We start from the raw sequence: 144,179 nt of genomic DNA, 5'->3' as shown, positions 1-144,179 counted from the left end.
CAGTGTGTGTGTATGAGGCTATGGGGGCAGTGTGTGTGTGTGAGGCAGCATGTGTGTGTGTGTATGTGTGTGTGAGGCTATGGGGGCAGTGTGTGTTTGAGGCTATGGGGTCAGTGTGTGTGGGGCTATGGGGGCAGTGTGTGTGAGGCTATGGGGGCAGTATGTGTGTGAAGCTATGAGGGCTGCATGTGTGAGTGTGAGGCTATGGGGGCAGTGTGTGTGTGAAGCTATGAGGGCTGCATGTGTGAGGCTATGGGGTCAGTGTGTGTGTGAGGCTATGAGGGCTACATGTGTGTGTGAGGCTATGGAGGCAGTGTGTGTGTGAGACTATGAGGGCTGCGTGTGTGTGTAAGGCTATGGGGGCAGTGTGTGTGTGAGGCTATCAGGGCAGTGTGTGTGTGTGAGGTTATGAGGGCAGTGTGTGTGTGAGGCTATGAGGGCAGTGTGTGCGTGTGAGGTTATGATGGCAGTGTGTGTGTGAGGCTATGGGGGCAGTGTGTGTGTGTGAGGCTAAGAGGTGTGTTCCATATCCAGTGTCTGCCAGTTGTCTGTGTTCTTTGTCCTGAGTCTGCCTGTCCTTTCTGTGTTCCATATCCTAATGGTGCGTACACACTAGATGATACTTTGAACAACTGAACGATAACGATATCGTTATCATTCAGTCGTTCACTATATCGTCCAGTTTTTACGCAAAAACGGTGTGAGGCTATGGTGAGTGTGTGTGAGGCTATGGGGGCAGTGTGTGTGTGAGGTTATGGGGGCAGTGTGTGAGGCTATGGGGGCAGTGTGTGAGGCTATGGGAGCAGTGTGTGTGTTAGTCTATAGGGGCAGTATGTGTGTGAGGCTATTGGGGCAGTGTGTGTGAGGCTATGAGGGCAGTATGTGTGTGAGGCTATGGGGGCAGTATGTGTGTGAGGCTATGAGGGCAGTGTGTGTGTGTGAGGCTATGATGGCAGTGTGTGTGTGAGGCTATGGGGGCAGTGTGTGTGTGAGGCTATGAGGCAGTGTGGGAGCCTATGAGGGCAGTGTGTGTGTGAGGCTATGAGGGCAGTGTGTGTGTGAGGCTATAGGGGCAGTGTGTGTGTGAGGCTATGAGGGCAGTGTGTGCGTGTGAGGTTATGAGGGCAGTGTGTGTGTGAGGCTATGGGGGCAGTGTGTGTGTGAGACTATGAAGGCAATGTGTGTGAGGCTATGAGGGCAGTGTGTGTGTGAGGCTATGAGGGCAGTGTGTGTGTGAGGCTATGGGGGCAGTGTGTGTGTGAGGCTATGGGGCTAGTGTGTGTGTGAGACTATGAAGGCAGTGTGTGAGGCTATGAGGGCAGTGTATGTGTGAGGCTATAGGGGCAGTGTGTGTGTGAGGCTATTGGTGCAGTGTGTGTGAGGCTATGAGGCCAGAATGTGTGTGAGGCTATGGGGGCAGTGTGTGTGTATGAGGCTATGGGGGCAGTGTGTGTGTGTGAGGCAGCATGTGTGTGTATGTGTGTGTGTGAGGCTATGGGGGCAGTGTGTGTTTGAGGCTATGGGGTCAGTGTGTGTGGGGCTATGGGGGCAGTGTGTGTGAGGCTATGGGGGCAGTATGTGTGTGAAGCTATGAGGGCTGCATGTGTGAGTGTGAGGCTATGGGGGCAGTGTGTGTGTGAAGCTATGAGGGCTGCATGTGTGAGGCTATGGGGGCAGTGTATGTGTGAGGCTATGAGGGGCAGTGTGTGTGTGAGGCTATTGGGGCAGTGAGTGTGAGGCTATGAGGCCAGTATGTGTGTGAGGCTATGGGGGCAGTGTGTGTGTATGAGGCTATGGGGGCAGTGTGTGTGTGTGAGGCAGCATGTGTGTGTATGTGTGTGTGTGAGGCTATGGGGGCAGTGTGTGTTTGAGGCTATGGGGTCAGTGTGTGTGGGGCTATGGGGGCAGTGTGTGTGAGGCTATGGGTTCAGTATGTGTGTGAAGCTATGAGGGCTGCATGTGTGAGTGTGAGGCTATGGGGGCAGTGTGTGTGTGAAGCTATGAGGGCTGCATGTGTGAGGCTATGGGGGCAGTGTGTGTGTGTGAGGCTATGAGGGCTACATGGGGCTATGGAGGCAGTGTGTGTGTAAGGCTATGGGGGCAGTGTGTGTGTGAGGCTATCAGGGCAGTGTGTGCGTGTGAGGTTATGAGGGCAGTGTGTGTGTGAGGTTATGAGGGCAGTGTGTGTGTGAGGCTATGGGGGCAGTGTGTGTGTGTGAGGCTAAGAGGTGTGTTCCATATCCAGTGTCTGCCAGTTGTCTGTGTTCTTTGTCCTGAGTCTGCCTGTCCTTTCTGTGTTCCATATCCTAATGGTGCGTACACACTAGATGATACTTTGAACAACTGAACGATAACGATATCGTTATCGTTCAGTCGTTCACTATATCGTCCAGTTTTTACGCAAAAACGGTGTGAGGGTATGGTGAGTGTGTGTGAGGCTATGGGGGCAGTGTGTGTGTGAGGCTATGGGGGCAGTGTGTGAGGCTGTGGGAGCAGTGTGTGTGTGAGTCTATAGGGGCAGTATGTGTGTGAAGCTATTGGGGCAGTGTGTGTGAGGCTATGAGGGCAGTATGTGTGTGAGGCTACGGGGGCAGTATGTGTGTGAGGCTATGAGGGCAGTGTGTGTGTGAGGCTATGAGGGCAGTGTGTGTGTGAGGCTATGGGGGCAGTGTGTGTGTGAGGCTATGAGGCAGTGTGTGAGGCTATGAGGGCATTGTGTGTGTGAGGCTATAGGGGCAGTGTGTGTGAGGCTATGAGGGCAGTGTGTGCATGTGAGGTTATGAGGGCAGTGTGTGTGTGAGGCTATGGGGGCAGTGTGTGTGTGAGACTATGAAGGCAATGTGTGTGAGGCTATGAGGGCAGTGTGTGTGTGAGGCTATGAGGGCAGTGTGTGTGTGAGGCTATGGGGGCAGTGTGTGTGTGAGGCTATGGGGCAGTGTGTGTGTGAGACTATGAAGGCAGTGTGTGAGGCTATGAGGGCAGTGTATGTGTGAGGCTATAGGGGCAGTGTGTGTGTGAGGCTATTAGGGCAGTGTGTGTGAGGCTATGAGGCCAGTATGTGTGTGAGGTTATGGGGGCAGTGTGTGTGTATGAGGCTATGGGGGCAGTGTGTGTGTGTGAGGCAGCATGTGTGTGTGTGTATGTGTGTGTGTGAGGCTATGGGGGCAGTGTGTGTTTGAGGCTATGGGGTCAGTGTGTGTGGGGCTATGGGGGCAGTGTGTGTGAGGCTATGGGGCAGTATGTGTGTGAAGCTATGAGGGGTGCATGTGTGAGTGTGAGGCTATGGGGGCAGTGTGTGTGTGAAGCTATGAGGGCTGCATGTGTGAGGCTATGGGGTCAGTGTGTGTGTGAGGCTATGAGGGCTACATGTGTGTGTGAGGCTATGGAGGCAGTGTGTGTGTGAGACTATGAGGGCTGCGTGTGTGTGTGAGGCTATGGGGGCAGTGTGTGTGTGAGGCTATCAGCGCAGTGTGTGCTTGTGAGGTTATGAGGGCAGTGTGTGTGTGAGGTTATGAGGGCAGTGTGTGTGAGGCTATGAGGGCAGTGTGTGCATGTGAGATTATGAGGGCAGTGTGTGTGTGAGGCTATGGGGGCAGTGTGTGTGTGTGAGGCTAAGAGTTGTGTTCCATATCCAGTGTCTGCCAGTTGTCTGTGTTCTTTTTCCTGAGTCTGCCTGTCCTTTCTGTGTTCCATATCCTAATGGTGCGTACACACTAGATGATACTTTGAACAACTGAACGATAACGATATCGTTATCGTTCAGTCGTTCACTATATCATCCAGTTTTTACGCAAAAACGGTGTGAGGCTATGGTGAGTGTGTGTGAGGCTATGGGGTAGTGTGTCTGTGTGAGGCTATGGGGGCAGTGTGTGAGGCTATGGGAGCAGTGTGTGTGTGAGGCTATAGGGGCAGTATGTGTGTGAGGCTATTGGGGCAGTGTGTGTGAGGCTATGAGGGCAGTATGTGTGTGAGGCTACGGGGGCAGTATGTGTGTGAGGCTATGAGGGCAGTGTGTGTGTGAGGCTATGAGGGCAGTGTGTGTGAGGCTATGGGGGCAGTGTGTGTGTGAGGCTATGAGGCAGTGTGTGAGGCTATGAGGGCAGTGTGTGTGTGTGAGGCTATGAGGGCAGTGTGTGTGTGAGGCTATAGGGGCAGTGTGTGTGTGAGGCTATGAGGGCAGTGTGTGTGTGTGAGGCTATGAGGGCAGTGTGTGCGTGTGAGGTTATGAGGGCAGTGTGTGTGTGAGGCTATGAGGGCAGTGTGTGTGTGAGGCTATGGGGGCAGTGTGTGTGTGAGGCCATGGGGCAGTGTGTGTGTGAGACTATGAAGGCAGTGTGTGTGTGAGGCTATGGGGGCAGTGTGTGTGTGAGGTTATGAGGGCAGTGTGTGTGTGAGGCTATTGGGGCAGTGTGTGTGTGTGAGGCTAAGAGGTGTGTTCCATATCCAGTGTCTGCCAGTTGTCTGTGTTCTTTGTCCTGAGTCTGCCTGTCCTTTCTGTGTTCCATATCCCAATGGTGTGTACACACTAGAAGAAAATTTGAACAACTGAACGATAACGATATCGTTATCGTTCAGTCGTTCACTATATCGTCCAGTTTTTATGGAAAAACGATGAACGGTAAGACCAACGATGCGTGCTCCCGAAGGTCGATGGTCTTTGTCGTTCATCGCCTGAACATGCAGGCCAACCTGACGATATTGTCAGGCTGTTGCATGCTCAGGGATGAAAGAGGGTGCCCGGCACTGAACAATATCGTGCATGATATCGTTCAATGTGTGTGCTCAATGTCATTAATGACACTGAGCACACACCTGCCAGGGAAACACTAGAAGATATCGCTCATGTAGCGAATAGTCTAGTGTGTATGCACCATTAGTGTCTGCCTGTCCTGTCTGTGTTCCTGATATTGTGTCTGCCTGTCCTGTCTGTGTTCTACTAACATGTCTGTACTAACTACATTCCCCAAGTCCTTGGTGTATGCAGCTGGTCCCTTACGGGGACAATAAAATGTGTTCTGCGGTGGGTTGGCAGCGGGCCCCTAACACTGCATTCCCCTGGTGGGCCCCTCATGTCCTGGTCCGATACTGAATGGGATGCAGGTGTATCAAAATACCAAGGCACATTAGAGTTCTCGATCTTTGTGAATATCCTGCTATTTCTGGCTGGCTTTTTACACACAGTTAGGCAAAAACCCTGATGAAAATGTTCCCTCTCTCCTGACCCCCTACATAACACCAACTCTTTTGGGAGAGCTTCAAGCAGAACACAATCTCTGTCAATCTAGACATACTATAGATGTTTTTTTCCCATTCCTGGTCAATCACACTGCAAATAAAAAGTTGCTGTGAGTAACTAGTGTAGGTAATTTATCTTAATGCATGCGCAGTGTGACTCAGACGCATGTACAGATTGATGATTATTGCTCAACTGCGTAAATTTCGGAATAGCCTTCATCTCTGAATCAGCCCCATAGAACCTTCAGGTACATGTTCCGCCAGTACTCAAAATAGCACATTCTCATAAATGTGTGGGCGTCTTGGGAAGGACAACATATATGATCCATCATAGGTTCTACTTGGAATCCATGTGACAATTAGGAGATATTGCCAGTATTTTTGTTTTGGGCTGTCAGATAATGTGCCCTAGACCTGATTACAGGGTCCCCTTGATATCCATTCATATTGTGAAGATCCCTGTTTAGCATATTGAGGTAGACAGGTAGACACTACTAGGATATACACGTCATCGAGCCCCTAGAGAAGTTGGCTTGAGGACATGTGTATATCCTAATATTGGTAAACTCTGCCACCCTCTATCCCTAGGCAGTGCAGCTTGCAAGTACCATAGCCAAGGAGTTGGTACTGATGTTTACTTGCCTACAGTATATAATCATTGATCAGGGGCCCACTTTTATGTTTACAGCAATAAAGATTATGGGGGTAATTTAGAGGTGGACGCAGGTGCAGTAGGGGCTGCGTTTTTTGGTAATGCCGTGGCCGATGGGTGTCCAGTTGAGATGCCCACCAGGTGCGGCACAATCCCGCCAATGTGCTGACACCAACATGACCATGATACTCCCGCAACTGGTAGCCCCCCCCTCAGTTATCACCCAGAAATACCCATCGAAATTGAATCTCCATGCAATTTTGATCTACGTCTCTGTGCGGTAACCATCGCACTGCATCCCGGATATATGCGCATAAGGAAACCATCAGGCATTTGCACCCAAATGTTTCCTGCACCCAATTGCTTCCCTGCGTCCACCTCAGAATCACCATGTGCCATCTTTTAGGGGTAAATGATATCTGTACATCAGTCTATCATCCATTCAGATGTCTCCCAGTGAGTAACTAAAAAATATTAGCCAATGAAGTGGTTAAGGGAGGTGTCATGAATCGGGGTCTTAGCATTCCTTTCAGAATCAAACATTCATTTATTTCTGTTTCCAAGACATCCCAGGGATGCCTCCTTGTGATTACCTAATGCACTGTGTGCTCACCTGGTAAGTCTGACCAATGGCTATTCACTGCCTCCTATTTAAACCAGTTCCTGTGAGCAACCCATTGCCTGAACAACGTGTTCCTTCCCATGGTAGTTCTAGGCTCCAGGCTTATTCCTGTATCATGTGATCGTGTCCTCTGTGACTCTTATCTGCTACTTCGTGTACTCTCACTATTTATCATCTGTTGCTGAGTATTATCACCTGCCGACGCCGCAGCTCCCATGCTGTACACAGACCTGCTTCTTCCACTGGTAAGCCAACAAGTTTACAATTACCAGCTCTCCATCTACCGCTGTGTAGCGTTACCTGTCAGCACTGCAAATTCCACACTGCTTACAGATCTGCCTTCCATCTGCCGCTGTGTTTCACTACCTGCCAGCGCCTCAGCTCCCAAGCTGCCTACAGACCTGCTCCAGTCACTTCAGCTCAGTTAGCAAGTATACTGACTTTCGTCTGCCACTGTGTATTGCCACCTAATAGCATGGCAGCTTCCACACTGCATACCAACTTCTCAGTGCAGAGCAGGCGAGTACAGCCATGGTCTTCATTCCATCATACCGCTGGGACATTGCATGCAAGTTACCTATTCTGTGTTACTCTGTGCTTGGTGGTGTCCAGGTTATCAGGCTATACTATTGTGCTGACTCTGTATTGGTTTCCCTGCACTGTGAGTTTTTGTCTTGGACTGGTACAGAGAAGGGTGCTGGTTCCATGGCTGAGGTGTCCAGTAAGCTGTATTACTTATCCTGACTCTCAGTGTCTGAGTTCCTCACTGGTTCCAGTTCCAGGTCTTGCACCAGAGCAGTAGCAGAGATGCAGCTCCTGCAAGTTGTACTCTGACTACATAGGACTCCGATTCCTGGCCTGAGTTCTGAGGGGGTCATTCAGACCCGCTCAAGAGCGGCAGGACGCTTGCAAGCGGGTCGATGTTCCCCACTGCGCATGCGCACGACGGAGGGAGCTCCGTCGTGCACATGCGCGAGACCCGGCGAGCGACGGGCTCACCATCGCTCTGGGTCTCGCACCAAAGGGGGCGTGCTGTCGATGTTAATTGACAGCACGCCCCCTTTGGTGGGCGCGCTGGGGGCGTGCCTGCCAGACGGAGGCGTTCCCATGGGAACGCCTACCGTCTCAAGCCGGCCCCACTGACATCACTAGTGATGTCAATGGGAGTGATTTTGGCTCTGATAGAGCCAAAATCACTCCAGGGCTTGCGGCAGCGAGAGCCTACCGCAGGGTCTCCGTCGCAAGCCCGATGGTCGCGATGGTCAAGACCATCGCGACCATCATCATGGACGCTCGCTATAGCTGTGGGTGGTAACCCACAGCTATGCGAGCGTCCATGAGGATGCTCCAAAAAAAGGTAGGAGGGCCCTGATTCAGAGTGAGCGCTCTGGTCAGAGCGTTCAGCTCTGAATCAGGCCCTGATTACCTATCTACCAGTACAATACTGTGCTGAGTTCCGGAGGTTACCTTTGTTCCTGGAGTATATCTCTGGTCTTACTGGCCTTCACGGGTCACTAGATGAGGGGTTGCCCAGTGGACCTGGTCTGTTCACTCCGGTTCCAGTCCAGTATCCATTCTTATTACAAGTCTGTGGTTCCTACACTGTCACAAGTGTACCTAAGCTCCTGTTCATACCCATGAGCCAAAGTATTATCAAGTCACCTAATTTCCTATGTACATCCGCCATACCTAAGCGTCCCGAGCCATATCTACATAAAACCCAGACCGTGACAGTATGGTGGCAGAGAGGGCATGTGCTCTGGTTCCCCTTTCTCAGTGGGCCCACCTGAACCCATGGATGGATCAACAGCTGATCTAGGTCTAGTTTGCAATCTGCATCAGCCACTCATAGCCGTGCACCCTTTCTACACACACACTTTTTTTTTATCTCTCTCTCTCTCTCTCTCTCTCTCTCTCTCTCTCTCTCTCTCTGTCTCTCTCTCTGTCTCTCTCTCTGTCTCATGCCCTGGATCTGTCCCTTTCTCTGTTGGCCCCTTGAAGCTTCCCCTACATTATGGCTGCACTGTACGGAAGTAGCTCGTACAGAAAGACCAGATTAGCAACAGGTGAGTGTGCTGGAGAGAGGAATGGGTATAGTTGAGGGAAGTTCACTAATTATGGTCACCGGGATACTCCTTGTATTGTATATCATAAGGATGTTCTCTTTATTGTATTATTAACACTAAATTGTCAATAGAATTTTTCTGATGATTGAATGTCCATATGAACATGTAAATTAATGCATACACACTTTTAGAATCTACTATGTGATCCGCGACCCTCAAAACCATCTGCTGATGAAAAGATTGTTAATCCGTACACACTCTACAGATATCTGGCTATAGTTCTGCCATAGCTAAATATAATAATAGACTATACTGCAAGAGACATAAACATACAGAAAATAGCATCATCACCATTTATTTACACAGTAGTGCTTTGTGTAGTATGTTCAGTTCAATCCTGTATCATCACTGTACATTAGGTTTTATTGTTCAAAATGAGTTTAAACTATACCTATAAAAAAAATTGTTTGCTAAGGTGAGAATTATTATCCAATATGCCACTGCTACAGAAGATCTGTAAGAACAATCCTGTTGACTTCAGGAATTTTCACTATATGGATGACCCTACCCTCCAGGACACTACTCTCCCGGAATGGACGAGAGGTTCCCAAATCTTGGGTGCTGCTCCCGGCTGCCTGGAAGAGCATTCAAGTCTCCAGAAGGCTGCAATGTGCACCTCCACGTCTGCCCAATTTCAAAGTAAAGTGGGCAGTCCAGGTTGTTGATGACGCGCTTTGCACAGAATCGCGTCATCGTAGCCATGCCTACCACTTTACAATGCAAGTAATCTTGGCTTTCTGAAGCAGGAGGGCACACGATGACAAAATTGTGCCGTCACGCCTCCACACTGCCCCTTTGCTGCGGTACATACATGCTCCCTGCTCTGCCGTCCCGGAAGGGATATCCATAAAGTCAGCAACTATGCTCCAGGAGCTGCTGCAACTGGTCATCCTACTCAACACAGGTTGGCCAGGTCTGGCCTACACAGTATACATGTGGTGTGGTACACCTGCTGGGTATAAACAAGTGTACTGATTCAGAGGAAGAGGCAGTATGGATTTGTCCATACATTGGGCAAAATTTACTAAGTGGCGGGATCTAAACCCCGGCGGTTTGATGGAGTAATCTAAACCCCGGTGGTTTGGAGGCGGTTTCTAAATGACAGCCCTGTTCTATTCTAATCTAAAATTTGTTTTGACGGTGGTTTTGCAGCGGTTTTGGCCTTAGTAAATCTGCGGATAGCAAAACCTGCACCAAACCACCACCAAATCGCTAGGGTTTAGAACCTACCGCTAAATAAATTTTGCCCATGTATGCTGCACATAATAAGATGTAGCCTCAGAATGGAAGTATATAGGGTGTTTGCATATATATCTTCTATCTAATCGTAAGCTCTCACGCGCAGGGCCCTCTTCGCTCATGTGCTTCTCCTTATACTTTCTTCTGCTCCTTACTCCTCAGAAGGGCCTCTAACACTTGATTGCTGACTCCCTGCTGCTTAATTTGAGTGTTATAATCGCCATTGCAGCTTATCCTTATCCTGTATTGTACTGTAAGTCACCGATTTCTTGTTCAGTTATGTTTATGTACTTTGTATGGTGCTGTGGAACACTTGTGGCGCCATATAAATAAAGGGTAATAATAATATATATTAAGCATGCTGCAAAGGCAAAAATACAATAAACCTATGTGGAATAAATGTACACATACCACACAAGAAGATAAATGAGACTTTATGGCTTTGTACATGTATGAACAGGTGCATGTTTAGGGCCGGATTCAGCAAGGATCGCATTATAGCGTATGCATGCAGTTTTACTATGAATTATGCTAATCCATAGCGATCGCAATGCCAATGCAACACTAGATAAGGACGACCACTTCACCTACACGCACATCCGTAATGTTTATCAAGACTGTGAAAACATTGGTACAATCGTGTACCATTGAAGCCTCATGAACAATTAAGGCAGGTCAGACCTTACTCAGGAATTGCTTCAGTGCACGCTATGAGGCTACAGGCTGCATATGGTATCGCAGTGGCTCCTGCAACGCCGTTGAAACGCACTCGCACGCCTGCGTTCGGCCGACAACCCCCCGTCACCACCCACAAATGGCACTTCCTGTCAATCACTTCGATCGCATGTGCAGAACGCAACAATTGGCCAATCGCCTGCGTATAAGCAACTGCGTTCCTTGCTGAACAAGGCCCTTAATTCTCTATACACTTGGATATAGGAATGAATAGATGCCATATAAGTAAATAAGGTAAAATACTGATTCTCTTTGAACACAGGGCCTGATTCAGAGCCGGACGCTCTGACAGAGCGCTCGCTCTGAATCAGGGCCGGCCTTCAGTTTTTTAGAGCGGCCTCCTGGCCGCTCGCATAGCTGTGGGTGATCACCCACAGCTAGCGAGCGGCCAGGAAGATGGTCATGATGGTCAAGACCATCGCGACCATCGGGCTTGCGACGAGACCCTTGTGGTAGGGTCTCGTTGCTGCAAGCCCTAGAGTGCCCTACCAGAGCCAGTGCCCCACCAGTGCCACAAGCCCTAGAGTGCCCTACCAGAGCCAGTGCCCCACCAGTGCCGCAAGCCCTAGAGTGCTCTACCAGAGCCAGTGCCCCACCAGTGCCTCAAGCCCTAGAGTGCTCTACCAGAGCCAAAAGCACTCCCACTGACATCACTTGCCCGTCGCTATCCGGGTCTCGCGCCTGCGCGCGACGGAGCCGGCTCCATCATGCGCACTGGGGCACCATCAACCCGCTTGCGAGCGCGTAGCGCTCGCGAGCAGGTCTGAATCAGGCCCACAGTGCTGTATTCAATGTGCTTACATTGGTATGTTTTAAAGAGAACACTTAGGATATGACATTGCAGATTTAAATATGTGCACCAACAAAGTCAGTGCTGTTGGAAGAGCTTCGGCAGAAGTATGGGATAGAATTGTTGGTTGTGTATACCAACATTGTACCATTGTGTCAAAGAAATAGTGGGACAAACATAAAACCAAATCAGCAGACTAAGGGCCTGATTCAGCACGAGTCGCAATTGCGATCGCAGCTGCGTAATCGTGTGCAATGCAGCTGCAAAAATATGCTAATGTCTGCCACCGCTCAGCCAGCATAGAGACGCCCACTACTGCTTTCTTTCACCTGTAATACCTCACAGTCCTGAGTATACATCGGTACATTTTAAGCGGCTCTTCGTGCACAATTACAGCAGGTCTGAGCCATCGCAGAAATGGCAAGTCTTGTCACACGCAGTGAGTACTCAAGCTGAGTAGGCAATCGCAGTGGCTAATTTATGCATGCCCATGCAACGGCGTTCAAATGGACAGAAACGCCTGCATTTCCTCAACTGCTCCCCCATCACCGCCTCCAAACACTAATGGCCTGTCACTCACTTTGTGATGGATTCCTGTCTGCATGTGTAATCGCAATGTGATCATGGCGCATGCGCCATGCAGTGCATACAGCGTATGTAACAATTGCCCAACCTGCATACGCAGTTGCGATCCGCGGTGCATCAGGCCCTAAATCTGTTTTGTTGCGATAAGACACGGGTGTGTACACACTTACAATATCTCACCAACTGGTTGTGAATCGGATCATCTGCAAGACAATTGTATTTGTGTGTACCCAGCTTGAAAATGCTCTTGGTACTGTATGGCAATAACTAGGCTGATCTCTATATTGTAGGGTGGGTGCTTGGATGCTCACTGTACTGTATGAAGGTCCCTTGGAAATTCTCTGTATTGTATAACTGACATTAAGATGCTTTCTTCATTGTATGGAGGACACTAGGATGCTCTGTGTATTATATGGTTGTCCTTGTCACTGGGCTGCTCTCTGTATTGTATTAAAATGTTAAATAAATATTATCATGTAATTCATGTGATTGCCTGTGACAAAGTGGGTCTCTCCCACATTCTGAGGAAAGGGTTAACATCTCTGTAGCCAGGCAGGAACAACACCCTTACCTCAATTAAGACCAGCTAAGGTATAAAAACCTGGTAATATTAGTCAGTCAGTGAAATTACGAGGAAGAGATTGCACCTTTAGCATCTTTCTCTATGCTGTACAATCTGAACCATGACTGTGCAGGGAATACTCTGCTTGTTTGAACTGCTGTCTCATGTAAGCTGCATTATGGTTCCTGAACTGTTTGCCTTATGTAAGAAGTAATTAATCTTACTTGTTTGCATCATTTCAGTCCCCCATTGGTCGTTTGAACTTACCCGCTACACTGCCTCTTTAACGTTTACCAAATTTAAAATTCACTGTTTTGTGCATTTTGACACAATGCTTCATACCATAGCCCCCCTGTCTTAAGTACCCTATTCATCCAAGCTCTCTCTCATACATGTGTGCGTATATATATATATATTTGTGCTGGAAATAATGTAAAAAATTACGTCATCTGGTACGGCGTTCTGAAACCACATAAGTTTTATTTTTAATAAAGCACTACTACGCACCTTGCTCTGGTGTATCTAATATATTTTGCCAGCCAGCAGCACAGTTTGTCTCTGACTGCTGTAACATCACCCACATTTATTCACAGCTCAGCCCATCTATGCCCCTCCCCCCAGGAGTTCCTGAACCTATTTTCTACAAAAATAGCAATATATATATATATATATATATATATATAGTGACACAGTCAGGATAGGGGTCCCTCTCCTGGGGTAGATGGACTCCCTCTTTACACACACAGTAGCTGTAGAAACAAGATACATGTCTGGGGTTCTCATACAAACTGGTCGGCGCCAGTCTTTATTGTGCCAAATGAATATAAACTTAAACAAAACATAAACATAAGTCCTAGCCCGGCTGGGCACTAGCTACACAGCAGATTCCCTCTCTATAATAATGGTAGGGCCTATTGCCCTCACCATCAACAAAACACGTGCACAGTACTTACAAGGAAAGTAACCAAGTATCTCTGAACAGGCTAGTCTGCCTGCTCTCCCAGGTGTGAGACACTCAGCCACAAACAAACCCAGCTTATATTAGCCATTTCCAGCTGCAAGCCCTAATTAGCCTGTTACCAGGCTGAAAGGCCCAAAACCTGGAGTGGCCTGTGGATGGAGCCCTCCCTCTCCTCACATCCACACCCCCAGGACCCAAACCGGTTTTTCTCTAAAGCCGACATTTCTAGTTTGTTTTTCCTGGGGGTTTCAGAACACATATGACAGGAACCTAGGACATACATAGAAGCCATCCCACACTTCTCCAGTGCTTCTATCACAATATATATATGTGCATATATATATATATATATATATTGTGACACAGTCGGGATAGGGGTCCCTCTCCTGGGGTAGATGGACTCCCTCTTTACATACACAGCAGCCGGAGAAACAGTACACAGTTCTGGGGTTCTCATGCAGGCTGGATGGAGCCAGTCTATATTGTACCAGGCACATAAACAAAAATAAAACAAACAAAATCCTAGCCTATCTGGGCTCTAACTAGACAGCAGATTTCCTCACTATCAGAACACTAACAAGTTCACGTCCATAGTACTTACAGGTTTGTATCAAACAGTGTCTCAGAGCAGGCTAGCCTGTGGACCTCCTCTCCCAGGTGTGAGACACTCAGCCACAACTAAACCCAGCTTATATCAGCCATTTCCAGGTGCAAGCCCTAATGAGCCTGCTACCAGGCCAAAACGCCCAATACCCTGAGCGTCCTGTGGATGGAGCCCACTATTGATACCTCATTTAAACCTCTATGCAATCCTACCTATACCTTCTAAAATCCTGCCTATACCTTCTAAAATTGTCGCAATTTAGTGTAATGAGTCGCACAGTAAATAAATGCCTTCAGACTTTGAATGTGGTTCCACAGCATAAAAAGTTATTATTCAACATTAAAAACCAGATAGTTACATGCTGTGATCTAAAGACAATTAGCGCAAATAAATCATACAGACCCAAGGTACAGTTGTTATATACGCACGCGCTATGGGCCCAGATACCGGCATCAGCAATAGAAACCTCCGTCAACAGCACAGCAAGAAGACTCCAGACTGGGGACAGAGAACGCACATATATACTCTTGCAGGGATATGCAATACAATAGACAAGTTTGGCATGATTCCATTGGTTCTTCTTAGAGGTGTTTCTGTTACAGGATAGTTTATACGGTAGGACAATTTCAAATGGACACAACGCCCTTTGTGTCCTTTTTCCCGCTGCATGCTAATCTAAGATGCTAACATTACAGAGTACATTTTAATGTTTTAACTCTCTATAGTCCATAGTTTGCAGACGCAGGTTCCGATCTTCTCACCGATGGTGCTGGAAATCTGTGGAGACACAGTGGATCAGTACAACACCAGACACGGTCTGCTTACCATGTACTAAACCTTAGATATCAAATAAACTTTATTACACAACATTAATAATCACTGAATAAACCTTGAATATTACACTTTAATACTAGGTAACCTTTCATGTAAGTGTGCAGTGTGTAAGTATTGGGGAATTGGGAAAAGACGCTAGTTAGCGGTGTGCGACTATGTGTTTTGTGGAGTATACTATGGTGAGTGTCTTGCAGGGATAATTAGTTTATATGTGTAGCGACTGTCTGTATTTATGTGGTGAGGACTTTTAACTTCTTTCCATTGCGTGGGAATCGCACAACACTAAATAATAGCATCGCCGTATGTACTTATAGTGGCGAGTTTCACTAAAATGGTACTGGGCGGCCAGTCGCAAAATGGCGTATCATTGCCATTCGAAAAATGGCGTTGCGCAGATCTAATTTTAAACCGATCCTGTCTCAGCCAATTATCCGGGTTCAACACCTCCCTCTCCTCACATCCACACCCCCAGGACCCATTCCGGCTTTTCACCAAAGCTGATATTTCTAGTCTGTTTTGTCAAACAGGCTTCTCCTGGGGGTTCCAAACCACATAGGAAAGGAATCTGGGACACACATAGAAGCCATTCCAAACTTTTCCAGTGCTTCTATCACAATATATACAATATATATATATATATATATATATATATATATATATATATATATATATAGTGCTTAAAGTGGTCCTAGAGAAGTGGTGGAACTCAAACTCCCCCCTCAGCACTTTCCCCCCCCCCCAAAAAAAAGAACAAGTGCACCGTAGGTGCATGCCAAAAAGGGGCATGGTTTCAAAAGAAAGGGGTGTGGTCGCACAATAGTATTCCCGATTCAAATGAAGCCACACAGTAGCATAATCTTATTCACATTACACTGCACATGGTGTCCCTGATTCACATTACACCACATTGTTGTGTCCCATATTCATGTTGTGACACACAGCAGTGCCCCTTTTACACATTGCCACATTTGTGCCCCTTATACACAATGCCCACAGTAGTAGTGCCCCCAATACACATACTGCCCTCAGTAGTAGTATCCCTTATACAATGCCCACAGCAGTAGTGCCCTTTACACATATTGCCCACAGCAGTAGTGGCCCTTATGCAGTGCCCACAGTGGTAGTGGCCCTTATGCAGTGCCCACAGTGGTAGTGCCCCTTATGCAGTGCCCCCAGTAGTAGTGCCCCTTATATAGTGCATACAGTGGTAGTGCCCCTTATGCAAGCCCACAATAGTGGTGCCCCTTATGCAGTGTCCCCTATGCAATGCTTCCAGTAGTAGTGCCCCCTGTAGTAGTGCCCCCTGTAGTAGTGGCCCCTATAGTAGTGCCCCCAGTGGTAATGCCTCTGTAGTAATGCTGCCTGTAGTAGTGCTACCAATAGTAATGCCCCTTGTAGTAGTGCCCCCAGTGTAATGCCCCTGCAGTAATGCCCCCAATAGTAATGCCCCCTTTAGAAGTAATGCTCCCTGTAGTAATGCCCCCTGCAGTAATGCCCCCTGTAATAATGTCCCCAATAGTTATGCCCCCTGCAATAGTGTTGCCAATAGTAATTGTGTCTCATTGCCATTCGAAAAATGGCGTCTTGCAGATCTCATTTTAAACTGATCCTGTCTCAGCCAATTATCCGGCTTCGACAGTCCACCCTTTGATAGCAAACAACATGCTATCATACTCTGATTTTAAATTAATTTAGGCTTACATTATGACATATCATTAATGTTATATTATGGGATGGCACAAGGTGGTTCTTAATCGATCAATAATGTGTCTCAAGGAGGGGACATAAAACTACCCTTATACGCCCACCGCTGATCTTGGGAGATCATGGGAAAGATGTGGGGATGCACCAATCCTATAAAGGAAGTCTTGAGGGGTAATAGGGACTTACATTATTTGAGATGTTTTAAAATAACATTTTAATAATACATTTTATGCATGTCTAAATATAATACATTATACGATGGTATTTCCTAGTTCAGGGTTGTAATGCAGTTCATTTACCTCAGTATTCATATTGTCACTACTGACCACCATCATAATTTTGTTCTTCCGGTTTACCTTATCTTTACATTTTCCACACTTCAACACAGTAGGAACACACCTGACACATAAGCCAATTGCTATGATGACAACCAGTATGAGGATCAGGAGTTTACCTAAGCTTGCAATCATTTCCTGGACCCATTCCCCTAGACTTGAGAACCATTTCACTGGCTTCAACCATGAAACCCATTCCTCTACCTTCTCCTCTACTTCAGCCACTGAAGCATTATGGTTCTTTCGAAATTCCCATTTTAGCTACAGAATTTCATCCATCTTGTGGTCTATTACCTCCGCGGGGTCACTGGTATCATTTGTGATGTAAGTACAACACTTTACTCCAAATTGGATGGCCAAAGTTACACAATACCCTCCAGTGACAGCTGTTAGATAATTTAACATTAGTCTATGTTGCACCAGTTCTTTCTTGTACGCTTGCAACTCCCTACCTGTATACCTGATTGTGTCATCATACATCTCGGTGGTATTATCTATTAATTTAGCAAGATCTTTAGATATATCTAAAATTAATGTACCCCTAGCGATTCTGGTGGGATCCAGTGCTACCAAAATGTGAAAGTCTCACTAATTAACTGTGAGGCTTTATGCACATCACCAGGTATCATATTTCTTTTGCCTCTGTGTTCATACTGTGTGTGAAGATACGGTGATGGTGTGTTTTTATGAATACCAAGCATTTCAACATGTGTGAGGGTCATAACTTCTGGGACTACTCTTCCCAGATAACACAAACCTTCGGAACTCGGAGAGAGACACTTATACGCTTTCCTTCCACATATAAAATATACATCATTGGGGAGAACATAAGGAATAGAATGCATCATCATCATTAGACACATTTCCCTCACAAATAATGCTAATTCAGGTTCTCCCATCTGGCAAATACATGTTTCTGGTTGTATAACCTTAGCACAGTACCCTCTGGTATTCTACCAACCATTTCTTTGGTGTTACTCAGTGTATATTTATACCAGAAGTGTCTTCCACCTGACCTAATTTTGCATGACAGTTCATAATTCATAGGCTCACGGTCAGCTCTTTGTGAGAAGGTCATCATCTGATTATTTCCAGTCACCTCTCAACTTCCTGGGTCATTGGAGTTGGTGATGTTTAAACATAAAAGTGATTTATCTACTTGGTACTGGTCGAGTTTAAAATGGGGTGGTTTGGTATTAAGAAATTTTCTGTCCAGTGTCTTCCCTTTTTGCAATTCTAGAATTTCAGAGATATTTAACGGGAAGGGCACTAATCCTACATTATGTTGTCTTTGGGGCACACCCAACAGTCGATTTGGTTCAAAATTTTGCCCACCATGGTGTGATAATCCTCTAAAGTATACCTACCCCAATACTTGGGTTGACACCGTTGGATGCATCTCTCATCAATTACGGACCCACAGAACTCACACATACAATAATCCTCAGACGATAGACCTTCATACTGTCTTCGAGTATCCAAAATAGCAGACCTCTTAACAATTACAGTACTAAGATTGGTCAAACACTCCCCTGATTAGCATAGCACTCCTATATTTCGACTCTACTCCATCAATTCTGCCATCAGCTCCCATCTCCTATATCAGTCCCCTGTCACAGAAACCCGAAATCCCCGAACAAACCAGGATGATGGAAACTCTGGAAGAGAATATAAAAATGAACACAGCAGACCAGTCCATTGCTGCAGCAAGGACCTGCAAATTTCTTTAGCTCAGATATCTCACTGCAACCTTTTAATCCTGCCGGAACAAGCTCGCGATCAACAGGTCCACGTTATCAGCCAAGTCTCCGCCTTGTTTCTCCACTGGTTGGTTGACCTTCTTGCAGTGAGTGGAATGGACCCAGGTATCTCTCTCGGCCACCTTCAAAGATGTGGTACTCATCAGCAACACCTGATATGGACCTTCCCAATGATCAGTCAAACAACCTGAATGCAAGAAATTTCTGATCATAACATATTCTCCAGGTTCAACATCATGACAGTTTGTTTCACACATATCATAGGACAGCAATTTCAGTTTCTGCTGTTGCTGTTTTAACTATTTGCTCATTGTTATAAGATACCTTACAGTTACCTCGTTGGTACCTTTCAAATTTTCCTGCGGACTTATAATCAAATGAGGTTGTCTACCAAACAGTATTTCAAAGGGGGACAGATTTAGAGGGGGTCTAGGAGTGGTCCATATGCTATGTAGGACCAACGGTAATGCTTCTGGCCATCGTAGTCTAGTCTCTGCCATGATTTTACTTATTTTATTTTTAATAGTTCCGTTCATCCTCTCCACCTTGGCACTGGCTTGCGGTCGGTAGGGGGTGTGAAGTCGACTATTAATACCCATCAGCTTACACATATTTTAAAAAACATCACCTGTGAAATGAGTACCCCTATCACTCTCGATAACTTTAGGGATACCGTATCTGCACACAAACTCCTGAACAATTTTCTTGGCAGTAAACGCAGCAGTATTAGTGGCAGCTGGGTATGCCTCAACCCAATTGTAAAACACATCAGTGCACACTAATACATACTTGAGATTCCTGCAGGGTGGTAAATCAATTTGTATTACCTGGAAAGGTCCGTCAGTCGGGGGAATGTGGGATGGTTCAGTAGGGATCGTTTTCCCAATGTTTAATCCTCAAGCAGGTCAGACAAGACATTGCTCTCTTTTCCGCTTGAGAAGAAAAACCCGGTGCGCACCAGTATGCTCTCACCAATTTGCACATACCTTGCTTTCCCAAATGAGTCAGACCGTGCGCTGCCTCAGCCAGGCTGGGGTAGTATGCCTTGGGAGCCACTGGCTTACCTTGTCCGTCCCTCCAGAGTCCAGAGGACTCTTGACCACATCCCTTGGACCTCCAGACTGACTTTTCCTGGATAGAACACAAATTTTGCATCTCAATTAATTTCAGCATATCAATTGTTTGGAAAGTCATAATTTGTTCAGTTGGTACATTCATTTTTAACCCTGTTGCCCATTTTGCAGCTTCGTCTGCCCTGTTGTTGCCCAGTGACACTGGATCATCTTCACATGTATGGGCTTTACACTTAATTACTGCCACTGCCTTTGGAAATTGGATTGCTGTTAGTAGTCCTTTTATACAGTATGTTTGGAATGTGCTATTGGAGTGCCTGTTGCTGTCATAAATTTTCTCAGATGCCATAAGGCACCGAAATCATGTACTACCCTGAAGGCGTACCTAGAGTCAGTGTATATATTAGCAGATTTACCTTCCGCTAATTCACACGCTCTCTTTAGTACCACCAGTTCCGCCATTTGGGCCGAGTGTGGTGGTCCTATAGGTTCAGCTTCTATGATATCTTCGTCATTTACAACAGCATAACCTGTACATAACTCTCCAGTGTCAGTCTGTCTATGACAACTCCCATCCGTGCAAAATGTCACATCTACATTTTCTAAAGGTGTATCCCATATGTCAGGTTTTGCAGTAAAGGTTTGATTCAGATATTCCATACAATCATGTGCATCAATATACCTGCAGAACTCACCTGCTGCCAGCGGCTCACCTCTCTCCACCCTTTGTGCATCATGTTGCACATATGGTAAATACGTAGCTGGGTTTAATGTACTGCACCTTTTGATGGTGATGTTTGCAGGTGCTATTAAGGCTAGTTCCCATTTTGTGAACCTAGCTGAGGAGACATATCTGGTTTGGGCAGAATTTAGCAAAGCAGATACAGCATGGGGAGTATAGACAATCATATAATGGCCTAGCACTACATCCTCACTCTTACTGACCAATAGAGCAGTTGCTGCTACACTTCTTAAACACGTTGGGAGTGATCTTAACACAGTGTCCAATTGTGCACTGTAGTATGCTACGGGCCTACTGGCATCACCAGGTTTTTGTGTGAGGACACCTGCTGTGCAACCATCGGCTTTTGTACAATTCAAATCAAAAGGTTTTTCATAATCAGGTATTCCCAATGCAGGTGCTATTGTCAGACTATCCTTTAGATTAAGGAAAGCCTGCTTTGAATCCTCTGTGTGTATGACACGATCAGGCTTTGAGGAAGAGACTTTATTCAGAGGCAGCCGTACGGACTACGACCGCATGGCCGCCTCGATGTTTGTCTAGTGCGCATGCGCACGAGGGAGCTGGCTCCTTCGTGCGCATGCGTGAGACCCGCTACGACCGACAGCACCGGTCGTAGCGGGTCTCTTTCCAAAGGGGGTGAGCTGTCGATGTTGATTGACAGCTCGCCCCATTTGGAAGGCGGGCCGGGGGGGTGGCAGCCCCAACGAAGGCGTTCCCATGGGAACGCCTGCCATTTGGGGGAGGCCCCACTGACATCACTAGACAGAGCCAGAAGCTCTCCGGGGCTTACGACAAGTGAGACCCTACCCTAGGGTCTCGTCGCAAGCCCCGATGGTCGCGATGGTCAATGACCATCGCGACCATCACTCTAGCGGTCGTTAGAGCTGTGGGTGTTAACCCACAGCCTAACGACCGAAACAGAGGCGGCCGGTCAGGTTGCAAGCGGCCGCCCAGTTTCTGAGTGACCGCTTGCATCCTCTGAATGAGGGCCTAAGGACCTTATTCAGAGTCAGTCGTAAGCGCCGATGCGCTTGTAACCGACTCGATGGTTAGTGCTGCGCACGGAGCTCGTTACCAAAGTGGCGGCTGTCGATGTCGATCGACAGCTAGCCCCGTTTGGTAGGCGGGCCAGGGGGGTGGTTTCTAAAACGGAGGCGTTCCTTAACGAACGCCTACCGTTTTGTGGGCAGCCGCACTGATATCATCAAAAATGAAGCGGCCGCCCTCATTCAGAGAGAGCGATTGCTTCTTACGACCACCTCTGAATGATGGCCTAAGTCCTGTAATGGCAAGGCCAAAATAGAAAAACCTGGGATCCACATTCTGCAGTATCCACACATTCCAGAGAAGGTACATATTTGCTGTTGATTCTGCGGCAGTGTCATGTTCTGTATGGCCTGGATTCTGTTGTTTGTGAGATGTCGTAACCCCTGAGTTAGGCAGTGTCCCAAATATTTAACCCTGGACTGGCATGGCTGTAGTTTGTCCTTGGCAACCTTGTGTCCTGTTTGCGAGAGATGAAGCAACAAAAGTTTAGTATCATTTAAACATGACATAAACGAATCAGTACATAACAATAAATTGTCCACATATTGTATTAGAACAGATCCATTGGCAGGTTGAACAGATTGCAAAGAGTAGTATGGGTGTTGTGGTTGTATGTAATAAGTGGAATAGGGCTGTGTTTGCGGAGGTGCATTATTGGTGAGGACGTGTAGCTGTGCAGGTGTGTCTGCTGGCTGTGGTGTTACAGTCATTACTTCTAGAGCTTGAATACTAACAGCCATTAGTTTCTCGCTCTGGGTCTCTCTCTCTTTTTAGAGATGTTCTTATCATGTTCAATAGCGGATTCTATGAGGGTGTCTACAGTGACTCCCCTCCAGCCAGCCTGTGAGGTCTGAACTCAGTTCGCATCCGCATTCCCATTCGGAACAGTTATTGTCCAGATAGGATGCAGACCGGCCGCACTGCTACTTTTGACCTTATTACCTGGCTGGGGGTTTAGTCTATTACTGCTACGTATAGGGTTAACAACTTCCTCTACGGGTGCAGTGGATGTTAACACTTCCTGTACTATCACTGATGAAGATGGCGGCACCACTTGTGCTTGTCGTGGTGGAGCATCTAACATGTGTACAGCATGGGAAATGGCAGACATAACAATAGGCTCATCATCCGCATAATAAACATTTTCCTTATGATTACTTAAGAGAGGGTACAAATTACTTGTTAAATTTTTATGGGTTTTTTCAACAACTGTTCCTGCACCCCCATCCGCATTGGGCGGCGGTGGTGCACGTGAACCACTGTCAATACCTTCCACAACACTACCTTGCTGCACGTGCGTGCTATCTCATGGCGTGCACGCACCGCAGTTTAGCGTCGTGGGTGTACTCTCCAGTAATGTGCTCGCGACGCTAGTTTGCGTCGCTTGCACACCTTTAAGCCACGCATCCCCTTCATGCTGCCATAAATTTAAACACTTATATTTTACCTTTTTCACTCGAGAACGAACCATACTCATGCTATCTCGGACATTGTTCAATACATCCTTATCAAAGCTACCAATTCTGGGAAACAGTCTAACACTCTTCATCGTCATCGTAAACCATACATCACAGTACCTAATTGCATAAGCACCGTACTTAGTATGCATAATACGTCTAACATCTCTACTGTTTGCGTCGCTCCCATCTTGGGAAAACCCCTACATTTTTCAAAGATTTAAACCGGTGAAAGACACTCAAGACACTTTCACTTTAGTGTGGACGTCTTGGAAACAGGGTCTATCCACAAACCCTATGGAAGACTATCTAGATGCTTCCACGCGCCTATGGAAGAAGCTGCTTCCACGCAGAATCCCTTAATGATTACCTTTCAACTGCTAGCGTGTAATACTTACCCTTTTTTTTCCAGTTGATTTCGTCCACCCTCTCTTCAGTTCACAATCACAGTTTAGCCAAAACTATGCGGTTCAATTACAGTGCGCAAACAAGCCTAACTGATTACTGAGTACTGTAATCACACTGAGAGCCGAACCCTAACAAAAATAACAACCCATACACCTGCTATGTGTATAGTAAATGGTAAGCTACTACCGAGTCACTAGGCCATCTCCTACGCCTAGCCCTTAAGGATCCTACGATACCCTTAACATTTTAGGAAAAGTGTTACAACCTAAACCAACAAATGCTCACTGTTACACACTTTTTTCCTGCGCAGAAAAAGAATACACGTTCACCCAGCTATTGGCAACACTGATAATGCAATCTCAACGGCTTTGTTTTTAAAACACGTGGCAGCAATACAGGAAATACGTATACGCTATTGTGCGACTAGTCACATACACAATAATGCGACTACTACACAACACGTATTATGACTTTTACGCTATAGTGCGACTTAGTCGCATACACAATAATGCGACTTCCCCTTTTTAAGACACAAAACAACAAAAAACTATCGATGAAGGAAAACAAACTTTTTCCTCCCTCGTCCCTGGATTCTCAATCAGCGCTCCTAAAGCCACAATAACAGGTAGCGGACTCTCAGCAACAACAGTGGTAACAGATTTCGAAGGCACAATGCGTTCTCCTGTTAGGGGCCTCCACCCTTTTGCTGAGAGATCGCTACCGAGTGTTACTGAGTGACCGGTGGCGTGATTAACACTGCGAGCCCCCAACTATTGATACCTTATTTAAACCTCTATGCAATCCTACCTATACCTTCTAAAATCCTGCCTATACCTTCTAAAATCCTGCCTATACCTTCTAAAATTGTCGCAATTTAGCGTAATGAGTCGCACAGTAAATAAATGCCTTCAGACTTTGAATGTGGTTCCAAAGCACAAAAAGTTATTATTCAACATAAAAAAAAGATGGTTACACGCTGTGATCTAAAGACAATTAGCGCAAATAAATCATACAGACCCAAAGTACAGTTGTTATATACGCACGCACTCTGGGCCCAGATACCGGCATCAGCAATAGAGACCTCCGTCAACAGCACAGCAAGAAGACTCCAGACTGGGGACAGAGAACGCACATATATACTCTTGCAGGGATATGCAATACAATAGACAAGTTTGGCATGTTTCCATTGGTTCTTCTTAGATGTGTTTCAGTTACAGGATAGTTTATAGGACAATTTCAAATAGACACAAACAGCCTCCAACCGCCCTTTGTATCCTTTTTCCCGCTGCATGCTAATCTAAGATGCTAACATTACAGAGTACATTTTAAAGTTTTAACTCTCTGTAGTCCATAGTTTGCAGACGCAGGTTCCGATCTTCTCACCGATGGTACCGGAAATCTGTGGAGACACAATGAATCAGTACAACACTAGACACAGTCTGCTTACCATGTACTAAACCTTAGATATCAAATAACCTTTATTACACAACATTAATAATCACTGAAAAAACCTTGAATATTACACTTTAATACTAGGGAACCTTTCATGTAAGTGTGCAGTGTGTAAATATTGGGGAATTGGGAAAAGACAGGTGGGTGACTGTGTTTTGTGGAGTATACTATGGTGCGTGTCTTGCAGGGATAATTAGTTTATACGTTTTAGCGACTGTCTGTATTTATGTGGTGAGGACTTTTAACTTCATTCTATTACGTGGTAATCGCACAACGCTAAATAACAGCATCGCCGTATGTACTTATAGTGGCGAGTTTCACTAAAATGGTGCTGGCCGGCCAGTCGCAAAATGGCATCTCATTGCAATTCAAAAAATGCCGTCGCGCAGATCTAATTTTAAACCGATCCTGTCTCAGCCAATTATCCGGCTTCGACACCTCCCTCTCCTCACATCCACACCCCCAGGACCCATTTTGGCTTTTCACCAAAGCCGATATTTCTAGTCTGTTTTGTCAAACAGACTTCTCCTGGGGGTTTCAAACCACATAGGAAAGGAATCTGGGACACACATAGAAGCCATTCCAAACTTCTCCAGTGCGTCTATCACAACATATATATATATATATATATATATATATATATAGTGCTTAAAGTGGTCCTAGAGAAGTGGTGGAACTCAAACTCCCCCCCTCAGCGCTTCCCCCCCCAAAAAAAGAACAAGTGCACCGTAGGTGCATGCCAAAAAGGGGCGTGGTCTCAAAAGAAAGGGGTGTGGTCGCACAATAGTATTCACAATTCAAATGAAGCCACACAGTAGCATACTCTTATTCACATTACACTGCACATGGTTTCCCTGATTCACATTACACCACATTGTGGTGTCCCTTATTCATGTTATGACACACAGCAGTGCCCCTTTTACACATTGCCCACATTTGTGCCCCTTATACACAATGCCCACAGTAGTAGTGCCCCTAATACACATACTGCCCTCAGTAGTAGAATCCCTTATACAATGCCCACAGCAGTAGTGCCCTTTACACATATTGCCCACAGCAGTAGTGCCCCTTATTCAGTGCCCACAGTGGTAGTGCCCCTTATGCAGTGCCCCCAGTAGTAGTGCCCCTTATATAGTGCATACAGTGGTAGTGCCCCTTATTAAAGGCCACAGTAGTGGTGCCCCTTATGCAGTGTCCCCTATGCAATGATTCCAGTAGTAATGTCCCCGCAGCAATGCCCCCTGTAGTAGTGCCCCCTATAGTAGTGCCCCCAGTGGTAATGCCTCTGTAGTAATGCTGCCTGTAGTAGTGCCCCCAGTGTAATGCCCCTGCAGTAATGCCCCGTTTAGAAGTAATGCTCCCTGTAGTAATGCCCCCTGTAATAATGTCCCCAATAGTAATGCCCCCTGTAATAGTGTTGCCAATAGTAATGCCCCCTGTATAGTGTCCCTAATAGTAATGCCCCCTGTAATAGTGCCCCCAATAATAATGTGCCCTGCAGTAATGCCCCCTTTAATAGTGCCCACAATAGTAATGCCCCCTGTAATAGTGTCCCCAATAGTAATACCCCCAATAGTAATGTCCCCTGTAATAGTGCCCACAATAGTAATTCCCCCTGCAGTGCCCCCTGTAGTAATGCCTCCTGTAATAGTGCCACGCACACACACTAAAGAAAAAAAAAACACAATACTTATCTTAAGCTCTGCTCCTGCATTCACTGCCATCCGGTTCGCCTGGCTTCTCTCTGGAAGTGCCCGTGGGGGAAGCCAAAAACCGGAGCTCAGGAGTGAGCTCCATCTTCCGACTGCCGCTGTGGGGAAGGAGCCAGGCACCCGCTGGTAACAAAATTTCAGTGGGCGCCCAGCAAATGGAGCCTCCCTGCGGCGCCCGGCTGAGGTGGGTCATGGGAGGCAGAACTGGTTCCGTCTCCAAATAGAAGTGACAGAACACATTTAACCCCTCTATCTCTCTCTCTCTATAAATATATATATATATATATATATATGCACACACAGGGGCGTTTTAAGAGAGGAGGGGGCCCGTGTGCATTCCCCGTGCAGGGCCCCCTCCTCTCTCCCTGGCGGCCGGCAGCCGACTGACGCGGCTGGCCGGCCACCGCAGAAGCAGTAAATTCTGGGTACTAGAGTGTGCCCAGAGTCTACTGTACATGCGCAGAACGCCGAAAAAAATGGCCGCGGCTGCCATTTTCCGGTGTTCAGTGCAGCGCTGACACCCGACGCGGGACCACGGACAGGTGAGTTTTAAATAATATTGGTGCAGGGTGTGTGGTGCGGGGCCCCCCTGGACCCGGGGGCCCCGCACACCCTGCACCCATTATAAATACAGTATGCCCCTGCGCGCACACACAGTTTGTAATGTATGTTTTCATGAATAGAAGGAATACCCAAGATCTAAGGTTATTCTTCTATAATAATATGTAAGGTAAGATGATGACAGAGCTGAGATGACTTAGAATTTAGCCTGTGAACCTGCACTGCTCCATCTTACAGTACAAGAATTAGGAGGAAGTGATGGATGGGAGGTGCACTGGGAAGTGTCTGGATGCTTGAGAAGGGAGTTGGCTGTCAACAACAGGGAGTTAATGTATACATGGTTTGTTTAATGCTTTGAATACAGCATTGTGAAATAAAACTTACAAGTCTTATTATCAACTCCTCCTATATGATCTTGATCTTCTTGTTTTTAGGTATTGGTAACTCTTTGCAGAATGTTGAAATAAAAGTCTGATGTAGTGGTGAGCCTCACTGGAATCTCCTTTGTGGAGTGGCGGTGCTCTTGTCAATCAAGGTCTCGTCACACCTTCATACTGTCCAGTATGGTAAAGGACAAGGCTACATACCAAGGAATGTAATATTTTTTAAGAATCAGCTCATTTGAGCTTTTTTTTTAATGCAACCAAACAGATAAATATGATGTACAAAATATACAGAAAACTCCACACATTTATACTCACAGTACATTTCATTACAAATAGTCACATTTTCCTATTTGTACACTACAAGCATATGTTGCTGCACTTATTCAGTCCACGGATTAAACCGGAACCAAATTCCAACAGACCAATGTGAGGGCAGGAAGCAGCATCAGGAGACAGATACAGGAGCGAGCCAATGGTAATGTGGAATTCAAGATCAGGAGACTTCTAAGAGGGAATGAACAGCAATTCGTTACACACTTGGAGAGCATCAACAGCAGAATAAATTCACAATTAACGTTACAGAGCTCACCCAAGATACACTGGTATTTAGAGTATGGGGCAGCCCAGCATACCCGGTGATGCTGGGCTGCCCCTAAAGACTGCCGGAACCTCCTCAGTGTCTGAGAGGTGGGCACTGCACACTAATATCACAGTGCAACGCCTGGCTCCTGGTCACTGAGGAGCCGGCATTTTGGTGTCACCCCCTAGGAAGATGACACCCGGTGCGGTTCGCACCCCCCTAGTGAAGCCACTGCTGCTGGTTGGTTGCTAATGGATCAGTGCTTATTATTAATAATTAGTAAATGTCTCCCAATATGTCCGATAATGCAATAACAAGGTGTGTGATAGCTACATAATGACCTGCATCTAGTTCCAGTGAAAATAACATTAATTCATTCATATATTTACCCTTCAAGAAAGATATTTTTGTGGAAGATAGTATACATCATTTATGACTGTGCAAACGTTAAGGGAGCTGATGCTGAGATGAATGTACGTCTGTTTGCGGATTCTGGACCTAACTCAGAGGAGCACGCTATGTCAGGGCCACATGCAAGCGTCCGATGTTTTCAGTCTGCGAATGTGTCCGAGTTACACTGAGCTTGGTTCCGATGGTTACCACTGAAAATTGCAGAATGGATTTGGACACAAAGAGAGGCAATTTCAGTGGGAATTTCTGGGTGGTAATAGGGCAGTGGCTAGCCAGACGCAGGGCCGTCAAGAGGGAATGGGGGCAGGTACTAAATACCTGGGCATTTTGCAGGGGCTGTGTGGGCAAAGGAGACTGTTCCCCCATGGCTGAGGGGCTCACAGCACCCCCTGTTCAGCGCTCAGGCACTCTAAATTCTAAAGAGGCGTGGTCATGCAAGGCTCCCAATGTTATTAGGCCTCGTCCCAGTCTCAGAAAAATTATGCGACTCATGGGTCTGTGGGGAAAAGGTGGGGCTAAGATTATGCACTTTGGGCCTGATTCAGACCCACTCGCGAGCGGCTGTCCGCTCGCAAGTGGGTCGATGTTATGGACTGAGCATGCGCACGACGGAGGGAGCTCCGTCGTGCGCATGCGCCAGACGCGACGAGCGAAGGAAAGTCCTTTGCTCGTTGTGTCTGATCAAAGGGGGCGTGCTGTCGATGTTGATTGACAGCACGCCCCCTTCGGTAGGCGTGCCGGGGGCGTTCCCACGGGAACGCCTCCCGTCAGAAGCCGGCCCACTGACATCACTAGTGATGTCAGTGGGAGTGATTTTGGCTCTGATAGAGCCAAAATCACTCCGGAGCTTGCGGTTGAAAACCTCAACCGCAGGCTCCGGCTCGCAATTTCGATGGTCGCGATGGTCACGACCATCGCGGCCATCAAAATGCACGCTCGTATAGCCTGTGGGTGGTGACCCACAGCTATACGAGCGTCCAGGAGGACGCTCCATTTTCATGGAGGCCGGCCCTCATTCAGAGCGTGCGCTCTGCTCAGAGCGTACGGCTCTGAATGAGGGCCTTTGTGTCATTTTAGCTCTGTCCCATCCATATAGACCCACAAATCCCTAGGAAGTGGACAGGATGCGGGAGATCTACCCACTCTTCCAGGGGTCCAGGAGACTCCCCAAAAAATCAGGAGACTCCCACACTTTCCAGTAGAGTAGGTAAGGATGGCCTAGTGTATGTTAGTGTACAAAAAATACTTTTACTGTACTCCATTCGCTCAGTGGTAGGCATAGAATTAAATACATCCTTTTTAAACACAGTTGTCAAGCGATGTGCACTATACTTCTTATGTCATAATACCCAGCGGGCACAAAAGCACTTGTGCACCAGGGAATGAAATCTGCCCAACACAGGTATAATGCAGAATATAATAAGACACTTTGGGCCTGATGCAGATTTGGAACTAAATTGGACTTATATTTGTCAAAAGATGTATGCATGGTATAACATTATTATTATTATTAATAACCTTTATTTATATGGCGCCACATGTGGTCCGCAGCACCATACAGGGGGCAAACAACAAGACAGTACATGGTAAAACAGTACAATACGGTTAATAAATAACAATACAAATAACAATACAACTAAACACGGCAACTGATAGCCCAGATGGGTAAAGAGGTGCAGGATGAGTATTTGTTGCAAGCTGACACCTGTGCCCATTAGCTTGGGTGCCGCTAACAAGTTTAGAATCACTGAAAGAGGTGCGAAGAGTAAGTGGAGTCAAGGGGCAGAGGGCCTGATTCAGATTTGGATGCAATGTCGATATTTATGCAATTGAGCAATTATAGGCTTACTGCGCATGCATCGCGGTTACACTGCGCACGTGCTATGCAAGGAAGAATTCTGGGATTTGCGAGAGTGATGTGGTTGCCAGAGCAGAAAAAAGAAGGCGGTCATTAGCTGACTGGAGAGGATTGAAGTGAGCATGTAGAAGACATTGGAGATGTTGTGAGCAGTGGAGTTGGAGAGGGTCTTATACCTGAAGGTGAGTTCTTGGGGAAGTGGAACTAGTGTAAGGCTTGGCAGAGGGAGAAGAAGTGGTGGAGCGGTGAGAGAAGATAAGCCTCACTGCAGCATTAAGAATAGATTGGTGTGGAGTGACATGTGAGCGGAGGAGACCTGTAAGGAGAAGATTGCAGTAGTTGAGATAAGAAATAATAAGTGAGTGGATATTAGTTTTGGTGGCATCCTGGGAGAGGAAGGGTCTGATACGAACTGTCATGTTTAGGGTTTTTAGATCCATGAACTGGGCTGATGGGCTGTAACAGAATAGTGGTGGTATAATCATAGGTCTACTTATGGGTGAGACCCATGTGGCAAATGCCTGGGGCCTTTCGGAGAGGTCAGTGACACCTGCAAGACTCCCAGTCTGCCCCTGGAACTAATTGAGTGGAACTCAACCCCTTACCCTGGATATAGGGATAAGGGGCTGGAACCAGTGTTTGAGAATTCAGGAGGCAGCACAGCAAGCAATTCAAGTAATCGGTAGCCTGCCTAGAATCTGCTAACGGATGCTGCAGACCAATTATCAGAGTTGGGTCACTGGAGCCTAAAACCTTAAAAAAGAACTTACAGTAGATCCAGAACCCATTTGTCAACAACTGTTATAAGCATTAGTAGAAACTCAGCGCAAACCCCAACACTCTAGGAGAGGACCCACAAAGCAACAGCCACCATCCATATTGTATGGTTAGTGAGTCCCAGAGTAGGAGCTGCAATGCTGAGTAAAAGCAATATGATGCAGGACAGGAGTAAACTGAAGTACAGTGAGGTTAAAGTCCACTTGAACCTGCAATGAACAGGAAAGATATATTCAGGGGACATGCTAGTACACAAGGTCACTGTAGCAGGAGACTTGTTACTGGAAGAACTAGGAGAGTCTTTCAGATGCCAAGGAGACTTCAGAATACAAGCAGGCTGGAATTACTGAATAACTTGCAGACTTGTACAATAGATGAACTGGATAAGAACCAGAGATTGCAGACATGAAACCGGAGGTTTGAACCAGACTGGGACCAGAGGTAGCTGCAGAGTAGCCATAATGGAACTGGAGGCTTGAACTGAACTGGAAACAGAGGTAATTGCAGAGTAGACAGAGTGGAACTGGAGGCTTTAACCGGAATGGGACCAGAGGTAACTGCAGCTGGAGAAGATCCGATGCTTGAACCAGATTGGAACCTGAGGTAATTGCAGAGTAGTCTGATTGGAAACGTGGCCTGAAACGGACTGGGACCGGAGGTAAAGCAGCAGAGTAACCAGAGTGGACCTGGATTCTTGAACTGGATTGGGACCGGAGGTAGAGCAGAAGAGTAACAGGAGTGAATTTGGAGGGAGAGAGCAACAATTAGTTGGGGTGAAACCGCAGGCTTGTACCATAGTAGGACTGGAGAGAGCAGCAGCCAGTCGGAGTGGAACCGCAGGCTTGAACTGGAGTGGGACTGGAGAGAGCAGCAGCCAGGCAGAGTGGGACCGCAGGCTTGGATCGAGGTGTCTTTAGTAGAGCTAGACTGGAACCGATACTTGAACACAGGCTGGTAGAAGCAAGCTTGGAAGCAGCATACAGTGCAGGACTGCAGAGTTCAGGCAATGGATTGGAGGTAGCACTTCCTCACTAATGAGTGATATCACTGAGAGAAAAAAAAACACATTGCTCCGAGAAGGTGCTTATGTCAGGTGCAGGCTTAAATAGGGTGCTCTTTTCAGAGATAGGCTGGAGTGGTCAGGTGAGCACAGGAGACAGATAGAGACTGGATACTGGTGGTAACCTGACCAGAGACAACATGGCTGCGCTCATGAACCTCAGGAAATGGATTGACAGCTCTCTGGGACAGGATAGACCAACTAATTAAAGCACCACCGGACAGGGTAAGAGTGACAAAGGTCCTGATTCAGTAAGGATCTGTGTTGCGATCACAATAGTGATTACGCACGCAGTCTCACTGCGAAGATATGTGGGTTTCCTATAAGAAAACAAAGTCAGCCTTGAGGGTGGTTAGTGAACAGGGATCACTTTTATGGGGAGTTGAGATCCTTGGCATTGATTGACACAATCTTAAATGACATGACACAGTAGAGCAAATAATAGTCACAAAAATAGGAAAAAAAGGTGTAAATCAGTAAAGCGGGTATGTGTATGGGTGAACGGGTAAAAGGGAGGAGGTGGTCACGAGACCCTTACAAAAAAGAGAGAGGGGTGGGAAACTGGTCCAAGTTAGGACCAGAGAATTCTGAGTGTGGTAGGATGATCCTGTAAAGAAATATGAATAAAGGTAGGGGATACTGAAGACTGAAGAGGCTCTAGGTCTGCTAATCCCAAAATTGTTGGTTTGTGGCTAGCAGAGGCAGATAATAATTTCTACCCACCTGCCTAACAATTACTGCTACATTGGGTGGTCTGGCACGGAACTCGCCGATGCATTTAGTCCGCAGGCTATTACATTTACTCCCAAGGCTTTAGAGAGTGGAAGGATAATAGGGGATAGGATGGATAAGCAAATGAGTGGGCAAAGGGGTGTAGGGGTACTAAGAAGTGGATCAGGGGGGAGAGAAGGACAGCGTGAGATAGTAGGATATTAGATGGATCAGCTAGTTACACAGTAACAACCTGCAAGACAATATACAATTGGGAGCACACAATGATTGGTGGTATCAAATAGCTTCATCCAGCAGGCAGTGCATAAAATGGGAAAAGAAAAAAATGGTAGTAGACAACAGCAAGATAAACTGGTGAATGGTGGGCAATAGGTGAGGAGTAGTTTGCAGGAGACAATTAAGCAGTCAAAGCTGGTTACTATTAACTTAAATAATAAAGTAGAAATGTGGTGAGCTAACCAGTGAAATTGTTATAGATGAGGTGGGTGACAGTGTATGCAAGAGAGATAGATTAAGCTAGGTACTCATTGGCGTGGTCAGGACAATTTGCAGTTTCCTAACGACATATCGCCTACATCGCTCAGTGTGTATGCAAGATTGTGCGCTCCCTAGCGACAATCTCCAGGTTTGTGCTGCACATCAAACCTGGCGATATCGCTAGCAATTTTGCGCCTATCGTGCAGTGTGTACGAAAAACCTGATGACAAACAATATGTCGTACCGATTTGACATGTCACACTCTGGTCCTCCCTCTTCCCTCCGTCATTCGTATGCCGGACCCCGTACAGAGCGTGTTTCAGCGCTAACAGGAGCAGCAACAACACATTTTCAAGTATACTCTACAACTTTGGTATGTGTAATGTGGGGGCTGGCTTTTGCAGTCTTTGGGGGGATGTTGCAAGGTTGACGTAAATCTTGCTGTTTTTATTATTAAATGGGGGGGGGGAATTTTTCAGTCTTTGGGGGGCTTTTGCCAGGGTCACAAAAACCTTTCTGACTTTATTGTTAAAGTATATTATTAAACACCAAATACAATTATATAACATTTATTTTAAATTTGGCAGAAATTTGAAAACAACAATTTGACAGTAAAAACTAAACATATCAAAAATGTAAACATTAATTAAAAACTAATAATACAGTTTAAACATTATATAGACACAAATTATATAATTTAGGTATGGTGTAGCATGCCACCATTTGTATTACTCAATTATATGTCTTTTTTTTTTTTTGCAAAATGCTCTTGGTAAAGAGCAAAGAAGTTACAAAAGAGTTAAGTCTCTAGACAACATGAATGTCTTTGGAAGGTCCGAGGCAAGGAGTACTTAAGCAAGCAGAAATGTGCCAGAGCAATCCAGGTCCTCATCTGCATAAGCAATCCGTACCACAGTGATGCGGATTGGGTCAGCAAAAAAAATCCCAAGTTACCGAACGTTGTTCCTCAACACAACACAAGAAAATGCAGGCCTCAAAGCGATCCGGGACGGGAACAGATGAGGTGTATCGCACTAAATTGTGGTATTATGACTTGCTGAGGTTTACCCTTGGCCAAGGCGAACAGGGCCGCCTTGAATTCGGAATACCTGCCAAAAGGGGAGGAAGATGAGGACCTGTAGTGACATTGAAATGGTAAGTGCATACTGTAATCATCTAACCAATTCATCTTGCCATGGCACTGCACCCACACCACTGAAATATTCCATGTAGTCCTCACAGGTCTGCCTGGCACGTGAACTCAGTGATTGAGTTCCAGTTGCTGCAAGTGGTGTCCATCTATCCTCCTTCTCTGCATGCTCCACTTGATCTGGCAAAACAGTGGAAGTGGCACTTTGATGTTGGCTTTTGTTGCATAGGAAATTGAGCAATACACAGCACGCCATAACCACCCAGTCAATTTTGTCCACACGCAGATTGAGGGCTGTGTGAAAAATGCAAAATCTATTACTTCACATTACAAATGCGTTCTCAACAATTTGCCTAGCCCTTGAAAGTCTATAATTAAAATCTGCCTCTCTTTGGTCAATGTTCTTTGCGGGTATGGCTTCATAACGTTTATTGTAAAGCAAACACCTCATCAGCCACCAAGACAAACGGTAGTTCATGTTTAGTTTCTGCGATAGATAGTATGCTCAGAGTATTGAACATAATTTTTTCGTAAATTGCAGTTTGTTGAAACGAGCCATCATCTGAAGCTCTGCCATTCTTCCCGATGTCCACAAAATAAATTCATAGCACTGACCACTGCCATCAGCACAATGCTAAAGAAGCCTTTATAATTGTAAAAGTACGACCCGCTGTTGGGAGGTGGTGTTATACGGTTATGCTTTCCATCTATAGCTCCTCCACAGTTGGGGAAATACCAGCGGCCCTCAAATTCGTCAGCAATACTTTTCCATTCCTCTGCAGTTGTTGGGAGCTAGAAAAAAATAATTAAAATGTTATCTCCGGCGATGCTGGGCTGCACCCGGAATCAAGTCATCAGGATCCCCACAATGCCACACCCCATTTAATTTAGGCCACACCCCATTTTCAGGTGCCGGCACACCAGCAAAAATCAGAGTTCGTACCGGGTGTTACCAGATGCGGTGACGCCTCTGCGCCAGACCCAGAAAACAGCGCCGGAGCCACGATAACAGGTAAGTTATCGCTTCAGCACTGGGACTGTTTTTTTTACATTATAATCATGTTGAGATTTCATCAGTGTCGACAATGTCAATATGCTGAGCATGTCGCCATTATGCCCATGTTTATATTCTCATATCAACATTATGTTAACATAATATACCCAACATACTAGTAATGCTCTAACTCTAACTGGGCAGCACAGACGGTGTAATGGTTAGCATTACTGCCTGACAGCATTCAGGTCGTTGGTTCGATACCCACTACAGCCCTGTGTGGAGTTTGTATATTCTCCCTGTGCTTGCGTGAGTTTCCTCCTGGTGCTCTGGTTTCTTCCCACATGCCAAAAATTTACTGTCAGGCTAATTGGCTCCCACAAAAATTAACCCAAGTGTGTATGTGTGTGAGCATGCGGTGGGGAATATAGATTGTAAGCTCCACTGCAGCAGGGACAGATGTGAATGGCCAAAACATTCTCTGTAAAGTGCTGCGGAATTTGTGTGTGCTATATAAATAACTGGTAATAATAACTCTACTAAGCTTCCTTGGAAATTATCTCACAGGCCTGTAGACCTACATTTAATATATCGATGGCCAAAAGAAGGTCCCATAATGTTCTTTTGAATCAATATGGAATTGGCATCTTTCTATTGAATGCATTAGGGCCTGATTCAGATTTGTGCACTGTTCTGATGTTTATGGAGTTCAGTGATTATCAATAATCCACACATGCATTTAAGTCGCAATGAGCATGCGTTAAGAACCATTACTATAGTCCAGTGATTCCCAACCTTGGTCCTCAAGGCACACTAACAGTCCTGGTCTTAGTTATATCCATAATTGTTCACAGATGGTTAAATCAAAATAACTGAGGTACTAATTAAGTCACTTGTGCTCAAGTATGGCTATCCCTAAAACCTGGACTGTTAGTGTGCCTTGAGGACCGTGGTTGGGAACCCCTGCTATAGTCGCTGCAAGCAACTATTTATTTGCAGTGTAAATGACAGTGAGCGTTTGTGGGAGGTAACGGGGCGTAGCCTGCAAAGATGGCAGGAGTGTTTTGGGGGTGTCACACCCTGCAACTGCGATCCCGTACACAAGGAATATGGCTGCGACGCCTCAGTTCCCGCAGGAACATACTCACTCAGGAATGCAACAAGATGATGCTACATATTTTTGCGCAGATGCTGCGTCATTTTCCGCAGATGCTTGGTTATTTGCAAAGCTGCAGGTGGATGTCTCAATAAATCTCCAGGCGGCTGTGACATTTGCATATTTTCGCATAGCAGCTGCGTACAAATTCAGAGCTGAGACGGCATTAGCGTACATCTCTGAATCAGGCCCTTAGTGGTAATAATATCAAACTTTTTCTCGGTTCGATATTATTTCCATGAACACACAGGGGGGTATTAAATTAGCTGCAGGATTTACCCCGTGACTAATTACTGGCCAAAATCCCTGTGGCGTGAGGAAAGCCTATTCAATTAAATAGCCTTTTTCCCGAACTGAAAAATCGGGACTCATGCATGGAAAAACACTGATTCTGCGTAATCAACGGGTTTTTTCCCCACATGTGAGCCCGAATTTTGTTTCTTTCTGCAGACTTCACCTCCCACCTCCATGAGCTGCGAGGTTCAGTCCGACTGTGGGGTAATCCGGCGCGGCAATTAGCAAAGGAATACCCCCACAGTTGCAAGGGGAGAAAAGGTCACAACTGCGCAATTACAATAGAAATACCAGAGAACACTGCCATCACCTTGCGAATGTGAATAAGGGGTCTATTTACTAAGCAGCGTTAAGATAACGAGTGAAAAGTGATAAGAAAGTGATAAGGTGCCAGCCAATCAGCTCCCAACTGTCATTTTTCAAACACAGCCTGTGAGATGACAGTTGGGAGCTGATTGGCTGGTACCTTATCACTTTTCACTCTGTCTCCTAAGAGTGCTTAGTAAATAGACTCCTTATTCTTATGTCTCCAGAATCAATCCGAAATTGATCTTTTCAAAAGATTGGTCTTTGATGTCTATCCCTAATTTTGCACAGCTTCCATACACCACAATGTGGTACGTGTTATAGCACATCATATTGTAACCTTACACTTATGCAGGGATTCCCAACCTCGGTCCTCAAAGCACACCAACAGTCCTGGTTTTAGTGATATGCAAGCTTAAGCACAGATGGTTAAATAAAAAAACTAAGGTACTAATTAAGTCACCTGTGCTCAAGTATGGCTATCCTTAAAACCTTGAGGACCGTGGTTGGAACCCCTGCACTGTTATGTCAAATACAGGCGACAGCTGCATTTTGTTGTGGGGGAAAGTTCTATTAATGTGTACTAGGGACTGGGAATTAAATCAAATTAGACAGATTTATAATAAATTTGTGTTAGGGGCAAGTCAGCTGTAACGAGCCCCCCAGCAGCCGTGGGTGAGAAGAGCGGCTTACACAGCACAGCACAGCGGTAGCCAGCAGGAGTCTGAACAACAGGTTCCCTTCTGCAGCGTGATGTTGTAAAATCCTGTGTCCTCCTGCAATGAGCACATAGCACGGAGTCACGGATCACGGTGTGTGTGGAGGTTGGGGGGGGCTCCTTTGAGAGTGAGAACCGGGGCAGGGACATCCCTACAGCGTCACCGTTACACGGGCGCGTTTACGATAACCCGACACACACAGCATCCGCCACAGTGACTGACTCTCCTCCCCCAGCGTCACCTGTTGCTAGGATGGAAGACGCATGAGGGGGCGGAGCTGTGCCGCAGATAGACCACGCCCTCCCAGCGCCGCCGGACTTCCCCGTGACGTCAACGGCGGTTCCCTGCGTCAGGCGCACTGCGCTCCGGGCAGCGGCGTTACCAGCCCCCCTGACGATGGCCAATAGGTGGAGACAGCGGAGGCGGGACTTCCGGCGGGCGCAGGAAGTCAGACTGTCTCGGTTTTTTTTTTTCCATCCTCCACCTTCTCACGGGACAGAGAATTTGCCGTTGTCCGCGGGTTTCCCGCCGCCTGACCCCCCGTGTCCCCGGAGCTCCCTGCCCTCTCAGCCTGGTGTCCTGTGCTCTGCCGCTCCCCCCTCATCTGCGGATATATCACGTTGTGTGCGGTCTCTCCCAGCGGCCCTGTCGTCACGGAACGGATTATTCCTTACCCCTCCTATCCCGCCTGACAGCGAGAGCCAGAGGCCGAGCAGGCCCAGACCTGGATCCCAGCCCGGGAAGGTGAGAGCGTCTGTGCGGCCCACACTACACGCCCCATCATATTATCCGTAGCCCCACTCTCACTGACCCCTCCGGTGCTCTTACCCTGTGCCCCGCCCACTATCCTCATCCCCATAGTCCTCCCTTCGTACCTTATCCCCCACCATCCCCATTATACATGCCTTCTCCCCCACCTTCCCCATAATCCTCACTGTGATATACATACCTTCTCCCACACCATCAATCAACCTCACCATCATACCTTCATCACCAACTCCATAATCCTCACTATCATACATACCTTATCCCCCACAATCATTCTAATCCTCACCACCATACATGCCTTTTCCCCCCACCATCTCCACATTTCACACCATCATATGCATATCTTCTTGCCTATCATCTCCATAATTCTCACCAACATGCCTTCTCCCCCACAATCATCCATACTTCTCCACCATCCCCATAATCCTTACCAACATAATACCTTCTCACCCGCCATCATCCTCATCATCATAAATTCTCCTCCCACCATCCCCATAATCATCACCCATCATACATACCTTCTCCCCCACCATCATACATACCTTCTCCCCCACCATCATACATACCTTCTCCCCCACCGTCATACATACCTTCTCCCACACCATCCCCATAATCCTCACCCATCATACATACCTTAACCATAATCCTCACCGATATATACATACCTTCTCGCCCACCATCTCCATATTGTTCACGATCATACTCACCACAATCACCATATTATTCATCCTCTCCTTCACCATGATACTCTCCATTGATCTTTTCTTCATCATTATCCTCTTCTGTCACCATAATCACCATTATCCTCTTCTGTTGCCATAATCATCACTCTTATCATCTGTTACCATGATCCCTCGCCATCATCCCTTTCTCTGTCAATCGTAACAATCATCCCCTACGCCACATGTTATTCCTCACCTTTTAATGTAGCATGCAGATTTTCAGAGGTTCTTCTGACCAGACAGACATATTGATGTTAGCAGCTGCAATATGTATTTGGGGTTATTTTTTAATCAGTCTTAAAAATGCTTTTACTCCTTAGCAGGAATTATCCGAGTGGTTCCTGGAATAATATGAGTTCTACTGAACACTGAATTGGCACCTGAGTTTGTAGATACGTCTTATAGTTTGCTCTACATCAGTGATTCCCAACCTCGGTCCTCAAGGCACACTAACAGTCCTGGTTTTAGTGATATCCATGCTAAAGCACATATGGTTAAATCAAAATAACAGCTATTAATTAAGTCACCTATGTTCAAGTATGGCTATCCTTAAAACCTGGACTGTTAGTGTACCTTGAGGACCGTGGTTGGGAACCCCTGCTCTACTTGATTACGATTAGTTTTAATTACCCTCTTCTGTTTGTGGATGAGGACATCATTAGTACACTGTTGTGTAAAATATTTTGTTGGACCCAAAACTTATTCTGTCATCTCTGAGCAGATATATACTCTATTCCATTCCATTACATTAATAGTGATCGTTCTATGTTTATGAAACTTGTTGAATCTTGGCACCCTAGAGTATCAGCATGTTTTTCCAAGACACCCCATAGGCCAAAAGTTTCTTGTTGAGAAATAAAAAAAATATATATATTTAAATTAAGTAAATAGTACTTAACGAGGTTCAGTTATGTGGTGCTGGACAGGGGTGTGCTTCTGTTTGTCCACAAATTTTATGATGGGCAAAACCAATGCTGGTGACTGGCAATCACATGGACCATATATGATTTGGTCTTAGGACACCAATTTGTGGCACCTCTGCAAGTGCCTCACGTCACCCCCTTGGTGCCACAACATCCAGTTTGGGCAATACGGCTGTAGATGCAGATAGGAAAAAATAGTCGTACATATGACATTACAAAGCACTAGGCCAGTCTTCCTTAAACTGTCATTGTTTGCTTTTGCATGAGTATTGTATTATTTACACAGCACAGTTCTCTGATATCACCAAACATGTTCCTGTCTAGATTTGCCCACATTGATAATGCACATTTGTTACATTGCTTTTGCTTTTATTTTATCACAATTTTCTTTTGTTTGCTGATCGTTTTTCTGGATTATGGGAGGTTACTACAGTGATTAACAGGTGGTAGTGCTTGACCACTTCCCCCTTGATGAAAAATGGCCCTCTAGATAGATATTATGTGATGAAGTTGTGCATTCCACTGAATGATTAAATCCATCCAGGTGCCAGAGAAGAAGCAATTTATATTTGAAATAAATGCACAGCACTCCCAAGTTGTCAGAAACACAGCAGTGTGTTTATTAGGCTTATATTATCATAGCCAAGAAGATAGAAAATATATAAAATATAATTTTCGAACACATTTGTTAATTGTGCTTATAAAATCGAATTACTAAGGGAGCAGATTCAATTCAGCGCATGGATATGGCACCGTGAAGGAGTTCCCAGAGCTATTGAAGTCAGCGCACCGTTAGGCCGCCTAAAGGATTTCTTCTTGCACCCTCCTGAGGGTGTGAGCAGAAATTTGACTAAAGTGCAGTCCGAGAGGCTGTTTGCCGGCTTAGCGCAGCGCTAACAGAGCCTTCGCGGCCGGCACTTTAGTCAGTTAATGTTGGTTCTCACGACTAAACACCCAAGTTAAGTCGCGAGAACCGGCTTTCTTCGATTTAAGGTGTTCTAGTCGGACCAAACTGCGAGGTGAATTAAATAGCTCCAGGACCAACTTCCCAGCGCTGTTCACCTCACACTGAATTGAATCACCCCCAAAGAATGAGATCTTTACTTTTGAATTTACAATATATTGGGCTCAATTCAATGCAAATTGAATAGCGTCGGGAAGGAGTTATTCAATTCAGCGCGCTGTAATGTCGGAGAATGCTCAGTCTCGCGCCTTAAACATGGTGTTTAGTCGCGAGAACCGGCATTCTCTGACTTAAGTGCCTGCCGCGATGCTGTTTCCACCGCGCTAAGGCAGAAAACAGCATCGTGCCAGTAGTTTTGTTGGATTTCTGTTGGAGAAGAAAATCCTTCAGTTGGGCTTAAGAGCGCGCTGAATTGAATAGGTCTGGGAGCTTCTTCCCGACGCTATTCAATTCGCATTGAATTTAGCCCAGTGTGTATATATGTGTGTGTATATGTATGTACATATGTGTGTGTGTGTATGTATGTATATATGTATGTATATATGTATGTGTATATATATAATATAGGTTGAGTCTCCCATATCCAAATATTCTGAAATACGGAATATTTTCAGCATGACAGAGATAATGAAACCTTTGATTTTTGATGGTTTAATGTACATAAACTTTGTCTAAGGCACACATTATTAAAAAGATTGTATAAAATAACCTTCAGGCTGTGTGCATAAGGTGTATATGAAACATAAATGAATTTCATGTATGTACACAAACTTTTTTGATGCACAAAATTATAAAACATATTGTCTAAAATGAGCTGCAGGCTGTGTGTATAAGGTGTATATAACACATACATGCATTCTGTGTGTATATCTGGGTCCCATTTCCAAGACATTTCATTATAATATGCAATTATTCCAAAATACGGAATATTCCGATATCCAAAATACCTTTTGGATATGGGAGACTCAACCTGTGTGTGTGTGTGTGTGTGTGTGTGTATATATATATATATATATATATATATATATATATATATATATATATATATATATATATATATATATATATATATTATATATTCCCTCTCCCTCCCACCCACCCACCTTAAAACATCAAAATGTACAGTGGTAGTGCTATCACTTCTGGCTATGTACCAGGCCTTCTCAATGCGCGGTTATGAGGCCATGCATGTGCGAGCGTTAGTTACTGTAGAGGTATCCGAAGGATCCCTCTTCTAAAAAATATAGCAAAAATAGTCCACCATCCACAGATGCTTTTCGAAGAATGGTACATCTCGCAGTTTCACAGTCCCTATAGAAATGTATGGGGACTGTTTTTGCGATTAAAAAATGAGGGACTGCACCTATGAAATCAGCAGTGGTACCCTTTTAATACTTTGGCCCGTATTCATTTGCCGCGAAAAGGCCGGGACTTTTCGCCGTCATCGCTAGTTTTGCCTCCGGAAAAGTATCACGTTCGTCACCCGCTTTTTGTCCCACCGAAACTCAGTCAAAGTGCTGTTAGATTTGGGGAAAGCAGCCTGACACCCCCCCAAAAGATGCACTGACATGGGGGATCACTATGGATACCCCCGAATAACCCTGCTGTGAAGGTATTTGGGGTACTTGAATGGTCTCAATTGCTGCTATTTTGCGTCTTTGCACAAGTGGTGCAGAATACCATTTAGAAGGTTTTTTTTTTTTTTGCAAAAATAAGTCCCAGCAAATTTGGGTCCTGAAAATAGGTGCAAGCATGGCTAAAACTCACTTAAGTGAGGTTTTAAAAAAAAAAATAAATAAAAAATGTAAAAAACGCACCTTCAGCAATCCACCTGGAGTCTATTTCGCTAGTTTTTATCTTTGTCCCCCAACTTTAGTTTTTGTTTGTTTTTTGCCCCCAAAAGTAAAGTACTTTTTTTGGTTCTAAAGTTTTTTTTTTTCTATTTTTAATTTTTTTATTATGCAGCTTACCTTTAGGGGACTGTCCAAAGGGTGCTGGGGGGTTTTCAGAAGTGTGTACCCCAAAACCGTAATTCTGCAAATTTTTTCGACCCCTATTCATAGGCAAATCTTTTCCGCTGGTCAAACTTTTCGCACCGGCTAAAAGTCTTTGGAATTGAATACGGGGAGAAGTTCTCGCCTGGCGAAATGACGTCACCAGCGAAACTTTCTCGCCGTAAACGGCTTTTCGCCAGCAATTGAATATGGCCCATTGAGGCGATACTTTAGTCATTCAGGAATTCGCCGAAAGTGGATTTTCCGCAAAACATGCTTAGTATGTATACTCCAATATATGCTCACTTTACGCTTTACTATGAATTTATTGTTGCATGATTTTTTTAAGTACTCTTAAATTGTAGCTGTTTGTTCATAGTATGGTGGGGAATTCAATTGTATTTTTTCTCACCTGATCCCCTTGTCTAAATTGACGGGAAATTGGGGGCAATACTAATTTGTTTTGGATGCTCATTACTTTTTGCAGTTGTGGCGCCCGAATGCAATGGCTAAACCCATGCAAAGTCCTGGCTAGTGTGTCCAAAACTCTGACTGTTCATATTTATGCTCTCTTCCTCCGCAGGGTGTGAGTAGGAATCTGGGCACCCGCAGCACTCGCGCTCGATCATAGTAACAATTAAATTGCTCCATTGGGCGCCTATTACGAACGAGCCTGCAAAAAACAATTGCATTCCCTCCTAAACATCTGTATTGTATATAATTTTTATGCTTTAGAATTTGTACTATTATCTCCTATTTATGGCGCTGTGGATACTTTGTGGTGTCTTATAAATAAAAGATAATATATACACAAACAAGTTTGAATAGTGTTCATTCGATCAGCAATTCATAATCATGATAAAATGAATGGTGCGTACACACTGGCCCTGATTCAGAGCCGGACGCTCTGACAGAGCGCTTGTTCTGAATCAGGGCCGGGCTTTTTTTTCTTTTTTTTAGAACTGTCTCCTGGCCGCTCGCATAGCTGTGGGTGACCATCGCGACCATTGGGCTTGCAACGAGACCCTTATGGTAGGGTCTCGTTGCCGCAAGCCCCAGAGAGATTTCTGCTCTAAAAGAGCCGAAATCTCTCCCACTGACATCACTCGTGATGTCAGTGGGGCTGCCCCCAAACGGAGGCGTTCACATGGGAACCCCACCATTTGGGCAGCCACTCCCCCGGCCCGCCCACCAAAGGGGGCGTGCTGTCACTCAACATCGACAGCACGCCCCCTTTGGTATGAGACCCAGAGCGACGGATTGCCCGCCGCTATCCGGGTCTTGCGCTCTGGGCCACCATCGACCCGGTTGCGAGCGCTCAGCGCTTGCGACAGAGTATGAATCAGGCCCACTGTACGATCAGTCAGCGATAACGATATCGCTGACTGATCGTCCTGCACCTTCCCGGTGTGCTGGATGATTGTTATTGTTCATCCAGCAATCCACCACCAACGACCGGGGTCCCTATGTAACCTGGTTGATATCGACCAAGTTGGCCTGCATGCACGGGTGATGGTCGATATGGTTATCGTCCATATGTGCCCGCACATCACTGGTCGTTGGGCGCCAAAAAATGAACGATAACGATATGGTCGATATCGTTCATTTTGTGCATTTTTATCATATCGTTTACACGCACCATAAGACTTCTGTTTCTGTTTTTTTGTTTTTCGTAAGTATAAGGATAAATTGTATAGATCAAAGTACAATGGCGTTTGTTTTTACTTTTCAGTGCACTAGTTTGCAAACCCCATACTAAGATCTGTTTGTATGTCAGCCACAGTAGTTGGTTTCACACTTTTATATTTGCAATGATGTTCAGTTATAGGAAATGAGAATCACTTCTGTGTATTTGGCACATGCTTGTCCCATGCTGGTTTGTCGTGTAAAGGGAAGAGTGTACATGTTCTGTGCCTCACACACCACTATCCTGCAATAATTCTGTTACTCCTCATCTTTTGCATAAATGTCTGACAACTACTTTAAAACCATGACCCCTGGATATTTCTTTTTTTTTTTTTTACACAACCCTTTCTTTCCTGTCAGGAGAACTGAAGCTGTGTCAGCTCCTGCAGGACCTGCACTGCGTCTGCTGCATCCTATCTTTGCAGCTGCCAGATAACTTGCTTATCTACTTGTGTCCTCTTTTTGCTCTTAGTTTGTGGAGTAACACTCTGGGGCCCATTTATTAATTATTGCATTTGCAATGCGATCTGGATGTTATCTTAGGGCCTGAATGTGCCATCTTCAAATGGCATAAGCTGCAGAGACAGTTCTCTAATGCTTCACATTCCAGATGTTGGTAAATCTGACAGCCTCGCACCCCAATAGAAACCTATGGGGGTTGTGGTGCTGGCGGAAATGGAGTGACAGTGACAGCAGCAGGTATCGGCGATGTCTGCTGGGATCTCTCCATAATACATCTGGGGGATACTTAATATTCACAGGTATTCCATTTTCGGGGAATACACCGTAATATTAAATGATAAATTGGCCCCTGTATCTTTAAAGTTTTTCAGAATATTTTTTTGTTGCAAGTTATTGAGCTCTGGCATTGAGTTAATCCGAATTCACTAAAATAATTATCATTCATTTCATATTAGAGTATTTGCAACACTCATGTTAATATGCAAAATAACCATGTCCAATTTCCTGTGGGAGATACCATTGTGTTAGGTGGGTAGCAAATACTCCAGAACAAGTATCCACCTTCCAGTTCTGCATGGATAATGTTAATCATATGTTTAGTTTCACCCTGTATTATACTAACATGTGCCCATAATGTAATCCATTGATCTGCTAATTCTATCCATTCTGATCATGACATCATTTACTTGTTTTGGCCTTAGACTAATACAATGTTACAGGCTGTATTTTTCCTGCCAGTGCAATGCTGCATTCCGAAACAAACTATTGGCAAATACTAGTTCTTGAGAAATACTAAACCATCCATTTCTTATTTCAGGCTGGACAAATGTAAATGTGCATATTTGTTATCATTATATAAGTAGGGAAAAACAAGTGTTTGCTTGTCAAAGAGCCCTAGAGGCCAGGAACTGATTCTTATGGTTCCTGGAAAATACAGTATGTTGGGCATGGGAATAGAGAAATGGGTGTTCCCTCATGGGTTGTAATTTATTGTTCTTTTGAGCTACATAATATTTTGTGCATTTATATACTGGACCTTGATGCTAATTCAATTCAATACAATGTGCAGCATGCTCAGCTGTACACACATTGCGCAGTAATGGTATTGTCGACGTCTTTGCCAGTAGGCACAATGTGCTGTTCTGGAACTGCACCTTGTGTCCATTTGCTTTGAACTGAGGGCCTGATTCAGAGCCGGATGCTATTTGCGCTCGCTCGTTCAGAAAAAGGGGCCTGCTATTTAAATTGAGCGCTCGCTCTTTGCGGTCTGTTGACGCCTCTATGTTTGAGCGAGTGAACGAAACATGCGCTCGCTATTTTGTAAAGACACGCCCCCTGGCCGCTCGCATCATACGTCATCTCCGCTATTTATTAGATTAATCGAGTACATCGAAAGGCGTCTGAACTGCTCGCAGTGCTTGTGGTTGGATTTTCCTACCGCAATCATGCGAACAGTTCAGGCTAAGAAACAACCAAGTGACGTGGTCGATGACGCTGCTTTGTTACTTATGCACATCCTTAAAACGCCAGTTTTGACCGTTTGGCACGCCTGCGTTCGGAACTCCACTCCCCGTTTTCAAGCACCTTCCCCTGTTACCACCCACAAACGCCTCATCCTGTCACTCAAATTAGCAGGCACTCGCAGTTTTGCGAACATATGTTTTCTGACTGCACTGACTGGTTGGCGCATGCGCATTACGACCCATACGCATGCGCAGATGTGCGAACATCGCTCGGAATGAACGAGCGGCCGCTTATGAGCGGCTCTGAATCAGGCCCTGAATAACCCCCATTGCGAGGTATGCTGTATTTGTACACTGTGCAATGTATTAACAGCTATTCTTAAAAGTTAATAGACAGCCACAAATTTGTATCGATACACCCTCCTGTGTGCATGACTCCATCCCTTTGAATTAAGGGCCTGATTCAGACCTACTCGCTAAGATGCGTTCGCATGCAGCCGCTGATTGTTTGCATTCTGCGCATGCGTACGCATCACAATGCGCGTGCGCAAACCAGTGCGAGCGATTGGGAAGCGTACGCTCTTTGCGCACAGTCTGCCCAGCAGAGTAAGTGGCAGGAGAAACCGTTTGTGGGTGGTGACAGGGGCTGACCGCTAGAAACGGGGGAGTGGAGGTGCGAACGCAGGCGTGCCTGAGCGTCTCAACTCCATTTTAGAGGCATGCATAGTTAACAGGCAGCGTCATAGTAGACATCACTTGGCTGAAATTTACACTGAAGCGCTGGCAGTGCTTGCGTAAGGTTATGGTCAGCCACAAGTGCTGCAATCGCATCTGATGGTACTTGATATTACCGAAACTGTATGATTTACCGCCGACAGCGGCTGCCCGACACAAGAGGAAATCCCGATCGTCTAGAGAGGTAATAGTAAATAGAGTGGTGGTCTAGCGCAACTTATACAAGTAGCAAGACTTCAAAGAATAGTGTGCTGCTGCCCTGGAGGATGTCTGACCTCATCCAGTAAGAGACGATATAAAAATAGCCAGATGCTGCGCACAACCTCTATACTAAATAGTGTACAATAATGAGTGTTATATATTAACACTCATTATTCTATACGATATAGTATAGAGGTTGTGTGCAGCATCTGGCTATTTTTATATTGTCTAGAGAGGTAAGTAGAACTAATCGAATCCCCCCCCCCCCTTCCCCGCCGCCTAACCCTAACCACCCGGGAGGCTAAACCCGTCTAAAGTCTTGCTTTGGGTGCCCAAAGTGCCGACTTAGCACACATTTTGTGCTCGCAGCCTCGGGAGCTGCGCGCTAATATGTATGCTCCCGCGACTGTACACGCCTGTATAGAGCAAAAATTGACTTGCTCTGTCGGGCGCTGGCACCTGCTAACAATTGAATCGCCCCCTAAGTGTCCTTCCTTTAGGTCCTTGCTGCCTAGTTTTTGGTCTTTGGGCCTTAATTGTTACTGAAAAATATATTGTATTTCAGATTCGCCTTTTTGGTGGTTACCTCTGTGCTGCTCATTCTAATGATACCTTGAGCTGCATTGAAGTGATCTCAATGGGGGCGCTGCAATCTATGCAAATTGAATAGCGCCAGGAGCTATTCAATTCAGTGCGCTGTGTGGTTGGAGAATACCGGTTATCGTGCCTTAACAAGGGGATGCGAGGAGAAATCCGACCAAAGTGCCGGGCGCGTGGCTGTCAGCGCCGCGCTAAGCAGAAAAACTGCTGCGTGCCCGGCACTTTGGTCGGATTTCTCCTCGCTTCCCTAAGGGGGTGCGAGAAAAAATCCTTAGCCCGCCCAAACAGCGCACTGAATTGAATAGCTCCGGTAGTCAATTTGCGTTGAATTGAATCGCCCCCAATTTGTGGGGCTGTGTTTATTAAGACGGGGCTTCCTTACTGCTATTACATAATGGCAGTTTCCCCTTGTGACCATACAGGTTTACTCTGCAACCTGTCATGGGGGTCACTATCCTGGAATGGGTTTACTTTGCCACTTCCAGGGTATAGGGATTCCCTTACCATCAGTAACTCCAGCTGCGTCATAAGTTTGTCAATGCCACCGCCATGTTCCTAAAACCTTATCTTGGTATGTGTGTGATTACACTACTGTTACACATCTTGGATGGTGATGGCTAATTCCCCACTGGCTGCTTAATGCAGACCAATTTTGTATGGGAGTGAGCAGAGAGTGAGTTTGGAGTCACTGGGCTCAAACTCTGGACAGCCAGAGAACAAATAAGCATTTGGTGCTTATCTGGTAGTCACAGGATACAAACCAAAGCATGTCTATTGGAAGCAAATAAATGTCAATTAGCGCCAACAAATTGAACAGATAAAGAACATTATACGGAGCTGAAAGCTTCAAGAATACATAGCATGCAAGTTGTTTAGATCAGATGGTATACTTCATATTTTTTATACCATTTTAACCAGTGGGCAAACCATCCCCCCTAACTTCTTAATTAGGATACTGATCTTCCATGTGAATCAGTTGGGATGTTTGTATGTGTTTTTCACATTCATGACTTTGCACCAGGAATCTATGCCTTCAAAAATTTACACTCTATTGACAGCAATCTTAGGGGAGAATTCAGTTGTTTTTTGTGAGTCAGAAAGAAAAGGGGCACCCGCGGGTGTCAAGATTTCTGCCCATATTCTCCTGAGGTGCCTAGAAGAAATCCACGAAAAGTTGGGTTTTTGGGCTCCCATTCTGCCGTTTGGGGTTCGTGCTAACCAGAACTTTGCACGGATTTAGCCATTTTACGCGTCTAAACACGACATAAGTAATGGCCATCCACGGCACTCATTAGTATAAACAATTGACTATCACCTCTTGGCTTCCCATTACTTACAGATGCAAAAAAAACTATTGAATTCTCCCCTTAGAATACAGACCCCCCTGTGGTGCATCTAAGCTAAAGCTAGGTACACACTTGTACAATTATACTTTCGATGCAATTTTACTGTCGATTACACTTACATTTGGAAGTCCCGTTCAAAGTGCCGAATTGTGCATAGACACCTATACAGTCTAACTTGCGATCCAAGAAACTCTTTTGTCTAAAATATCTGCTGAAAAGACAGAAATGCGGCAGCGCTGCAGGAAGAGCCTGGGCAGAAGCATCAGACAAAACGGTCGGCAGGGTGTACGCACTCCACTTTTTGTCTGATATTGGCCATCGAGTTTGATGAAAATTAAACTGCACATAAAACCTGTTTCAAATGCAACTAGTATTCTTCTGATAAAACATTACCGAAGGTGTGTACACACTCTTAAGATATTGCATGAACAGGCGGGTAATTGAATGAACGTGCCAACGATTGTATAGGTGTGTACTTTAATCTTAATCAAATAATCCATTTGGATTTAAATCGTATTATGCTTAACCAAACTACAATTCCTCAGTTTTAAAGAAAATTCTAAATAAATGCTTTTTACAGCAATCTGTATGTTCTTCCGTCGGTTTCTCTGTTTGTTCTATTGTTTGTTCCTTTAGTCCCCGCTATATTTTGCAGACTAAATTCTACCAACAGCCACAAAAGGAGACCTGGTGTGCATTTCAAAGAAAGTGATACTTTGCTAACACTAGACTTTGCCGAGGCCAGGATAATTAACAAGACTTTCTGGGCACGATTCTATTCAACGCGATGTAAATAGCGCCGGGAGTGAGCTCCCGGAGCTATTCAATACACCGCGCTGCCAAGTCCGACTAATGATTTCTTCTCTCATCCCTCCGGGGATGAGAGAGAAAATCCGACAAAAGTCCCGGCGCAAGGCTGTTTTCTGCCCTTCGCGCCTGGAAAACAGCCTCGCGCCGGGAAGTTAGGTCGGGGAATGCCCGTTATCGCGCCTAAACACCCTGTTTAAGGCGTGAGAACGAGCCTTCCCCGACCTAACATCGTGATGAATTGAATAGCTCCGGGAGCGATCTCCCGGCGCTATTTACATCGCTTTGAATAGAATCGTGCCCTCTGTTTAAATGTCACAAAAAAAGATGAATCCCAAAAATGACAAACTTTATAATTGAACTACATTTAATATACATTTCTACGACTGGAAACATACGGTGCGATTCAATTGTTTATTATTCTCGTCAAGTAACCGGGAGCTCTTCAATTGTTTGACCGGCCAGCTTTTTGCGATATCCACTTTTTTGCGCCCTAAGGCACGGAATTAGCCACGTTAAGCGGTTTACCCCGTGCTAATTGCTTGACATGCTACCAGCCCCAAAGCCCTTCTTTACACAGATTTCTGCGTGCAGAAATCCACGATGGGTATACCCTATGGGCTGGTCGCTCAAGACAATTGAATAATTCCCAGTCACTTTAGGCTGTAATTGTAACCTCCTCCTATCTGGCCTCCCAGACTCCCACCTCTCTACACTTCAATCTGTCCTCTACTGCTGCTCGGCTCATCTTCCTCTCCAAACGTTCTACATCTGCCTCCCCTCTCCTTCAAGCCCTACACTGGCTCCCATGCCCCTTCAAAACCCAATTCAAGGTTCATACACTCATTTTCAAAGCCCTTACCCAATCCTCTCCAATTTACATCTGACTTCATCTCCCTTCACACTCCTGCCCGTCCACTTTGCTCAACAAATATCTGCTATCTCTCCTGCCAACTGATTACTTCCCTCCTCCAAAATTTTGCCCGTGCTGCTCCCTGCCTCTGAAACTCTCTCCCTCTCAGACGTTGAATCGCTCAACAAATCTTCAAATGTGCTCTCAAGACCCACTACTTCATCAAGGTCTTCCAGCTCTCATCCTAACCTGCTACTACATGCTCTTTCCTCCCTGTCTACCCCATGTGTGTTACGGCTGTTTGTCTGCCCCTCCCCTTTAGAATGTAAGCTCTCATGAGCAGGTCCCTCTTCCCTCATGTGCTTCTCCTTACTTCTATTTTCTTCTACTCCTTACTCCCCACAAGGACACCTAACACTTGATTGCTGACTCCCTGACGCATATTTTGAGTCTTATAATCGCTAATGCAGCAATGTGTATAAACCATGTCCTTGTCCTGCGTTGTATTGGTCACTGGTGTCTTGTTCACTTATTTATGTACTTTGTAAGGCGCTGCGGAACACTTGTGGTGCCATATTAATAAAGGATAATAATAGTGTATTCTACCATTACTTCTCATCACATTTGCCTGTCAGTTGGTGTGGCAGAAATATGGGACCCCAAATATGTAAAAATAGGAGAGCCGACAACTTTTGTGGCTACATGGCCACTAGAATTTGTAAGACCAATTGTTTGGCAGCAGATTTCATTCTCCCCTGAAGGCCAAAGATTATTTAAACAAATGTGTGTCCTAATGAACATAATGACATGTCTGTTTTGCATTCATGTGTAGCTTTTGAATGCAACTTTTTTTTTTTTTTTTCCTCCCCCATTTCCTTACTTGACAAAGGCCTGTTGGCGTTCTTTGTGTAGCGGACCACATACATGTTAATGTAAACACATGCTGTGGGCTTCTTAGTAGATGCAATGGACAACTAAGAGCTAGCTTCTCTCTCCTTTTTGTAATGGATGGTTTTTAGCCATTGGATAATGGTGTTTCCGGAGAAGCTTTTCCACCAATGTGCTACAAATGAGGGCTGTAAACCAAAGGGTTAACGCTGTTAATATGCACTGGGGATTTATTTCTGTTTAATTTCATGTAAAATGTATGAAGATAAGTCACGTTGATTTGCCCAAGGATAAGATGCACACCTGCTCTCTGCGTTGTGTGGGCTCCAAGCATTGGCTTAGAGAAGCAGACAGTAAAGGCACAATATAACAGGAGCATGAGCTCACGTCTTAGGAACAGATGAGCAGGGTTTTCCAGTTTCGGATTAGAGCCTTTCACTCATCCCATTAGTGATAATGCTTATATAGAGTGACCAACTGATCTAAAAGATGCAGTTTAGTTTGAGCTTTTGATCTTCACTATTACTATTCAGAAAATCTTACATATTGGAATATTGCTTTGAATGGCCCAGTGTCGAGATCATGCCGGATGGATTTGCTCTTAATGTAAAAATAATTCTTGATCTTAATAGAAGTTTTGTGTATTGCGTGGAAGCTGGTTTGATTTTAACCACTTAAATCAGAAAACCATAAAATTTTTACTTCAAATAACTAGCACCGGTGGCGATACTGCTACTTTTCCCACCCACAAGACACTGCAGCCAGCAGGTGGGGAAGGCACAGGGCAGGCTGTTTTAGCGGCATGCTGCTAAAAGGGCATTTTGCCCCTTTAAAATTGGGCAGGAAGCGTCGCCCCGCTGAAACAGCCTGGTGGGAACACTATGCAAGTATAAATCTGGGTGCCCACAGCACCACTGCTCTTTCAGGTGCCTATTACTAAGGGGCGCACAAAAAACAATTGAACCCCCCCCCCTTTTGACTTGATGTTTTGGTAGGTTAATTTTAAGCCTAATTATTGTTATATTGCAATGCTTTCGGGATTGCTCTTAGTGTGTTAGCATGGTGTCCTTGGATGAGTTGTTTACTAAATCCTAGATGTCATATTTCTGCTGAGTTAGTTTCTTAATTCCTTACAGACCTTTTAGGTTAAAGTAGGAAAGGCCTGCATGTGCCTTATTTCCTGAAGCACGTGGGGGAATTGCTAAACTGTGACCTGGTGACTGGAATAGGTCAGACCTTGCTCTGTGGTGAGCTTATAGTTATAGTGTACTGCAAATCATTCATAGAAACACTAAAAACAGGTTTCTGTCAGTTATGGTGAAACGATTAAGCTTATGTAATGTCTTTGTGACTAAATGATAGGCCAGTTTGATGTCTGAGACAATGATCTGTGCTATATACTGATTTTTGGTCTCAGCTCATGTATTACGTCCAGACTGTGGATATACACGTGCAATTTAGTCTTCTGTGATGTCTGCAAGGGATGCGGTTAAAATGCAGACGGTGAGGATCCCAGCAGTCAGAGTTCCGGCGCCAGAAAACCGAAGGGAAGTAGTGGGCTTGGGGGGAGGGGGGGGGGTTTAAGTTTAGGGGGAGGGTGAGGTTAGATTTAGGCACTGGGGGAGAGGGGGGGTTAGGGTCATGCATTGGGGAGGGTTAGGGTAGGGAGAGAGGGAGGTTTAGGATACTGACTGACAATGTATCTGTATTCTAACCCCGTCTGGATGGCGTTGTCGGGTTTCTGACTGCCAGGAACCCGAGCGATGGCATCCCGTACCCATCCCGTCTGCAAGAGTTTGCAATTTCCGTAAAGGCCTCTACCACATAAAACATTTATATTTTCAAGTTAGGTTCTGTAGTAATGGTTATAGTTATTAGTAGGAATGTATATGTAAAATGTGCCAACCTATTCAGCAGCGCTATTCAATTTGTAACAACAAAATTGTGTGTGTGTATAATAGATATAGATCTATATCTATCTTGCAACATGCTGTAGAACAGTCAGAATGCCATGGTGCTGAGCTAAGGAACTATTGTGACAAGCTGACAGAAAGGGGGGAATTTCCTCCCTGTTACACAAGTGATTCTGGCAACAAAATGTTTCTTCCTAGCTTAACCAATGAAGTTTGTCCACTACACCCCCACATATAAACACAAACTTTTGTTTGCTTTGCGCATGATTTGTGTACATTGCTGAGCTCCCTGCTTCCAGCACCAAATCCGTGTCTCCTTTCTGTGGTGCTATGATAACACAATTTTGTGGAAACTAATACCATTGTAAGTCCTTTAATTGATCACCATAACTATCATGAGGTGGTAACTAACTGCTTAGGTTGACACAAATTGGGAGGGATTCAACTGTTGGCATGTGCTGTTGTTACTAATGGGCGCCTGATGGAGCAATTCAATTGTTGCTCATATCCGGCACGAATGGCGTGGGGGCATGCTTTTTTGCTCACACCCTCCTGAGCTGGCGAGCAGACATCAGCGAAAAGTTCTGTTGCGATAACCAGGACTTTAGAGGGCTTAACCTGATCTATTGTGGCACGACGTGAGCAAAAAGGCACGGGCACCCAAAAACTTGTGAATATTGTTACCCGCTCTCCCGTCACTAGATGGGAATTCAGGGCTGATAAAACAATTGAATTGTCCACAAATTGTGTTAATTTTTTTTAAAGGGTGGTGTCCATGCAAATATAATAAATTGGATATGAAGAAGTTACAATTTTTTTTTTTTTTTTCAAATATATTTTTATTTGTTTTTCAGACAGAAAATTACAAAGAGTAATAACAAAATATTCGTACAATTGCAACAAAAAAAGGAGTCACTATAAGTGACTGAGTAAAGGCAACCACATTGGGCACTATTCTATTCAACGCGATGTAAATAGCGCCGGGAGATAGCTCCCGGAGCTATTCAATTCATTGCGATGTTTGGTCGGGGAAGGCTCGTTCTCGCGCCTTAAACAGGGTGTTTAGGCGCAATAACGGGCATTCCCCAAACTACCTTCCCGACGCGAGGCTGTTTTCCAGACGCGAAGGGCAGAAAACAGCCTCGCGCCGGGACTTTTGTCGGATTTCTTCTCTCATCCCCGGAGGGGATAAGTACCCATACATCTAGGGGACTCTAAGGCAAAGCCATCTATAATAGAGACACTTAATGTTTCAATACAAAGACAAGAACAAATCTCTTCCAAATCCATCAAGGGAAATAATCACAGTATACTGACTAAGTCAGCCTTTGATGTGAGTACCACGTTGTGGATTTGAAAATTATATTAATATGGGACTGAGTGGGTTATCTAAATGTGATATATAAAATCCCCATTTTTTTTAAAACGCTCTACACCCTTCTCTATATCAGGGAGAGTGTCACGCCGGTCAAAGTAGAGTATTTGAAGTATCATACGTTTGACATCGCTAAGAAAAGGAGGGGTCTTTATCGTCCAATTTATTAGAATAGCTTTCTTAGCGATCATCACTATTGTCGTAAGTAGCAGGAATACTTTTTTATTGTGTGGGGACACATCCCAATTACTAAAATTCACCAAAATTAAAGCTAAAGGGTCTTTCACCAGATGTAATGATAACAAGTAATTTATAAAGAACATAAGTTTATCCCAGAATTTGCTAATGCGGCCACATTCCCATACATTATGCCAGAAGGGTGGCTTTAGTGGCTTTACACTTCACACAATGTCTCGTCTCTTCTAACACCATATGAGCTCTGCTACTTTGTGAAGTTTAAGCCCTGTGTAAGATCTTCACATGGACTTCCTGTAGACGAGCTGAGTGTAAGATTTTCAAGGTGTCCTCATAATGTGCCAAAAGAGTTTCAGGAGAATTTAATGCTGGAATGTCTGCTGTCCATCTCACTGCACATTTGTGCCATAGGGTGTTTGCTTTAGATGAAATGAAATCACCTGTCAAAAATTTGGTTTTGTAATTATTTTGTATTGTAAACGTAAATAAAGATTCTAATATATCTTTTGCACCTGGATCCTTCAAAGCCGGAGGTATATGTTGAATAAAATGCCTGACTTGGAGATACATAAAGAATTGTGAATTAGGCAGATTAAACTTCTCTCTAAAAGTTTGGAATGTAAGGAGGGTGCCTCCTGGGTCAAAACCATCTTTGACTTTCGCAAGACCCTTAGTTTTCCAGACGAGGAAATGAGAATTTTCTAGGCTAGGACTAAACATAGGGGTTCTCCATAGAGTCTTATACTTTGTAGAGCTGACGTTTCGGTTAAGTCTCCGGTTGATGGCCAGCCATGCCTTGTAGGTGTCTCGAAACATTATATTGTTTAAAATTAGATTGGGGAGTTTGGGTTTAGGCGTATGTAAAAGGGCGCTTGGAGCAAAGGGGGAAAATAGTTCTGTTTCTAGGGAAATATCCGTGTATGTATTACGTTCAAGACACCAATCCAAAACATATCTAAAAAATACAGCTTCTGAGAAGACTTTTAAATCCGGGATTCCCAAACCACCCTTCCCTCTAAAACATTGACGCTTAGCTAAAGATATTCTGGATTTCCCGCCGCGCCACAGAAATTTGGAGGATGCTTTTAAGTAGATATTAATATCACTCTGAGTAAGGGCAATAGGAAACATCTGAATCAGGTAAGCAATTTTTGGGAAAATTATACTCTTCAGGACCGCTACCAGGCCCATCAGTGACAATGGAAGCGCATGCCAATATTCCAGCTGTCTAATGATTTTCGAGAGCATTGGGGAAAAATTACAGCAGTATAATTTAGAAGTTATTTCAGGTAGGTATATTCCTAAGTATTTTAAAGTGTTCTGTGTTCTTATAAATTGGGTGCAAATTGTAGGCAAGATAGAAGGAGGACTTGTTCCCAAATATAGTAGTTCAGATTTGTGGAAGTTAACTCTATATCCCGAGAAGGATCGAAAGCGTTCAATGTTGTCTAAAATTGAGGGTAGAGATAATTCTGGATGGGAGACAAGTAGCATCATGTCATCCGCAAACAGAGCTAATTTGGACTCTATTGTACCTATCCTAATTCCAGAGAACCGTTTGTCCTCCCTCAAAGTGACCGTGAGAGGTTCTAGTGCCAGTGCGAACAGCAAGGGGAACAATGGGCATCCCTGCCTCATCCCCCTACCTATCACAAAAGGTTGGGAAAGATAACCGTTGCAGGCTATCTGGGTTGTTGGACTAGTATTAGTATAAATAGCGGAAATTAGTTTTATAAAATTTTCTGGGAACCCAAAGCGTCATAGAAATTCCGAAAGATGATCCCATGTTAGTAAATCGAAAGCCTTTTCGGCATCTAGGGAGAGAAGCAAAGGTGTCCCCTGGTTCCCACTGAGTTCTAATCCTTGCATAATCAATATGACTCTCCGAATATTGGTTACCGAGTGTCTTCCCATGATAAAAACCTGTTTGGTCTGTATGTATTACCGATGGGAGGCACAACTTAAGACGATCTGCCAAAATCTTCGTAAAGAGTTTATAATCCGAGTTTAGTAAAGAAATAGGTCTGTATGACCCTGGTTGTTCTAGGTCCCTCTCTGGTTTTGGAAGTAATTTTAAGAATAGCGCTGTTAAAATATAGTGGTAAAGACTTTTTTTGAAGGATGTCATTATACATTTCTAATAAGGAGTCTCCACATTTGGGGAAGAGAATCTTGAAATATTCTCCGGTGAGGCCATCTGGTCCCGGAGCTTTATTGGGTTTAAGTAAGCGTATAGCTCTAGAGAGTTCCAACATTGTATTGGGGGTACTTAAGTTTTCCGCGATCTCTTGACTGATCTGGGGTAGGTGTAATCCCTACCAGAACATATCTTTTTGTGTGTAGTTATCTGACTGTTGCATAGAGATCTGAATAAAACGTCCTAAGAGTTTCGGATATTTGTGCTCCGGAGTGCACTCTATTACCTTTTTGATCTATTAGGGATTGAATAATAATTGTGGTGCGAGGACCACGTAATAGATTGGAAAGCAGACGTCCCGTTTTGTTGCCAAATTTGTGGAATTTAAAATCTGATACATATTGTGATCTATCATGGTAGTTTGATACAATGGAGTCAAAAATCTATTTTTTCTCTAGGTATGTTCTTTTTTGTATGGGAGAGAGTGTCAATTTATATGCCTGGAAAGCGTCAGTTAGTTCTCGTTGGGCTTTATGGTAATTTTTATAGTAATTCCTCGTATGTTGCTTAACATAGGATATTATTTCGCCTCTTATTACTGTTTTGGACGTTTGCCAGAACAGGGTAGGGTTTGTGAGCCTGTGTTCCTCATTGTCATTTTTATAAGTTTGACAGGCTGATTCTAGCATGGACCTAAACTCTATTGAGTTGACCAGGTGTGTGGGGAATCTCAATTGCTTATAAGGACCTTTTGTCAACTTCTTTCGCAATAGTGACCCGGATCAATGCGTGATCGGAAATACAGATCGTCTCAATGTGCGCCTCTTGTACCTTAGGGAAAAGGTTAGTAGAGATCAGCAAGTAATCAATTCTAGAAAGTGAGCCGTGGGCAGCAGATAGGCATGTGTATTCTCTCTCTAATGGGTGTAGCGCCCTCCATGTATCTGTCAGATCTAATTGTTGCTCAAAGGATGGAATATCAAGTTTAGGTGGTTTAATTGGACGTGCCATAATTGTTTGTCTAGAATTGATGACGATATGATGTTGAAATCTCCTCCAACTATAAGCCTAGGCCCGTTAGGCGAGTTTAGTTTCTTAAGAATTTTTTGGAAAAAAGATCTGTCATATATATTAGGAGCATAAATATTGCATATTTTGTATTTAGTACCATTTATAGTCACATCAATTATTACAAAACGGCCTTCTGGGTCCGAGAGAGGAATGTACTACATGGGAGTGTTTTTTATGTAATAATAATAATACCACACCTCTTGCTTTGGAAGTGAAGGAAGCAGAGGCAATAACTTTGTACTGGAACATGTTCAATTTATTTACTTCAGGCTCTAGTAAATGAGTTTCCTGAAACATCATCAAGTCAATGCGTAGCTTGCGGATATATGTAAATACTCTCTTCTTTTTAATAGGTGAATGCAAACCACCCAGATTCCACGAACCAATATTTAGGGAGCCCATTGTGTGAGAGAAAAACCAGACAACTCACCAGCATCACCACCAAGGGTCTTCCCATATAAAGGATCGGTATTAATAGACCTTAATAAATTTTTAAAAGTAGCGAATTGTAAATTGAGTACTTTACCCCCATCAAGATGGGAGAAGGGGGGTGGACTAGTAACCGGAAAGGGAGGGGAAGGGGGAGAATAAAGATAAAGAAAAACATTCAAATAATTAAAGACAAAGTAGAAACATATATAATTATCCTCTGAAGGGAGGAAATCTATAGATGATGCCCTCAGGCAACACACTAAAACCTCTGATATGATTAGAACCGACACCCAAAACATCAGGCAGAAAAGGAAAAAAAAAATACAACAAATCACACTCCTAACCTGCCACGAACTTATGATATGAGTGTTGACAATTATCGTATATATCTAAATGAACGTTAGAATAAGTAAACAGATGAGATACAAGTATGAAAATCGTAGCATTCACTATGCACCGGACGTATTAAAGATAGTCTCTGGGTGATCCCACCGAAGGGACAGAATGGACGAGTGCAGATGATTGAGCAGCGTCACCTTCTTCCGATAGGAAAGCCATAGCATCTGCTGCCGTGGACAAATCTTGGTATGAGGAGCCATCAAACACCCGAAGACGTGCAGGGAATAATAGTGCAAACTTGCGCCCATCTTTAATCAGCCGGGAACATACTGGGTTGAACTCTATACGGGCTCTGGTAACCTCGATCGAATAGTCTTGGAACAAGAATTGCTTTGCGTTTTCCCACATTAAATTGCGTTTGCGTCGAGAAGCTGAACAGATGGCTTCTTTATGAGTGAAATTTAAGCATTTGAAGATGACCACTCTAGGTCTATTTGATCCTGTGTCTCTGACAGGGCCCAGGCGGTGCGCTCGTTCGATTACTAAATCAGAACTAATATCACTCAACTCCAGCAACTCAGGAAGTGTCTGATGTATGAAATGGTATAGAGCAGCTCCCTTAACAGATTCAGGAAGTCCTACTAATCTCAGGTTGTTCCTTCTGGAACGATTTTCCAAGTCGTCGATCTTATTGCATAGTTGATAGTTAGTCTTCTCTAACGTATCACATTTTCTTTTAATATTTTGTATGTCATGGAAGTTGACCCCCACTCATTTTTCAATTGTGGCCGCAAGTGATTCAACACATGTAACATTAGACTTAATGTCAGCTATAGCCTGTGTAAAGATGGTTACTTGGTCTTGTAACATCGGGCCCATTGTATCTTTTATAGCTTGCACCATAGATGCATAGCTTATAGGCTGCTCGGAGTTGGATTGTGTAGTCTTAGTAGAGATCAAGTCGGAAGGTTGTAAGTTAGAGTCTCTCACCTGCGGCTCCGTGGCAGCGGCCATGGGGGAATCTCTGCTTCTGTCTCCTCGTTGTTTCTGACTTGATTTTGATGAGGGAAGAATTTCTCCATACAGTGGAGACACTCAGCAAGAGGTGTGTCAAATAATGAGGGGGGTCATGGACGCCTAAAAGGCGATTAACATATGGTCGAGGTGGCCGTGGACTTTCAATATATACCTATTCCATATCCTGCCGGAAGCCAAGGTTTAGTAGAATTCTTCTACTACATAGCAGAGGGCAGCAAGCAGGTTTGTACAGTGAGTAGCAGACAGGGCTGGAAGTAAACAGCAGGCACCAGACTTGGAGGGAGAGACTCCAACCTAAAAAAGTGGTCAGAGTCAGTCTCAGAAGTCAGGAGATCAGGGAGACTGAGGATCCCCCTGTCACCAGGTATTTCACTCCTCCTCTGTGAGCCGCGGCCAGCGGCTCTGCTCCCAGCACTCTACAAAATGGCGCCGGTGTCTTCCCCAGCCCCGCCGCAAGACATGCTCTGGAGGGCAGCTCCGGATCCAGAGGACTACTGCGAGTGGGTGGAGGTGAATCGCGGCAGTATCTGTGCAGGACGGAGGGAGAGGGCGCACCTTGGTGTGTGCTCGCAGCCGCAAGTCCCGCCGGGATGCGGCAGTAAATTGAGGCCGCGGCTTGAAAGGTGGTTGGAGGCCGCAACCCGCGACAGTGGTATTACGCACTGCCCAATTCCGCGGAACTCACAAACCTGGTGTGACAGCTTAATGGTGGGTATAGTGGGTGAAATCCGGTCGCTGTAGCGTGTTATTTCACGGATTAATGCCACGCCCTCCGAAGAAGTTACAATTTAAATTTTATTATTCTAGTGTTCCACTTTCCTTACTTTTCCCAAGTCCATGAACACCGGGCCTGCTTATCTCAAAAAAAATTAAAAATGAGAAGTACAGAATTCTCTTTGATGGCAGAGATAAGAGGCATTACAACAACACCAGCACTTTTATTTTCTAATTACCTTTTAATTGAGAAAAGAAAACCTGTTCTAGCCAATATAAAGGAATATTTTGGGTTGATATCCTATTTAAAGCAGCGTGGCCACATAATACATTTTTTAATAGTAAATTTAAATATATTTTAGGCATACATTGTGCGTGTATGTAGTTATCCTCCTTTTCAGTATCTTGATGGTAAGCACATGTCTGCCACAGGCTCACAGCTCTCATCATGTCATTGAATGGCTAAAGGCCCCCATACATCAGCAATCTTAAAAACACAATTTGAAGATTTGTTGCCCTATCTCGGGATTTCCCGATCTTGGGATTTCCCAATCTAGCAATCTGTGCCCATACATTACAGATCTTCAGTGATTTGCAGATAATTTTCAGCAAACACAGATCTTCCAATCTTGAAAGGCCCATTTTTTTTTTTACTAGTAACGGTCTGCAAAACTGCTGATCATCTCCATATACTAGCATTCTACAGCCATGGCCAAAAGTTTTGAGAATGACGCAAGTATTGGTCTTCACAAAGTTTGCTGCTTCAGTGTTTTTATAATTTTTTGGCACATGTTACTATGGTATACTCAAGTAAAATGAAAAAGCATTTCAGAAGTGTCAAAGGCTTTTAGTGACAAATACATTAATACCCATTTTACACCAGAGCAAAAACCTGGGATTTTGCTGGGTCTACCCGGGTCGCAGCTCAGTGTAAAAGGGTCCCTGAAAAATAACCCGGGTCAAGTAACCCTGCAATCCAACCCAGGTAGCTACCAGGATGGACCTGGGTAATTTTGTAGTGTAAACGGCGCAACCTGGGTTATCCGACCTGGGTCATGCCTAAAATGAGTTGATTGATGGTTGTGGAGCAGTCACCTCCCACTTTTTATGACCTCAAAAGTTTAGCAGCGCAGTCCCAGGTTCAATGTGAACGGTGTTTGACCTGGTTTGGTACCATGTCTGAAAACCCAAGTCGGACCTGGGTTTTTGGTGGAAAAGAGGTATAAGTTGATGCAAAGAAGTTCAATATTTGCAGTTTTGACCCTTCTTTTTCAAGACATCTGCAATTCACCCTGGCATGCTGTAAATCAACTTCTGGGCCACATACTGATTGATGGCCGCCCATTCTTGCCTAATCAATGCTTGGAGTTTGTCAGAATTTGTGGTTTTTTTGTTTGTCCACCCGCCTCTTGAGGATTTTATTTATTTATTACCAGTTATTTATATAGCGCACACATATTCCGCATCGCTTTACAGAGAATATTTGGCCATTCACATTAGTCCCTGCCCCAGTGGAGCTTACAAGCTACATTCCTTATCACATGCACACACACATTCACACTAGAATTAATTTGTGTTGGGAGCCAATTAACCTACCAGTATATTTTTGGAGTGTGGTAGGAAACCGGAGTACCCGGAGGAAACCCACGCAAGCACAGGGAGAATATACAAACTCCGCACAGGTAGGGCCGTGGTGGGAATTGAACCCTTGACCTCAGCGCTGTGAGGCAGTAATGCTAACCATTACACCATCTGTGCTGCCCGTCTATGGATTGACCACAAGTTCTCAATTGGATTAAGGTCTGGGGAGTTTGCTGCCCATGGACCCAAAATTTTGATGTTTTTGGGGGGGGGGGGGGGGGGGGGGTGATGTTACAGTGCACAGATTAGACACAGAACTGCAACACAGGCATACTCTGTCAAACTGAGGGAGCACATGTCACAGTGAAAATAGAGCTGAGATGGGCTTTCCAAAACCTCCCTGCTCACTACATATGTGACGCTGGTTGCCACAGTAGTTGCATAACAGTGGTGAAATCTGCAGAATTATCAGTCTGTAATGGCGATCTGAAGAAACAAACATAAGCAGAAAAATTATTACCAAACTCCTCCTCAAAGCGTGCCACTGTGACTTAAGTAAATAAATAAATATTTAGTTTACACGTTAAATGTTTAATGATGACAACACTGAATGGGCAGGTCCTAAAATCAGTCTAGCCAGCATCATCCTAGAAACTAGTTGCCGTCCTATAACAACGTGTTTATATTTATCCCTTTGATAGTTAATTAAAAACTAATAGATGAATAAATGGGTTTCCTGAATCTGATTTAATTGGTAGCATGTTTGGTACACTTATATACTAGCTGTTAGATTTAATCCATCGAGGCCATTCAATCTTTTTAATGCCTTCCAATATAGGGGAATTCAATTGTTTTTATCACCGTGGTAGAAAATATACGCCATAAAAAATGTCGCTAGAGTAAACTCTTCCTTCTGGAATTAAAAATTCAAAAAGGAACTGTTTACTGTAGTGAATTTTTTTTCTGGTGTATTTTCTACCAACGAAGTATTTTAAGAACACCAGAAAAGACAAATTTAATTGTCGTATAGAAACAGTTGACATACTAAATGAATGTAAATGTGTGTTACTAAAAATGGCAATAAAAATCAGTGGATATACCTATTAATTTGCATTAGTTTTTATAGTATGTGATCCCATGTGCCAGGTAGCCACTGTGTCTGAAAGTCAGGGTTGCATAAGAATTGGATTTAAAAAAAATCTGATTTCTTTGAACTTAAATCAGATTTTTTGGATTTGAATTAGGGATGTGCAGGCTCTGGTAGGTTCGAATTTGCACGCAGAGTTCGGATTTTTCCTTCCAAAAATCGGGTCTCAGAAAGAGGCAAAACGTCATCTTTCATGGACATCATCATTCCTGGACAAAAGTCCATGGAAAATGTCTGTCCATGAAAGATGAAGTTTTGTCTCTATCTGAGACCTAATTTTTGGAGGGAAAAATCCGAACTCTGCGTGCAAATTCGAACCTATCCGAGCCTGCACATCCCTAATTTAAATCCAAAAAATCTGATTTAGAATTTTTTAAAAGTAAACTGTTTAATTTTAGATGTTTACACATTGTTTTAGTAATACATGAACAATTTTTGAATTGAGAACAGTAACAAAATGAACACAGTAATAGAATAAATAAACACTAAACAGTTGCATGAAGAAGTAAAATTAGGATCTGAATTTCACTCAATCAGTTGTTTTGAGTCAAACCTGTACATGTCTTTGTCCACGTCTTCACGTTTGTCCTCAACAGAAAAGGCTGTGTAGAATGCAACCAGCTTAGCTGCTTTTTCATTTCCCAATCTGTTGCGTATTTTGGATTGTACAAACAAAACCGTACCTTTTGAAAAAATTCTTTCAATTCCTGCACTTGATGAAATTGCGGTGAACATCTGCTTCAGACGATTTACTACAGATGTGTCTAACTGAAGTTGAGCTGCATAGGACATCCACCAGGCTAGAGGAGATACTTGGCGTAAAGTGTCCACTTCAAACATGTATGGTGCAAATGGTATCATGGATGCACGAAAGTTGATGACCGGCATAATTTGACTATTATTGGCATGAGCAAACTCCATAGCAGTCTCAATTTCAGCAGGATGAAGCTTTTTTTTCCCCCTGTACCTAGGATCAAGTAGATTAGCCAGCAAGTGGGCATCTGTGAGTGCAATTTTAGCTCTTGCCTTTGCCATCTTTACTACATTGCTGTGAGAGCTTAAAAAAAAAAAAAAAGACTGCCCCCACCCACACGTCTATCTTTCTAAGCAAAAGTTGTAGTTTAACGTTTTGATTTAAATCATGATTTAATCTTATGATTTAAATCATGCAACCCTGCTAACAGTGTTAATTCTTCTGAAGCAATGTCAGCACAAGTACTGTTCGCCGGCGCTTAATGGATTGGGTTTTCATGGCCGAGCAGTTGCATACAAGCCTTAGATCACCACGCGCAATGCCAAAGAACGGCCGTTTCACCCTAGAGCAGTGGAAACACATTCTCTGAAATTATGACTCTCGATTCACCATTTGGCAGTTTGATGGGCAAATCTGGCCTATTGTAAAGTTTGGAGGAGGAAGAATAATGATCAGTGGTTGTTTTTCATGGTTAATCTTGGGCCCATTATTTCCAATGAAGGGAAACCTTAATGCTACAGCATACAATCCCATTTTAGATAACTGTTTGCTTCCATCTTTGTGGTGGTAACAGTTTGGAGAATGCAATATCCATCAAAAATAGTTTGCCAAGTTTTTGGTATGGAAGAACTTGACTGGCCTGCACAGAGCTTTGACCACAAACCCATCGAACACCTTTGGGATGAATTGCATTGCTGACAGCGAGCCAGGCTTTCTGCCAACCATCATTGTTGAATGGATGTGAATCCCTGTCACCATGTTCCAAAATGTAGTCTAAATAAGTGTGGATGCTATTATTAACAGCAAGGGGGGCACCAACGCCATATGAATCCCCATGTTTTTGTAATGAGAAGGTCAATAAGCACGCGTGTTTGGGTGTCCATGTGCTGTTGGCCATGCAGTGTATCTTCGCTTTTGCAAACCTACTTTTACTTAAACATTTGTCAATGGTACTAGTCATACATTAGGCCTTTGTACTGCAGGCTTTGATGACTTGTTTCATTCTGCAAACATTTTCATCAGAAAATTTATATTCATACATCTCTCCAAAGCTTGGACATTTATGTGATGTTGTCTATTAGCTTACAGTATATGTTGCAAACCAAATAAATTGTAATTGGGAGTGTTCAGATTTTTAATGACTGTACACCCAACATTGGGCTCAATTCAAATCGACGTGATGTTGCCGTTTGTGGGAGTTTGGAGAAGTTTTGTTGAGAAAACTGATTCCCACCAATTCAATTTGACGTGATGTTCCTATTTTAGTTGGAGAATTGTGATTCTAGTCGTCGATGTTTTGTAAACTCCTGACAACTTTTCTCCATAGGTTATAAGGGTGGAACCAATTCAATTAACTGTCTGTGTTTTTGCGAGTTAGAATTCCTGACAATTTATAAGTGAAACTCCCCTTTTTTTTTTTTTTTCTCTCATCCCCCAAGGGATGAGAGTTTGTTAAAAACTTTGCTAGTTTTTATTTTAAACTCTCCAAATTTACTAAGTTAAGTTTATATTAATAAATGTTGAAGAGTAATCCCCTCTATGCAGTGCCCCCAGTAGTAGCCCCCTATGCAGTGCCCCCAGTAGTAGTACCCCAAGTTGTAACCCCCCCATACAGTGCCCTCAGTAATAGCCCCCTATACAGTTCCCCAGTTATAATCCCCCCCTATGCAGTGGCCCCCCACAATACAGTGGCCATAGTAGCGCCCCCCACCCCTCCCTATAAAGTGCACCCAGTAGCTCATAGGCTCTGCCAGTGCCCCCATAGTAGCACCCCTCCGCCATATGCTGAGACAGTGCCCCCTTAAACAAAAAAAAAACTTACCTGATCAATGCTCCTGCCGATCACCGCCGCTGTATAGCCGCTCCTCCCCGCCCGCTCTCGCTCTGCTCCATGCATAGGATGGGAGAGATGTCATGAAGTGACGTCTCTCCCATCACCCGCAGCAGAGGGAGCCGGAAGACTGAGCTCATGAGTGAGCTCCAGCCGGCTCCCTCCGTGCACAACGCAGCAGCCATGAGAGTCTGTCTGACTCTCTGGCTGCTACAAACACACATGCCGCCGCTTGCGGCTGTGTGTTTGTAAACCGTGTAAGGCAGACCTCTCTCACTGCGGTCTGCTCTACACTTGTGATGCCCGAGGGAGTAGCGGCGGTGCAGGGGTAGCTACAGAGTGGGCCCTGGTGCTGCACCGCCGCTTGTTCCGCCTCAGAGGCTGCTTGATGCAGGCTGCCGCTGTGTGTTACGCACGTGGCAGGAGGGAGAGAGAGCGCCCTGAAGTAGCTCTCTGCTGAAATTGCCTCACAAAACACAGTATGCTGAAAATAAAATATACTTACCATCCACGTGTTTGCTCCGCTCAACTTTCACACCGGTCCGACTGCAGCTTCTCCATCAGTCCCTCTTTATATCACATTGCGCATAGAGCGCGAAAATTGGTTGCTGCCCTAAACTCCTCCCCAACAATGCCTATTAAGGCGACTTAATTAAAGTATAACGCCCCCAATTGAATACCAACTAAAAAACAACATTCCCGCCTACTGAAATCCCGCGATAAGCGTGAAGATCTAGTCGGAGGGGGGGGGGGGGGAACTCACATTGAATTGAGCCCATTGATTACAATATTGAGATAAAGTGGCATGCTCATTTGTCTATGTAACTTCCTCATTTGTCTATGTAACGTCCTCATTTATATTGATTTGTTTCATACCACTAATTTAGAGACGGTAATTGACTATTTTTGGTCAAATAAGCTCAGGATTTGTTTGGCCAACCATACTACTGCTCTGAGCAGGAATTTATCGGTCTGATCTTATTGAAGAATGGGAGAACTGATGCAGCGGATCTAGATGTGTCCAATATGAAACTGCACTTTTGTGCACAAATCCATGGGTTGAGCTGAGGAAAATTTGTGTGAAAGCCAGTTTTTTTTTTTTTATTGAAATTGACTTTCTGGGTTGAATCAATTGTTTTTTGTTTGTGCGCCCAACGGAGCAATTAAATTTTTGCTCCTTTTGGATGTGTGTATGCACCCAAAAGCCGCCTATAGCTAACCCAGTCTAACTCTGAACATCAGTAATTTTGCTGGTGATTTCGGCGGGTCGCAGCTGAGCTTAGCTAGCAGCAATACTGCGTCCTGGACTGCACCGGATCCTCTGAGATGTCCGGTAAGGCTGTTCCTCCCTTACGAGGAATTGCGCGCAGCAGTTTTTTTGGTGTTGGACGCACCAGAAGCCGCTGCTGTCAGGGTCCGGGATTGTCCGCGTCCTCACTAAACCAGACGGGGACATATCGTCTGAGGCCGGGGATCGGCAGCAGACGCCATCTGCTACCATGAGGTCAGCTTACTCGGCTGGTTAACGCAGCTTAGGGGAAGTAGCCGCGCCCCCCAACTGAGAGACAGTCTCTGGTCTGATGAGACAAAGATTGAACTCTTTGGCGTCAATGCCAGGAGTTATGTTTGGAGGAAACCAGGCACCACTCATCACCAGGCCAATACCATTCCTACAGTGAAGCATCGTTGTGGCACCATCATGCTTTGGGGATGGTTTTCAGCGGCAGGAACTGGGAGACTAGTCAGGATAGAGGGAAAGATGAATGCAGCAATGTACAGAGAAATCCTGGATGAAAACCTGCTCCAGAGTGCTCTTGACCTCAGACTGAGGCGACGGTTCATCTTTCAGCAGGACAACGACCCTAGGCACACAGCCAAGTTATCAAAGGAGTGGCTTCAGGACAACTCTGTGAATGTCCTTGGGTGGCCCAGCCAGAACCCAGACTTGAATCCAATTGAACATCTCTGAAGAGATCTGAAAAGGTCTGTGCACCGATGCTTCCCATCCAACCTGATGGAGCTTGAGAGTTGCTGCAACGAGGAATGGGCGAAACTGCCCAAAGATAGGTGTGCCAAGCTTGTGGCATCAGTCAAAAAGACTTGAGGCTGTAATTCCTGCTAAAGGTGCATCAACGAAGTATTGAGCAGAGGCTGTGAATACTTATGTACATGTGATTTCTTATTTATTTATTTTTTTTTAAATTTGCAAAAATCTAAAAAAAAAACTTTATACATGTTGTCATTATGGGGGTATTGTACAGGTTGAGTCTCCCATATCCAAATATTCCGAAATACGGAATATTCCGAATTACGGAATATTTTTAGTATGACTGAGAATGTGAAACCTTTGCTTTCTGATGGTTCAATGTACACAAACTTGTTTTAAAGCACAAATTCATTAAAATACAGTATACAATAACCTTCAGGCTGTGTGTATAAGGTGTATATGAAACATAAATGAATTTTATGTATGTACACAAACTTTTTTTGATGCTCAAAATTATAAAAAATATTGTATAAAATGAGCTGCAGGCTGTGTGTATAAGGTGTATATAGAACATAAATGCATTCTGTGTTTAGTTGTGGGTCCTATACCCAAGATATTTCATTATAGTATGCAAATATTCCGAAATACGGAATAATCCGATATCCAAAATACCCCTGGTCCCTAGCATTTTGGATATGGGAGACTCCACCTGTATGTAGAATTTTGAGGACAAAAATTAAATTATTGCATTTTGGAATAAGGCTGTAACATAACAAAATGTGGAAGAAGTGAAGCACTGTGAATACTTTCCGGATGCACTGTATATGCATTTTATGTGACTTATGCAAACCCCCAACTACCTGGTGTATAGGGGTTAGAGAGTACATCACATTTATTTTTCTGTAAAAAGGGTTGCATTGTTTAACCCTACACTGGTTGTAGGTTACTTGCAAGTATTTCCCATGTCTCAGGACACTATCCCTGTGCTGATTTCATGTGAATCCTGTGCAGTTGGCCTCTCAGGATTTCATACAGGATGGACTGAGTGTTGATTGTTATACACCACAACAGTCCACTTCGCCAGCACCCGTTCAGGGGTCACCTTGAATGTCCTCCTGGTCTCAGGTTATGACTCAATTAGTGGACCGCTTATCAGCCCCCACACTGCCTCCCACTTTGGTTTACCCATAATGATTGCAGCCTGCTATGTTTCTTCTTCCCATACATCCTTCCTGGATGGAGGGTTATGTCCACTCAGTTCAGAATCTGGCTTTTAACATCTACCTATCTGCAGATGTTACAGGTGAATAAGGCATCAGCCGTCTAAGCATATATATAGACTGCACCATCTTCTCAGTCCACCCTGCTTTCAGATTCTGATACATCATCTAAGGAGACAGAGGATAAACTGGTTTCTCCCTTTGGGTCTATCTCGGAGAGTAGGAGCATCATTAATCAGTGGATGTTCCTCTAGCAGGGGCAGTTAATTTAATGCTCATTATAGAAGATGAAGTTCTGTCTCCTAAAGCCTAATAAACCTAATGTTCAGACACCAGAAGGTGAGTTAAGATGGATTCCCTCAATCTGAACAGCTCACTGAGCTAATGGGGAGAAGCATGTAACACTCCAGGTAAACTGTTCCAGATTCCAAAAAGACTAATGTCTTTTTACCCTCTCCCACAGGGAGAGTGCATTTGGTGGAAAATCCCCTTCCCTACTTGGGGATTCTTACAGGACACCTTCCTAAAGGGTTATTCTCCAGAAGGTTGTTTGCACAACTACCCCATCGGATCAAGGCCTTTCATACCCTGCCAAGTTCAGGGGTGTTAATCCTGGATTCCTTTAGCTAACAAGGAAAGAGTTATTACTCAGATTTGTTTTTGATTCAAAATCTAAATGGGTCTCTTCGCTCTATTCTGAATCGCTCAACAGGTTGATCCATGTTCCCAAGTTCCGTATGGAGACCCTACGGTAAATTATGCTGGCAATGGAACCTGGGGATTTCATGGTTCCCTGGATATTCAGATGCATATCTGCATGTACTTATTGCACTATTCCACAAAGGGTTTCTGAGTTTTGCTGTTCGTCAGCAACATTACCATTGCCCTTTGGTCTGTCCACAGCCCCTCGTGTGTTTACCAAGATAATAGCGGTCATACCTACTCATCTCAGAAGGAATCAGGATACTGCCGTACTTGGATGACCTCCTGATATTGGCAGTCTACAGAGATTTTACAACCATCTCCAGCTGACCACTGCCTATCTACAGGAGCAGGGCTGGATAATAAATTGGAAAGTCTTCTCTTTCTCCATCACAGCAGATGGTACATCTAGGGGAGCTACTGGTTTCCCTGGCACAAATGATCTTTCTACTAGTGGAAAAGTTTTCGGCTCTTCAATTGTGGGTGCGTAAATGCTCCGCAATCAGAGGGTATCCATTCACTCAGCAATGCAGGTACTGGGGTCCATGGTATCCATCTTCAACATGGTGGAATATGCTCAGTTCCATTCCAGGCCTCTACAAAAATTGATTATCTCCAGGCGGACGGACAGCATCATCTTATAAGGTTTCAGAGGAACCTTCTCACTCCAGAGGTTCGTCACTCCCTCCTGTGGTGCCTGAGAAAGGATCACCTAAACAAAGGGCGCCCATTCTGGATTCCAAATTGGGAGCTTCTCACCACGGATGCTAGACTATGCGGATGGGGGGCAGTGACAGGTCATCACATCTTTCAGGGAAGATGGACAAATCAAAAAAGCCATCTTCCATTAAACATTCTGGAACTGCGAACAGTATACAGAGCACTGATCATGGTACAGGAGCTGCTCCAGGGCAGGCCGGTCCAGTTCCAGTCCAACAGTGCGACTACAGTAGCCTACCTCAATCATCAGGGAGGCACTGTCAGTCTGGTTCTAGAAGTAGTTTGCTTCATTACCAGATCCTTTAGAATTTTTTTCCAAGGATTTTTGCGAGTTCAGCCTCCTTTTTGTTCCGCCGTTAGCACCGTGGGATTTGCCTTTGGTTCTTAAAGGGTTACAAGCTTCCCCATTTGAACCTTTGGACTCTGGATTTGAAGTGGTTAACAGCAAAGACACTTTTTTTTTTTTTTTCTTGCTATTCTGCTCGCAGAGTGTCTGTCTGATTTGGCAGCGTTCTCTTGTCACTCCCCATTTTTTATTTTTTCACCAGGATAAAGCTTTTCTTCATACATGGGAGGGTTACCTTCCTATGTTAGTGTCCCGTTTTCATGTGAATGAAGAAATTGTTGTTCCAGCTTTCCAGGCTCCAGACCTTTCTGTAGGTGAAGCCTCCCTGGATGTGGATCGTGCTCTCCGTATCTATGTGGAGCGTACAAACTCTGTTAGAAAATCAGTTGCTCTTTTTGTATTTTATGTTTTTCACAAACGAGGATGGCCAGCTAATAAGCAGACTCTGGCAAGATGGCTACGCATGACTATCTCTCAGATTTACACACAGGCTGATCTTCCTGTCCCAAGCACAGTGACTGCACATTCTACTCAGTCTGTAAGGCCATCGTGGGCATTTGGCTGTGGTGCCTCTGCTGAGCAATTGTGCAAGGCGGTAATGTGGTCTTCTGTTCACACTTTTCTTAGGTTCTACCCCTTTTCTACCACTTTTGCCTGTCATGATGCTTCCTTTGGGCGGATGGTTCTCCTTTCTGCTCAGGAGCGTCCCCACCCTTAGGGGAGCTGCTTTAGGTCATCCCCATGGTATCCCTGTGGATCCCTATAGACCCCAAAGAAGAAAATTTAGAGTTATGGTAGACTTACCTAGATAACTCCTTTTCTTCGACGTCCACAGGGCACTCACCCTGATGCACCTGGCTTCATTGGGTTATATTCTTTCTGTCACAGATTCCCTTATCTTATGTAAGTGTTTCTGGTGTATGATTGTTCTTCCTTCTCCTCTTTCCTTCTCCTGCATTGAGGCTTGTTAGCTAAACTGAAGTCCTATGGCTAGGGGCGGGGTATATATGGGGAAGGACCCGGGGCATTCTGGGAGCAGAAGCTTTAACTGTTTGGTGCCTGGTCTTCCAACCATAATATCCCTATGGTATCACTATGGACCCCGAAGAAAAGGCGTTATCTAGGTAAGCCTACCATAACTCTAATTTTCTGCTCGCCACCTCAGGTTTCCTTGAGCAGAACTGTGTCTAACCTCGGCTATCTGTGCAGAACGGACCACTACTTAATTGCTCCATCCCATTAGTTTTGGGGGCGATATAATTGTTTATCGCTCCCTTCTAAAGTGACCTGGAGCTCTTCAATTGTTTGTCCACCCCGTCAAACGCTGGTCACACGCCTCCATTTTTGTGTTGTATTGCATAGAATTAGCCGTGTTAAGCACTCGTGACTAAGTCCATAATCCTGATTTTACACTTATTTCTGTGGGTGCAAGCAGGAATCCATGATAAGTGCATCCTCAGGTCTGGGTGCCCAATTCAATTGAATAGCTCCTGGTTGCTTTAGGCAAGAGCGATAAACAATTGAAACTTTCTCTATAAAAGGCTTTAGTTGGTCTTAATTAATAATGTAATATCTCTCATATAGCCACTGGCAAGGTTAGTTTTCCCCTCAAAGTCTTCCATGGATACAAAAGTGTGTTATGTTATTTTTGTGGAACTAGCAAATGAAACCGTTGCGTTTCGGCAAGACAGGTCTAGTCCAGTTATCTTAGGAAATTGAATAAACAGCAATGTGTAGTATATCTTTAGGTTTAATGGTAAAATATAAAGTTTAAAATTAAAATTGATATATGATCTCATATTTGAACTTTTCAGTGTATTTCTTGAGAAAACTTTACCTGATTATTTAGGTTTTTTTTGTGTTTTTTCACTGATACATTCTGTATTCCACAGGGAAATGTAAATACACAGTACAATTATTTGTGCCAGTGAGGGCTGCTACTTTTGTGCCCATTTCATTTACATGGCAATCCCAATTCACATAAGTCTGACCGCTGGATGTGAACACAGGGGAAGTGTCCAGGATTTAGGTGTAAATGTATCAAGCCTTCTAAAGAGTGGAGCAGTTGCCCATTGCAACTAATCAGCATCTATAGGTGCATACACACGGTCAGATATGTCAGATGAACGACTATGAATGGAAATCGTCCAAAACTGACTGCAAACACTTCAGATGTCAGATATCGTTATCTGACACACGAGAACGCGCATCATTCATCGTTGCACATGTCAGATTTTTCTTTGAGATATGAACAATTGAATCATTTTTAAAATAGTTATTATTCAGATCTGAGTAATAATCTGACCGTGTGTATGCACCATAACATTTATCACATACATTCTCCATAAATGGTAGAAGCTAATTAGTTGCTTTGAGCAACTTCTTCCTTGTCCACTCTTTAGAGCATTTTATCCATCTCCCCCTTAGTTATATTGTGGTTGGTGTGTAAGTTGTTTCTAGTGAGCTGATGAGCGGCATTCTCCAGTTGTTCCCAAAATATAACGGCCTTCCATTGTGTGCAGGTGACGTAAAGTTAAAGCGACTGTGTTGGGCTCCATGCCTGCTATATTGGCTTTGCCACCACATCAGATATTTCACATGTTTAAGAACTAGCATAATACAGAGCAGTCCTGTGGTCTCACACAGACCTCAGGGCTAGTGGATGCTGCCATACCTCCTGTAGAACAGTATGGATAAGTCAGTTTGGCAGCTTGGGTTGTGTGACTGCATTGTCCTTGTCACTCAGATGCCCAGTTAGCTATAACTCTGTCATGTGGAATGCAGCCTAAATAAAAGGGATTTCTGAATGTCTAATGCTCTCCCAAGTAAGCTGAGGTGCACGTGGGAGGCCCCACCCTTTGTGTTGAGATTTTATGCCTACACATTGGGGATAGAACTCTGCCATCAGCTATTCAATTAGTGTTGCTGCCCCGCACAGTAAGCCGCAGGGGGTTCACTTAAGGCAGAGACTTCCTCGCAGGCTCAGAAGCTGCAAGAATATAAATCTTTTTTTAATTGCACCATTTGTGGCTTACCGCATAGCATAACCCGTACATTCTGGGCACTTAACCCGTAAACTATGGGTCAACGCACATTAATTGAATAGCTCCGGTCGTTAAACCCAAAGCTTAGGTTTGCAGTGAACATTATGGCTAATTGAATCTGCCCCACTGAGTGCAGTAGTGTTTAGTAGGGGGGGGTCACATTTTGTATAGAAAGACCAGGCTGATGGATGTTAAATATTACGTTATCTGTTTCTCCCTTGCAGGTTGCTTGATTGTCGGATGTTTGACGTGTGACGTATGTGGGCTTCTGGGCTCTACATCTCTTTAGTGCATCTATTGGAAAGCTTCTAGCCGCTATAAAAGCAGATACAGCTGAAGAGCAAGGTAAGAGAACTGAATACTGGCTGTCTGGTCAGGTGGTGTGTATGTAATACACGGCTGGTACCCTGTCTTACTCTCACTTTGCAGTTTACCCACCATTCTGCACCCGTGTTATACTGTCCTGCCCCTAAGAAAAGAGTCGTTACATGAATGTTTGTTGAAAGTATTGTAGTCTCTGCTATGCACTGTACCCATCACTTACTGTATATAAATGAAGGCTATTTCCAATGGTAAGGTGCTTACTCTGGCATTTTATTATTGCATAGTTCCACCTTTGCTATTTATATTAATGTAATTTTCAGCATAGGGTAGGAAGTGCAATGTTCTCCGCAGGCTGTTTTTTGCAGGTGCACCACCCGGCAAGAACCAGCCTACCACCCGGCACTTTGGGAGCCTGCAAGTGGGGACAGTATCTGGTAGCTGAATAAAAAGACCAGACCCTACAGACTTTGCAGCTTTTTCATAATCAAACAACTGGGCCTCTATTAAGAAGAGGAGAATTTATAGATAAAATGTTATTTCAAGTTTTAACTCATAAGGTCAGGGTTTAAAACATTTTATTATTGTGAGGGGTCCCCACTCGGCTACTTCTTGGTGCCACCCAGATGGAAACCTTTTCTGGGGAGAGCACTGAAGTGGTATTTACACAATGGGGCTGATGCAGTGTGGGTACTGCTCCAGATTGCGTAGGGCAGAGGTTCCCAAACTCCGCCATTACAGTCCAGGTTTTATGGATATCCATACTTGAGTCCAGATGGTTAAATCAAATTTGCTGAAGTACTAATTAAGTCACCTGTTCTAAAGCATGGATATCCTTAAAACCTGGACTGTAATTGTGGAATTTGTGAACATCTGCCGTAGGTTCATATGTGCCTTTACAGACCAGCGCATATAAAACCTTAGTACCGGAAAGGGACGTTCTCATTCAATTAATATGAAGAAAGGGTGTGTTTATGTAACTATGGCACATGCAGATTAGCAATTGTGCCCTTATGCTCCCTTTAGGTGGTAAGTGCACACTGGTGACGATATGTTGTAAGCGGGCACATATGCTGCCAACGTGGAAGTGTTATCCTCTTGAGATGTGTATTGCTCTGCATACCTGTAGAAATACTCTGCTGTTGCATAATTTGTACTGCCAATCTGCATCGGTCCCAATGTGAGTAAACGGCATTATTGTACCCTGGCCTCCTCATAAAAATTTTTTATGGGTGGTTGAGTTTTTGCTTTTAAAATGTCTAATCTTAAATGTATTCGAGTATCATTTGTTATGGCGCTTACACACGGTCAGATTTGATGAACGATTTTTACAATGATTTGAATGATTTCATGAACGATTTCTGACAGTATTAAAATGAATGAGATCGTCAAAATCTGACTGCAAACACAGTCTATGTCAGAGATCGTTATCTGACATGCGGGAACGTGCATCGTTCGTCGATGCATGCCCTACATGTCAAAGATATGAACGATTGAACAATTTTTTTTCAATCGTTATTGTTCATATCTGATAAGAAATCTGACTGTGTATGCACAATTAGTCATTCAATACATGTTTAGTAAAACCATTGGATACATGTAATTTTCACTTCATTAGGATTCCCTGCATGTAGTGGTTTTCTCTACATTTTGCTGCTCTCAGATAATGGGGCAGACTCAATTCAGCGCTTATAGGGAGCTCCCAGAGCTATTTAATTCAGCGTACTATTAGGGCGAGTAAATAATTTTTCCTCGCAACCTCCTGAGGGTGCGAGAAGAAATCCGACTAAAGTGTTGGCCATGAGGCTGTTTTCCGGCTCAGGCCCATATTATTAGCCGCGAAAAGTCAGAATCTGCGAAAAAGTATCGCCGATTGCAGCTTTTCGCCAGGCGGAAAGTTATCTCTGTATTCAATTGCAAACTCATTTTGTGTACGCGAAAACGCAATGTAATAGGCAAAAAATATTCGCCTATGAATAGGTGATGAAAAAAAGTGCAAAATCACTAATTTGGGGTGCAAAGGTGGGGAAACCACTCTGCACCCTTGGGACAGCCCCCCAAAGGATTACTGCATCAGAAAAAACCCTAAAAAAAATAGGAACACCCCAAAAAATTACTTAGAATAAGTGGGCAAATAAGTGCAAGTGGGGTACAAACTTAAAAACTAGCGAAAGACTTTTGGGGGGCCTGCAAGGAGGGGTGGGTGAGGTGTTGTTGTGATTGCAGGTGCTTGCTGCAAATGTTTTTTTTTTTTTTTTTTTTATATTTTTTTAATTTTTTTTTTTTAAACTTTAGCGACTTTAAACCATGCTTGCGCCAGTTTTCAAGTACCCCATTTTTGACAGGAATACTTATTTTCACCCAAAAACCTGCTTAATGCTATTCTTCACCACTTGTGCAAAGATGCGAATTAGAAGAAATTGACAGACTTTAATTACCCCAAATAGCTTTATTAAGGCTACTCAGGGGCATGTTCATCAATCCCCAAAGTTAGTGCATCTTTTAGGGGGTTTCAGGCTCATTTCCCCAATTCCGACAGCACTTTTCGCCTAGTTTGCATACACTGGGTTGCATTTTCGTGTGGTTTGGAATTGAATAGGGCGAATCACGGGGCCGCATACGCTAAGTTTCCGCAGCTAAAATACGCGATGTAGGCGAAAGTCCGGCAGGCGAAAAAGTATCGTGGGTGCGAAACTAATTGAATACAGGCCTAAGCGTGGCGCTAACAGCCTTGCAGCCAGTTCTCGCGACTAAACACCCAGTTAAGGTTGCAAGAACCGGCATTCTCCGACTTAACTTGCAACTGTCGGACTAAACAATGCAAGGAATTGAAGAGCTTCGGGACCATCCCAATGGCCTTGTAAACATGGCCTTCAGTAGCATTTTTGGCTGATGACGGATCATGCACTAGTTGCAGTGTTTTGGAGCACTCTGCTTGAACATCATGAATTGAATTCCTCCCATTTGACAAACTCTGACATGTTGCTGTTAATTGTTTTTAAATCTAATCTGTGTGACCTCTCTTCTTGATGCTAAATATTAAATGTAAACATGCCTCCAAACACCCCGATTGATTTACATGCAATATTTGTAAACCAGTGTGGATTTAAAAAAAAAAAAAAAAAAAAGCTGTATCTAGCCGTTATATAGAGGAAGCTCTGTGAGGTAAATGAAGTGTGTGTGTGCCTGTATCTTCATGACCGTCTGCATGAGATTATAACCTCTCAATAATCTGTATGCTGGGTGTTCTCAAGACTTTCACTTGAGAATACTGTGCTTTTTGGGGCCTTTTAATGGAGTGAATATAGCTAGTCTTGCAGTATATGTTTATGAAGCCGGTGGACGGAATGCCAACCGCTGTCTTGTAGACTACTTAATCCCGGCAAGGGTAAAATGACCTCTAGATCTAGACGCCTGTCATTTTACCGACGCCGGAAGACTGGCGCCCGGCATCCCGATCGAATGTATGCCGGATGCAGACAACCGCGCGGGGGCGGGTTATGTTTAGGGCTCCCAGGGGGGACTTAGGGTTAGGCACCCCCTCGCGGGACTTAGGTTTAGGTGGCAGGGAAGGGGGGGGTTAGGTTTAGGAAACGGGGGGGAGGTTAGGGTTAGGCACCCTAAAGGAGGGTTAGGGTTAGGGGGTAAAATTTGGTTAGTTTATACTTACCTGGGGGACGATCAGGATTTCCTCCTCTGTCGGGCTGCCGCTGTCGGGATCATACAGATTTCAGTCTTGCTCCCACCAGTTGCCTGCTTGGTATCCTGTGGCTGCCAGATAAGTGCAAAAGCTTATCCATTCTCCAGCCAACGTGCCTATCAAGGCAACAACTTTTCCGTATTGTCATTTTGTGTTCCTCGCACGCTGTTTTGCCCGCTGGCACATTTTTATTGAAGTTAGACAAATAGACTGAGGAGTGCTAGGATATATTCTTTATATATATCTCTATATAGCCTTGTGTCTCCTAGCGCACCTCCCCCGCCCCGCACGCTGCCTTTATCCATAGCAAATGATCAAGAAGAACTAGCCGTCACCATGAACGAGGTGTTCCTGCTGCATCATAACCACACACCCATAAGGAAGCGGTTCTGGGTCCTGGTGCAGGAATTCTGTTGGTGGTTGCAGCTAAATCTCATTTGACTCAGGGGTCTATTTACTAAGCCTTGGTTGGAGATAAAGTGAACTGCCATGTCTACTGCCATGTCATAGGCTGTGTTTGAAAAATGACAGGAGCTAATTGTTTGGGACTTTATCTCCGTTCACTTTATCTCCATCCAAGGCTTTTTAAATTCTGCCTTCTCCTACTGAGGGGTTTAACAGGTGGTTACTAATGGTGAGAAGAGACGCCTATACCCTCCGACAGGTGACCAGTGTGGCTCATCTGGGCACATATACCTTTTTTAGAGGGTTCATTATAGTAACTGCCAGAAGCAAATGCTGAGATTGCAGACAGGATATTTTACTTGTTGATCATGACAGTCTGGATTTTATTAACCATTTATATTTAAAAAGGGACTAATAAAAATTGCAGTTAGAATGTATAAAATGAGCGAACAAGTAGGATAATTGCAAAATTGAATCTGACTACATTGCATTTAGTTGAACGGTTTTCTCGGGCCGTAAAATGACTACACATGGTGAGGCTTCCATGAAAAATAAATATGCAAAGTAAAAGAAAATGTTAATTTATAGAAATAAAAAAATAGTCCTGGAGAATGTAAAATGGTGTTACTGTACATCGTGACTGATATTACGGAGTGGACAATTCAGTGAACAGTTCCTCCAGTTTCATTCGCAGTTGTGACGAGTGCATATTTGACGAAATTGTTTCCTCCTCTTTGCAATACCTTTAATAGCCGAGATTGCATTGTAACTTGTAAGGTGTATTTAGGCGCATCTCCAACTTGTCTGGCTCCAAGTATGAGACTGAATTATCTATCAGGAGAAGAAAAAAAAAATATAGGAGAAGAAAGCAAAGAAGAGCAAAGCTAGTGATGTTTGAAGAAAAGAAAGTTATTGAAATATGAAAGCTAACATATATATCCAGGTTGTTATACTGTAGTTACGGCCAGCCGATGTGTAGCTTATGTGACTATTATGTGTACGGCTGGGTGTGATATGATTTACCGCCGGACATGAGCCCGGCGGTTGAAATCCCGACACCAGCACGCCGAAGACTGCAGATCCCGACGGAGTTAAGTAACCTATCTAACCCTCCCCTTCCCCAGCCACCCCTCACCCCCCCCCGCCACCCGCCAGGGAATAACCCTACCCACCCCCCAGGGGTGCCTTAAACCTATGCTTATATGACTACTATGTGTACGGCTGGGTGTGATATGATTTACTTCCGGACGTGGACGCCCAGCAGGCCGAAGAGCGCAGATCCCGACGGAGTTAAGTGACCTATCTAACCCTCCCCTCTCCCCCCTCTAACACTAACCCCCCCCTGTGCCTAACCCTAACACTACCCCCCTGTGCCTAACCCTAACACCCCACCCCCTGTGCCTTACCCTAAACCCCCCAGTGAATAACCCTAAGCTCCCCCCAGGGGTGCCTTAAACCTATGCTTATGTGACTATTATGTTTACGGCTGGGTGTGATATGATTTACTTCCGGATGTGGGCGCCCAGCGGTTGAAATTCCAACACCAACATGCCGAAGAGCGCAGATCCCGACTGAGGTAAGTAACCTAATTAACCCTCCCCTCTAACCCTAACCCTCCCCTCTAACCCTAACCCTCCAAGGGGGGGTGCCTAATCCTAGGTCCCCCCCGGGAGCCCTTATCCCCCCTCCCGCTGCTGCTGTCAGCTCGTGACGCCCGGCTTCCCTTCGTTATCTGAGTCATGTATGAAAGGCTGGTCTATCCTGGTCACCTCTAAGCCTCTAAGTATAATGGCTAGTGTGGCTGCAAGTGGAGTCCTCAGTAACTTCTGATTTTGAAAGAGAGGGTGCATGTTGTGGTGAGTTTGGCTGGAGCTTCAGTGACCGAGGCAAGTTTTCACTGTTGTAGAAGTAGTCATGAGTTATGGCTCCATACACTAGCGACGGATTGTCGCGATACGGAGATGCTGGGATGCAGGATCGGTGAAATTCAACATGTTGGATTTCACTGATTTGCAGATCACTATCAAAATATGATCATGATTTACAAATAGGTGAAATTTAACATGCATTACATCGATCCTCTGGATCCCGGAACATTGATGGCTGACAGTCAGCATTTCCGACCAGCGGATCCAATCACAGGCCTAGTTTTATTTAAGGTGACCAATCTGTTTTAGCATTTCCCACTTCTTTACTTCTATCTCGCCAAAATCTCTGTAGTTTCAGAATCCCACACCCTATTACATATGTCCCATAGCTGCAATAATTAGATGTGTAAGGCCGAACAGACCTGTCAAATGACTCCAAGTTTCAGCTTTTGGTGTCACCAGCCTTTTTCACTGAGTAAGGTACCCTGGTGCTGTTGTAGTACCTATCACACCCCACTGTATATATGGCAGTTAAAGTGATGCAAAGAGTACAGGCTATATAGAGCTGTGGAGGAAGGTGATCTTGTCCGATCAGTCATCCTTCACCATGAAGTGTGGCAACTTAAATAATCTTACAGCCTTTCCTGTAGCATGGGTTGGTGCAGCCATTACCTTAAATACACCAAGCAGGTCATGTATTCAGTATTTTATTTCTTCTTCAGGGTCCATAGGGATCCACAGGGATACCATGGGGATATTATGGTTGGAATACCAGGCACCAAACAGTTAAAGCTTTTGCTCCCCGAATGCCACGGGTACTCCCCATATATACCCCGCCCCTAGTCATTGGACTTCAATTAAGATGCATGTACTGTGACTCCATCTACCTCCACCATGCCACAACATCAGTGATTGTGCTGGTGATTTTGGCAGGTCGCGGCTGATCTTAGCTAGCAGCAATGCTGCGACCTGGACTGCATCGGATGTTCGGAGATGTCAGATAAGGCGATTCCTTGCTTTTGGTGTCAGACTCACCAGAAGCCGCTGCTGTCAGGGCCCGGGAATGTCCGCATCCTCACTACACCAGCCGGGGCCTTATCGTCTGACACCGGGGTTTTGCAGCAGATGCTATCTGTTGCCACTAGGCCAGCGTACCTGCCTGGTTAACGCAGCTTAGAGGAGGTAGGCGCTACCCCGGCAGCTTCTCACCCGACCCAGACGCAGTCCCTACGAAGGGTTTCGTGCGTCTGGGTTGCTCCGTCTACCCTCCATGTGTATATGAGACGCTCGTGGTCCGTGCTCAGTGTGCCCTGTAGCTGTTGGTCTCAGGAGGTCTGGGTCAGTCTACGTGTATACCTCTCCCGTGGTTAAGGTATATGGTGCTCTATGTCCTACCATTCCTTTGCGTTGCTGTAGTTGATTTAGAGCCGATTGTAATTATATTACATATGCATTGCATGTGACTGTTTGCTAGCTGCTGATTTGACAGTCTTTTATTTCTAAAGGTGTGTATCCACTAGCAGATAGTGGAACGACAGTATGATTACAACATTGTAGTCGTACAGTTGTTCCTCATCCCCTGTAGTGCCTACACTGAACGATATGTTATTCAGTGCAGGCATCCTCCCTCATCCCCGAACATGCCCAATCTGTCGTTATCGGCAGATTGACCGGCATGTTCTGGCGATGATTGATGTCGAAAACGACCAGCGGGAGCGTGCATTACTGGTCTTTTTCAACATTTTCATGCCCGATTTGTGAACGATTAATGAGCAATTGAAGGATAACTGTCGTTATCCTTCAATCGCTCATTTTAATTGCCTAGTGGATAGGCGGCATTAGTCTGTCAATTGTAATGATCACTGTTTTCTCTACATTCTCTTGGGGTGGAGGTTTCTTTCCGAGTACTTCACATTCAATAAGATTTTGCGAAGGCTGTCACATAGCATTTCAATTGTTGCCTTTACTTTGAACATGTCAAAAGATAAAGGGAAACAGGAGGGGGAGCAGCCTGTGCTGGTTCCATGTAAATCACCTACGGTTTATGTGTCCTCTCAGGAGTTAAAGGATGGTTTGTGTTGTCTGTTATAAAGAGCCACCTCACCAGTCTAGTTTACCTGTCCCTGGACATGAGCCATCTTGGGTTTCCTCTTTTTCCCTGGTTATGATGAAGGTTGTGGATCGTATGGCTGCTCCCACGATAACTGCTTGGATGGGGTGTCCACGGTATGCTATGTTTGCACCCGCAATGCATCCTTCACGGAAGGATGTTTATGGCCATTCTAGTCAGAGTATGGCACCATCTAATGTTGATAACAGACCGGTAGTGGCCTAAGCGCAAGTTATCTTTCTATCAATCTGCCCAACATATGGATTCAGACACATAATCGGGAATCAGATGATGCACAGGGTTCCTCTCCAGGATCTAGTTTTGGGGAGAAGGATCATCCAACCGCGGTAGATATTCCTTCTTTGGTGAGGGCAGTTAGATCAGTCCTAGATATTCAGGATGATGAACCAACTCTCATAGTAAGAAGGCTCCAGTGTTTAATCACCACCGGAAGGTGGTCTAAACTGAGTTTCCTGTATCTGAACAGCTTACAGAGCTTATCGAGGAGGCATGGGTTAACCATGATAAACAATTTTATGTGAATAAAAGCATAACAGCATTGTATCTGTTCCCACCTCCTGTATGTACAAAGTGGGAGGTACCGCCTACTGTGGATGCTCATGTAACACATTTAATCAGAAATGCTACATTGCCTATCCCATCAGCATCTTTGCTGTAGAATTCCACAGATAAAAAGATTGAAGCATGTCTTAAAGCAATATTTCATCATCTGGAGCGTCCAGCTATGACTGGAGCCTAGGTAGCCAAAGCTGTTGAAGAATGGATATGGGGCATTGGAAGATTCGCTACCAGAGAATAGATGAAGATCTCTCACATATGGGAAGCAGCTTCGGATCTGAAGGGCTGCAGTGGATGCTTGAATTTTAGCTTCTAGGGCATTAGCAGCATCAATAGTGGCACGCAGGGCCCTTTGGTTAAGATCTAGGAAAGCTGATACAGGATCAAAGAGGGTGCTGAAAGTCTTGCCTTTCAATAGAAAGGTACTTTTTGGAGCAGAGTTGGATAATATAATCACTACTCTGACTGCTTCAAAATCTGCAGGTCTGTCATCCAAAGTCAAATACTAAATCTAGGCAGGTTTCCTTTCAGTCTTCCTCTAGGCCAACTAGTTTTCGCAAGTCTAAGCGACAAACTAAGAGGTCTGGTTCAGCAAGACATCCAGCTTCTAAGCCGGACTACAAGCCCTCTGCCTGATGGAGCGGGACTCTTCCTGGGGGATCCCAGGGTTGGAAGCCAACTTAATCAGTTTGTGGATTGTTGGCATCAAACAGATGCCTGGGTTTGAGAAGTGGCCTCTCAGGGGTATGCCCTCACTTTCAAGAGGCATCCTCTCCAGAAGTTTTTTTTGCACAGATCTCCCATCAGATGCGGACAAGGCCTTAGCTTTTCAGGGAGCCATTCACTCCCTGCTACAGGAAGGGGTAATAGTCCCATTTCCTATGTCTCAACAAAGAATGGGTTATTATTCCAATCTGTTTCTGGTTCAGAATCCGAATGGGGCTTGTCGCCCTATACTAAATCTAAAAACACTCAACAGGTTTATCCATCTACCCAAGTTTCGTATGGAAACTCTCCGGTCAATTATTTTGGCAACGGAGCTGGAGGATTGCATGATTTCCCTGGACATTCAGGATGCATATCTGCATGTTTCTATTATACCATCCAACCAACAATTCTTAAGATTTGCTGTCCTTCAGCAACTTTACCAATTTCAGTCTCGACTCTTTGGCCCATTTCCAGGGTACTCGCTTTTCTTCAGGCAAGATTAGACAAAGGTCTACGCCTGGCAACTTTGAGAGTGCAGGTTTCTGCACTGTCAGATGGTTCCAGAAGTAGATTGCTTCATTACCAAATGTTAGAATTTTTCTTCCAAGGACTTTTGTACCGTGGGATTTGTCTTTTGGTTCCTAAAGGGTTACAAGCTTCCCCATTTGAACCTTTGGACTCTGTGGATTTAAAGTGGTTCACAGCAAAAACAATTTGTCTTCTTGCTATTTCTTCTGCTTGCAGAGTCTCTGATTTGGCAGCGTTCTCTTGTCGCTCCCCATTTTTTATTTTTCACCATGGTAAAGCTGTTCTTCATACAAGGGAGAGTTACCTTCCTAACGTAGTGTCCCTTTTTCATGTGAATGAAGAAATTGTTGTGCCAGCTTTTCAGGCTCCAGACCTTTCTGTAGGTGAAGCCTCCCTGGATGTAGTTTGTGCTCTCCGTATTTATGTGCAGCGTACAAACTGTTAGAAAATCAGATGCTCTTTTTGTATTCTATGGTTTTCACAAACTAGGATGGCCAGCTAATAAGCAGACTCTGGCGAGATGGCTACGCATGACTATCTCTCAGGTGCACAGACAGGCTGATCTCCCTGTCCCAAGAACAGTGACTGCACATTCTACTCAGTTTATAGGGCCATTATGGACATTTAGCTGTGGTGCCTCTGCTGAGCAATTGTGCAAGGTGGCCACGTGGTCTTCTGTCCACAGTTTTCTTAGGTTTTATGCCTTTGATACTTTTGCCTCTCAGGATGCTTCCTTTGTGTGACAAGTTCTCTTTTCTGCTCAGGAGCGTCCCCACCCTAGGGGATCTGCTTTAGGACATCCCCATACTATCCCCATGTATCCCTATAGACCCCGAATAAGAAAATTAGAGTTATGGTAGACTTGCCTAGATAACTGTTTTTCTTTGAGGTCCACAGAGTACCCACCCTGACACACCTGGCTTCATTGGGTTATATTATTTTGGTCACAGATTCCCTTATCTTCTGTAACTGTGTTTCTGTATCATTGTTCTTCCTTCTCCTCTTTCCTTCTCCTGCCTTGAGGCTTGTTAACTAAACTGAAGTCCCTACGGCTAGGGGCGGGGTATATATGGGGGAGGACCCGGGGCATTCTGGGAGCAGAATCTTTAACTGTTTGGTGCCTGGTCTTACAAACATAATATCCCTGTGAACCCTATGAACCTTGAAGAAAAGGAGTTATCTAGGTCTACCATAACTCAAATTTTCTGTCTGTGGAAATGGGGGATAATTACTGACCCAGCACAATAGATTACCTATTCTGTGCATGATTAAAGAAATCCAGAACTCATGACCACTTGTTACTTGATAACCTTTGGCATAGAACAGGGGTGGGCAATAAGAAATCCTAAAGCTGCTGTTGAACTACACATTCCAGCATTCCCTGCCACTGTTTTAGCATGTCCTGATAGTAAAACTGTGGCACGGCATGCTGGTATGTATAATCTCACAGCAGCTGGAGGGCTGCTTATTGCCCACTTCTGGTTTAGGAAGTAAAGGTCATCCGTACTTAATAGTATGGAGCACATTCTCACCCAATGTTGCAGCATTTCTTTAATGACATGGAGGGCATATTGAAAACTTCCACAGAGCATGCGATAACCCATCCTTTGGTGTATTGACTTTCTAGTGGAACTATTGGGCTACATTCCTCCTGCACAATTCCAAACATTGGTAGACTGTGTGCCAAGGTACACAGAGGACATACTGACTGCATGTGCGGGCCCAGCACCACACTACGTGTTTTATTGGGACGACTTTTTTTTTTTTTTTTACCTGTGTACATTTTATTTTGCCAGTAAGGTGACTATTATTAGAAGAACACTTCATTAAGCGTTAAATGTGCATCCCCTAAATAGATGTATTGCCTGGTTAGAACAGAAAATGTGCTGTAAAAGGCTCTTTTGTTTTTCACTAATAGACCAATGTTACTGAATCGGATTTGAAGGTTTCAGATTTCTTTAGGCAGTATGCTTAGTTTGTGTCTGTGTTCCTAAAAGAATTATTGCTGTCAATTGTCTATACAATGACATCACTATTTAAGCTCAGAGTTGATGGCAAAAGCAAGCAAGTTTCCGCAGCAGAAACTAACCTCTCCCTGCCAGCACAGGTCAGTGAAGCTGACACACGCTATTAGAAGCCAAGCCTTGTGTCATGAGTTTATTTTATCTTGTGCGACCTGTTCTGCATTATCTGAGCAGGAGGGATAGATGCATCATGCTTTGCCTGGGCTCTGTATTGCATGTGGCTAGAACCTGATCAACAACTATGTGGGTAACGTTAAAGGAGCCTATGGGAACCTTACTTCCAGATTTATTTGGGATAAAGACTTTTAAACGTTGATTATCGAACAAATGGCTTGCTTTTTAGCTATTTCTTTGTCTAAAAGCCCTTCTTAGCTGCAAATATGTGGACAGAGCAATTTCATTGGGCAGCATCCTGTGACTCAGTGTGAGACGTCTTCCCTGATTTTCTGTAGAGCCACTAAATAGATTTACTGTACTGTAATATCAAAACCTCTGCACCACTGATATGAATGATAGGGATGTAGTCACAATCCCAACAGCGGAATGCCGGCTAGAGATATATGATGGGCGTCGAAATACCGATGCCTATCATAACCCTATCGCCGGGACGCCATCCTGAACGAAGGTAAGTCCGGGATGCCCTTAGCATTAGCCGGGCGTGGGGGAGAGAGGATTAGGTTTAGGGAATCTAGCGGGGTTAGGTTTTGGGGGGGAGATTAGGGTTAGGCACCCCTCTCGGGACTGTTAAGTTTAGAAAGCGGTAAGGGGGAGGGGGGGTTGGGGGTTATGGGGGGGGTATATGGTTAGGCACCACTAAGGGAGGGTTAAAGGGGGTACCGGGGAGGTTAGGGTACTTACCTGCCACTGTCGGCATTTCAATCCCATTCCGAATTATACTGGCTGTCGGGTAGGAGGTCCAACTTTTCCTCCAACAGAGGTGGACCCTATTTTATAATGCATCTTGTTATATCACTAACTAGATCAGTAAATTTACCCATAGTTGGGGCATAACTTTTATCTGCAATTTGTGTGCAGCTAGATGATTACTTTTAGGGCCATACACACAATGACTTGTGGCCATTTTGGTCTTAGACAGCCATATAATGCCATGGTAAAAAAAAGCTGATGGTGACGGTAGCATGATCTTGACTTGACATAATCTTCTATATACATTTACTCTGCTATCGAATACAAGCTGCTGTTCTCTGGTAACCATTTTAGATTTAGGGCTTATTTAGAAAAGCTAGAAAATTGGGTTAAAATACATAAAAAAAATAATTATTTGCGAACTAGGAGGTTTAACATTCTTTTTACAATACTACATATTCTACTGGTTGTGTGCATTAAAACATCTTTTAACTTTTCAGGCTTTGTCACCTTTGGATTGGTGTAAGATATTTTGTGCAGTGTCTTCAATAGTTTTTTTTTTTTTTTTTTGCTGACTATTTTGGCTCTAGTACCGTGCTTAGGGTTTGTCCATGTTTTCTTGGACAAATCACACCTACCCCTTGTAGCAAATAAATATGATTAATACAGGCCTGGAGCGTAATTTTGTTACTTTGCTTTTAGTCTTTATATATAAAAAAGTACTCTCTTTACAGAATATTAACCGACCACTGCTAAAAGTCCATTGTTGCCCCTTGCAAGTTTGAATAGGGTGTAAGTTTTTTATAGTGCTACTATGTTGTACTGTAGTATGTAGTTCTAAAATAAGCTGCAGCTGTGTAGATCATGGGTTCTCAGGTTCCCCCAACAGGTCGTGTTTGATGATTGCACTCTGTGGAAGCAGTTGGGATAATTACTGACCTAGCAAAATAGATTCACTGGGATCTAGTTGAGATTCCAGCGCTCAGGATGCCAGGGCCAGTCAGAATCGCCAACATCCCGACGGTAATTAATGGGGCTCGGGTTAGGCTGTGGGGGGGGGGTTGGGTTTAGGGGTAGGGTGCATGGAGTAACTATTGGGAAGCACACTGTAGGGATTCTATCTGATTTTTATATAGCTGATAACACAAAACAGTGGCTTACAGAACAATTTTGAATAGCCCAATGGATTGCGAATGTGACCACATGCTCTTGCTACCACTTCCTGGTTGGCCAAAGACTGCACGATACAGGTCATGATCTGGTCTTTCTTTCTACTGGATCATATGCAATCCAATGGGCTTCACAAGTGGATTCAGTATGATATACCGCCGTGTCAAATCCCGACAGAGGAGGAAATCCTGATCGTCCTAAAGGTAAGTATAAACTAACCTAATTCTACCCCCTAAGCCTCCTTTAGGGTGCTCACCCCTTCCCCACCGCTTAAACGTAAGTCCCCCGGGGAGGTGCCTAACCGTAACCCCCATTCCCCTAGCCTGACCCTAACCTCCTAGATGTAGACGCCTGTCATTTAACCCTTGCCTGGGATTAAGCAGTCGGGAATCTGGTGGTCGGCATTGCGTCCGCCGGCTTCCCGAACGTATACCTCACAAGCATGTCGTCTCCAATCAGCCTGATTGCTCAATTGACCAATTTGGCGTATAGGATCTTGTGGCTGTGTACACTCCATCTGCAAGTGTTTAATTCATTGTCTAACCATGTCTCCTGCAATGTCAGTCTGAGCATGTGATTTCATTTTCAGTACTTTGACCCAGCCTTTCACTTAATATTTTACCCAGTAAGATTGTGTTTTCGCCTGATGCCTGATATGTGCTTGATCTACTTTGTAAGGCTATCATCACTATCTTGTGAATTTATCAGGGGTGTATGTGTCACTCTGAAACGACATGTTTGTTTGTAGTTGGATCTCCCAAATGCCAGTTTCATTAGAGAGGCCCACTGTAGTTATTTGCAGGAAGGTTAATGCATTTTATTCCACATAAAGTTGCAATGTACTTCTCTTGTTCACTCTTATTTGAGCTTTATTCAGGGAAAAGATTTTGGTTATACCATCTATGCTTGGATTACTGTGCTCTGATTGCATGATGTAAATGAAGAACTAATTATTAATCATACATCCTCAATATCTAAATGTAACAGTGGCTAAACTTGAAAAACAATTGATTTATTGCATAGCATTCTGGAGGTTGACACTTTCTTGATGCATCATAATTTGCTTCACGGGTGACAAATCATTGGCTTCAATGGGAGTCACATACTTATCCACAAGGTGCCTTAAACATTGTAACACAAATGCAGTGCTTTAAAAAGAAATAAAACGACAAACCACAAATCTGTTGTTGCAGGCGCTTGTACTCATGACACGGATGCAATTATGCAATTAATTACATGCAGCACTAGTCACATGACACACTGCTGGTATAGTTGTTTGGAAGTGTATTGAATAGAATGAAATTGGTCACCACACTGTAATCAACTCGGCTGATACCCCCTTATGCCTTCGCGGGTATCAGCTGAAAATCTGCACAACCATTACTCTCTGGCAAACAAGGTTTTTGTTGGCACCATAACCTTGCCTATTAAGCAGTTATATTCCACTGTGGAAGCATAGTGCATGGTATTCTACTGTTAGTTTACTTTTGTGTTTTCATATTTGTTTTTGTTTTTTTCCGACAATGCTGCCTTTCCAAAAACCATGGTGGCCTGTCCTCAAGTGTTGCTTTTATTGTCTGGTATGATATATCGACATTCACAATGTTGACATGACGTCAGTGATGACATTGGGGTATCGAAATGTTATCTGTCAACATGGATCATGTTGACATGGTGTTGACATTCTGCATGTCGACATCCTGACTGGAACTCTCTACCATTTGTACCAGTATGCTAAATTCTAGTGAAGTGTGTTTTTGAATAATTGCAACTACTGTTTTCCTGCAGCTTTCGGCGGTGACTCGTTTTCTCTGAGGAGCCTAGAAGCAGACGGCTCATGACTTCAGATCAGGATACTAAAGTTGTGGCTGAACCGCAGGTGCAGCAAGTCCAAGAAGCCAAAGACAGTTCACATCTTGTAAGTACTAGTTTATTAACGTTCAACCTGACTGCTGCTCTTACATGTGTGCTTTGCTTCCTTTGCTATAAGATCCTTCACACTTGGTTGATGAGGTATTTAAAATTGGTTATGCTTGTAACTTCAAAATAGAATATCTTGAGGGGACAAAAATGTACACTCCCCCCGCACGTACGCTTTGTTACATTTCAGTCCCCCTTCTCCCTAGTAGAAGAACTGAAAGGTCTTATGGCCAGGATTCTGTGTCTGCTCGTGAGCTATAAGGCTTCAATGTAAACTGCTGCAGGTGAAGGATGTTGGCGCAGCTGGTAGGACAGATCGTGTCTGCAACCTACATTCTGTTAGTTATCGCTAATTTCCTGAGCTGGAAGATCATTGAAACAGCACCTGGTGGAGGCGAGTGGCTTGGCTCATTGCATTTTCATTTTCTTTCTGGCCCCTTAGGTGCATGTGGTTTTTGAAGTTTTTGATGTTGTATCTGTCTTGGCATGATCCATCTGCCTCAGTATGGAAATCACAGCTTAATTTAAGCAGTTACTGTAAGCCAAACAATTCCCTGCATAAATGTCGTGTTATGAAAACCAGCCTATCATTTTAGTGAATTATTTAATAACCCAAAGTTAGAATGTTATTAAATGAACTTTAATATGATAAAAAGCCCCATTGCTCTTGGTGATTAATTGACTTACTGAAATATAAATGCAAAACTGTCTTTTCTTAAAACAAAAAAGAAACCACACAAACAGACATAGTAATCTCACTAAACTTGAGCATGATTTGCTACCTGAGGAAGGCTAGTAGGTAAAGGACAACTCATTACAGTCATCGGAAGACTGAACCCCAAGACCTGACAGTTTCATAAGTCATTACCTTTTAAACTCTTCTTTTCTTCTTCAGGGTACATAGGGAGTCCACAGGGATACCATGAGGGAAATGTGTTTGGAGTGATCCAGGCACCAAACCGTTAAGCTTTCAGCTCCCAGAATGCCTTGGGTCCTCCTCCACGTATACCTTGCCACAGGCATTCAGTTTTTCGTTTGGTGCTGCAGGATTAAGACGCACTTTTGTAACGGGGACGGCTCAGGCAGTCCCAAGTCTTTTGTTTTATTTTATTTATTTCCACTTCATAGCAAGCAGCACTAGGCATCCTAAAGGACACCTGTGCTGCTGCTCCACCTACCCCCACCGGCGCCGCAACACCAGTAACCGGGCTGGTGATTTCGGCAGGCGCTAGCGGTGATGCTGGGACCCGGGACTGCAGCCGGAAACACGGGGACGCAGGTAAGGTGGCTCTTCGCTCTTGGGGAACCACGTGGAAGTCTGTACCTCCGGTGGTTGCTGTAGCGGGCTGACCGCTGCCTCCGCTCCCCCATTAGACCACCGGGGCAAGTCAGTCTGGATCAGGGGCAGTGACGGCGGCCATGTTTATAAGGCCAGTGCACCCGCGGGGGGGGGTATTACAGCATAGGGGAGGTAGGCTTTCCCCAGCAGCTCCTCCCCCAGCACAGACGTCGATCCAGCTGAGGTTTTTCCGCGTCTGGGTTGCTCCTCTTACCCTCCTCGTTATGAGTCGCCCAGAGACCACTATCAGTGCTCTGCTGTAGCTGCTGGTCTCAGGAGGATTTGGGTCTAGTCTCCCTGTATACTTTTCCACAGAGGCCAGGTTATACACCGCTCAAAATTCTTTCAAACCTTGTATTTTGAGTAGTTGATTCAGGGCCCATTGCAAGTATATTATATATGCATTGTATGTGACACTTGCTAACTCTGCTGTGTGGTTACTGCCTATTATTTTCTGTACTGTCAGGTATAATTATCACTATTTCATCTTCAGGGTCCACAGGATCTACCTTGGGGTATGTAGTGGAAATGATCCATTGCACCAAACAGCTTCCAGCTTTGAAGCTCCCAGCATGCATCGGTCCTCCCTATATACCCCGCCCCCAACCACAGGCATTCCGTTTTTTTGTTAGCACCTGTTATACAGCGGGACTGCCTAGGCAGTCCCAGGCTTTTTTTTCTTTTATGATATACTTAGTTTCTGAACTACAGAGTTTAGCAGTACCAGGCACCGTTAAAGACACAGGTACTACGACTCCTACTACCTCCGCCGGGGCCAAAACACCAGTACCGCTATATGCCCTGAGGTTCTCGGCGGGCCTCAGCGTGGCTTAGCTAGCGCCTGTGCTGAGGTCCGGACTACAAGTCTGGCACGGAGAGGACAGGCAAGTGTGTGGCAGTCCCGGCATCCGGTGTAGGAGACGCATCTGGTGCAGCTGCGGGTGAAGGCCTCGTGTGACGTGTCCTCACTAAGGCGGCCGGGTCCTTATAGTCTGTCGCCGGGGACGGGTAGTAGACTCACTAGTAAGCGTCTACTACTATGAGGCTAGCGTACCCGTGCCATCAAAATCGCAGCTTAGGGGAGATAAGGTGCTACCTCGGCCGTTCCTCCCTCAACCCAGACGCAACTTCCGGTACGGATTTCAGCGTCTGGTTTGCTATATTTGACCACCTCGTGTTGAGACGCTCGCAGATCGCGTTTGTGTGTGTGTACTGCTGTAGTGGTTTGGTCTCAGAGGTTGGTCAGTCTCCCTGTATACCTCTCCTTTGGGTCTGGTATATAGCACTCTATATCCTACCATTACCCCTACCGGGCTGGTCAGTTGATTGAGTCCATTTGCAATAGCAATTGTGCGTATTTATGCATTGTATGTGACTTTAATGCTAGCTGCTGTATTTGTACTGCCTTTTTGTTTCCAAGCGGTCAATTATACCTATCGCTGTGTTTCTCCTCATCCCTCTGAGGGGGTTTCATCGATAAGGGGTCACATTGCATTTATACTGTACACCTTATACCACATTCTGGATTCAAAATTGGGTGTTCCTCACTACGGATGCCAGTCTCCTCGAATGTGGGGCGTTATAGCTCATCATACCTTACAGGGAAGATGGACAAATTGGGAAAGTCACCTGCCCATAAACATCCTGGAGCTTCGTGCAGTATACAAAGCACTCATCCTGGCACAGGACCTGCTCCAAGGCAGGCCGGTCCAGATCGTACAAACACTCTCACAAAATCAGACGCTCTTTTTGTGCTGTATGGTTTTCACAAACTAGGCGGCCAGCTAACAAACTCTGGCTTGGTGGTTGCGTATGATTATCTCTCAGGCTTACACGCAGGCTGATCTCCCTGTTTCAAACACGGTGACAGCACATTCTACCCGGTCTGTGGGACCATCGTGGGCGTTTTGTCGTGGTGCCTCTGCTGAACAATTGTGCAAGACAGCCACATGGTCTTCTGTCCACACTTTTCTTAGGTTCTACGCCTTTGACACCTTTTGCCTCTCAGGATGCTTACTTTGGGGGCAGGTTCTCCTTTCTGCTCAGGAGCATCCCCACCCTTAGGCGAACTGCTTTAGGACATCCCTGTGGACCCCTTATGGACCCTAAGAAGAAAATAAGAGTTATGATATACTTAGCTTTATTTCTTTTTTTCTTTTTCACCCTCCCAGATGCATTTGGCTTCATTGGGTAATTTATTATTTCGGTCACTGATTCCCTCATCTTGTGTGAGTGTTTCTGGTGTACATTGTCCTTCCTTCTCCTCTTTCCTTCTTCTGCCTTGGGCTTGTCTACAAAACTGAGTGCCTGTGACTAGGGGCAGGGGGGTATATGTGGAGGAGGACCTGAGGCATCCTGGGAGCTGAAAACTTTAACTGTTTGGTGCCTGGATCACCCCAACCACATTTCCCCATGGTATCCCTGTAGACCCTATGGACCTCGAAGAAATAGTTAACAAAGGTAAATCTACCATAACTCTTGTTTTTGTGTATTGATCAAGAAACTATAGATCAATGGTGTTTCTAAATATAATTTATAATGTGGCTGATTCCACTGGTATTGGCTGTACCCAGAAGTCTGTAGGGAAAAAGAGGTGGAATGTGGAGATGGATGAAAACACTTTGTTTTTCTTTTCCCAACATGCCCACACCGCTTTTAGTGCCCACATGTGTGCAATTATGCCATCACCCACTCATGGACCAACTGTGCGTCGGCCAGATGTTATGTAATTACACTCGGTCGGGTGTCCCCATTATACATCTCCCAACTGAAGTGCACACACGGAGTTGCTGAGGTATTGGTCTGCCCCCCCCCCCCCCCCCCCCACGTTCTACTCCATGTGCAGCACGTTTTCTTGCAGCTCGCCCCTAACTGACAAGTGAAGGCTGGTCATGCTGATCTAACTGACAGTCTATTTATGGTGAAAACTTTGTTGCTGCACTTTCAGAAGAGCTGCAGACACCCGATTTGCACCTGTCATCTGCACTCTATTTGTATCTGCATGTAACTTGAACACAGATTATTCTTGAGTCTCATGCTCTGCAAAATTTTGCATATAAAATTCCTACCAAATATTATACCAGTTTTTTTTATATACATTGCTCAAAAAAATACAGGGAACACTTAAACAACACAATGTAACTCCAAGTCATTCACACTTCTGTGAAATCAAACTGTCCACTTAGGAAGCAACATTGATTGACAATCAATTTCACATGCTGTTGTGCAAATGGAATAGACAACAGGTGGAAATTATAGGCAATTAGCAAGACACCCCCAATAAAGGAGTGGTTCTGCAGATGGTGACCACAGACCACTTCTCAGTTCCTATGCTTTTTGGCTGATGTTTTGGTCACTTTTGAATGCTGGCGGTGCTTTCACTCTAGTGGTAGCATGAGACAGAGTCTACAACCCACGCAAGTGGCTCAGGTAGTGCAACTCATCCAGGAAGGCACATCAATGGGAGCTGTAGCAAGAAGGTTTGCTGTGTCTGTCAGCGTAGTGTCCAGAGCATGGTGGTGCTACCAAGAGACAGGCCAGTACATCAGGAGACGTGGAGGAGGCCGTAGGAGGGCAACAACCCAGCAGCAGGACCGCTACCTCTGCCTTTGTGCAAGGAGGAACAGGAGGAGCACTGCCAGAGCCCTGCAAAATGACCTCCAGCATGCCACAAATGTGCATGTGTCTGCTCAAACAGTCAGAAACAGACTCCATGAGGGTGGTATGAGGGCCCGACGTCCACAGGTGGGGGTTGTGCTTACAGCCCAACACCGTGCAGAACGTTTGGCATTTGCCAGAAAACACCAAGATTGGCAAATTCGCCACTGGCGCCCTGTGCTCTTCACAGATGAAAGCAGGTTCACACTGAGCACGTGTAACAGGCGTGACAGAGTCTGGAGACATCAAGGAGAAAGTTCTGCTGCCTGCAACATCCTCCAGCATGACCGGTTTGGCAGTGGGTCAGTAATGGTTTGGGGTGGCATTTCTTTGGGGGGCCGCACAGCCCTCCATGTGCTCGCTAGAGGTAGCCTGACTGCCATTAGGTACAGAGATGAGATCCTCAGACCCCTTGTGAGACCATATGCTGGTGCAGTTGGCCCTGGGTTCCTCCTAATGCAAGACAATGCTAGACCTCATGTGGCACGAGTGTGTGAGCAGTTCCTGCAAGACTAAGGCATTGATGCTATGGACTGGCCCGCCCGTTCCCCAGACCTGAATCCAATTGAGCACATCTGGGACATCATGTCTCGCTCCGTCCACCAACGCCACGTTGCACCACAGACTGTCCAGGAGTTGGCAGATGCTTTAGTCCAGGTCTGGAAGGAGATCCCTCAGGAGTCCATCCGCCACCTCATCAGGAGCATGCCCAGGCGTTGTAGGGAGGTCATACAGGCACATGGAGGCCACACACACTACTGAGCCTCAGTTTGACTTGTTTTAAGGACATTACATCAAAGTTGGAGCAGCCTGTAATGTGTTTTTCCACTTTAATTTTGAGTGTGGCTCCAAAACCAGACCTCCATGGGTTAATAAATTTGATTTCCAATCATAATTTTTGTGATTTTGGTGTCAGCACATTCAACTATGTAAAGAACAAAGTATTTAATAAGAATATTTCATTCAGATCTAGGATGTTATTTTAGTCTTCCCTTTATTTTTTTGAGATGTGTGTAATGCTTAACTAATTGATTTTAAGGATACCAGATGTATTTAATCTTCTATTTGGAGTGTTTTTGTAGAGTATTGTCCCATTGTGTGTTAGTAGTTGTGAGTTAATAATTAACATCAAGATTCTAAAGGGACGATTGAGTTGTGGGAAGCGGTTGCAAAGGGCCTTGGAATGGTCCGATCCCTTGCAACCGCCAATATTGGCACGTTTTCCTCATACTCCATAGTGGTGTGCCGGACAGTGTCCAATGTTGTAACTTGTATTCTACTGCTATGTGTGCCACCGAATATTACGGGGCGATCAACACATGATTATGGGGTCTATGTACTAAGCCTTGGAGAACGAGAAAGTGGAAGGAGATAACCAAGCGATCAGCTCCCAACTTTTTCTAACACCTATAAATTGACAAGAGCAGATTGGTTGGTACTTTCTCTGTCCACTTTATCTCTCCAAGGCTTAGTACATTAGACCCTTAAGTTAAGTCCCTGCATGTCACAGGACTACAACTATTTTTTAGTTTGTTGACCAGACTTTTTTTCTCTTTCTCCTCTACATTGTCTGTCTAGAAAATGAAACAATGGTTTCCTGTAGCTCTACTGTAATTGCTTAATAATTTCAGTAGTGGCCTAAAGTTGGGTACACACTAGGTCGTTTGGTATTGGTATACACACTTACCAGTTCATCTGCCAGGCTTGTGAGCTGAAAAGGGGAGGGCATTTAAATTGCCAGCCAAGTTCAGAGGTCAATCACTGCCGGGTCCCGTAGCATGCCTACGGGCGATCGGCGAGTCGCCCGTATACACCAGCAGATGACCGATATATCTTTCATATATATCGGAAATCTCCTGTGCTGCACAGCAGATTGGATATGTTTGTGAACGACGTCGTTCAGACACATACACTGTACACACCCGGCGATGCAATATAGATATATCGCCTGTTCAAACGAGTGGGCGATATGTCAGTGTGTATCCAGCTTGAGATTAAACCTTTAGTGTAATTGAGAGTATTAAGTAACCGTCCTAACTGCTATATCTCGATTACCACTTTTACTCTTTGCTTATTTAAAGTGGCCATCACATATTCGCTACAGATTAACCATTGAAACATTTTTTGTTTATTTTAAAATGCTGTTAAATACATACAATTATAAATCTGTAAACATTGCCGTCCCAGTTTGATCTGAATAATATTGTATTTACTTTTCGTCTGCTGACAGGTATTTGTCTGTTTGTAATAGCAGCTTATTACAGAAGCACAGACTCTCTCGAATAGTTTTCCCCACTTTTATTTGTTTTTAGTAGTTTTTTTGGTGGGTTTTTTTTGTGTTTTACATACAAAAACAATTTGGGTTTCAATCTTTAATGCTCTCTGGCATAGATGTGTTAAATGCTTTGCCTTCCTAGCCTGCCAGCTGCCAGACTGTGTTCTGGCAAATCTCCTCAATACAGAGGCCTTAGTGTCTTGGATTCTAATGTGAGTGACAATAGCATGTGTTTGATTTGTGCACTGAAGTTACTATTTTTGACTTGTGGGCAGTGGCCTATATCCAGCTATATTGAAACTCATAGTAGATCCATTAAATCGTCAGCTCAGTCCTGAGCAGAGCATGGTTTTACAATGGGTTGCTGTTTTAGTAAAGAATTATGCCCACGCAAAAACCTTGAGAGGACCAGCTTGTTCAGTTCATGTGAAGACCTTGTGAAACAACCCACTACACAAGATGAAATTAAAAATTTCCACACAACCGAAATCTCATCAACTCCACTCTCTGTAACAGAATGCTCTTCCTCTACTGTAAAGTCCGCAGTGACAAGTAATGGATTGTGCAAGGGTTCACTATATCCATCCTACAACAGTATGGATAATGCTGATCACAATGGATCTAAGCAAAGTCCTAACAAAGCCAGGTCAGTGAACATTCTGGATCCAATAAATACCGCACTGAATGTCCTGTGTAAATATGAAAATTTACAAAGCGAAATTGAAGAAGACTCTGAAAAAGATTCCCCAAGAAGCGGAAATATACAAACTGCAGGCTGTTCTATGGCTAAAGTTCCCATTTCTGCCGTTATAGATGCCTGGCCTATGTATGACCATGCATCTCCGTCTCAAGTGTCACGAAGTACAGAACACAGATTGCAGGAAGATCCTTCCATAAAAGCAAACACTTTGGACAGCGGCCACACCGCATGGCAGAACTTATTACCACAGAGAGAAGTAGAGAAAAATGCTAGTAACAGTGAGAACAGAAACCTATTGGACAGACATACAGCCAGAAAGCAAATAACTGAAAACATGCTCCTTCTAAGTGATGCAGAGAAAACTAGAAATTTTAGGACTAACGTATTCTACAGTATTTGTACAGTAGATGATGAGGATATAATCGAAGATGACAATTCAGAGGAATCGCACACAAGAAAGCAATATGATACTAATCCCTTTAATGATTCATCTGCTTTCGTGGTAAGTGCAAATGACGGATCAAGTCCACAGGATTTCATGATAGAAAATGTAACCCATCAGCACAAACACATTTCCTCAGCGTTTGTTTTAAATGACCCTGAAGTTTTGTCGGAATCACTTCTCCCAGGCTTGCTCTCTTTTGAAACTCCGATACAAGACATAAGGAAACATGATTGTCTCCTAAATAATGGTCTTCAGGAAACAACAAGCTTGTTGGAAATATCGAAGGATGTTACACTAAATTGTGACATTCAAGAGTTTGGTTCAGAGTTTCTCACCTTTCAAGAAACTTTTGTTGCCGATTCTACAGTGCTTCAAAAAGGTGAGCTAAAGACACAAATTGAATGTGCGCATACGCCGCTGTCCATATATAAAACATTTCCATATAAAGCCACAAAGACAACAGAATGTGCTTTTTCTAACCAATTATTAGATGGGACCGTTGACACCTTAAAGGATGCGTTTTTTTATGTTCCAGACACAAATTCTAACAGAACTAGAAGCCCGAGTCCTGAAGTTCCTTCTTTGCAAATAAAAGTGGAAAATGTGAACATTGCTAATTTTTTACCTGTATGTAGCAGCCCACAACATGACAACACTTGTGATCACTGCAATAATAGTATTGTAAATTATATCCCATCTACAGATCTAGTGAGTAAGTTGCCATGTGGGGAAAATAATTTGTATAGCAACATAATTGACTACACTGTAGAAGCTAGTGATAAAAGTGTTGGGAAATGTAATTATATCGCTGATTCATCCGATGATAAACGCACATGTACTAAGGTGTTGGTGGATGCCCTTACATTGGAAAATACTAAAGATGGTAATTTCGCTGATTTGGTCAGTCTCTGTGTAGATAATGAGCCGTCTGACTTAATGGTAACTATACAGAACTCTTGCATGTTGTTGTCCCAATGTGCTGAATGTGACCTACAGTCTGTCTCTGTTCTCATTGCAAACAATAGTCCAGATCTTAGTGAGATAATAGACTTTGAAACAGATAATACTGCAAGCAGTCTAAAAGCTGCAGACAATTGTGGTGCAGTAGATGATTGTATGCCTTTTGCTGCTTTCGAAAGCTGTAAAGAGGAATATCCTGAAAGTTATTTACCATATCCAAGCCCTAAGAGCAGTGGATCTCCAGTGATGGGAACATTTGAGGTCTGTAATGTTGCCTATTTTGACATCTCTTCACCCACTAAATGTTCTGTGGACAATGAACATGAAGAAATGGACTATACAGATTTCGAGAACATAGTACACAAAATGCAGACCAAGTCCATTGCTAACGGTGATCATTCCAATATCCTCTATGACCATTATCCTGGAAACGCTGTGCAGTGTGACATTACAGACCAATCGCAAGACAAAATTACCAGCATCAATTTTCAAAATAATGTTGTGCAGTTACTGTCTGATAATCATTTTGATGAAGTTGAACAGAAAAGTCCTTGCCCTGATGTAGACATCAGCCTTACGGAGACCTGTGATAATACTAAACTTCTTACAGACTGGTGTCAGTACGATGAGAGCCAAGTTGATAAATATGCAGCTACCCCTTCTTATGAAATCCATAAACTGTCCAGTGACTTTGCAGTCACCAAAGTCTCTGTACAAAGTAATGACAAATGTGTTTTGGACTTGATGCATGATCTTCTAAGAGAGTCCCAAAATACGGAGAAGGAGCTCTCTGAAGACGGTGAGCGTGTTTTCCCTTCATGCTGTGTTCCATCTGATGAACATTTCAGGATCAGGCCGGACTATAAAGTGGATTACTTATGGCATAATTCTCTATCAGGGGACTCCTGTTCTAACCACGCTTACGATGACATTGATGACACTCTCCAGGTTCCAGATATTACCACAGGGAATTATTCATTTCAGCTGCTGGTTCCAGAAAGTAAAAACATATGGGGTTGGCCTGAAATGTGCTTTGAATCTGTAAGTTTTTTCTTCTGATCTTAGAAGTGATATATTTCTATGAATAACGTTCTAAACGCTTCTCCTAGTTTTTTTGGTGGTGCTATTCGGGATACTTGCAGAGATTGTTCCATGTTCCAAAGCCATGTTGTCAGAGAATACAATAGCTAATGGCGGAAGGTGTGTGATGTCTGATACATTGATATATGATCACTCTAGAGCACAGGTTCTCAAACTCAGTCCTCTGGACCCCAAACAGTGCTTATTTTCCAGGTCTCCTCACAGAATCGCAAGTGAAATAATTAGCTCCACCTGTGAATCTTTTAAAATGTCAGTGAGTGATGACTACACCTGTGCAGCTGCTGGGTGACCTGTAAAACATGACCTGTGTGGGGGTCCTGAGGACCGAGTTTGAAAAACACTGCTCTAGAGTCTGGTGCCGAATGCTCCAAAAATATGGCATAGACACACAATAAGGTGACAGACCCAAATCCTAAATTATAAAGCCTGCACATAGGTGTGACCGAAAACTGTGTACTATATACAGTCTCCTATGCTAGACTTAATAAAACAGACTTGATAAAAACACAGAACATTTAGTTTTGTTTTTTTTAAGCTCGGACCTCTGTTTAATTGTCTCTGAGGAGATGTATCAAACCTTCTAAAGGAAAAGTGTAGACGTTGCATATAGCACCCAATCAACTTCTAGCTAGCCTTTATCTAACAGTGGTAGGCAACCTGTGGCACTCAAGCTGCTGTGGAACTACATATCCCAGCATGCCCTGCCAAAGTTTTGGAGTGAAATAATGTTTGAATGGTTGCAGGGCATGCTAGGATTTGTAGTTCCACAGAAGCTGGAGTGCCACAGGTTGCCTACTTGTGGTCTATAAAAAAACTGATTCATTGCTATGGGCAACTGCTCCACCTCATGTCTTTATAACAGTGTTTCTCAAACTCTGTTCTCAGGAACCCTAACAGATCACTTCTTCCAGGGTTTTTAGCTGGGAACAGATTTATTACCATCTGTCACATTTTAATGATCCACAGATAACCTGGTAAACACAAACTGCTTGAGGTACCCCCCTTAGACAAGTTAATGAGCGCACAGAAACAGTTGTCTGAGTATTACGCTCATGTTTATACTAGATGACTCCTCTGAATGATTGCTGCTGCCAGCTGACCAAATTCTGCTTGTATGACGCTGCTGCTGTATTTATCACAAGGTTGCACAAGTACCTAATGTATTCTTTTTTTTTCGGTTTGTCATGCAATTAATTTGTTTTGCATATTTCCTCATATAGCATACATTCCACTGTTGAGATGTTTACTGTATTGCTATAATTGTATATTTATATAAGGTTTACAACTATATAATTTATCTGCTATGTTGTTAGGTGGAACTGTTTTGTTCTATAACTGCTTCACAGGGGTAAACTACAGCTATATAGGTCACATTGCATGTTTCCCTGTACCTAACTGAGCAGTCTCTGCAATATACAAACTTATATACATATCTGCACATTTTATTACATGTTTATTACCAGTTATTTATATAGCACACATACATTGTTCAGCGCTTTACAGAGAATATTTGGCCATTCACATCAGTGCCTGCCCCAGTGGGCTTACAATCTATATTTCCTAACATGTACATATGTACACACACACTAATTATTTTTGAATTGTTGGAGGACACCGGAGTACCCAGAGAAAACCAACACAAGCACGGGAAGAACATACAAACTGAATTGCGCACACTTAAAAAAAACTGTAGTACCGCATACTTAAAGTCGAATACAAAGTTGCAGAAATGGGTAGCTAATGACTTACCACTTTGTTACCATTGATAGTGTAAAGCTTGGGTACACAATGAGCGATGTCGACGGGCCAACATATTGGTTCATGGGTACGCATCAGAACGAGGTAATGAAGGACAGAACGATACCTTGTTCCACCCTTCAATACCTGCAACGAGGCCACTTGGGATATCGTCAGCACAGCTGACCGGACAATGTCACAAGCGCCCTTGGCAGCGTGCATGTTGACCATACACACTAAGTGATGCGGCCGATATATCGTTCCAATCGGCTGATTGTGCCAACATCGCTCCAGTGTGTACCCGGCATAACACTTTCGTCAACTCTTAGCAATGAAGAGCAGCTGCTTAACAATTGTTTGTCAGCAAATTGTCAAGTGTGTTGTTTTTTTTTTTTTTTTTTTTTAAATATTGTAATTAAAATATGTCCTGGGGTCACATTGTAATATTATATTACCCATCAGCCACCAAGGGCAATAGATTTCCAGTGACTTTACACCTAGTAGTAACAGGTCCCCAGTGGCATTACCTACTACTCACAAGTTTACATAGGTACCTATTGTAATATGTCATTATTGTCAGTATTGAAATATTGTAACCCCCCTCCCCTATCCCTGACAGCCAATACATATTATTGGACATGATGCATAACACCTAAATCCACAGTACTAATAGATCCAACCTCCTCTAACCCCATTGGCATTATACCTCCACCTCATGCAAAGCACAGCGGGACGTGCCTCATCACCATAGCTCCTGGGGAATTACCCCTCCCCCTCATGCAGATCACAGCAGGGCATGTTTGTCGATCCGTCTCCCTGCTGCAGCTGAGATCAGCCTAATAGTGCATGCACAGCATTCTTGGGTACATAATCGGCAGTGATGTTGGCAATCAGAGAAGCTACCGGAGGAAGGAGATGATGTAACAGTCTTTGATTAAATGGTTTTCAACCACGGAGAGTAGAAAAAATGTTTTGTTTTGTTTTTTTTATCTATTTAGCTTAAGGATATTAAAACTGATCTCCGGGTGAAATACTTTTTTTTATTTTTTTTTTTATTCTGTTTAAGATCTCTTGTCAGAGTGTAGTCCTTTGGCCATTAGTTTCATGCTAACCGTTGTTTGTTGGGATATTTGTTTCTATAGGAGTCAGCTAAGGTTTCAGAGTTAAACCCTAATGCTAAAGTATGGGGGAATCACATGCTGCATGTGGAAGCAGGTGGTGCTGCTGATGGCGCTGTGGACCAATCCTGGGAGGAGCTGCCCGATGAACCTCCAGATTCCTCCAAAGAAGGTACCAGCACTCCAGTCTTAATTATGCTCTAGAGGTGTTTAATTTTGTTGCACACAGGTTTTTTTGTGCTTGTATATTTTATGCCTTAACATATTTTATTTATATGGCATCACCAAGTGTCTGTAGCGCGGTACAGGAAAAACCACAAAATTCACACAATCAATACAATATTAAAAGGTTAAAACAAGACAGTACAAGAGGAAAATTCAAATGGTGTTCTATAAAAGCAACAAAGAGTAACCGCTAAGACCGTGACCATTGCTAACCGTAGCATTCAGTGACCCAGTGTCCTGGGAAGGGTGGTCAGAATGGATCAGAGTTGCAGACTGAGTCGGAGAGCATTGCAGACTAGGATAGTGCATGATGGGAACCAAGAGTGTGGAGAGCCATGCTTGTAAAAGCTTACAGTCTATGAGGTGGAGCATAACTGGGAAGTGAACTATTAAGAAATATGGAAGGGGAGGCACTTTAAAAGCGAGCTGAGCTATTCGGTTGGGATGGACAGGTGAATTTTTAGGGCACACTTGAAAGAGTACAGGCTGGTAGATGGTCTGAAAAGACAGTGTAGTGAGTTCCAGAGGAGGGGTGCATCACATAAGAAGACTCTTGTGTGGGGGGAGGTGTGGAGGCAATGCGACAGTCAGAGGAAGATTAGAGTGAGCTAGAGGGAGTCTAAACTGAGATTAGATCAGATATAACAGGGAAAATAACGATCGAGTGATTTCGAAGAAGTTAGTAGTTTAAACTGGATTCTTTATGGGAACGTTGTCCAGTTAAGTAGAGGAGAGATTGAATTGGTGATGGGACGAGCATCAGTGTTGAGTCTTTATTTAAGACCAGAGATGCGAGGGAAAGGAAGACCAGAGAGGGGGAGGTTGCAGTAGTCCAGGAGAGAGCTAACAAGGGCCGGAACAAGAGTGTCTTCATGAATTAGTAGGGCTGAAGCCTTTGCATGTTGCACTGATGTAATCTGCAGGATTGAGAGAGAGCATGAATGTGGGGGTTGTAGAAGAAAGGAGCTAAGAATGACACCCAGGCAACAGACTTAAGGGGGACATGAGAGAGGATAGTGTTAGCAACTGAAAAGAATGAGGTGGGATGGAGAACAGGGTACTCAAGTGGTGGAGAAAACAAGGATCTGTGGTTATATTGTTTTTTAATGGTTTGTCATATGGTGCCGATCATTGTGGCTCAACGAGCATTTATTCCTATTGCCATTTTAAAACTATAGGTCAAAACTGCCAGTGATCTGCGTATTTGACCGCCCACTCTATAGAAAATCGACCCCTGGTTCTCTCATATGTATTTCAGTGTTTCCTACTTTAGGGTCAAAAAACATGGGCCCTCATTCAGAGCCGTACGTGACCATCGCGACCATCGCAACTGTGAGCCGGAGCCTGCGGTTGAGGTTTTCAACCGCAAGCTCCGGAGTGATTTTGGCTCTATCAGAGCCAAAATCACTCCCACTGACATCACTAGTGATGTCAGTGGGCCGGCTTCTGACGGGAGGCGTTCCCGTGGGAACGCCCCCGTCAGGGAGGCACGCCCACCAAAGGGGGCGTGCTGTCAATCAACATCGACAGCACGCCCCCTTCGATCAGACACAACAAGCGAAGGACTGTCCTTCGCTCGTCGCGTCTGGCGCATGCGCACGACGGAGCTCCCTCCGTCGTGCGCATGCTCAGTGCAGAACATCGACCCACTTGCGAGCGGACAGCCGCTCGCGAGTGGGTCTGAATCAGGGCCATTGTTTCCATTTTTAGGGTGGTTGGGTACCTTGTTAACGGATTATGTTATTGATGTCTAATTGTGATATTATAGTTTCACTATTACACTCTGCAAAGATGAGGCTTGGTAGCTTCTGCTCATAGGATGCATAATGCTCTCGACAGCACATTAACATAGTTCCCTATGTCCTAAAATTGTCAGCATATTGTTTTGACTGCATGATAACAAATCCAAAACGCATTAATGATCAAACAAATTGTATGGTTTATACTTGTGCACATATATAAATGTGTGTATCTATCTAGATCTACAGTGTTCTCCCCTGAAAATCTTTCCAGCCGGGTGGGGGCCTTCGCAAGAATAAAATGTTTTAAATCCTGACCTTTATAATGATTTAAACTTGAAATAACTTATATATTAATTCTCTTCTTCTTAGAGGCCCAGATACTGTCCCCACTTGCATGCTACACAGAATATATTTTTTATACAGCTCTACAGATACTGGCCCCATTTGCAGGCTCTCTTTTTAATCAGTTCAGGTGACTGTTCCCGCCTGAACTTTTATACAAGAGGAGGGACCTTTGCCCTCCAGCCTGACACCGCCCCTGCACTGTGGTGGACAACTACCCCCCGCCCCAATGCCACATCCCCTGCTCGGCACTCTTCCCCCGCCCCAATGCACCATATCCCATCATCTAGAACCTTCACTAACATGTCCTTATTGCCGGCGGACACTGAGTCTCCAATGTGAAGAACGCGACTTCTGTGCAGCTCGGCATGGTATCCGTGGCAACAAGGACACACTGATGGTGACCGGGAATGCGATGCATTGGGGCGTGGGGGAAGTGCCGGGCGGTAGGCTGTTTCTGCCGGGCGATGCGCCCGCAGAAAACAGCCTGGGGAGAACACTGATCTATCTCTCTATATTTGCTTTTGATCTAGTCTTTATCCTTTCAGGTCTATTTGTTTTAATCTATTATGAAAAGGGCATTAATACAGTATTTGAGGAAGTGTTTGGAAGCTGTGAAAGTGTTTGGATTCAATAGAACACTGTAAATGTAATTACGCCATAGCTGCATATTCAAACTGACCTTTTCCTTGGTTGCTTTCCAAATGGAACACTATATGAGAACAGTGCAAATACAAAGCTCTGCAGTCTAGTGTAGATTCCTTTTTAGTAGGTGCCTTGTGCAGAATGCATGGCATCAATTAGTCTCTAGACTGAAGTACTCTGATTGTATACTTTGTGAACTAGACTTCAGTTGTTATGCTTTAGTTGTATGCTGTGTAGCCATATATACTTTTTAGTTTAATATATCATATTGTTATACTGAGGGAAATCGAATTTGAAATGGTTTATTGATTGAGATTTGATGATTCAGGACTGGATGCCAATGGTGATGGTGACAGGAAAGGACACAAGGCTGTGTTAGCACAAGACCCATCTCCATCACTTTCTGTGTCAGACCAAACAGATATGAATACTATATCTCTGGGAAACTCAGAATATGAATCTATGCATGAAACCACCCATTCAGGTACTAGAACTTCACTGATAGAGCTCGATATACTCTTTTCTCACTTGTGTCTGAATTGTCATATTTCTTTCCAAAAGTTTTCTAAAAGTTGTGGACTAAAAAAAGAAAAAAAAATTGGTATGAAAAATTTAATTTTTAAAAATACATACAATAAAATGGGTAAGCCATTCATAACAGGACTTTCTAGTCTACAGCCCATTCTCCCAACTAATAGATCCACAGTTGACATATTGCTTTATCCTTTGACTTTCATGGCCTAACAACCTGGACAGTATTGAATATAAACTGCACTGTATGAGGTTGTCAGAATCTTATTGGACAGCTCGAAAGGAGCATAGTCCTATTGTGTATACTGTGTATATGATTCACAGGTTTGCCATGCACCAGATTTTCTTCACAATGTTTTTGCCATATGTAAGGTTTAAGTTGCCAGATTTCATGCTGCCTAATTAGTGTATTTGGCTGTTGACCAGATCAGGTTTGACAGCTCAAGTTGATTTAACATTGTACTTCATCAATCTTGATAGTTATCTGTTCAAGGCTGATGGTCATTTTGGGTCAATAAGCAAAACGGTGCCCAAATTTCTTCTTACAGGGGTATTAAATATGGGAGCGATAACATCGTTTTTGCGTTAATATCGGAGGTGTGACGTCATTATCGCAGGTTTTACTTTTACTCCGTATTCAATTTCTAAGACTTATCGCAGTTTTGAAAAGTCTTTGATAAAAAAACGGGGCTAACTTTTCACCATTGAATAGGTGCCGAAAAAAAGTGCAGAATTGGGGTTTAAAGGTGCAGGCTTAAAAAAAATAGCCTGCACCCCTGGGACTGACATTTAAAAAAGAACTGTCAAAAAAAGTAAAAAAAAAAAAAAATAGGGACACCCCAAAAAATTAATTTAAAAATTGGGGTGAAAAAAAAAAAGTATGCGGCAGGTGTTTTCTAGAATAGATTTATAGCGGCAGGTGCACAAATGCAGAATTTTTAAAAACTTACTTTAGGGACATCAAAATATGCTAGTACCCATTTTCATGTACCCCAAATTTGATGGGACCACTTAAAAAGACGAAAAAAATCACCTAAGTGCTCTTCTGCATCACTTCTTCAATGTCGGGAAAAAAACACCTGCTGCGGCTATTTAAATCCCCGACTTTCAATTAAAGGCTAAAACGGGGGTACCCATAGTGTTCCCCCATGTTTTTACAACTTTAGGGGGTCTTACAATTATTTTAAGGAAAAATTCGTAACTTTACGCAAATCCAACTTCGGAGTTTCCCGTTTTCGTTAATTTTATATTGAATACGGGGATAAGCGGGAGCGCGCACTATACTTTAACGCAGGAAAAAACTCCGATACGAAACGTTAACTTCGATAGTGAAGTTAACGTTTCATATTGAATACCCCTCTTAATGTTCCATTGTATGAGAGGGAGTTGTGTTTATTATAGGGAGTTACCTTTGTCAATTGATTTTGCTTAACTGAGCTGCCTTATTATACATTATTTTTTATTGACCTTTATTTTGATTAAAACTAGTTAAACTGTTGCTTTATTTATTTAGGTTAAGAAGGTTCACTATTGTGTGGGACCACTGTTGGCATTAGATGGTTGATTCTCATTTCATGTTTTCGATATTCTTTGTTAAATACTTCTAAAATGTCCGAAAAGTTCTGTTTCATACCTAGTTTATATAGGATTATAGGAGTTAAATATAAAATATTGTTTAGACTGCCACCAGTGTAATAAAAACTTTTTTTAAATTATTTTCACCCATTTCTACGGGTGATCATGTTTCATTTGCACTAGAAAATAGTGAAGTATAATCTAATTAAGGTTTTAAAGAAACTTAAGTTGGTTACACACCTGACAGATATATCTGCAGATGATGGTAGTTTATACACACTGAACGGCCATCATCTGCTTGTGCCCTCGGTTCCTGGGGGGGCAGCATCCGGTGGGCGGGTCGGGAGCGTGTCCCGCTCCCCTCCTCTTGGCTGCCGCTGTGTGTGTACGGGCAGTCTGCCGCCCGCCCGTACCCACCTGCCGATGGACAGATATATCTGCAGACATATCTGTCCATTGGCTGTGCAGCACAGCCAATGCGATATGTCGGTGAACGACGACATTCACTGACATATCGTGGGTACACACCCGACGTGCAGCAGATATATTGGCCGATCAATTGATCAGCCAATGTATCTGTCAGTGTGTACCCAGCATAAGTTAATACTTTCTGCATTCCTTTTGTTAACTTGTTCGAATATATTGATCTGAAAGTCTCAATTTTACATTCTCCACCTTAATCACAAATATAAGTTTTTCTTAAAATCAGATTCTTGCTTGTATGGCAAAAGAAAAAAATAAGTTTGGTTGTCACCCTCGGAATCTTGTCTTCATAACACAAGTTTATGGGAACGCGGTCTTCTCAAAAGAGATGGATGAGAGCTTTGGGTCTTGTTGAGTAGAGGTCATGCCTTCACAACTGGCTGCCCATTTTACTTCACACTCCCAACACTATTTTTATGGTCTGCAGCGCTCACGTAAAATGACTAGGCAGACACTGGAGAGGGACAGCCCCGGTGGGGTGTTCTATATGTACAGGGTGCACTATTTTGCTGTAGTCTCTTTATTAAAATGCAGCTGGCCCAGAAACAAAAATGATTGACACCGCCTTAAGTGTTCTCCATTTTGTATAAATAAGGTTAATGAGATATCTAGTGAACTGTTGTGAGCACTTTATGCAATACATCCTATAAAAATATATAATTTAAAATAACTTTTTAAATTATTTTAAAGTAATTTAACGTTATAAGCTTTTTAAAGTAGGGGATCCTAAATGTTGACGTATGTTTCAATTACTCAAACTTTAATATTACGGTTGTAATTTAGATTACTTGTTTGCCGAAATATATATAATTATATACTCTCTCAGTAGTGTAGCTTAAGGCTCATACACACTTAATGATATGCTCCATGAGTTATCCCTTGAACTCCTGGGCTCAATGTCAGAAACTACATTTGAGCATACACACTGAACGATATAGTTCACTATATCGTTCAGTGACGTTACCCTGCCACATCCCAGAACTTGCGGAATCTGACCATATCGTCAGATTGCCCTGCAAATTCAGGCGACGGAAGACATCGTTAACGATCCACGGTAGCACGCATCTTTAACGATAACGTGTATACACACTGGATGATATTGAACGCCATGAACGATAATGGTATCGTTATTGTCCATATCGTTTACTTTATCGTCTAGTGCACAGGTTCTCAAACTCTGTCCTCAGGACCCCAAACAGTGCATGTTTTCCAGGTCTCCTCACAGAATCACAAGTGAAATAATTGGCTCCACCTGTGAATCCTTTTAAATGTGTCAGTGAGTAATGAACACACCTGTGCAGCTGCTGGGTGACCTGCAAAACATGACCTGTGTGGGGTGCTGTGGACAGAGTTTAAGAACCACTGGTCTAGTGTGTATGAGCCTTTAGGACCTGCACTGGGGGAGAGGGGGGTGGCAAGCAGGAAGGAGTGCTAGTAGTGATATATTAGGAGTCTGCCATACATGCATGATCTCTAAATGGCCACAAACATCTTGAACAATCTGTGCCCGCTCAGAAGCAAAATATCGTTCGGAAAATTATGTAAACTGGCATGGGAGTGGATCAGTGATCTCCGTAAACCCATACCTTGATTACTGTCTGCTCCAATTATTCTGGTATAGAAGCCAATCTCAAATGCCCCCTTCCCACCCCATTAGAGACAGTTGCCGTCATGCTCTTACAAAATAAAGTGTCAGACTCTCTTATTTCCCTTACAGACTGCTCACTGTGTCATGTTCTCAGTATACTTATGAGGAGTGTTTACTCTGTCAGTATGTTATAATATCGTGAGATTAATGTGCTACCAATATTCATAATGTGGCTGCCGATTCACTTAAGTAGGCTCTTTGTTTACTTTAATCAGAAAACAGTATTGTATTAATGTTTTTCATTTCTTTCCTAATTAATATTTAGGAGCAAATGATCTACCACAGCCAGAAGGTCAAGAAGACCTCCGCGATGTGCTTAAAAAAACACTGGAATTTTGCTTATCTCGGTATGTACAGTTGTTACAGTAATGACTGTGGAACTTCACAAGCCTTGGGGTTTTGTAGTGTGTATTAGCCATATATGTTACAATTAGAGCAGGTCAGAGTTTTTAATACATGGGTTCCCTAACTGGCTGCTGTGGCACCCTGGGGTTCTTCAGGACAGTTGCAGGGATACCACCAGTTGATGGTCCAGAACCAAATTAAATTTATAGTCCATGTGATAGGCAAAACCAGTGCCGGTGGCTGGCAAACATAATATATGTGGATAAAGAGAAGCACAACCTTGTCCTCTAATACATAACTCAACCTAAGGATGCCAGGAAAGCTCAATTTACTTAGTTTAATAATTTTTGCAGCATTTCTTAATAAGAAACTTTTGACCTGGTGGTGACTTGAAAAAACTGCTGAATGAAACTGCACTCGCCAATGATATCGTAAAGGGCTATATTTAAACGTCAACGCTTCATAAATATTGCCCACAGTTTTACGTGAACAAAGTTTTTTCCCATTTTCAGATCATATTTCTGTTGTATCAGACGATCATGCTAATGGATTTTCCTTGAAAATAAGCCACACAAAGGGCCTAGTTTGGTAGGAGATGTGTTTTTAATACAGATCAATTTCATCTCCCAGACCCTTTTGTTATAGAGAAGAGTAAAGTTCACGATTAGACCGAATGGGGCAATTAATTGTTTTTGTGCTGCGATCTCCCTTCACTTTAAACGGGACGGTATTCAGTTGTTTTGTGCCGGCTAGCGCCTATTACTTTCTGCACCTACCGCACCCACATGTTCTGGGCTTAGCCATATCAATAGGCTAAATCTGTCTAAAGTCCTGGTTTACATGGAATTTTTGCCGGTTTCTGCTCGCCAACTCAAGAGAAGATGCAAGAAGAAATATAGGTGCCCGCGGCATTCATGCCCTTCGACAGCAACAATTGAGTAGCACAACGAGATCTATGGCCGCGCTAAAACAGTTGAATCGCCCCCAATCTGCTCTTAAGAATGGCTGTTTATTTTTGTTTCCGTTGGTTGGCTTTTTTTTTCTTTTACACCCACATTTTAATTTCCTAATTGTGTAATTTTGACATTTATAATCTAAAATTCTTGTCTTTTTTTTTTTCTTAAATTTTTTTATTTGCAGGGAGAATCTTGCCAGTGACATGTACCTTATATCTCAAATGGATAGTGATCAATATGTGCCAATTATGACTGTAGCAAATCTTGACCATGTCAAGAAACTCAGCACTGACATGGACTTAATAGTAGATGTATTAAGATGTGAGTATTGTTCCATTTATTTTATTATGCATTACTGGACCTCCTTTTATTCATTTTTAAGTACACCTGACGTCTGCAAACTATGAATCCTGCAATTCTGAGGACGTAATCAAATTGCTTATTCTTTTAATAACCTTCTATAAATCTGGGTATTCACTTATACGAGACAGTCTACCTGAGAGTCATGTTTTTGGAACTGTACTTGTATACGATCAGCAAAAACAGCGATATGGAACTTTTAAATCCAGGACTTTTTTCACATCATTCTGTATACATGATTTTATCTTGATAATACCTGTGTGCCATTTTTTTGCTTTTTATTTGTGGGCAAAAGGTTCTACCATCAAAACTGAGGTGTACTCTACTCAACAAGCATCAAGCAGTGTGTGCCAAAGCATTGGCCACCCTTTAATCCTATATTATACAAACAAGAGGTGGAAGTAGTAGGTCACAGTCCAAGCTTGTCACATGGATGCACTTTACCATGCAATGCCTTGGCTTATTGTTTTCAGCTTTGCAGATTTTCTGTAAAGCATTGTTTTCCAAACTCATTCCTCAGGGAACACTAACAGTGCATGGTTTCCATCTTTCCTAGTTGTTGTGCTGCTCAGCTATATTACTGACTTGCACATTTTAGAAGATTCACAGGTTGGTGCTAATTATTTCACTTGTGATTCTGTGAGGAGACCTGGAAAACATGCAATGTTAATGCTCCCTGAGGAATGAGTTTAGGAAACCCTGCTTTAAAGTAATGATGTTGCAGCGAGGAACACAACCATAGTAACACCTACATCAAAACAGCTAAACTATCAGTTTTGCTATAATAAAGGTATATTGAACATTTTTTGCTGGATAACCCCAAAGGTCCACTGAACGGTGACAACCGAGGAATAATCCGGGTCGTTACCCATGTGTGAAAGATGTTAGTACAGAAAACCCTGGCTTCAACCCATGCTTAGTATCCTGGGTCTGAGCTGGGTATTAAAGCCAGGGTTATTTGTCTGAATGGGGTATTTGTGACAAAAGGAAAAGTAATGGTAAGGTCTATAGCAACCAAACAGATGCTAGCTATCATCTTCTAGTATCTATCAGATATGATAGATAGTGCCTGTTGGTTGCTATGGGCAACACTTCCACTTTTCCTTTAGAAAGTTTGATACATCTTGACTTACATTTTCAACTATGAGACCTGTCTCAGATCTTTCCTATTGCCAGCATTGGTAAAAGCGAAGCACATTGGATCTAAGCACAGCTTACATGTCAGCCACTGTTAGATCAAGATTACATTGATTCTGTCAGTCCCACCATGCAAGGAAGGTCGCTGTGTACTCTATAATTGCATCTCTTAAATGGTATAAATAGATGTAATTTATCTCCTTGGGGCTGAGGTAAAGTTTAACCAAAGTCATTTTGTGGAATACGACTTGGGGGGTTTCACACTGCTGTGTGTATGTGTATATATAAATACGCCTGTTTTAAAACAGTTCTTTTGCACCTAACATTGGACTGACGCAAGTGTGCTCTAATAGTAATGACGGCTCAGACACGAATCGTAGGGAAAGTTTGACTACAGAGGTACAAAAGACTGCTTATGGGTGAATATACACACTTGGTTTCATGCACACTTGTGGGAGCAGTTATGGTATTCAACTTTGCCCCGTGTGAGCAAGCCCTAACCTAGGTGCAAAAAGTTAGTCAGGTTTGCCCTCTTAAAATCTTTCCACGGCCTCAAGCTTAAATGAATGCCTTCATTAATTCTGCTAGATGGTGTTTTCATTGCATATAGTTTATTAATAACATTCCTTCTCATAACTGTATTACTGTTTAATATAGCGTATAATGATGTAGAAAGAAGATTGTTGGCCTAGTGTGTTTTTTGTTTTTGTTTTGAAATAAAAAAAAAAAAATCTTAATGCAGATCACCGCAATTAAATATTAAATTATCTTGCATTCCAGCTTTGCCTTTGGTCCAGGTGGACGAGAAAGGTGAAAAAGTCAGACCAAATCAGAATCGGTGCATTGTAATTTTACGGGAAGTTCCTGAATCTACTCCAATAGAAGTAAGAATAGCCACATTCAGTAATTCATTATTGTAAACTGAACAAGTATAATTTTAAGTGGATTTTTTTTACACCCACTTGAAATAAAATGTGATTTTGTTTAACCCTCAACATTGTTTAGCTAATTCTGTATCGACACTACCTGTTTAATCTGTATGATTTCTGCTTATGAAAATCACTCCCTTTTAAGCTTTACAATAGGAGTAAGCCTTTAAAAGGTTCCTGGAGATTGTATACACGTGATATCTCAAGCATTGCAATCATGCGATTGCATAGCAACCGTATCAACTAAATCATGCTGATCAGCTTTCTTGGATAAGTTTGGTCTCTGCATGATGAGACCATTTCTCAGCCATTAAAATTTATAGAAATCTTTGATTTCATTAATTACATTTTTGTTCTGTTTTTTTCTTTGTTAAATTTAGGAAACCAGTAATGTGCTGATAAAGTGAGTTATCAGTGAGAACGATGTGTAAGGCTCATGCAGAGAGCCAATGGACTAACGCACAATGATATCAAATCAGAACGAACGTAGAAGCATAACATAATGTTGTTGCTTTTCATAGTATTTATCACAGAATGTTTTTTTCTTGATGGTTTTAAGAGTTATTGAACTACAAATGTTGTTCCTCATAACTCCTGGTTTGAGCATCCATAAATAGAATAGTACTCGGGGCTATTTAATTACAGCCTGTGGCAGCCACGTAACGCTGATTTCTGTTGACCTCCACCTGAGTCTTGAACAGAAATTCTTGATAAATAAGGCTTTCTGCCCTTATGGCGGATGCTGCGAACACATTAACCTATAGCTCTGGGTACTTATACGGGAATCTACGCATTAGCAGATTTACCACGCGAGGAAAACTGCTTTTAATTGACCAACCTCTGGCGTTTGAGGCAATCACCATTTTCCCTGCACTGTAAATTAACGAGGCTAATTGAATCTGGCCCATAGATCCAATTGTATAGATCACCTGCGCATTGGTTATCTAAATGGATAAGATGTTCATCAATATTACTTTCATTATTTAGTGGTTATTTATGCTCTCCCATATTTAGCCTTGGATGTGCTCCTACTAGTGCACTGTCCCTTTAAAAACTGACTTAAAGGGGATTAATGGAAATTACTCATGACAACTTGAACTGAAATCATAGAATGCGTTGCTCATGTTTTTAAGCCACCATTTCCAAATGTTGCAGGGATTTTTTTCTGTGGTGTTATATTCAGTAATTTTTAATATCTGTACTAATGATTTCCATTGCTTTGTTTTCCAGGAGGTAGAGGCTCTCTTCAAAGGAGAGAACTTGCCGAAGTTTATAAATTGTGAATTTGCCTATAATGACAATTGGTTCATCACATTTGAATCGGAAGCTGATGCACAACAGGTAAAATCACTTTTAAAAGCACTTTAACATTGATAGTCAAAAGTATAACACTGGGGAACAAAAAATGTTTTTTTCTTGCCAAGGATTTAAGATTGGTTTGAGAGTACTCGCAGGTCCTATTTTTGCATTTGATCTTCGCTATAGCTGAACTGGCTCCAGTTTTCAAATTAATGAAAAATTATAAAATGAAATTATTTTCTAGATTTGAAGTACCTTACTAGTCTAGGCCTGCTTTACTTAACAGAATCGACTTAGGGCAGTTGTTAAAAAGCAAAACTATTTCAACAATAGCAATAATTTGTTTTATTTGTGATAACGTAGCTGGTAGTCACATTTGAGACACAACACATTCAAATCTCCTCACTAACACTGGGAGGAGGCGTGGCAGTGAACTGCTGAGCCTGATGGGACATCCGCAGACCACCGCCACGCCTCCTCCCAGCATACAGCAGGGGCGGAAGTAGACTGTTGTATTATGGGGGGCGAGTTAATGATTAATTCCCCCCCCCCCCCCCCCCCCGTTTACTTTCACTTGCCTCCGCTGCTCCGGTGATGTTCCCCCTCCAGACTTTGGTCAGCTGCTCTCCCATCCTGCACTGCGACCTGGTCAGCTGTTTAATGCAGCAGCTGACCAGGGTCACAGTGCAGGGGCCGGGAGACCAGCTGACTTAAGGGAGGACATCACCGGAGCCCGATCTTCGGTCCCTGGGCCGAGGTAAGTTGTTTTTTGTTTTATTTTTAGCAGTGATCAGCGTGTGGTCTATTTAGACCACACAACTGATCACAGGGTGTGAGGAGCCGGCTGTGATCGCTTCCTCCCCGGCTCCCGGGTCAGGTGACAGCCTGTCACTTACACATCCCCCTAACTGAGAGACCGGAGCTCCGATCACATCACAGCCCAGCCATTATCATCTCTCTCCTCTGAACTTAATGATGCAGAGGAGAGAGATGATAAAGGTCGGACGAACTGTGCTAGGGGGGACGATCGCTCTAATTGCACCCCCTGGCATATAGTGAGGAGCAATGGAGAGGACCGAGTGACACAGTTAGCACACCTCCTGTTCCTTTGTTCGGCCCTCTTTGTCCCACCACAACCAATTTCCCGCCGTTTGGGCTTGTTTTTATTCAGTATGTCCTCGGCTTTTGTTGGGAATTAGCACTGAATATGTTAAACAAAATGTCTTCACCGTAAAAATGTGTTTTCCTCGAAGACTGTGTACTTACAACCCTGATGTTTTTTGCTTTATTTGTGGCAAATATAGTGTTGCAATAGAAAGAGAAAAAAATATAACTATTCGTAAAACAAGCGTATCAGGCTTAATTTGGATGTCACATAAGCCAGCAAGACCAGATTTGGGTGCCTCACAAAGTCTGTAAAACCTGCGTGGAATCACACTGCAATTGGACTAAAGGTGATCGAAAAGGACTTAATTTCGGCATACCTATGGTGTGGTATGAGCCAAAAGATCACTTTAGTGACTGCTATTTTTGTGCTGTAAATGTGTATGTTATGAATCGATTAAAGAAACGCAAATGGGAACACCCAAGTATGAATTCTGCAAAACAACCGATACCACATAGCGAAGATTTACCTTTACCATCATTCCGTTTTGTGCGAAGTTCAATGTGATGATGTGGAAATGTTAATTTCATCCAGTGCAAGTGACAGCACAGATGAAAGGAAGTTCGAAGAAAGTTCCTCTACTCCAAACAAATTTTCTCAAAAAGAACTAAACTATTTAATTCGTGACTCGAAAAAAGAAGCAGAGCTTTTAGCATCCAGACTTCAAGAAAAGCACTTTATTGAGCCGGGTGTTACTATAACGTCGTATCGAAGTAGAGAGCAAGCCATACTGCCATTTTTTAGCCAAGATAACAATCTTGTGTATTGCAACAATATTCTGGAACTTCTCCAGATGACGGGCTTACGAGAATATCGAGCAGAAGACTGGCGGCTCTTTTTGGATAGTTCTGAAAGGAGCTTAAAATGTGTATTACTGCACAATGGGAATAAATTTGCATCGATTTCGAACGGCCATTCAGCAAAACTTTATGAAAATATCAAGTTAGTCTTAGAAAAAATAGCTTATTCTCAGCATCCGTGTTTGTGTAGATTTAAAAATGGTAAACTTTTTTTCTTTGGCAGCAAAGTGGATGTACCAAGTATCCTTGTCACATATGCTTATGGCATAGTCGTGCAAAACAAAAGCACTGGCAGCAAGCCGTTTGGCCTCCAAGAGAAGTTATAACTGTAGGAGAAGCCAACATCATTCATGAGCCCTTAATTGACGGGAAAAAAAAAATCATACTGCCGCCTTTCCATATCAAACTGGGTTTAATGAAACAATTTGTAAAAGCATTGGACAAGTCAGGCGATTGTTTCACGTATATTTTTCGAACATGTTTGTATCTTAGTATTGAAACATTAAAGGCAGGAATTTTTGACTGCCCACAGATATGGAAACTGGTGAAGGATCCAAATTTTACCACATCTATGACTGAAACCGAATCTGAAGCATGGCTGAGTTATGTGTCTGCCATTCAGAACTTTTTGGCCAATTACAAGGCGGACAACTAACATGACTTAGTCCACAACATTCTAAAATGTTCTGAGAAAGTAGGTTCCAATATGAGTATTAAAGTACACTTTTTGTACAGCCATTTAGATCACTTCCCGTCCAATCTAGGAGATTTCAATTTAAGCGAAGAACAGGGTGAACTGTTCTACCAGGATATTCAGGTAATGGAAGATATCAAGGAAGGCGGGATCGTCGCATGATGGCCGATTACTGTTGGAGTCTGCAGAGGCACTGCCCGCAATAAGAATACAAAAGAAAATCCTACTAAACACTGTTCTCATAGCTTCCCAACACTTATGCATGTAATTAACCTGTGTCTTTTTGTAACATTTTACGAATCAAATTTAATCAGAATAAAAAAATATAATTTTAACTATTTTTAACATTGTTTAATTTTTCATACATATTAATGACGTATGCATATCTCAAAATCTAGAGCCAATTGAAAAATAAGCATGGCATATTCATGATTAGGAGCACAAAATTAATTGAAATCGACTCTTAAATCCCTGGCAACAGATTGACTGTTCCCCAGTGTAATGTCAGTAAGTGGGGCTGTACACAAACACACAGAATTTCTGCCGCTTTGCATCAATTTGGGCTCTACCTGTAGTGTTTGCAAGGGTAAACACTCAGTACAATATATGAGTTCTACCGGAACAATATGATTTTTGTCTGTGAATTTTGCGTTTGCTGGCGTGTTTTATTGTCATGATGTTTTGTACGATGAGGCTCCTAGTGCATGCTGTATACTCCAAATTATTTTCTAACGTACAGTAGTGACACTACATGCTAACAGGTACACACACAAACACTCAAATGTACTTATTATTATTGCTTGACGTTTTTGTAGTGTTGACAATCTTAATGCTTCTGAGCTTAATTATATGTGTGTACCAGGGTGAGGAAAAAAATTTCCACACTCCAGTTATATTAAAACTTATGTTGGCCGCACTGCAACACTTTCCGTACTAGGTCGCTGTCTCCCCAGTCACTGCTGTGCAGGTTTGAACGTGTTATGTCAGTACATTTGTGACTGCAGTGCAAGAAAAAATGGCTGCAGCGTGTAGTGATTTGTTTTTTGTGGTCTGAGGGTGTGTCTTGTGCCGATATTTATCGAAGACTTTGTGCACAGTATGGGGAAAGTGTTTCATCGCGAAGAAGTGCGTATGAATGGATAGAGAAGTTCAAAGAAGGTCGCACAAGTGTCAGCCATGAAGGAGCCGGACGCCCGTCCACGACTGATGAGAACATTGAGCGTGCACGTGTACTGATTCTGTTGGATAGACAAGTGACAGTAGATTATGTTGCAAATCAGCCATGGCTCTGCCTATGCAATAATTCACAACCGACTTGGGTTTGAAGACAGCGGTGCATTCGTTCCTCGCAGCTAAGCCTAAAACATTTTTTAATGAAGGAATACGAAATCTTGTTGACAGATGGACAAAGTGTATAGAAAAGCAGGGAGATTATATCTAAAAATAATGTATTTGTTTTTCTGAAAGTTGTTTAAAATAAATTCTACAGCCAGAGTGCGGCTAATTTTTTACACTCATATATATGCGTGTATGTGTTAACTCATGAGTTTATAAATGTCCATGGTGGGTATGGCATAAAATGATGACACTTAAGATTTTACTTTTCACTAAGTGTAAAGGCTGCATGTTTTACGCGCACCGCAGAGACAGTAATACACAAGTTCAGCCCTGAGGATGTCTATGTGAAGACTGTCCATACTGTATACTAGGAATTTGGTGAAATAACTGTTAATAAATATCTACCTCCCCAGTAATTCTTTTTGAGTCCACTAATTTGCTGTTTTTTTATTTTACTTTTATGTTAATGTACTTAATACTTCTGCTACACTGTCTCATAGGCTTACAGATACCTGAGAGAAGAAGTGAAGACATTTCAAGGAAAACCAATAAAGGTAGACTGGCGGATATATGTTACAATTACCAGCTTTATTGTTACTATAAAAAGTACTAACTTGGTTAATCTGTCTCTGTAATTTCAGGCGAGGATAAAGGCGAAGGCCATAGCGATAAATACATTTTTGCCAAAGAACGGTTACAGACCTCTGGACATGAACCTGTACACACAGCAGCGCTACACAACTTCCTTTTACTTACCTCCAGTGTATAGTCCTCAGCAGCAGTTCCCACTCTACAGCCTAATTACCCCACAGACCTGGTCTACTGCACACAGCTATCTGGACCCTTCTTTGGTATGTTCTTACTGTTCCTCCATCTTCTATTTATTTTTATTCCTTATATGTTGATGCTTAGAACTAGTCATTTGTATTTATTTTATGTAATATTATGTAATATTTTTTAATCTGTCTCCTTTTTTGAGTTCTGTTGGTTTATCTTTATGCCAGCCCTCTTTTGTGTGTTCTGGAGTCTTGTTTTTTAATTGTTGTTGCAAGTCTTTGTTTGTACTCTATGTGAGACACACACACACACACACACACACACACACACACACGTTTATGTATGTCTCTGCTACATGGTTTCTCTGGTGGTTATATAAAGTTGCAAGATTTACATAGTACACATAAGGACTGTTTCTGAGTTGTAAGCAAACGTGCAGATCTTGTACTGCAAGATTGCTCTCAGTGCCTCTTAAGCTGCAGCGTAAGTGACATGCTGCGGCCGTTTTGGGGCCAAGAAGGGGTGGCGTCGGCCAGCGTCCCAAAAAAGTTCTGATAACTTGAAAAAATTTTTTATTTTTTTTGTGTTATGTAAAACTAGTGTTTGCTGCTCTTCAAGATTAAAACCATTTTCTAACGCCTTAAATCTCTATCACTATACTACACTCCTGGGCGCACCTCGGTCCCCCATCTGTGGAATGTGTACCCTTGGTGTCTCCAGCCAAAGAGGTACCAAAGGTAGAAGACTTTGTATTATCTGTTCTACTTTCAGAGTGGTTTATTACTATGGGTTCGCATTCTCCAAATTTTTGCCACCTCTTTCTTGCCCCTCTGCCAACCACTTAGAGTTCATTGAAGAGGAACACTTAATGGCGTTATAGGTTTCTGCTAGTATATCGTGTCATTTTCTACTAGGCGAGTAAGTTATAATGGTATGTTGAGGGGATTTTTTTATGTAATGGACTAGAAAAGTATGGCTGTAGTACATGTGACAATTGTGTTTTGAAATGCTGGTCATTTGGACTGTTATTGATAAGTGGATATTGGAGGTTTAGAGCATTCTTTGTTCCACTTTCGTACAGCGCCTACTATATTAACTACTTCAGTGCCTGCGTGTAATCACTGTATAACAGCTTAACTAGCTTTTAATTTTTGTGAGTTTTCTGTCTCTGCTTTTTATTAGGTTACGCATTTCCCTAATACTGGATTCATTAATGGGTTTACATCTCCTCCTTTCAAGCCAACAGCATCACCTTTAACGTCTCTTCGAGCCTACACACCCAGGAACAGGCAAGTAAATGTAAAACCTGGGGCCATAATAATTGAAATGTGCAGTTCTGGAGGTGACCCATGGGTGATGACGGCAGTCCTGGAAGTGACATGGGGCAGTGAGGGCAAGAGTGAAAGATGCATAAGGCAGTGATGGCAGGCGCTGGAGGGTCGGGGACATTGGGCAGCTGGCCAGGGGACGCCCTGGAGGTGGGAATTCACAGATGGAGTTTGAGAAGGTGAAAAAAGTTCCAGAACAACACAAAATATTGATGTCTAACTTATGCAGCATCAAACACCTTTTGTATGAAACAAACTTCCTAAATCCAAATTGTTTCTATACTGCTTAACTGTCCTTGGACTATACAGCAGAGCAGGCTTAAGTGAACACTATAAGTTGAGCTTTCAGTAGCACCAATAGATGCGTTACTTTACCTGTCTTGTAGCTGTACATCCGTTATATCTGTATTAAGCTATTTAGTACAGGGTTTTTTCTAATTTGTAAATACTCATTGAGCCATATTTATTCGAAATAGGGATGTGTCCTCGCGCCTGGTTCACTGCTAGCACCAAGCGTCTTTTTAAGCCATTAATGTGTCGGTGCTGATTAATTTGATATGTGACACTTGCATATCTGTGTGCAATCGAGTCTCTCATACCCTTTTTATACCAAAGTCCCCTGTCTGACCCGGGATTTGGAATACGTTTCCAACCCGGACCTGTTTACCACATTGTGATTGGGTGGTATTCGGAAGCAGTCTGTGACAGCTGTCACGGGGGGTTGGGGGATGAGAGATTACAGCTTCCCTGTATGGTCCATTTTACAGCCTCCCAAATGACAAAGTAATGGACCCCCCCACCCCCCCGTAATGGACCACTGTGCCATGGCGTCCCGTCGGGCGTTCAGGGGGAGTCTGGTGTTTTTGGCGCTTGGTGATTACATCATCTCCAAGCGCCGGAACTGCACCCGGGATGTTCCTCGGTCGGCGCCGCAGTAGAAATAGGGTAAATCCCGGGTCTGACCCTGCTTTGAACAGTGGGGGTCATTCAGACCCGCTCGTGAGCGGGTCGATGTTCCCCCACTGCGGGTCGATGTTCCCCCACTGCGGGTCGATGTTCCCCCGCAAGTGGGTCGATGTTCCCCCGCAAGCGGGTCGATGGTCCCCCACTGCGCATGCGCACGACGGAGGGAGCTCCGTCGTGCGCGTGACCCAGCGAGCGACGGACTCTCCATCGCTCCGGGTCTCACACCAAAGGGGGCGTGCTGTCGATGTTGATTGACAGCACGCCCCCTTTGGTGGGCGTGCCTGCCAGACGGAGGCGTTCCCATGGGAACTACTACCGTCTCAAGCCGGCCCCACTGACATCACTAGTGATGTCAGTGGGAGTGATTTTGGCTCTGATAGAGCCAAAATCACTCCAGGGCTTGCGGAAGCGAGACCCTACCGCAGGGTCTCCGTCGCAAGCCCGATGGTCGCGATGGTCAAGACCATCGCGACCATCATCATGGACGCTCGCTATAGCTGTGGGTGGTCACCCACAGCTATGCGAGCGTCCATGAGGACGCTCCAAAAAAAGTTACGAGGGCCCTGATTCAGAGCGAGCGCTCTGGTCAGAGCGTTCAGCTCTGAATCAGGCCCAGTGTTCCGAATACCGTGTCAGACCGGGGATTTCGGTTGAAAAGGGTATTGGAGGAGTATTTGATGAGGGTTCCTCACTGCTTTCATTTTTAACATCCTCTGACATAAAAAGGACACGTCATCTTCCACAACAATATTTTTTGAGTGACCTTACAGAACAGACTGCCCTTGGAATGCTGCTTAAAGTCCTACTTTTTGAAACAATGTCAAAGTTTACAATTACAATATAACATTAACACAGAGTTAGATTGTGATGGCTTGCTTGGTGTCGTAGTTTGTTTTATTTGTTGTGCCTTGGTCACGATAGCTGGGTTGTCACCAATACAAAGATGAACTCTAATAGTCTGTGCCAGTCAGTCTGTCTATGAACTATATTGTATTTTAAATGTCAATAATTAGATATGTTGATTATTTAGACACAGCCTATGTCAATGACTTATTACAGGATAGGACCCTATACTAACCTGATAATGCAACCTATTCTTTAAACTTTGTAATAATTGGGAGGGCACAACATAGACATACAGCTAATGTGTATGTATACCCCTTAATCAACAGTTCACAGTGTAAAGACCATGCTTGAACCATTTCTCATGTTAATACATGTAATGATAGGTATTTGTATGGTCTGGTGGTTCCTTGTACATCTGTGGTAACTGGTTATATGATGGGGTGTGTTGATTCCGCACGGCTCTTTTCGTATCGAGTGCTGGCCCGGCCCTCTCTGCCACTGCGTTCTGCTTCTAATGGCGTGTTTGCTGCTGCTGCCAGCCCCACTGTCCAGCCGTGCCGCTGATCCAGTTCTCCACTGCGCTTCATCCCAACCTCCTCCCACTCCTCTCCGTCCCATCCGTCACCAATGCGCGCACATTGAGGAGACGGAACGTAGGAAATTAATTCTATAGATTTATTAAATTCTTTTGATTAAAAATAGATCTGTTACTTCATCCCTCAAATCAGTCTTTGAATAATAATCTGACAGGTTATTAATATAATTGTGAGCCACACATACATATATAGGAGTGGGGCTGAGTATATTGTAACGTTCGAGCGTCATATATAATAACTAGAAAATGATTGCAGGAAATGTTTGTATACTGCACAGACCAAATGACCAGCCTGTGCTTAATACATAACTGGTCTGTTGTATAATGTGCTGAGCACAGGCTGATGTGGTATGAGCCCACTAGTGATTGCACTAGCTTGTGCTCACATTACTTCAGCTGGGGTATACTATTGTCATTAAAATAGTGGCTTGTGTCCACTAATACGCAGTACCGCAACCCTATTCCCTGATTACAGGGCAAACGTTCAGCATGTTGCTACTCATTGGGGTTAGGGTTAAGCTGTGGTTAGGTTTAGAGATAGGGATACATACCTCATCAATGCAAAAGCATATGGTCGACCTGCCGACTATATTCATTCACAATTTTGTCATTGTGAATGTCAACATTCTAAATGTCGACGTTTTGTACCACACTCTATTACACAGCTCATAACCACAAAAAGCTTTTTCATGCCAGCCCGTGCCCCCCTCCCAAAAAAGGGTTTACCACCTAACCTCCCCTGAAAAGTTATGCACCAGCCTATTTCCCTCCAGAAAAAAGATACCACTCTAGCCTGTGAGATTAGTCTGTACCCTGCCATGCGCCCGCCACCAATAAAACAAATGATTGTGCACCAGTCTTTGGTTATCCCTACAGAATTATTAAACACACAACATTATTTCTCCAGCTTTGTTACAGTTAAAGCAAATATGATGAGATATGTAAGTGTGTTTCTGCTGTAAAGGTCTTTTTCTTATTCATGTCTCTCGGCCAGAAACCACCTTTGACTGGTATCTTATAAGTCGTAATGAAGTTCAGCCCCTCCACAGTGTGATTGACTGACTAATGGCCCGTACACACAACGATCAGATATCGTTGTCTGATGACCAGCATGTGCTGGATGATCGTTATCGAACATCCAGCACATGCAGCATCCCCCAAACGACGTAATGATCCCGCAATCCCCAAACGACTTGATGATCCTGCGATCAACGATCGCGGTTTGCTATAGTAAACAGGCTAACCTGGTCGATATCGACCAGGTTGGCCCGCATGCATGGTCGATATCGACCATTGTCTGGTCTTTGAAAGGGGTAATATTCCGGTCGATATAAACGATTGAACGATAAATGATATCGTTATCGTTTATATCGACCAGAATATCTGACCGTGTGTACGCACCATTAGCTGAGACTGATCTGTTACTTGTACAATAGGGGCCATAAATTAGCCAGTGACACACTTGGAATTTAGTTTTTTAGGATTGTACTTCGCAGCAAGAGAATAGAAAGCTGCAGGTAGCATATTCTGTATGTGACACTTGGTTTTAACCCATAATTATTCATTGACATTCATAGTTAGACAAGTGGACATATTTTAGTACATATTTAATGTGATTGGAAATCAAATTTAACCCTTAACAAATAGGATGTCTTAATTTGTTATTATTTTTTTAGGAATCCTGGCAAGACTCATCTTCGGCATTCAATACCTAGTACAGATAGGGGTCCCGCACTTCTTGATGGTCCAACTATCTTCAACTTTACTACTGATAGATTAATCAATGGTGTGCGTGGGCCTCCAGCACGGCAGCCAGGACAAACTAGAACTAAAATGCCAAATACGGCAAGTTTTGTCAAGAGGGATGTCGGTACTGGTCGAGTGGAACCTACCACTATTGAAACCTCCCCTGGTCTTGGGAGAGGAAGGTGAGTTTTGAGACCATAATCGTTTGGTTTTATTGAGTCAAGTACATGATTAGTTTGTTGAACCAGTGTCCAGTAGACACAAAATACTGTATGGGCAGCTGTTATACTGCACTGCATGGCATGTATGTTCCCATTCTTGTAATGAATAACAAATTATCATCTTGTATTCCTAGGAAAAATTCTTATGGCTACAGAAAGAAAAGGGATGACAAGTTTGTGGTGAGTTACTTAAACAAATTTGGAAGTAGCTTCTGTGGCTTATTTAAGTTTTAAAGATTATTGGTATGTTTTACACCTGCAGACCAGGTAAATACTGCTTAGCGATAACAACTGTGATCGTTAAAGTTAAATGTGACCTCCAGGTATACCTAGATTGGGGTTCGGTCATACAAGGTGAGGGGTTTAAGGGTGGTTTGATTTAGGATTTTTGGGGGGGATAGGTACTATATATATATTTATAATTTATATATGTTGGCAGGCATGGAATGGTTTTTGTTTTTGTATTTTATTCTGATAGGTGATATTTTGTGTAGATTATATAATGTCTAGACAATATGTCTGTTAATATAATTTATCCTATATAGCTTTTAGACCGTGTGGGCTCAGATGGCGCCTATGGGTCCGCGCGGTAACATCTGCACAGTTTGAGATGGCTATGTTTCTGTTATTTACAATGATTTATGCTACTTATATGTGTATCATTCAATCAGAGCACTATTATGTGTTGTATATTTTATGCCTGCTGATAATATTAGCTTATTGTGTCTTTTGTTGTTTTGTTTGGGTGCGTTTTCGAAAACGCAATAAAAATTATAATATAAAAATAAAAAAAAAATGTGACCTTTAGTCGTGCACTGTTCTCTTTGTGCTGTACTTGTAAAGTGCTATTGAAACTGGTGATGGGTTATGGACATATATGGATATTCTTTCTTCTTCTTCAGGGTCCATAGGGATCCACAGGGATACCATGGGGTGTAGGTGGTTGGAGCTAACCGGGCACCAAACAGTTAAAGCTTTAGCTCCCCATATACCCCACCAAAGGCAGATCAGTTTGAATTTGGTGCCTGCAGGAGCCGATTGCCCCAACAACCTTCGCCGGTGCCGCAACACCGGTGAGCGGTCCGGTGATTACAACGGGGGCCAGCATGGCTTAGCTAGCCGCTCCACTGGAGACCCAGGGCTGCAGCCGGATAAACGGGGAATCACGTTTTATGCAGTCCTTACCTCCGGCTATGGAGACTAGCCGGAGGACGCTGCAGTGGGGTGTCCGTTTCGCCCGTACCCCCACTAGACCACCAGGTCATCTAAAAGCTGGCATCGAGGACTGTTTGTTGAGGCCAGCGGCCCCGGCGATTGATGCAGCACTGGGTAGGTAGGCTCTCCAACGTTAGCTCCTCCCCCAGCTCAGAGCGCGATCCCTCATAAGAGGTTTCCCGCCTCTGAGCTGTCCCCCCTCCCACTGTGAGATGCTCAGCAGCAATTGTGCACAGCATTGCCGGAGTTACAGGTCTCAGGAGAATCAGGTGGTCTGGTCTCCCTGTATATTTCTCCCCGGAGCCAGGTTATACAGCGCTCAATCCTACCACCCTATTGAGGCTAGAGTAGTTGATTCAGTGCCCATTGCAAGTATATTTATATGCATTGTATGTGATTTGTGCTAGCTCTGCTGTTGTGATATACTGTCTTAAACTTTCTGACTGTCAGTTATATCTATCCCTGCTGCTCTTTCTTAACCCTCAACAACCAGGTGTATTGGTGTTCATTATTACTTCACATCGACCTGTATCTGTGAAGGGTGTCACATTGCATTACTAGCTTTACACTGATTGTGAGCTGCTGGCTGGTTAATACTATGTCTTCTAAAGGCATGGGTAAATAGGAGCCTGCGGCCCCTGTACTTGGTTACTTCTAGATCCTGTTCAGCGGGCTTGTCCCCTCAGGATTCCAAACGGGACGGTCTGTGTGGTATTTGTTATGTACCACCTTTCTAGCCCCTGTCCAGGAGCCACGTTGGGTGCCCTCCTTATCCCAAGTTATGATACAGCTAGTGGACCGCTTGTCAACCCCCACGCTGCCTCCCACCATGAGGTATCCACAGCTATTACCGCCTTCTATGTTGGTTATCCCTATGCATCCTTCTTGGATGGATGTTTTTGCCCACTCAGTTCAGAATATGGCTCAAACCTCTGCCGCCTATCAAATGTTACAGAAGGACAGACCAGTAGCCGCCAAAGCACATAGGCGGACTGTATCATTCTCTCGGTCCACCCAGCTTTCGGATTCTGACGCAACATCTGAGGAGGCAGATGATGCACAAGGTTCTCTCCCCGGGTTGCCCTCGGCCGAGGAGGACCTTCATTCAACAGTGAATGTCCCTTCTTTAGGGGTGGTTAAATCGATCCTGAATATAGAGGATGATGAACCAGCCCCTAAGCCTAAAACCCTGATGTTTAAATGTCAAAATGTGAGTAAGGCTGAATTCTCTCAATCAGACCAGCTTGTGGGGGAAGCTTGGGGTTACTACTGGCAAGGTTCCAGGTCTCAAAAAGACTAGCTTCTTTTTACCCACTCCCTACTGGTGATTGTAAGAAGTGGGAAGTCCCTCCTACTGTTGATTCACATGTGGCCCGCTTAGTCAGAAGCTCTTCGCTGCCTTTACCGTCTACATCCTCACTTAAGGATGCTACAGATAGAAAACTGGAAACTTGCCTCAAGTCAGTCTTCTCTTTCTGGCAATATTACTCGGATGGCTATGGCCGTGGCCTGGGTAGCTAAGGCTATCGAAGCATAGACAGAGGCACTAGAACACAGCCTGCCATCAGACGTTACCAGGGAACAACTGGTATACATCTCCCATATTCAGGAAGCAGCCTCTTGTTTTGGAGAAGCTGCGTTGGATACTGGCCTCGTTGCCTCTAAGGCGTCTGTGACCTCGGTAGTCACCTGCCGGGTCCTTTGGCTACGGTCCTGGAAAGCGGACGCGGAATCCGAGAGAGCCCACAAATCCTTACCCTTCTCTGGAAACAGACTGTTCGGTGCAGAGTTGGACAAAATCATGGCAGCCTCAAAATCTGCCTTTCTACAATCAGCAGCTGCCACTAAGCCTAGGCCGTCCTCCTTTCGCCCTCAGGATAAGGCAGAAGGACAGTCATTTCCCATGCAGCCTAGTTCTCACAAGATCCAAGTAGTCTTGGTCGGCCAGACATCCAGCTTCCGACGCTGATGACAATCCCTTCGCATGAAGGGGCGGGCCTCCTCCTTGGGGATCCCAGGGTGGGAGGCCGACATCTTCGATTTGTCGACTCCTGGTGTCAAACAACAACAGACGCCTGGGTCCGAGAAGTGGTCTCTCAGGGGGATGCCCTCACCTTCCTGAGGCTTCCCTTCCCAGCTATTTTTTTGTACAGGTCCCCAATCAGACCCTATCAAGGCCCTGGCCCTCCAGGAAGCAATTCACTCCCTGCTGAGTTCAGGTGTGATAATACCGGTTCCTTCAGTTCATCGATAAAACTTTTTTTATTCAACTCTTTGGTTCAGAAGCCAAACGGGTCTCATCTGCCTATTCTGAATCTCAAATCCCTCAACAAATTTATCTAAGTACCCAAGTTCTGCATGGAAACTCTACGATCAATTGTCCTGGCATTGGAACCTGTGGATTTTATGGCTTCTCTGGACATTCAGGATGCATACCTGCATGTGCCTATTACTCCAGCCCACCAACAGTTCCTAAGTTTTACTGTTCTACAGCAACATTACCAGTTTTGGGCGCTGCCCTTTGGTCTGTCAATGGCCCCTCGAATATTTACCAAAATAATAGCAGTTATGGGGCCAACCCCAGGCGCCAGGGAGTCAGAATCCTGCCATACCTAGATGACCTCTTAATATTGGCACATTCACCGGCTGTGTTACAACACCATCTCCAGCTGACCATTGCCTGCCTGCAAGCACACTGCTGGCTCATCAATTGGAGAAAGTCCTCCCTCTTTCCCAAACAGCGGATGGTACATCTCTGTGCACTCCTGGATTCTCGAATACAAAGGATCTGCCAGTGGACAAAATTTTGGCACTGCAATGGTGCGTGCACAACTTGCTCCACAATCGAAGGTTATCCATTCACTCTGCAATGCAGGTCCTGGGGTCCATGGTAGCCACCTTCGATATGGTGGAATACGCCAAGTTCCACTCCAGGCCCCTTCAACAACTGATTCTGATTCCTGGTGGAATGGGCAGTATCATCTGACCGCGGTCCCAGACGATCCTCCTATCTACTGAGGCTCGGTTTTGCCTCTCATGGTGGTTACAGATGTCCCATCTGGGCAAGGGTCGCCCCTTCTGGTTCCAAATTGGGAACTTCTCACTACAAATTCCAGCGTTCGTGGGTACGGCGTGGTAACCTTTTATCATACCTTTCTGGGTCGGTGGACAACCCAGGAAGTACTCCTGCCCATATACACATCTGGAGCTTTGAGCAGTGTACAGAGCGCACACTCTGCCGCGAGATCTCCTTCAGGGCAGACCAGTCCAAATCCAGCCCAACAACGCGACTGCGGTAGCCTACCTCAACCATCAGGGAGGCACGTGAAGTCGAGCAGCCATGCAGGAAGTAGCACACATCCTGCTCTGAGCTGAACATAATCTCCCGGCAATCTCGGCAGTGTTCATTCCCGGAGTCCTCAATTAGGAAGCGGACTTCCTAAGCCATCAGGATGTACATGCCGGAGAATGGGTTCTACACCTGGATGTCTTTCAACTCCTGGTGAACAAATGGGGCCTACCAGACGTAGACTTCATTGCCTCGTGTCACAACCACAAAGTCCCCTGGTACGGGTCCAGGACTAGAGACCCCTCAGCAGCCTTCGTGGACGCTCTGGCAGTGAAGTTGGAATTCAATCTTGCATACCTCTTTTCTCCGATCTCCCTGCTCCTGAGGGTTCACCAAAAATTCAAGCAAGAAGGCGGTACAGTGATACTGATAGATCCAGCCTGTCCCAGGCGCCATGGGTTCACCTACCTACGGAGTCCCGCCATATACACTTTTTCCACTTCCTCTATGGCCGTAATTATTAGCGCAAGGTCCTTGCCTGCACCCGGACCTACCTAGTCTGTCTTTGACGGCGTGGCTTTTGAGTCGTCCCTCTTAAAGGCCAAGGGTTTCTCTCGCTCTGTGGTCCAGATTATGCTTAGGGCGCGTAAGCCTCCTCAGCCCGCATCTATTAGAGTTTGGCACTCTTAGTTTTAATGGTGTTCCCCCAGAGACTGATCCTACGGTTTATAGGGTTTCCCGGTAGACTTACCTTTTGTTAACACTTTTTTTTTTTTTTTCCCGAGGGTCCACAGGGCACCCATCCTAAGCGCACCTGGCTTCATTAGGTATTTTTCTCTTGGTCACAGATTCCCTCATCTTCTGTGATAGTGTTTCTTGTGTATACTGTTCATCCTTATCCTCTTTCCTGCTCATGCCTTGGGTTGTTCACAGAACTGATCTGCCTTTGGCTGGGGGCGGGGTTATATGTAGAGGAGGCCCGGGACATCATGGGTGCTAAAGCTTTAACTGTTTGGTGCCCGGTTAGCTCCAACCACCTACACCCCGTGGTACCCCTGTGGACCATATGGACCTTGAAGAAAAAGTTAACAGAGGTAAATCTGTCATAACTCTGATTTTTTTGCCGTATTACTTTCCGATTTCCAATGTCAGATTACTGTGACAGCATACATTACATGCTGCAAAAGCTTGGCCTTTATCGATCTATGTGCCTAAATAGAAAAGAGAAAGTATTTTGTCAATTTTTTATTTCCACCACTGATATGATATTCCACTGCAGGTGTTTTAGGCCTGTTTATTGAAAGTTTCTGCAAAATTGGTGATCATGCTTATGACCGTCTGACATTATTGGTATAACTTTATATTTGAAAATATGCAAAAACTCACTTTTCATTTCTGTTCTTTGGTTCCTGCGCTGTCTGACAGTAATTAATTGTTGGTGAAACTCATTGGGGGGGGGGTATTTGGTTCTCAGAGATGTTTGCAAGTATTGTCTGAACGCTGGCACCTTGTGGCATTTATCGCCAATTGTCTCTCAGAACCCATAGTGGTGCCTTGGAAAATTAGTTATGGTTTTAGGGATGCGCTCAACTAAACTGACTAATGCCAATAATCGAATTCCCTCCCATTGCATATAAAATCTTAATACTGTATTTTATTTGCTTTTTCAGAGAAGGTAAAGGGCAGTTGTCTAAATGCAGGGAGTCCGCCAGTCTATCAGGAATCGGTTACATCAGTAAAGGAACTAAGAATCCAGATTATCATTTCCTCAAAAACTAGCAGAGTCTGCAGTACTTTGTCTGAATGTCTTTTGTTCCTCCAGCACTATCTGAGCTTTGTGCTTAAATTCTGTTTCTGGTTCCTTGCTTATTGATTCATTGTATTCTAATGAATATAGGGCAACTACTGTAATTGAAATAAGAAATTTAAAAACTCTAAGTGCTGGATTTTTTTTTATTTTATTTCATTAAAACAAATATATTAATAGTCACTGGTTATGTACCTAGGAGGCTGGCTCTGCTAAAACAGCTGGCGAAAAATTAATAAAATGCTGCATAATTCTCAGTATTCTATAGATCAATAGAAACACATCCATGTAATTGTCTAAAATAATGACATTAAATAACATCTAAAACCCATTTTAACAATAACCACAAAATTCTATCCAGCTTTGGCATGACTACTAGTAAAGAAACACATAAGTCATCCAGATCACAAAGAGGTTCCCATACAGTGCTCATTCATAAAAATAAATCTCAGGAAAGGAGACTGGTAGAGAGAGAGTTGCTAGATGTCTTGGTTACGTCCCATTTTTGTTACTTCAAAGTATGGCACCGGACGGGGCGATATCGCGTATTTCTTCCTGTGTCAGGGGATTCTCTCACTGCAATCTCTTCTGTCCGTTTCTCATCGCCCAAAATGAAATTAACTCTAAGATATTTAGATAAATGTTTTACTTCACCAATAGTATTGGTTACTGAAAACGTCATCAAGAATTTATCAGCTACACTGATGTGCAAGATAATGTAAGAGGTTGCCCTGTTCATATCTTACCCAATATACAATGTATTTCTTCTCTTTCAGAGAGGTCAGACACAGTCTCCGCCACCAATTAAGCCTCCTTCGCCTAGCTTTGAATTGGGACTTTCTAGTTTCCCCCCTTTACCTGGTGCTGCTGGTAACTTAAAACCTGATGACTTCTTTGAGAACAGACTATCTAGTTTGGTAATAAGCACATCAAAAGATAAGGTAAATCTATGTTTAGGCGCAGCCAGCAGCATGCTGGTGTGTACAACACCTCCTTCTCTTGTATTTGTATCATCGTTTCTGCGGCCTATAAATGTTTAACACTAATTTTGTACATCTATATAATATATATTTTTATAGCCATTTGGAATCATTGTTGTGGTGAAATGTTACTGAGCTAATATATATCTTCAAACTACAGTAATCCTTTAACGGTCAACAAGTAAATTGGTTTGTATCAGTCTTGTGCAAGTTAGACAGATTATTCCACTGTTTAGTGTTAGTAAATAGCCCCTATAGACTACAGTAGTGATGGAGACAGTGACAGACTGAAAAAAAGCTCTTCAGCAGAGAGCATAGAAGAGACATGACAACCAAACAATATATTTTGAAAGAAAAAAAAAATCTAGTAAACCGTTCTATCTAAATTTACTTTTAATTTTAAGCATGTATATATTCACAAGTTCCACCTTGTTTGCAGCCCTCAAGTATAATACTGCATCATGATTGTCACTTCTGCCTGTAAAATGAAAATAAATTGGGGAATAGTTTTTCTTTGTTTTGTTTGTTTGTTTGTTTTGGTGAGAAAAGTGCTTCTCTGGCCCTAAAGTCAGTTTGTAATATAAATTTGAATTCCACAAAGGTAATTTTATTTTATTTTTTTAAATATTAATATAATTGGACAGGTGTAATATATATTATAAACACAAATCCACTGGTTTGTCTCAGTCCATGTACTAAAAAATGTGGCTGAATTCAAATGTGAATAGTAACTTACAGTTATATAAATTCATGATGACCCCACCCTCTTTTTAAGATAAATTTTTAGTACTTGTAATCTCATCTCCTTATAAAATGTATTAAAACAGGTGTTCAGTTTAGTAAACCCTGAAGACTGATCTGACTAAAACCATGACAGGTGGATAAGGCCAATTGTTTAGCAGACTACACATGTTATGTGCTGTTCCTTCTATCATCGTAGCAGTCATTATCCTTTGTACGTGATTGTGAGCATGCTCTGGGATGATGATGATTAGTATCTGTAGAATGTTGTGACACTATTAAATTGTTCCTTTTCACTAACCAAGCAGCTACTCAGTCACTACTTATATTCACCATTAGTCTAGTACTAACTCCTAGGGAAACTTGTTTAATTAACAACACAGGTTTAGATTCCTCTTCCAGAGAGTTTAACGGTTAATATTTGCATTTTTACTGTGTTACAAATAATTCTTATCAAGCATAGATTAACACATTTAAAGTGTTCCTGAAAATGTAATGATCTGACCATTCAAATGCAGAGGGTACATAATAAAATACAGCATGTACAATAAGATCTTTGGGCTTCGTTTATACCCCAAGTGCAAACCCCCTAGCTTTCTCTTTTGTGGCTCCCTCTTTTAATTTGATCAAAATCATGGTGTAGTGTCACACACAAAATTCTGTATGTGGTAGACTCTGAAAACAATAGCTCTATCTTTCAAATTAAATAAAAGTGTTTTTACTTTGGCTTATGAACAATGCAGTTACTAAGCAATGTTGCAGCACTACAGAAACCACCTGTCTGTTTGAAAGGCTTGTTCTAGGGCTACATTTTGTAAAAAATGTTTTTGTTTTCAGTTTCTACTGAGTCTCCACTTTTTCTTGTGCTTTATTATAGAACATAAATGTGGATGCAAGTACAAACACTGTCCCCTCTGGAATCCCACGGGAGCCCTTATTGCCAGTCCCTACTGCACTACCAGTGACTTACCAGAGTCCTCCTTCTCCATCGCATTCTCCTGAGTAAGTGTACTCATTTTCAGTTTGTACTCAATTTGTATATTTTCTGTTTGCAGTCTGAATGATGAAGGGGAAAGCTTATCACAGTGCAAGCAGCCAAACCATACTCTAAGCATACCCTAATAATTATAGCTTCACAAATGAAGACATGAGTTTTGATCATTGCTCAAAATCTCAATCCCATACAATTCCAGTGATCAGAGCGTTTTATTCGTACTGTCACTTGACATTTTAATTTGTGGTTTTTTGGGTATTTTTTCAGTGAAACGAAATTAGCGGATGTTCCGCAAAGGGAATCTCCAACTATTGAAAGGATTTCAAATACACTCAGCACTGCTAGTAAATCTGTTCAGGTCAATGGAGCTGCTACAGTGAGTACTACTGAAACTACTGTTATAGTCACACATCATTGGATGGCATTGTTGTGCATATTTTGCAGATGTTTATGTTTTTCCCAATTGCTTTCTATTTAACAGGAATTAAGAAAACCTAGTTATGCAGAAATTTGCCAGAGAACAAGCAAGGATGGGTCTACCCTGCAGCCTTCGAAAGAACAGAAGCAGAATGTGCCTGTTTGTGTGAAGGAGGAAAGAAAGGTGACTGACACATCCATAGAGAAAGCCAGAGAGACCCCTCCTACAAAGTCAAACCCAGGACGACCCAAAGACCAGAGGAGACTTTCAGGCCGTAGATCTCCGCCTCCTCCTTTGGCTATTGGAAAACGTGGGCATAAAGAACCTGGAAGCCCCCTAAAATCGCCACAGTAGAAAAGGGGGAAAAGGCCAGGGGAGAACTACATTCACACGTTAGCGGTCATGCCATGCTTGTGTATTTTAAATCCGTTGCTGGATAAGCGTGCGTAGCCTTGGGCACTTGTAATGATTTCTAAATCCAAATTAGGTTTCAGACAATATGCTCCACTGAATCTATGGCTTTTGGCACTCAAATTGATTTGCTTCTCAGTTTTCAAGGCAAGAACTTTTCATGTCAAAATGTACTTGTTACTGTGTAATTCACAGTTTCCTTTCCTTTTATGGGTTAGCACTAAAACTACCAGAAAGAACCTGGTTACTAAAATAGTAATTTTCTAAAATTAAAAAGCAATTTTTTTTGCTTAAACACGCATCATTCTTTGCTTTGTTTTTTTTTTTTTTTCATTATTTTATTTTGTTATGAATAACTTGTCCTTTGAGATTTACGTAGGAGCAAATCTTACCATGAATAGTGCCTGTATTTGTTTTTATGTGCTACTAGCACTTGTCCAGCGACACATTTGTGAAACACAAGTTGATGTAATCGATAATTTCAAAGCACATTGTTCTCAACTATTTAGAGAGCAGAGTTCGAGCGCCAATGCTTTCTATCTCTGTTTCATGTAGGTTTTCATTTGCCCTTTACAACTATAAGTCGTTTGGGATGTATTTTTTCCTTTGGCCCTTGGATTCTAGAACACATTGCTGCACCAGGAGTAACTATTTAGGTGACAACTCCCAGTTACCATGAACGTTTCCGTTTTAAATTGGAAAATGGTGGGATAATTCATAGGTTTTTTTTTTTGTTTTTGTTTTTTTTATTCATTCTAATAATTCTGGAGGGAGATGTCCATAAACACCTTGGGAATAAAGGTTTATTGCAAGTTGTATACAATAAATACTTTTTGAAGGACAAGGATGCACTAAATTTAGCACGTTTCTAATAAAGAAGAATCTAAATTATTTTAGTTTGAAATGTGTAAAGTTAAAGTATTCGGAACAGCGGAACTTTGTGCTGTAGGGTACAGTTTATTCCAAGCTTGTCTAATTTTTTTTTTTTTCTTTTTTATCCTTACATGCTGCCGGAGGTACCTGCAAAATATATTTGCTGGGTTTAGGCAGTGAGAAGAGTTAAATAGTTGGGGTATTTTTTGTTTTAGGATTTTTTTTTTTTTTTTTGAAGACAAATATTTCCATCCAATATTTAAAGACTTGAATTTTATTTAAACTTGAAAATGACTTTGCCTTAACTTTTGTATAAGACAGCTTAGATTTAATTAAGTCTGACCCCCCTAATGGGTTAGCATGAGTGAAATACAAAATTACTTGGGTTTCAGTGTGTATCTCTGTTATGACTGACCCTAGTAATTAACACTGTTGTACAGGAACTAGCAACAGTTTTTGTAATATACCTTCAAGATCTCAAACATTTGATCTTTTTTTTTTTTTTTTTTCAGATTGTTGAATTGTAAATGCAAATAGTCAATACTGTATTAAATATGTGCACTTGGAAGTGTGTGCTTTGCTTGTACAGTTGTAAATAATCAGAACATATAAAAAGGTACCCTACGAAAAATGATAAAAAATTATTGTTCATATATTATAAATGTTGCTGTTAAGCTGGATGTAGATAAACTAAATGTTGTGGTTTCCATATTTCTTTTACCTACTTTATTTTTTCCATATTTTTTTCTTTTTAAACCTGGTGTGTTGAACTGACCTTGCCTATTTACTGCAAAAGGGAGATTGCTAGAGTCTTATTTGAAGATTAAAACCCTCATCTATTTCATCAGTCTTGAACTATATGCTGTTCACCACCATTGAAGTATTTTAATAATTTTAAGGGACAGTATGTATTCTGTGACTCTTGTAACCCCTTTTGTTTTTGGTAAATCATGACAATGTTTGGCTACTAACTTTTTTTTTTTTTTACCATGCAAGCATGCAGGAATAAAAAAAAAAAATATTCTGAATTCAAAAAACACCACTTTTGTTCCCTGAGCCAGTAACAATTGTAGTTTTGCATATTAAATGTCATCCACTTTCCTCCTTTTAAAATAGTATTTTTTCATAATCCTGTTTTTTTGAGGATGTTTTTTTCTTTTAAATAAAGGTTATGCCAAATTTCTGTCAAATTAATAATCTATCGTATATATAAGAGCATACAGCAGTATGTCAAGGAGTATTTTAAACATTTCTCACTATTCCAATAAAGTGAACTCTTATCCTTGCACATAAAATAAACTTAAATGTATGTGTGAAATTCATGATATCACTTTTGTGCTATCTACAGAATGAATATTTTTCCCTTTAGTTTCATGCGCTACATTTGAATGCATCTTGGTTTATTCACCTAAAAACTGTTGAAACACTGCCTGTGTTAAGAGTATTGTATTGTTGTGGCTACAATAATACAGTTCAACTACTTTTAAGTATGTGGGGTTTTATGGTGTTTTTTTCCCCTCTGCAAAAGTTGCAACACTAAAATGATACGAGTGTTCATTGATCTGTAACTACTGTGTGCATCTACAATGCTCTTTTAGATAGTGGAACTATATTGAAACACTGCATATTTTCTCTGTAAGGAGAATGCATAAATTTGCCATATTTTGCCAGCCTATGTAATTCTTGTACAATCCCAAGATTTTCCACATATACTGTATTCAGTACTCTTAAGAAAAGAAGAAAAAAATCTGGCTCACTTGTGATAAATGAGTTCAATTTTAATATATGAACATAAATTGTTTCCAGATGTAACAAGTGTTTGATTTATGTTTTTAGTTTTGCTTTTTTGTGTTGATTTATATATATTTTAATGTGCTTTTTAAGCCCGGATAGAATAACATTTCAAATGATTTCTAGAACTGCAACTTGGAGGCAGGATGGAGTTTCACTATTTTAGAGGTGAAGAATTACTGCATTGTACAACTAATTCCTGACTCTAATGGGTGTATAAAGCAACAGCTTAGCGCAATGGTACATATCTGTCTATCTACTTTGTTCAGATGGTTAAACTTATTTATGTATTGTGAATCTTTTACACTACCAGCTGCAGATAGTCGACTTGTGACTGTGTAGCTGTGATTACATGAAATAGAAACATCTGAGGGTTTTTCACTTTGTCCTGTTTCTTCCATTAAGACTGGAATCAAGCATATGTGTAAAATATTGGTAATTTAAGTTTTTTTTTGTGACATACAATGTAAAAAAAAGTCTAATTTGAAAAAAAAAATGTAGGTTATGAAAAATAAAGATTTAGGCACTGTTACTTTTTTTTTATTCTCTCCCCCTCCCCCCATAAAAATAAAGGCTGTTTTGTTTTTCATCTTCCACGGATAATTTACTTTTGCATTGTAATAGAGATTCGATTTTTAATGTATTATGTGGTTTAAGGAGTGGACATGTAAAAATGTGTCTCTTGATATGGAATTGCACATCAATCACACTCGGGTATGGCATGGTATATACTGGCATTATTCTAGTTTTTATAAAACAGTATTTGTAAAATATGGGGCTAATAAATGCAAGGTATCACTTTTTTGCTGTTTATATAAAAAAAAAAAAGTAAAACGTATTGTTGCTCTGAATATTTTACCCTCATATTTTAATATAATTATTAAAAACTAGGATAATGTTAGTATGTACCATGGCATGTTTAAGCAGTGTATCTAATAATGCCATTAAATGAAAGGCTGTATATAATAATCATATACATGTACATTATCTAGATTCTATAAATTGATGCCGAAGAATTTACCTTTCACTATAGACACAGTTTTTGCCTTGTCCAATAATAAATGAACTTATTAGTCATAAAAATGTGTGATCATCATCTAATAATGGTATACTACCTACGGTAACATTTTAAAAAAGCAAAATTGGAGTTACAAAAGCTCAATTTGTACTATTCCAAATCATGCCGTTGTTACACCCACATTCTAGCAATGCCAAATGCTTTCCAGTAGACCAGATATATCTGGCCACCAAATTAAAACTACTGTGAAGTATACAATAGTACAGTTTGTAGGCATGGCTTATTATAAAGGAGAATAATCTCATAGATGCCTTTTTATATTAGAGGTTAGTGTATTTGGCTCTTTCCCTCTTGCTGACAGTACATATCCTTCTGCAGATAATTTACTAGATTAAATGTCCACCTGGTGTGGTGGCTGAGCGATCCGATACCCAAGTGTCAGTGGTGACCTCAGGTACCAGAGCCTGTTGCTTATTGTTTCTGGACACTTTATCAAAATGAGTGCTAAGTGTAGGTTGGTATTTGTAATAACATGGGTAAAAAGAATACTGACTGCGGCCTCTCCATGTCAGTGGTCTGATCTTAGTATGAGATGGTGCCATGGGGTAAATTAAAAACACTGATATTCTGTAACTCAAGGGTAGCCAACCCTGGTTCTCGAGAGCTTCCCTCAGTGCATGTTTTCCAGGTCTCCTCACAGAATCACAAGTGACATAATTAGCTCCACCTGTGGATCTTTTTTTTTTATTTTTTAAATGTGTGAGTAATTACTACAACTGTGCACCAGCTTAGATGGTCTGGAAAACGTGACCTGTTAGTAGCTCTGGAGGCCTGGGTTGCTACCCCTGCTGTAACTGATTCAGTGTTTTATGGACTCCCTAAACCTTGACACCCTAAGTAACCTGTCTAGATAGGGCTAGTGCTACCATTAGTCAAAACAGTGATTTAACCAGGATCTTCATTCAGTCAAGGGAAGTCCAGGCCTGCTGCAAGGTCCATAGATTTTTGTGAGCAACTCTGCACACATTGAATCACTGTGTGGAAGGACTATGGAAACATGCTTTTTTTCCCTTTTCTACTTATGCTGGTTTTCCCTGTATAATGCACTCATGTATTCCATTTTGAACAAATATGTAATAGTGATTTTTAAATTAAATGGAAAAAAAAAAGTCTTGCACAAACCTAGCAAAACTCTGACAATTTTGCGCTCCTTGAGTTTGCCTTAATACCGCGTGTGTTATGCTTTGGCTGAAATCCCCCCTTATGAAGTGCACTGGCCCAGAGTAGGGTTTAGTTTGGGATGGCAATAATAATAATAATGTATAATTTTAAGGCGCACTTTGTCATGGTTACAGGTTTTTCATTCTCTGAAAATGAGTTTATTAAGTATGAATATCTAACCTGTTTTGGGTCTCTCTAGAATTCCCCAGTAATAATTACTTGAATGCTATGTTGGTATGAACTAATCATCAAACACTCGGCCTGTGTCAGATGTGTATGCTAAGGCAATCGCAGCTGCGATGCAGAAATATGCTTATGCGTGCAGCCGCCAGGAAATCAATTGAGACACCCCCCGGCAGCTTTGCAGATCCAAGCAAGTGTGTACAAACACACAGTAGTGGTCGCAGACCCTCCAGTTATTGACCATCTGAGTAACCCTATGGTCGTGCAGAATGGCTGTGGGAACTGAGACTAGCACCAATTTTTCAGTGTATGTGATTGCAGTAGTATGCTGAGATGCCCCATAAACATCCACGACACGCCTGCGTTTTTGCTGCCACTCCCCATAACTGCCCCCCAAATGGTCCCTGAATATCAATCACTTTGCATAGAAATACTCACTGCAAGCGGCATCTGTAAGGTATCTTGGTGCGTGCGCAGTTGCTCAACTGCGTAAATATCGTCATTGCATCCACAAATCAGACCCACACCAGTCCAAGTTATAAAGCATCACACACACTTTGCAAGAAACTAAGCATGTGCAACGTTTGAAGTGTCATAGAAGACTTAAGACACTGACCTAACCACCTGATAATTTGTGGTGTTCTTAATCATGCATATTTATTTCATTTAAGTTACTTGTGTATAGGCAAGCCAATTCCAGGATTAAAAAAAATCTGGGATTTTAATCCTGGGATTGGAGGCAGTGGCTGCAGCGCAAGCTGTGCTGCTTTCTTCAGTCTGGGCAGATGCTGCCCTAGAGCCTCCTACGGCCGTGTGGCTGAGTGTGACATAAGGGTCACGCTGTGCAGTGCCATACAGCCACGCTGTCAGATGTGCAACACTGTGTGACTAAGAGGAGGGTGTCTGAGGTGCCTGAGGACTGGAGTGAGAGAAACATGGTGGGAATCTGAGATGGGGCAGTGTCATTGCCTCAGCCTGGTGCTGGTGCCTATGCTGGGGAAAAGGGGGACATGATGATGTAAAAGTGTGCTTGTTTTGTTTAAATACATATATTCCTGTCCTGTATGTTGGGGCCATGAAAGGTTTTCTTTTTTTTTTTTTCCCCTGTGGGGCTGGATCATGAAAATTGTTATTCTTGTGGTGGGGGGGTTTAAGACAGCCTCTGGGAGAGTCACCAACCTACAAAGTCCTTGGGACTCTCTCCATACCAGACACACATCTGAGGGGGCTGCTGGCAAAAAGGTAAGCTTGATACAGGTCTATGGCTGAGGCCAAAGGTGAATTATGTCACTCTCAGGCAAATTATGTTACTCTGTACTCAAACTCGTAGTTTGTCTAATCCCTCGGTAGAGCCCAGATGGGCCCAGGATATGGGATGATATCTTGCTGAGATGGCAACATCCTTTCATAAAATGGAAACACCAGCAGGGGCGCAGCCACTAAGACACGTTCAGGCCAGTCCTCAGTGGATTTTCCTGGAGATGAGGCTTCAGCCTCTTCCCAGGAAGAAGGGGAATTGTATTATGGCTGGGAAGACTCCTTAAACTGAGAGAATGACTTCCATTCTTATTCAGGGATTTATATGTTGGTAGATACGGACTTTGCATCTACAGGAAACATCTATTCCAGTGACTAGTTCAGTTTCTTTCTTTAAACTGAAGAAGTAACCTGTATCTGTTTTCCCAGAATTTTCACATTTGGAGAAATATTAAAAGAAGTCTGTTTAAAACCTGATTC

General features: G+C 43.4%; 1 protein-coding gene across 2 annotated transcripts; it reads left to right on the top strand.

Annotated features, from left to right (window-relative positions):
* The first annotated feature begins 38,536 nt into the window (after positions 1–38,536).
* Positions 38,537–140,609, top strand: LARP4B (La ribonucleoprotein 4B). Of its 2 annotated transcripts, XM_088445443.1 has the most exons (18): positions 38,537–38,843; positions 75,501–75,621; positions 91,345–91,474; positions 104,833–104,980; positions 108,091–108,246; positions 112,265–112,346; positions 113,485–113,621; positions 115,578–115,681; positions 116,957–117,067; positions 121,523–121,576; positions 121,664–121,873; positions 122,982–123,088; positions 127,211–127,462; positions 127,636–127,681; positions 134,589–134,753; positions 136,411–136,535; positions 136,795–136,903; positions 137,009–140,609. In XM_088445443.1, the coding sequence occupies exons 3-18, from the start codon at positions 91,394–91,396 to the stop codon at positions 137,297–137,299; spliced, it is 2,178 nt and encodes a 725-aa protein (XP_088301569.1). In that variant the 5' UTR covers positions 38,537–38,843; positions 75,501–75,621; positions 91,345–91,393; the 3' UTR covers positions 137,300–140,609. The 2 variants fall into 2 exon arrangements, with proteins under 2 accessions (XP_088301569.1, XP_088301567.1); XM_088445441.1 differs by lacking the exons at positions 38,537–38,843; positions 75,501–75,621; positions 91,345–91,474 and adding an exon at positions 99,093–101,893.
* The last annotated feature ends 3,570 nt before the right edge of the window (positions 140,610–144,179 follow it).

This window comes from Taudactylus pleione, unplaced genomic scaffold (genome assembly GCF_031769625.1).
Source record: "Taudactylus pleione unplaced genomic scaffold, aTauple2 ptg000380l, whole genome shotgun sequence".
Taxonomy (NCBI): Eukaryota; Metazoa; Chordata; class Amphibia; order Anura; family Myobatrachidae; genus Taudactylus; species Taudactylus pleione.
The sequence above is the reverse complement of the archived record's forward strand: the minus strand, read 5'-3'. Positions and strand labels throughout refer to the sequence as shown.

Bases quoted from the DNA above. Each gene is read 5' to 3' on its own strand.
- LARP4B (XM_088445441.1), top strand. From the start codon at position 99,104: ATGGGTTGCTGTTTTAGTAAAGAATTATGCCCACGCAAAAACCTTGAG. The intron at 121,874-122,981 runs GTATGTTCTTAC...GCTTTTTATTAG, and splicing joins GCTATCTGGACCCTTCTTTG to GTTACGCATTTCCCTAATAC. The intron at 136,536-136,794 runs GTAAGTGTACTC...GTATTTTTTCAG, and splicing joins TCTCCATCGCATTCTCCTGA to TGAAACGAAATTAGCGGATG.